The sequence below is a fragment of the Gavia stellata genome, chromosome 4 (genome assembly GCF_030936135.1).
Source record: "Gavia stellata isolate bGavSte3 chromosome 4, bGavSte3.hap2, whole genome shotgun sequence".
Classification (NCBI taxonomy): Eukaryota; Metazoa; Chordata; class Aves; order Gaviiformes; family Gaviidae; genus Gavia; species Gavia stellata.
Window position 1 is genome coordinate 24,579,980 of NC_082597.1, and position 144,179 is coordinate 24,724,158.

General features: G+C 38.8%; 1 protein-coding gene across 1 annotated transcript; it reads left to right on the plus strand.

Annotated features, from left to right (window-relative positions):
• Nucleotides 1–21,268: 21,268 nt before the first annotated feature.
• POT1 (protection of telomeres 1) lies at nt 21,269–109,864 on the plus strand. Its single transcript, XM_059816364.1, has 20 exons — nt 21,269–21,301; nt 30,409–30,542; nt 34,993–35,065; nt 37,339–37,430; nt 43,412–43,522; nt 45,954–46,001; nt 47,205–47,319; nt 61,640–61,770; nt 74,581–74,871; nt 80,324–80,479; nt 86,749–86,909; nt 89,742–89,830; nt 90,943–90,987; nt 91,435–91,591; nt 95,630–95,835; nt 98,391–98,526; nt 101,690–101,784; nt 103,358–103,449; nt 106,940–107,045; nt 108,066–109,864. The coding sequence occupies exons 2-20, from the start codon at nt 30,420–30,422 to the stop codon at nt 108,176–108,178; spliced, it is 2,340 nt and encodes a 779-aa protein (XP_059672347.1). The 5' UTR covers nt 21,269–21,301; nt 30,409–30,419; the 3' UTR covers nt 108,179–109,864.
• Nucleotides 109,865–144,179: the final 34,315 nt, after the last annotated feature.

The following is a 144,179-nucleotide window of genomic DNA, read 5'->3' on the forward strand; positions in this document are numbered from 1 at the left end:
AGCTGGACACCACCTGCACTCAGCAGGCCCGGTGCCACGGAGACCACCCCATGGTCAAAGAATCCAAAATTCCTCTGGTGGCACCAGTCTCTGAGCCACGCGTTGACCATGTTTGCTTTCTTATTCCTTTCAGTGTTCCTCCCCGCCACTGAAGGGATTGCAGAAAACACCACCTGCGCACCCGATCCATCAATCAGTCTCCCCAGCGCCTTAAAGTCCTTCTTCATCCCTTTCACGCTTCTTTGCTCTATCTCCTCGCTGCCAACCTGCAAAACTACCAGCGGGTAGTAATCGGTGGGCCGTACCAGACTGGGGAGTTTCCTCGTGACCTCTCTCACCCGGGCCCCAGGGAGGCAGCAGACCTCCCTGTGGGTCGGGTCAGGCCGGCATATTGGGCCCTCCGTTCCCCTCAGGAGGGAATCACCTACAACAACCACCCTCCTTTTTGCCTTGGTAGAGGTGGTTGTGATGCGTGGGGCAGGCTGTCTCGCCCTAGGCAGCCCCGCAGATGGACTTTCGTCCACGTCCTCGTTAGCCTGGCCCTCAAGTTCCAGAGCCCCATATCTGTTATGTAGGGGCAGCTGAGAAGGTGAGGGTGAGGGAGGCCGGGAGGGGATTCGCCTGCGGCCCCGAGCAGGGACCTTTTTCCATTCCCCTTCGCCTCCTAGGTCCCCTCCTTCTGCCCGGTGGCAAGAGGGTAAGGGGGCCTCTGCTTCTCGTGGAGCCTCCGTCCTCTGCCTTTGCCTCAGGGACGGTAGGGCGTGGCTTCACCAGTCTATCTCCCTCTCGCACTCCCTGATGCTCCTCAGCCTCTCCACCTCGTCCTTCAGCTCTGCCACCAGGCTGAGCAGATCGTTCACCTGGTCGCACCGCACGCAGGCGTTGTCTCTCTGGTCCTCTGGTAATTAAGCAGCATTTCATCTTAAAATGAAATGACAGAAGTGGGGTTTGGGATCCCTCAGCCCTCCTGATGTGGCTGAACTGTGCACTGGCATCCCAGATGCTCTGGGGGTATGAGCAGATCTTCCAGGGTGCTGTAGGCCATGCAACCTGTTGAATTTCACAAGATTGGAACAGCCACTGAATCGACAAAGGTCCCCAAGACTAAGCCGCATTCCTTGCCAAAACTATTGCTGGAGAGCAGCAAGAGGCAGGCTGCTCCATACGGAGGGCTAACCACAGCTGAGGTTAACCACGGCGCAGGCATCACAGTGTCCTCACCAGCGGGGCACAGACCCACGGTATCTGAGCAGGGTGAGCAGAACAGGGGTGCCCACCACAATGGGTCCTACCCACAGTCCAATGGACCAGGCAAAGCTGAGGTAATGCGTTGTGCCTAATGTCAGCGCAGGAAATCTAATCAGCAGCTCAGGAACAGCAGTGGACAGGGCTGGAGAGAGGCAGATGAGGCAGAGACTGAGGGCCCAGGCTTGAGCTGAAATGGGGCTCCTGGCCATGGACAGAGTGGGTGGGGGTCCCAGGTGAGGCTTGTCAGGGCACTAAGGCTATTTCACAAAGGGATTCAGGAGCCTCAGCAGGAGAGGTTTCCAATGTTAGCTAGAGGAAAATGCTCTCAGCAGGGCCTCTAAGCTGTCCTCTTACTTCTGTAGCAAAACATCCCAGTCTCATTAGAGTTAGAATTACCTTGGGTAACTGACTGTGAAGGAAAAGTAAATGACTGTAGACAGGCCCATAAAACCAAAGAAATAATTAAATAGGTCCTTGTGGATAAGTAGCATTCCAGACAACATAGCAACAGTTGAGCCTATATATTATTTGGTAGATGGTGTTCTGACTTTATGGGAAGAATTAAAGCTGCTTATTACTTCTCCCATTTTCAGTATTGATCCTGGTATCATAAAAAATAGTGCTTGGATTATGATGCCAACTGTTTCCTGGGAAGGCAGAAAGTACACAAACCCTATATTTCACATTTTCTTCCTGATGCAACAGCATCACCCATCCTGCCTGTTTCACCCATGATTACTGTTAGTTAAATTTAAAATTAATAAAACCCCGGAAGTATATATTAAAAGAGACCTTCTTGCTCTCTAATTCTAGGCCCTTGCTTTCTGTTCTATAGTACAATTAATAACCGACTAAGCTTGGCACTTGAAGTAATTGGTGGTTTTGCTGTCACTGTGGGTTTTTTCGAAGGCTACGCCAAGCTATTTCTTTGCATACTCTGTAGTGAACATGGGCAACTGTCAACACTAGTAGGTCTTACAGTCAAATGTTCCTGACAGATTCTAAAAAGAAATGGCTAATTTTATGACTGGCAGTATCAAGATATTTATTTTATCAACAAAAATTGATCAATTCTTATTCTTCACTGAATCCATGGATGGAAGAGGAAAGACCATTACACAATTGATAAGTAAACAAGGTTCCATCCTGCGTGGCAGGAATGGATCATCAGATCATTGCAGTTTTCTCAGAAATATCACTGAGCATCTCTCAAAGGTGTTTATCAAACAAGTTGAATAAATGGTCTGATCAGAATTAACAGCTTCACTTGACATATAGCACTGAAGTGTTGCAAATAACTGCGGTAGAGGGAATCTCCACCTGACAAAAATTCAAGATAGTTAAAGCTATGTAGTGAGATTTTTCTGTTCATCAGTTTTGCTTCATTCTCTATCCCTTCCCCCAATTTTTCTCCAGTCTGTGGCAGAGACATGCTAATACTTGCCCACTAATGGAATAACATTTAGAAGAATCCTCTTTCCTCCAGCTCTGCCAGTTTTTTCAACTATCTATCTGACTATTGTCACTCTCTTTTTAGCTTATATTTTGTTTATCTTTATACTACTGTGGCTACAACAGTACTACTAACAGTGAAAGAAGGTCACCAGAGCGGCCTTAGTATTGGCAAAACAGTTTGAGTGCTGGAGTAGTGGATTTGCCGGATAAATTTGGATAACCTCAGGTTGCTTTTATACATAAGAAAAGTTGAACCAGCTCCTGGCTTATCCGGATCATAGAAACAGAAACCTGGCTTTAAGCATAGTTCACCAGAACTCAAGGGAAGCTGTTTGGCCTCAAATGGTTACTCATTGGTCTTAGCTTAGTGTCTAAGTATTACTTAATACAGCTATACAGAATTTTAAAAAAGTAAACATCCCACAGAGAAAGGATAGGTTCTTCTATTTCAGCTTTAACTTTGGATGTTGTGAGCTGGATCTGTATCTCCCCTAACACCTGCCAATTACTTTTTCATCAGGAAATCTGGTATAGTATTAAAAAAAAAAAAAAAAGAAAAAAACACTAGGCTATCCAGAAGGGCTTGTAATAACTTACCTCTACTCCTTAATAAAATCCTAATGTTTTCCTTTGAGGGAAATCACAATTTTACAGCATGAGAATCCATAAATTACATTCTAAAAACCTGAGGGGATAGTTATTTCTGTCTTATATGAACTTTCACTGGAAGAGAGAAGCAAAAGCTGCTACTTCCTTTTAAGAGAGCTGACCCTTGGGCTTTTTTTTATTTTGTGGTCATGAAAATTGCTGAGTTTTTCACTAAATCTGCTCCATCTGACTATGGAATATTTAAAAAAAAAAAATGTTTTCTTTTCACCTATATGTGATGCTGTTGTAATTACCACTGTTTGTCCTTAATATCAGCCATTGTGAGATACCCTACTGATTTCACAAGGATTAGTTATGTCAGTAATATTAAATGCATACATCTATGACAACAGAGAGTTTAAAATAATGTAGTACATGAATTACTGTATGTCTTTAAACACTTCTGCAGTTAATTTTATGTGTTTCTTGCATTTATGATATTTTGTTGCATATTGCGTTTACAGGTATGTCTATTGACAATTTTTTTTCCGAAGCTTCAGTGTATGGATTCTTGTGATTCATGCGGGGCAAAAATATTAATTCCTAGACCTAGGTGGATGCAGAGAAAAGTTTGAAAATCTGAGATATAACACTTTGGTAACTTCAAGCAATAAGAGAAACCTTAAGTTATTTTCTTAATCGACCTTTCAGCCAGTTTCCTAAGATGAAAGACCCAACTTACTTTTTCTGAATGCAGTCTCAGTAACTCTGGGTTGTAAGAGATTAGAGGCAGTTTTATGGAGATCAAGAGAAAATGAAGGGAAAAGAAAGATGACACACCTAAGAATTATGTCAGTAAATTAAATTTACTGAGAGTATTCCTGGGTCTTGAAACCAGCTGGCACAGAAAAGCCTGTTTCTATGCTAGTAATCACTGTTACCCTGGGAAATCAGGTGGTTGCATGCAAACTATCTATTGGCAGCCTTCACTGGAACTTCCCAACTCCAGGATCATGCACAGGAATTCTTTGGGTAAGTTACTCGTGGCACATGAAAAAATCATGCCAAAAACACTAGCTAAAAAACTAAAAGCTTATTGGTGTAGGCAGTTGTGTTCCAACACTCAGAAACAGCACTACACATTGCATAAAGAGCTAGTAGATTGTGTCCAGTATTAGGATTGCATAAAATATATATATATAAAATTTTAGATCTACATAAAATAAACATATAAAAAATAAATGCTGTTACAGCCATATAATGTGACAACAGCTCCTGTAGCTTCCTACGTACATTATAGTCTCAAGTACTATGTCTACTCTGTAGAAACATGTTCATACTGATTCAATTTTATATCATGTCCTTACATTGGGTTAATCTAATGCTAAGTTTACTTATTCACTATTGATCTCACACATTGCTTTTTTGCCCCAAGTTACAGCTAACAGTCTCCTGGCAAGGGAACCCGCTGCATTTTCAGTGAAACAACCCACAAAACACACCATGGAAGCAAGACAAAAGATGTCTGAAGTGCACATGTTCCTTTTGCACATATTTTCTGACAGTGTTTATAGCTCTGACATTCTTCAAGAAAATCCTCTAACTCACTGTGTCATGATCACAGAGCACTCTCAAGCTGGTTCGGTTGACCCTTCCACCATTCAGTAAAACAGCACCTTACATGGATGAGGCTGGAGTATATGGAGATGATGGCCAGTAGCTATTAGCAGGCTCCACAATAAGTATAAGCTACGAGAACATATAGCAACAGGGAATTCCTCCTGTCTAGATAAACTCTGTTGGTGTAAAGTCAGAAAAAAAAAATGTATGCAAGGAGCACAGCTGGACTAGCCAAATAAAACTCTTCCCAGGCAGCTCCAACCAAATCCATGCTGCCTTGAACTATGTAGCTGCACTGGCTACTTGCAGCTGACCTGTATTATTATGCCCAGCCTCTGGAAGGTATTTTGAGTGCACAGATCATGACCTCAAGCTGAGGAACCTTATTGCAGGAGAATACCAAACACTCCTACTTGATAATGGAAAATAGAGAGGAGAACACTACGGCTCTGGTTGGCCAAAACCAGCCATGATCACCTCCTGTAACTTTTTTCAGATGATTAACAGAGTGAACACTGTTTCAAAGCACAAGAAATTTTGGAAGGCTTTGTCAATGAACTGCTTCACAAATTGCAGGCTGGAACAAATGTCTTGGACCCAAAAAAAGTCAAAAACCGTGCTCATATTTTGAAGCATTTTTTGTCTCAAGGACAGAATATCAGCTTTTGGGAATTTACAAACCTGCCAGGTGACACAGTCAAATTTATTTCCAGAAAAGTGTTTTGAGCAAGAGTGGTTTGATTTGTTGAATTTGGTAGTTCTCTCTGCTGACAGAAAATGTCAGGTGTGGTAGCACAAATCAAACTACCTCAAGTAATTTTTGCATGCATGTAGCAAGAACAAAAGGGTTTTGTTATTACCCTGGGCTCTCTGACATATAACTGCCACAGCAAAGCCAAGCACGCTGGTTAATGCTGAGACTGTGAGGCAGAAGCAATTGCATAAAAGATTGAAAGTCACATTTCCAGTCCTGTTTGTGCCATAAATCCTTCAAGGACTTTTGTGATTTTGTGAATATCAATTACACATCTCTGCCCACACATTCAACTAATCCCGAGCTCATACTTCTGCCAACAACTGAAAGAGTCCTGCTGCTTTGACTAGCACTGAAAGACCACTACTTGTCCTCTGAAGCAATGCCATGTATGTTCCTTTGCTAAGCAACAAATCTGCTTTGTCTTTGTTCAGAACCTCCTATTGTTATTCAGAAAAAGCCAATGCAGTTTTCCAAAAGCTGAACTAATCTCTCCACTTCATGCAAGAGATTGAATCAGTACAGAAAACAGTAAAAAAATTGAATCCCTCAAAATTTCCACATCACATCACGCAATGCTACTGCGAATAGGCTATATCATTTGATGAAGTACAATGATGTGAATGAAACTTAATTCCAGCTTAGAAGTCCATAGTCAGAATTGTTTTATAAGTTTGCATTTTTATTTTTCCTCTTCACTCTTTTTTCCCCTAGTAATCTAGATAGTTCTGCTTCTTTCAACTTGTGGCATCTGTTAAAACATGGCAAAAATCAATTTTACTACAATAACACAAATCACATGTGTGAAAAGGAAGTAGGAGAGAGAACTACTAAGATCCAACCTACCTTTTCTTGTTTTACTGCCATATGTATTGTAACAGCTTAATACCCTGCTCTTCTCTGTAATAGGGAAATAAAAATAGCAAAAACTATTAAGCGGAAAACTTCTTTGCAAACACAACTTCAAAACAATAACGATATTTGAGGAAGGTAGGACTCAAGTTGCTTATCCAGCCAGCAAAATAAGTTGGTTGTTTTGTTCATCCAAGTGCTTAAAGGTTGTATCCTCATCATTTTTATAACACCCACTCTAAGAGCTTACAAATATTGACCAAATACTTCCTCAAGGGAAGCACTGAGTTTTCCTAGACCAGTGAGATTTTTCTGAAATAAAACATCACTGCACAGCAAACTCTCAGATGTGGTTAGATAATTTTTAATGAAGCCCTCCTGCTACCTTCCAAGCCCCTTCCTTTTGTTGAGATTTAAAAATATCTTACACTATTTCTAAATTAGTCACACTTGAAGCAATCACCAGGGGTTTCCTTGCAGGTCTCTCAGAATTGGTTGCTTCACAGAAATGTTGACTTTATGAACTGTGAAAAGATTGGAGAAACTGACAAATTTGTCAAGCCTGAACTGGAATGTAAAGACAGATTGTTTGATGCAGTAAATCATGTGAAAGCTATTTCCAGGGAGCCTTTTGACAAGCTGTCAGGACATTGGTTGGACAAGCACTGGGTAGCGCTACTCAGGAGTGAAACAGTGACAATGGTGGGGAAAGTCATGTCATTTCAGCTCTCTATTCCACTTCTTGAGAACCAGTTGTCACATGATAGAAAATATCCTTCCTGTCAGATTGATTTTATGTGCTAGGGATCCACAAGCTGGCCGCTTAAAAGATGCACATCCGCAAAGTGTAACTTCAGGCACAAGAGCCTAAACTATGCAGGTTCCTCCCTTCTCAGCCGGTGGTGAGAGACAGGCTCTTCCACAGACTCCTTCAGAGATCACAGGTGAGGCGCCTTTCATGAATTCACTCTAAAATGGTTTGTCTCCTGGGTTCTTGTCGGCCCACTTCTCTAGCCTGTTGAGGCCTCTCTGAAGGGTAGCTAGCACAACCATCGGTCACTCCTCCCAGTTTTGCCTCACCTTCAAATTCGCTGAGGGTGCACTCCGTCCCGTTGTTCAGGCCATTAATGAAGATGTATTGGCCCCAGTATCAACTCCCAGGGCACACCACTAGCAACTGTCCTCCAGCAAGACTTTGTCCTGATGATTGCAACCCTTTGAGCCCAGGTCTTCAGCCAGTCTTTAGTCTACTTCACTATCCACTTATCCAGCCTGTACTTAATCTGCTTGTCCTCAGAAACAACCTGTTATAAGAAATAGAGTCAATATTCTTACTAAAATTGAGATAAACTGCTCTCCCCTCATCCTCCAAGCCAGTCATCTGTCACAACCTAAAGGCTTACCCAGTCTGCGGGTGTGTAGAGACCGTGACCGTGGGTTCTTAGGATTCCATAATAGACAAGGACATGGAGGCTTTATCCTCTAAATTTCTTTGCTTTATTACAGACTACCACCAGTACCACAAAAATCACCACTAGCCAGTATACCTATGATTAATAAAGAAAAAATATATATAGGTATTGAGCTATTACAAATTATTATCAGCAATCAGTAATAGAGTATCAATCAATGGTATGGCACCAATCAATAATAGTAACAATCAATAATAGCAGCAATCAATAGCAAAGCAAGAATTAATCGTATAGCAAAAATCAATATAATAGCAACAACCAGTAACAGCAACAACCAAGCAGGCGTATGCTATTACAGGTTACTAGAAACATCATTAGTGAAGCAAACTTATCAACAATGTAACATTCATGTTCATATACTTATGAAAGATTACTTGTATGGATATATAATACCTGTATCAAGCAAATTAGACAGATTTCAGAAGTGGTCAAACCACCCCAGAGGAGGAACCAACCATCCCAGAGGTGGAAGAACAAACCGAACCGACCCCAGAAGTGTGGGCCCAGAGGGAGACCAACAGAATAACAGTCTCACTGCAAAGATGATCCATGTCACAGAGTCTGGAGTCAGCCAGGCACCCCCAGTGAGAGTCCAAGATCTTGTAGAAAGTTTGTGCAGAAAATTCAGCCTGTTTAGGAAAGGAAAGGTATGTGCAGCATGGGAAGTTCTCAGAGAGAGGCTCCATTTTGGGTAAACATTAATTCATTGTTATATCATAGGGACATAAAAAAGCATAAGATATCACCACTTCGAGCAGCCAATAGGTGCAGTTACTTTTTATTTTTTACCTGGAACAGCCAACAGATCATTATGTTTTCTGTTCTCTCAGACCAATTTTTATTTTTCCAGACTATTTTCCTGTTTTTACAGTTAGAACAGCCAATGGCAGTTACTGATTCTTACTTTCTGAGGATGTTTCCCGTTTTTGTGGACAATTTTCAGCAGTATTTAAGTAGAGTATAATTATTACTGAATTGATTTAAAGGAAAAGCATTATGTCAGACTCATAGACCCACCTGATGAGCTCTGATGTTTCACAAGACCCACCAATAGCTGATATCCTTTGGCTTTTATAAGAGCCTTATAAAATTTTAAAGTCTACTGTAAGGATACTTGTCCTTAGTTATCAATAAACTAAGATCTAATTGTTAGTCTCCCCTTCCTTGTAGTTCTTAATCATCCCGGTTTATGCGCTAAGACAGATGGCATAGATCTACGGGAAGTTATAGGTGTCTGGACCGATAGTAAAATGTTAAAAGTATCTTTTATTGTTTTTATAGCCTTCTTTTTTCTCGTTCTGTTCCTTTTCTATCTTGTTTTCCATTCCAGTTCTTCATATTACCTTTCTCTGGTTTTCTATGTAGATACTCCTATGACAGTTACATAATTCAAGGATTGTTCATGACTTTCCATAAATATCCATTAATTTCTGGAATGCCATTCTATACAGAGAGTCCACATCAATTCTCAGATGGTTACATGCAACACCTGTTGATATCAGTGGAAGCTATGCTCTGGCATACATTACCATTTGAGGCAGTACTGATAAAATTTCCATTGTACCAGTACCACCTGATAAACATTTCCAGAACAATCTGATTCCTGACATCTATATAAGAAAGGTTTTCAATATTCTGAACAGTGTGTGATACTTTGTTTTGCAAGCACATCATGTGGGAAATCACTCTATATTTCAGTGATTATTAAATTTAGAGTGAGATTATGGTAGTAAACTACAGATTATGGTAGTAAACAGACTACCAATTAATCAATGCCTTACTATTATCTTGCCTATGAACTTCATGATTGCCATCTCTGCATCTTCCCATCTGCCAAACTGCAGTACCACTGTCCTAAGAAAACTCTGTAGATAGCCCTCTCCATAGTGGCTAGAGGCACTAACCCACAGAATACAGAAACCCTCACCTCCTTGTTTTCTTCTTCTGATCTGAAGAGTTTCATGAAACTACTATGAAGAAGTGAGAAAAAAGGCAGAGTTAATAGGTAGTGAAGGCATTTTCAGGGTTTAAGAGATGTACAAAGTAATTATCTTTAATCACTACTGCAGTTCTTTTTTGCCTTTTTTTTTAATTATCTGTTTGTGATTTCTGCTATCATTTAGCCAAATACACTAGCTGTGGGATATTTGAATCCTCTGAAATGGTTATTGGATGTTTCTCCAATGGAGGTAATGACCTACACTGTTCATTATGATCCTTTTTTTAAAATCTTGTCCACCACAGTTCATGCCTTCTGGCTTTTTTTCCCTCTTGACTTTTTCTCACACATGGAGACTGGCTTCTGTCAGACCAAGAGGAAAAGGGACAGATGACTCACTGAGAAATTGGACCGCTGACCTTGGCAACACTTAATTTGCTGCTGTGCTAAAACTACCTCTCTTCAGGCTTATCTTATTACCTTGCTGGCCTTCTCTTGTCTTCTACTGGTTGAAAGCAGTTACTGTCAGCAGCTGTTGTTCCTTTCAGGACAATGTGGTGTTAATTCCTGATAAAGCTCCTACTTGCTACAGTAATATACCTAATAAATAAGAATAAAATTTGCCCACCCTGAGAGAAATTTAGAGCTGGATGTCGATACAAATGATAAATTATCTTTGTCAATGCGTAGCAATACCTGTTGAATACCATGTAAGTCAGACTAATAGCTATAAAATATGCATTTTATGCATTACTTGTTTAAATTAAAAGCCATGAGGCAGGCTGAGAAGAAAGGAATGATGAAGGCTGATTGACAGCATACAGAACTTCGAATTTCTGATTATTCTATTCAGTTCTTAAAGAGTGGTTATGGGATATTTTTCTGTCTGAAAAAGCAATGTGGATAAAAGTTTCTGTGTTGGTGTGGCAAGGTTTTGGTAGTGAGGAGTTGCAGTGGTGGCCTCTGTGGAAGAAGGTCAGTTCCAGATGGCTCTGGATCCATCGCAGGCCAAAGCTGAGCCCATCAGTGAAGCTGGTGTTGCCTCCGTGAAAATGTATTTAAGAAAGGGCAGAAAACTCCACAGAGAGGGGGAGAGAACATGGAGAGAACCTGAGAACAGAGATAGGAGGAAGGAATCAGAGGGAAACAGCAAGAGTACACTGAGGTCAGAGGGGCAGGAGGTGCTGCATGGCAGAGCAGATATTCCCTAAGGGACACAGCCCACAGAAGACCCATGCCAGAGCAGAGGAAAAGAGCAAAGAAGGAGCAATAAACTGAAACCACTATGTCCTTACTGCATCCCCCCTCTGCCACTCCTATTTCTTGCTTCACTGAAGGCATTGAACGTAATCTGTGGCCAAAACAAGGTGGGAGGAGAGGTGTCTGATGCGAAGTCGAGCCTGAGAAAAGGAGTGGTGTGTTTTCCCTAAATGTTTTAATGCTTTTTTCTTGTTTTGGTTTTTGTTTCTTAATACCTGAAAGAGTAATTAAATATTTATATTAATTTTCTATAAATTAATTTCCCCAAGTTAAGTCTATTCTGCTTGCCACAGTAATTGGTAAGTGACCTCCTTGTCTTTATCTCGACCCACCAGCTGTCTTGCTCCTGTTCTATTTTCTCCCCTGTCATGCTGAGGGTGGGGACAGTGAATGAGCAGCTGGGTAGATGCTTGGCTGACAGCCAGGGCCAACCCACCACAGACTTTTTTGGTAATTATCTTTTTGGTAATGTTGCTGACCTCTTCAGTAGTCCCTATTCTTAAAAAGAAATTAACCTTGTTTAGAAGAATCCAACTGTCTAAGCCACAGAGAAGCTAAAACTCCTGCAATTCTCACTGCAGTAAATACTTCAGAGATGATAGCTTCATGTTTGAGAAGACATATTCAGATATGTAGTGTTTGATCAATTGTAATGTTCTCCTGTGAACAGAATCACACAAAAGACTCACAGGAAACTAGCAAAGAAATACTCATATTCACCAAGGTTGAGACAAATGTGATCTACATGACTCTTCCTAATGTGTCTTCTTGGAAGAATGTCCTGTTTTCTTAGAAAATGCCATCTTGGACATCCTCTCTACAGCTATAAATTATATTAACTTTAATAATCATATGCAAATAAATTGACTTTCTCTAAGAAAAGACTATTTGTATTAGGAAGAGTTGCAAGCTCCAACTTTGGTGTGCTGTTATGCTCCTTCATGCCTGACTGCTTTCTTACAGATGCAGAAAGCAGTATCAGGAGCCCTTGTCTATATTCAATGCAAATGCAGCATCCAACTGCAATTTTTCAAAATAATTAGATGCTTGGTTGAGCACCTAGTTTTAGACAATTCAGTTGAACACATGTGTAATTATGATATATCAGAAAACACTGTTTACAGTGTTTATTCCTTTTTGCTACTAAAGAAATTATCAAATAAATTTTAAAATTTAGTTTTGAAACCACTTAGCACTTCTTAGCTTTTATGAGTTATCTAAAAGACGACATTTAAACCAATAACATTAAAAAACACAAACCACAAAACTGAATGACACTGTCAACATACAGAAGAGAACAAAGAACTAATGAGGCACGAAAATGTAGCAATGAACAATCGTGCAAGATGGTGCAAAATAAAACTAAATGACAGCTTTTAAGCAGGTATTAACCACATCCAATCAAATACAATGAACACATACTAAGCCACAAAAAAGCAACAAATTGTAAATATTTATTTCACAGCCTGCACATGAACAGACTTCTATCCTTGGCTAGTGATTGCTTTGGGTTCATGTAAACAGCTTAGAATAATGCTGTCTAACTGAGAAAAAGACAACTTTAAGAAGCAAATAAATTTAAACTAAGTAAAAGTTTCATACCAAATCTTATAGAACAACAGAACAATAGAGTTGAAATGACCTTCAGAATGTATCTTATCCATCCATCTACTCTGAGACATATCAGCTAGTTAAACTAAATATTTTATTAACCTGGTCCAAAAGAATCCATTCAGCAATACAGATTTCAGGAAAATTATTCCATGCCTCAACATTTTCTTTTTTTTTTTTGGTCAGAAAGTCTGTCTTACTGTCTGATATGAATAATTCATTTTGGAATTTAAGCTTGTTACTTCTTCGCCTATGTACCATGGACACACAGAAACAATTATTTCTTCTTTGTTTTTATTTTTTATATACCACATGACTCCACATGAGAAAAACATACTCTTGACTTTAGGCTAAATAACCCCAGGTCTTTCCATCCATCTTTGGAGGTCATGTTTCCTAAGCCTTTCATCATTCTTGCTGATGTCCTTCAGAACCTCTCCAACTGACCTATGTTTTTCTTGAAGTTTTATGACAGAAACTGAACACATTACTTCAGCTTATCAGAGCTCTTGAACAGAAAGGCTATTTTATGTATCTTACAGGTTATTTATGTAATTTGTTCTTTTTCAGAATAGAATGACATGGCTGACTCAAAATCAGCTTGTGATTCATTCCATTTTTCTCTAAAGAACTGCCACTTAGCCCGTTGTTTACCCTCATGCATTTATGCAGTTGACTATTTTTGCTTAAGTGCAGTATCTTTTGCTTGTCCCTGTTGACTGCATCTTATTTTTTAAAACCATTTTCTTCAATTTGACAAAATGCTTTTGTAGTACAACAAAGAATCTACATCCTCAGTTTCTGATATTATTTAAGAGTCTTTCTTCAGATTACCATGCTTCCCAGGTGTGCTATATTTTAGAGGCCACAGCAACAACTCCCTTGCCAAGGTTGTAAGAACATACCAGCATATTCTCATAATTCTAGAGGTCCTGAATATATGTTCTGACACTTTTACAGAAACTGAGCTCATGCAGTACCTCTCAAGAGCTCAGTAGTCTGTTAAATAAGGTCTTAACACAGCTGAAGAATCCTTATTTCTGCAAAATTCCATGTGGCTTTAAGTCCCATTGAAGTACACAAAAATGTAAGACATTGAATACCACATAGGTGCACTCAAAAAAATGTGGCCAGTAATGGATGAAATCACAAGCACTCCTGAGTTAAGCAAACTCTAGAAGTAAAGAGGAGTGCAAAATCATCACTAAACTCTTATATCAGATACTATCACAGAGGTCAGAAGTTTTTCCTGTGCTTCCCCCTTGTTCAGTTGCTGAGAGACACTTTTTCATTTCAGTCATGGTCAAAAAACAAATGGCATATGTTGCCTCAGTTTGAATATTTTGGCTGTTTCCAAATGTAAAAAAATGTTTATGTTTACCATGTTTTGGAAAATGCTGTTTCTCTTTTTCTGTAATACAGAAGCTTCAAAAATAATCATCCAGCCTAAGAAAATAAACAGATGAAAATGTTTGGAAGATTAAAGACAAACAGCTTCAAAGTTATAAAAGTTTTAAAATAAGGTGGTCTGTCATTCATGGTAGAACAACTTTTGTTCAGTTTTTCACAGAACACTGAAGCTAAAGAGGTTAAGAGCACTGGATGCGCAAGGCTTTAGCTTCAGGGTACCAAAAGCCACTTAAGGCCCTTTGAGTTAAAACCTGGATTAAGGACCTCTTAGAAAACATTCAGGATATCTCAGGATAGGGGGTACACATGACTAGTGATAAAGTCATTCTGTTTAAGTCACAGGTCTTTCCCCTCCCTTGTTACTTAGCTTTGATTTTCATTTAATTTTCCTTTTACTTTTATCTTACTGAAAGCCAAAAGAAATATATAATTAAAAAAATACAATGATTCAAAGCCAAAGTGAGAATTAAATGTAAAAACCAGGGGAAAAAAAAATAAATAAATATATGTATTTTGAATAATCCCACTACATTCCATGAAGACAGAATTATCAGAATTGAGCCCTAAAAGCTAAAGATTTTTCAAGAAAAAGAACAAATGCTTTTTGTGCTTTTGGGGTATTTCATATATACCAAAAAGTCTGGGTTTTCTTAAATTATAATTCATTTTATGTATTGAAGTTTTCTTCAGGCTGGAGAATGCAATGATGTCTAGAAAACTGGCACCGTTATCACACTACTGAAAGCGAAGTAACTTAATAAGAATAGGCTTCCCTGTAACACCTCTTCCCAAGTCTCCTCTTGCTTCCTCATGTATTTTTTGGTTTCAAAGTAAGTATTTCACTACATTATAAATTAACTACAGTTCTGTCTCAGTGTCTTTTGACTGTAAACTTAGTGGGGTGGAGACTGGCTTTTTTGTTCGCCATCACATTGTTAAACACAAAAGGATTCCATTTCATGATGGCATCTATAGATTTCCACAGGGAGGACAATGATGCCTGTGATAATAACCATAGTTAGACTTTCATTCTTGAAACTGAAGAACTTGAATTTCCCAAATAAACTGGTTCATAAAGAATTCTATTTAAAAAATCAGAAAAAAAATTCTCAGGTTTTAGTATATATCATGGAAAAGCGATTGCTTCAGTTAATGAAAATAACAGAGCAAGAAACACTACTATTTTACAAGTAATACTTAAATAGCTCTTATAGAAATAGTTCCATTTATTTGTGCTCACACAATTGCATCCTTTAATAAGCTCTTTAAGGACTACCTTGAAAATATATGCCTAGGTTCCTGTCCACTGTTGTTTGCAACTGAAGCACACTTACCAAAATTCACATGCAATCAATGGACATACAAACAAATGCTCCAACATTAAGTACAAGCACTTAAAAGATCAAACACCTCAGTGATACTAATTTTTTTTTGCTATCTTGTACCTATGAATATTGTACTTTTCTTGCAGCAATATCTTAAGATATTCCTGGTTTTATTCCTGTGTTAGCAACAAAAGAAAAGATCCAGTGCTTCTGAAATGTTGGGGTGTTTTTTTCATTATCTTACTCCCAGGATATGTGTCACACTAACACATCAACTCCCTGGGAAATTATATAAATTAGATTTATTTTTGCAGTAGCCTTCTTAGCCAGTATAAGCTTATAAGGATCAGTGAAGGAAGCACAAACTTGTATAGCTAGTCAGATAGCTGAGGTTTTAAAATAAAGAACAATATTTCAACATTCTTAGAGCTAGGGAGTATTTAATTTAAAATATAGAAAAACTACTATGCAAAGAGATGACAAATATCTGTTATTGTTCACTTCTACAGAAGGCTTTTGGGTAGCTGCCTCATTAGAAAATAAAATCCTATTGCTAAGCAAATTACCTAAGAATACAACCACAGACCAAGCATACTTAATGACTGTACTAAATTTAAAAAAGAAAAATGTCTTACACAGAATCACACAGAATCACTAAGGTTGGAAAAGACCTGTAAGATCATCAAGTCCAACCATCAACTAACACCACCATGCCCACTAAACCATGTCCCACAATGCCTCGTCCACACGTTCCTTGAACACCTCCAGGAAGGGTGACTCCACCACTTCCCCGGGCAGCTTATTCCAGTGTCTCACCACTCTCTCAGCAAAGAAATTTTTCCTAATATCCAGCGGGAACCTCCCCTGGCGCAACTTGAGGCCATTTCCTCTTGTCCTGTCACTCGTCACTTGGGAGAAGAGGCCAACACCCACCTCTCTGCAACCTCCTTTCAGGTAATTGTAGAGAGCCATAAGGTCTCCCCTCAGCCTCCTCTTCTCCAGACTGAACAACCCCAGTTCCCTCAGCCATTCCTCAGAAGTCTTGTGCTCCAGACCCCTCACCAGCTTTGTCACCCTTCTCTGGACACACTTCATTTTAAACAAAGAAGCAGACTTAATACCGGCAAACAAAAATTTAATCTGCAGTATCTGGGATGATTCAATGAATAGGAAACCCCTGAAACCAATGGAAAGACTAACATTGACTTCAAACAGCTTTGGGTCAGGTTCCAAAATTTACACTGACTGTAATAACTCTTGATACTCTATTAACATCTGTCTTATTAATACTCAAAACCCCAGTAAGTTTTGAAGTAGCCACTAGGCACAAGAACTATTCCTTTGTGAGAGACTCCACGTATCATGTATCACCTTCTTTTACAAGAAAACTTTGAGATTTTCAGACATATTTTAGAGTTGCTGAACCACAGAATTGCCACAAGCAGAGATGTCTCCAGAATCACAACAGTGGAGACCTTCTTCATACCCCTGCGTACATTCAGTCTCTTGCTTTTTTCTGGATCCTCTCCTGTTTCTTCTCCTTATCCCCTAAATATAGGAGAAAATTGTCTCATGCCCAGAATGAGTCTTTCTTCACCCACTACTCCATTAGTGAGTTATTTAAAGCTGACTACTTCTGGTAGGGGAGCCAGTCATGAATCTGCTCTGTGAGTGAGCTACTGAAATACCAGCAATAGTCTGTGAAAGTGTTCCACTGCTATCATATAACATGTACAATCTATAACTTACACAATTTGGTCTAATAAAAGGTTTATCCTCCTCTGCAAATCTTGCTTCTTAAATTATCATAATGTGCCCATTAAATACCTATTAAATGTATATTATATTTATTTTTACATCCACATAAGCTACATCCATGTAAGTGAGCTTCAATCACGTAAAACACTAATATAATACAAATAATGAAGAATTACTTATTTCAATACTTCATATATACTTATTTCAAAGACTAATTCTGGCCTCTGCATTTCAGGTTTGCCAGCAGTGATAACAAAAACTCATGGATATGACTGTCCTTTACAGAAGGAAAACCATTTCAGCACAGCACTATGTAGTGAGAAGCATACTATAATCATATGATTTCTTATTGATTCATTGCACATGAACTATGTTTATAAAGGTGCAATTAGTCAAAATGCATTCTTGGAAATCATCTATAAATTATTAAACATTTATATTGTAATGATTTCAGTAATTTTAATCAATCCGGATTTTTAACTTCTATTAGCCTATCAACTCTAACAAGCAACACATCACTTCAGATGTACTGCAAAGGGGCTCTGTCCCATAACTGACTGAATTTTGCCTGTATCCATAAAAGTCTACTAAAAAAACAAGTGCTGTCATCAAAGCAAGGTTAAAGGAGTAGAAAAGACCTGCCTTTAGTTGTGGAGATATTTGGAAATAGTTTTTCAATAGCTCTGAAATGATATGAAAGCTGATGCTTTTTGAGAGCTGCATTATTTAGAATCCGAGTATATACTTCACATTTAACACTGTATCAGCAGCTTATAAAATGCCTCATGCTGAACTTACTTAGAAAACATTATACAAAGACAGCTGCTAATGGAATTCCTATAGGACAACTCTCTTGCTATTGTTAACTAAGATACTGGAGGAAAATAAGGTTGAACAGAAAGAATTTTCAACATTGCTTATGGACTTGACTGCCATTGCAACACGTGTTTTTCAAAACACATTTGAAAATCTTGCTCAGTATTTTCAAATGGCTCCAAAAATTTGAAAAAAACATGAGCTTGAAGCTAGTTTCCCAAACCCCTATTTAAGTTTCCTGCCTCATTAAAAGAACAGGCTTCAGGAGCTCCTGTGACTAGGTATTGAGTTAATGGATAAGGCTTCTATTTCTGAAACCTTTGGTTCAATGTCTTATGTTACATACATTTTTGATGCACAGAGGGGAAGTTTTGCTCTTGCTGAAGTGAATGGAAAGTTTTCATTATTTTCAGTGGGATCAGAATTTCCGTTGTATTTCGGGCTTTCAAGGATTCCTAAACTGGTTAAGTCCACGGGCATCAGTTACCTGTGGACCCTCTTTGCAACCGCCCATTTCAAGACACAAGTTCAAGAAATAAGGCTACCATGTTGTTATTTATTTACGAACTTTCATTTAGTAGTGAAAGCTTTAAACGTGATTTATTGAAAGTAAGTCACACAGCGCACCAATGTGCACACCAGATCAAAATTCTGGGGGAGTTTGGGCTTTGGTTTTTTTTTTCCCTCTCTGCAGAGGTATTATTTTCTACTATGATACGTGTAAATTGCAGCACATTTCAAGATTAGTGCAACTAGCATGAGAACATACAGTACATAGTTACTGGAACATTAAAAATCACCTTCTGATGTAATGTAATTCAATATATTGTTCATTTAACTTCTCATATTGACTAATATTCTACTGGCAGAAACTGGATAATTTGTTGAAGAAAAATTAATAACTGAAGAGGAAGATGACTGCATTTAAAAAAACAGTATTAGAAATGAAAGAAAATCAGATTTCAGGCTAAATTTATGACAGACTCAACAACTGTCCTGTCAACACATAGAACTGGGATCTATGTTCTTTTATCAAAATTCTGCTTATATACAGTTTCTCCTTCATTTTTATCTTCTGATTATATACAGGACAGCTCATACAAACCTCAAATTCCTCTAGGTTTGAGATGACTTTATAAAAGAATTTAATAGTAAATTTAGAAAAGGTAGTGGGGAACAGAAGCAGCAAAAGATGAGAGAAGTAAGATGAGAAGATCAAGTAACCGTTTAAATTACCCAGGAGTGCAACTTGCTGCTTCCAAATTATTTTACTTTAATTCATCTATAATGTATAAGCTTTCCATTATTTCACTTCACCGTAATTATAATTGCTAAGCACATCTTTTACAGGCGTGAAAAAAGAAACAGAACAGAAAAGAGAAGCACATCAGAGGGTTAAAGCAGAATTCCCTCACTTTGCACTCTTTCAAATTTTCCAGAGTTTTTTTTTACTCAATAATAAGGGTTCCTAAAAATGTTTCATTCCTGATTGTATCCTTCACTGCTTTATCAACTTTTTTGCTGACAATTTTTTGTGATCAGAACTGTTGCTTTCAAAATGTAGATTTAAAAACAGAGGTCGTAAGAGAGGACAGACAATATTCTACCAGAAATGCTCGCCTGACAGAACTTAATAGTCTAAAAATAAGGTTGATTTCTCTCAACCTTTAGGTGGAAACAAAGGACGTGGTCAAGTGACACCAATGTTCTCAGCCTATCTACTCTGCTGTAGTTGGCTCTTCAGATGGCCAGATCATTAGTCCTCCAGGTAACCAGCTGTGCTTAAATTCCCAGCTCCATCTCAGCTCTGACTGTGGGCTATTTTTATCATGTCTGTATAACATGGTCTTAAGAATATTTTTGCTTATAACCAAGCATGCTGCATTAATACCCAATGGAAGGTATAGGATTAAAATTTACTGAGAACAGTGATGATCAAAGAAAAGAAACCTGTTCCAGAAAAGGTTGTCAACAATGAAAATGAGTACAAAACACGTCAGTGAATCCCCCTCCAGAGGCTTCCTGAACATGGATGGATTTAAGTTCCAATTTTTGAATTGAATTTGAATTCAAAGTGTAACTAAAACACTTCAGAGACCTAACTAAAACGGTTCTAAAACAGAGGGAGGGTTGTTAAGGAAAAGATTTAAAGGGAGAGAAAGGAGAAGATCATTTCCAGCAGAGTCACTAAGTGATGACAAACAAGAAAAGGAAAGCTGTCGCAGATACCCAGGACTGCAGAGATGAGAAAGGGGAAAGAAAGAGTGCAGGCTGGCAGAATATGTATCTCTCAGGTATTGGAGAGAAGTCGAAATCTCTAAAGAAGCAGCCTTGCTGTTGTGATGCTGAACCATGTATGCTCTGATTTTGAATTGGCAAGCAATGCAAACAGGATCTTGGCATATGTCAACTTGCAGCATCCAAACATCAGCAAGCCTGAGGGACCATGTGTCTTTGACAACGACGAATCCTGGTTTTCAGAGCCTGGCCTAATGCCCCCTGCCATCTAAACAACAAACACACACCAGCAAGCAGCAGGGCTTTTTTTCCCCATATTTTTTAACCTTCTGCAGGTAACAGCTTTTAAGTGCGCTGGAATCGGGTGGCTGTATCCACGTTTCACCGGCCACCCAACACTGGGCCGGTCCCTGCCGGCACTGGGCACCCCCTTCTGAGAGGGCTGGGAGCCGGCGCTGCCTCGGGCCTTCCCCCACCCGCCGGCAGCCCGAGCGCAAGCGGGGGAAGGCCGGGGGAAGGCCGGGCGAAGGCCGCCCTCAGGGCCGGCGCAGCTCCTGCAAACGGGCCTGCACCGACATGGCCACCGGTGGGCCTCGCCAACTCGTCGCTGGGTACAGAGGCAGGCCGGCGGGCCCCGGCCGAGGGGACACTTTGTTTCCATCGCCCTTCCCTCTGCTGCCACTGTCCCCTCCAGCGGCCCCACCCCGCCCCCTGCCCAGCCCCTGCTCGTGCAGCCAGGGGGGGAAACGCCTTCCAGCCTCCGCAGAGCGCATGCTCGCATTGGGCTCTGGTGGGGTCAACCGCCATGGGGTCAGGAGGGGTGGCCGAGCCGCCGGTGCGCATGCGCGAGCCGTCCGGGCATGCTCAGTGGGCAGCAGGCACGCCGTGTGGGCGGAAGTGGGGTTGGCGGCGGTGGCTCCTGCAGACGGTATTCTCCGCCCCCGCTCGGAGACAGGTACCGGCCGGCCTGCGGGCCGCCCTCCCCGACCCCGACCCCGACCCCGACCCCGGCGACGCGGAGCAAGGCGTGGCGGGATGCTCTGCCCCCTCCGTAGGGCTGAGGGGAAAGGGCGGCTTGGCTGTGGAAGAGGGATCTCTCGTAGCCGGAGACCCTGCCGCCTCGACGTGGCCTGTGGGCCGCCGCCCCGGCGGGGCAGGGCCCGTGCCGTTGCCTTGTGCCGCCCTGGCGCTTTGCTGGGCTTTGCTTTCCGCTGTGATACCTACAGTTACCCTGCACCATCCTTCTCTCTCAGAGCTAACCTGCACACGGTCTCTGCTGTGGGAATTGAGTCCCCGCTTTGACAAACTCAGTGCTTTACAGATTAAAACTCTCTTCTCTCTGGCACTGAGTATACTGAAAAAAGTTTTTGTTATTAGTAAGTCTATGCTAATACATGTAAGCTCTTGGTTTATAAAGATCTCAGCTTCTTGAAATTGCTGGATTGACTCTCTGAAGTGATTACAGTTCAGATCCTGAAAGGATTTGCTTTGTAGCCCTGTTTTCCTGAGGTCTGTTTGTTTTGCGGTGGGTGGCTGTTTTCTAGAGCTGAGATATCGTTGATATAATGGCAGTGTAAGAAGCCATTTTCCTCAACTAACATTTGATTGTGGCCCCTTTTGCACAAGATCAGATTAGTAAATTTTAATCTGAAATTAATAAGGGAGATTTTGATTTGGTTTGGGTTTTTTTTTAATTATTATTATTATTGTTCTAGTTGTATTCTAGTGAAAGTAAGTACCAGTTGTGTTACTAAGAGTAAGAATAGCTTAGGACCAGAAGGGAAGTGCCTGAAGACCTGCAGCAGCAGCAAGCTGAAGCCTTGCAGCTAAGGGAATAAAATGTGTCACACTGCTGACTTGGTTTCTTTTGTTTTAGTTAGCTGATGTGGTGTTTTGTCCTCCTAAGAATTCTCAAGAAAATCACAAGTTACAAGATTAGACTATTACAAAAATTGTAGACTACAGACTTTGTTATTCATAAATCTTGTTATTCATAAATCTTGTTATTCATAAATCTTGTTATTCATAAATCTTGTTATTCATAAATCTTGTTATTCATAAATCTTGATTTCATTAAGGCTGCTGTATGACAACAGATTTCCTTTGTGACTGATTGCAGGTTCAGTTTATGGTATTTCTGTACTGTCTGCTTTGTTCAGTGATGTAAATGTTCATTTTTATGAGAAAACTTCACATAAACTATATAAAGAGTGTATAGCTGTGTCTACGTATGTGTGCACATTTAAAGTGAGGCATTACCTATTTCATAATTGTTTTAACTTTTATACAATTCTCCCAAATATTGCACTGACTAGTATTTGTCAGTGCAGAGGCTTCAGATACCTACCATTTTGACTGACCACATCAATAAGATGCTGATGCTCTTGGCTATTCCTTCGTTCTTCATGAAACTTTGGTGAGGTTTCCTCCAGAGGTCCACACAATCATGTGTTTTATTCTCTGATTTGGAGAATGTTTACCTGTCTCTCTGTACATGTCTTATCTGCTTTGATAAATAAGGAATCTCCTCATGCCTCTGACAGCTATAGCTTCCTTTTCCCAAAATTACATTAATCCCCTTTATGTCATTTTTGTGTATCACTGGAGTATTTCTTGGTTCTAGAGAAGGGAGTAATCTTTCCAATTTACCTCTCACTTCTTGTGTTTTCTTTGCTTTTCTGCTCCAAAGCTAATCTCACATTAGTTCTTGAAGAAAAGTTGTGTTCTAGAGGAGGCTACAGAGGAATAGTCCATTTGTTGTAGTGCGAGCTAGAGTCAGGACCCAGAAGTATGTATCTTTGGCTTGAGCAAAGGCTCAAATGTTGGGCGCATCTGAGTAATCCAGGCAAAGAGGTATTACTTGCTATCCTGTGCACTGGATTGATGTACTATGATGACAAACCGTAACAGAAGAACAGATCCAGCTTTGACTTCCTCCTCCATGAAGTTAATTCTGGAGTCAAAATGGATAATATTAATATGCTTATTTTTCTGTCTTGTTTTTTTCAGGATTAAGGGCTTGCAATTTTTACAATGCAGTTGTATTGTCTGTAATATTTCATTTATATTTTCAATTTTTGGCAGTTTGAACTAAAAGTGGTAAAGCTTGTCTGGCATCTTATTTATAATTTAGGGTGCTATTAGGCGCTCAGTTTGATTTTTTTTTTTTTTATTATTTTTTTTCTTCTTTTAAATATGCCTTGATGAATTTTTACTGAAGGAAATAGTGGAATTGTGGTGTTTTAGAGAACTAGGTGTGGAAGACAAATATGGTGGGCTTATTCATCAAATAAAGACAATGGGGAAAAGTCTTGCTTTGTGATCTCTTTGTCCTCTTCCAGAAAATGCTTGTTTCTGTTGATCTGGGAGGAAAAAAACAACGTAGTAACTCTGACTCTCATTACCCTATTTTCCTTATATTACTTGTTCCTCATATGTCCTCAGATATATGAGGTCTATGGAACATAATTCTGTTATTAGTGAATTGATTTTTTTTCTGATTGGTTATTATCTGTGGAAGTTCAGTTGATTTTCACTGAATCCTAGAGATTCTCCTTGCTGAAAAGAATGCAGCAACTTGTATATTCAGAATGTACATAGAGCGATTCCTGGTTCTAACAGGAGGTCGACTTGATCTGTCTGTCATGGCTAATAAGATGTTTTCCACTGCTAGAATGTTCCCTGGGGCTTTAGACTATTGTAAGGCATGTTGGTATCTTTAGTTTAACATTGACAGTGTGTGAGAACATTTTTGTGTACTGAACTTGCTACCTACAGCTTTTTGTACTGAAATCTTTTAGAAACTTTGTACTGCTTTACTATGTTAATTGCCATACAAAATTTGGCTATTTCATGTTGCTTAGAGGAGCATGATGGAAGGGGAGAAACAGTGATGAATTGTTTTGATGATAAGAACAAATTTGCCTTTCATATGTGGTTTATTTTTCTTTTGTTCCTGTCTTTCAGTCATGTTGTGCTGGTGTTTATGTCAACAGTTCTGTATTGTTTGTGGCTGTGTGATGTTAACTTCACTTGCAACTGCAGCTTGTGATTTCTTAATGATTTTTCAGTGTGCACTGAAGGGTGATATAACTAATCTGAGAGATTAAATTCTGGTGGTTTTCCAAATATAATTTAAGATTTCTTTTTTTTAATTAAAATGAAGTTTTAAAAAGCCTAGAGAAAAAAGATGTAAGGCTTTCACAAATAGACTTAAATGGTCAGGTTCTTCCTACCACCCTATTTTGCAGTGCAAATTCAAAAATTACAGTCTTTAAACCTCTCGTAGAGCCACTGTCCGATTCTATAAGTGCATAAGCCTTTGGGTGTATACTTTGTCCTAAACACTGAAGTTACCAGGCTCTCAGAGCTTGTATCTAGGGTGCGCTGCACCTAAAAGGAAATGCTAATTATTTTGCTTTCTGTCTGAACTGATGAAAAGACTGTGAGCCTGAAAGCTTTTCTTGTTTCTTGAGCATGCACCCCAGACCATACCTAGCTGCCTAATTCAGGTCTGTGGATATTTGAACTCTCAAGCTGCAAGTAAGAAGGATGAGGTAAAGACCTTCAGATATGTTGTAGGAATTTTTCTCTTGCTTCTGGACCTAGAGATAGAGGCATTCTGTGACTGCAATATTTTGATGGAATAATGTCCTCATTCCAGAATAAAAAAAATCTAAAATGACTGCTTATTTCTGTTGAAAGTTAACCCTTGCTTAAAGCCATTTCTACTAGGAAATTGTTTTCTGGTGTACTGTGGTATGCTTTTGGAATACATGTTTGTATTCTGTAGGCAATTAAGACAGAACTAGTGTGTTGTAGTAGATTGTTCCACTGTCAGAAATTTAAGGTCTAGAAAATTAGTAGGTCGAAAAATCAAGGATAGGGCAGAGCAGCACATAAAAGTTCAGCCCATAGCCATCCTCAGTGTTATATTTCACTTGCTTAGGCAAGTGATGTATATCACTTTCTCTTCCAGGGTATTACTTGCGCGTTCTCGTGCAGTGTACGTCCTTTCTGGGTTCTCATATAGTGTACATCCTTTCATATAACTCTTTACTTGTTAAAATTACTAAGTTTTTTCGTCGTTCTCTTTCCATATTTTTGTCAGTTTCAGCTACTGGAAGGCAAAAGGTGTTTGTAGTTCACTGCCTTCTTCCTTCTACTCTGTGTGTGTGTCCCTCCTGTTCCAGGAGTGTCCCATGATGCTGTCTAGCTCTATTGCAGCCTCTTTTTTTTTTTTTTTTAACCACCTGTCCTTATGAATAGCCCTGTTTACACCACTTACAGACTTTTTGAGCAGCAGACTCAAGTTGGAATGATTCTTGTCAGTGTTATGAAGTCAGCCTTTTAAGAACGACAAAGATACTTGACAGACTTATTTTTGCTTAGTTGCTATTCAGGAGAGCTGTGAACACCAAGGACAGCACTAAAGGTATCTTCACATAGGTTTGGGAAGCCAGTGCTGTATCAGTTTGTTTTTCAAAATTTACTTTCATAGCTCTTGCAGCTGGATACTCAGGACTTTGTTTTTTAATTGCAGAGAACAAGAATCTGGGAGCTTCAGTGATTAGCAGTTAAAAGACATGACCTTAGTTTTAAAGGTACAGAAGTTTAAGATCTGAAAAAAAACCCCCAGTCTTGTTTTCTACTTGAATGTTATTTACATAAATGTCCTAAATTGTGCAAGAATACAGTAAGTATGGACAGGTCCCACTGCATTAGCCTACATATGGTTCCTTTTTTAGAAATTTTCCTTTTTAACCTTGAAGGCACATGTGGAATATTGGTCCCATTGAAATAAATGGCAAAGACTCTTTTTAAATGAAAGTAAGGCAGCTGCATAATTTAAGGGTAGTCATCAGAGAGAGATGAGTTTTTAAACCTCAGTTCCTTTCTTTGTTTTGTTTTAACAATGATGTTTGAATTGTAACAAAATGCATCTTGCTGTTAGACATCTTTGTGGGGGAAAAAAAATCCAGAAAAGCCTACTTAGTTGCTCAAGTACCATAACAGAGAGAAATATATTAAAAAAAAGTGTTAATCTGTTATGTTGTACATCTCCCTAGCTCATTATAGTGTTGCTGGATAAAGATCAATATTGCTGATTAACTTTGAAGTTGACTTTCTAGGTGGAATAGATCAGCTTCTCAGCCTGCTAGAATATAGAGTGAAGTAGGTACTTTGAAATGAAAAGGTTTGTAAGTTGCTCTTTTCACTAGAGGCTTGAAATCCTGGTAAGCTAATGACAGTGCTATTCTGGTTCATGTTTGAAAACATACAGGTAAAGGCATCCTTTTTAGCATCAGTTAGTGATATTTTATAGAAATTCTAACTTCAAATACTTCACTAGTTAAAGCAGTCAACAGAGATGGAACAGCGTCTGCATCTCTGCACCAGACTTTTGCCTCTCTTTCAGCTCAAGTACAAATTGAAATCTGTCTGGTATTGTACCTCCCAGCTCTGTGCTGTGGTGGGTTGACCTTGGCTGGCCACCAGTTGCCCATCAAGTGGCTCTGTCACTCCCCTTCCTCAACAGGACAGGGAGAGAAAATACAACAAAAAGCTCATGAGTCGATATAAAGACAGGGAGATCACTCCCCAGTTACCATCACGGGCAAAAGAGACTCAAACTTGGGGAAATTAATTTAATTTATTGCTGATCGAATCAGAGTAGGATAATGAGAAATAAGAACACATCTAAAACCACCTTTCCCCCACCCCTCCCATCTTCCTGGGTTTAGCTTTACTCCCAACTTCTCTACCTGCTCCCCCTGTGCAGCGTAGGGGGATGGAGAATGGGGATTGTGGTCAGTTCATAATGCTTCATCTCTGCCACTCGTTCCTCCTCATGCTTTTTCCCTGCTCCAGCGTGGGGTCCCACCCACGAGAGACAGTCCTTCACAAACTTCTTTTGGTGTGGGTTCTTCCCACAGGCTGCAGTTCTTCACTAGCTGCTCCAATATGCATCCTTTCCACGGGGTGTCACTATATCCTATTGGATATGTTTTAGAGATATATACTGACTCTGTCTAGGATGGAGTTAGCTGTCTTCATAGCAGCATGCATCGTGTTGTGTTTTGGTTTTGTGACTAAACTAGTGTTGATGACACGCCAGTATTTCAGCTGTGGCTGAACATCGCTTGCGCAGCACCAAGACTTTCTCTCTTTCTCGCTTTGCTTCCCCCAGTGAGGAGGCTGAGGTTGGACTAGCAGTTTGGAGGTGACATAGCTGGGACAGCTGACATGAAGTGGCCAAAAGGACATTCCATACCATATAGAGTCATGCTGAACAATAAAAACTGGGGTTTTTTATTGGGTCTTCCAAGGGAGCTGTTGGTCAGAGACTGTCAGGGCACTGGTCTGCTTGTGGGAGGTGGTGAGTGATTGCCTTTTGCATGGCTTTGTGTTTTCTGGGGGGTATGTTCTTCCCCCTCGTCTTTCCTTCACTTACTGAACTGTCTTTATCTTGACTCATGAATTTTTTTGCTTTTACTATACCTATTCTCTCCCCTGTCCTGCTGCGGGGAGATGAGTGAGTGGCTTTGTGGGTGCCTATGGGCTGGCCAGGGTCAACCCACCACAAGAGCACAGGCAGTCAGAAGGTAGAACTCTTGTCCAATGCTTTCTGCAGTTCACTGGTGAGGTTATGACAGGATTGAAAAATGCGTCATGCATGTTGACACTTCACCCTTGATTAATGTGTTGTGACCCGTCCTTCCCCCCGCTCCCAAAAAAAACCATCAGCATTGAAACCAAAATCGGTCAACACCATTACTGGTGAATTTTGTGGATGTTACTATGTCTTTCTAATTCCTTGGCCATCGGATATTATGAAGGAGAAGGGTATTGAAATTCCAATTAGAGATTTGTGAACTCTTGTAAGAATTTAGTATCTGCTGTTTCATGTCAAGTAACTGAAATTTGATAATACTTCAGTTTTACCCCAGTAAAAGAATGAGATTTTGTTTCTGGTTTGTGATGTGCTGAAGCTCCCTGCCCTGCTGTCCATTCCAGGTAGTTGTTGATCTTGTTTTTTTCTTCTGGGTTCCTTTCAGAAGAGTAAAATTCTCTGAGGCAAGAGACTCTCAAAAGCTTAAGTAATTATGCTTAATTTTGTCCTTTGTTTGTTTGAGGTGTGAACTAACATATTCTACTTTGCAATTGGGATAGGTTAACGTTGTACACAGATAATTACTGAGGTTAAGGTTGGTAATTTGTAACTGTAGATAATTCTTGTCCAGTTACCTGTCCCTATATAAATTCTTTCTGCATGTATCCCAGGTAATAAACATTTAGTCATCTCTTCTTAGTAGTCAAGTTCTTTAAATTTTTTATCAGTATTTGGTAAGCTATGTCTGTTGCTCAAAATTTATGGCATTTTGAGTAACAGTGCCTCCTGGAGCCTCTCTGTCTTCTGAATGTTTTAAGGCCTCCTTATTGCGTGCGGACTGGGGAGGAAGTTACAGAGAAACAAGTTGCTTGTTGGCTTAAGTTGTAAAGTAGTGGAATATATATTGGAAGCAGGGATGATGCATGGCAGTGTGGCCTTGTTATTCTCCTGCTCCTGAGTCTCCGGAGTTCTTGGGGCTGCTTAGTATTTTGGAGCAGATGAGGACAGGTTTTCAAAGTCTAAGTTACAATTTAAAATGAGAACCTCAAGTCAGGCACTAATGTTTTTCTTATTTCAGATATTTATCAGACTTGCTAGAATGTATTTTGCTTTTAGATGTGTACTTTATTGCCTAGATACAATAGCTTAAGAAACCATAAGTTCTTTTGCTATTACTGCTTTTAAACTCTTAAATGGTAAGAAAAAAAGCTGATATTGCTAGTGAAAGGTTAACTAGTCTTCTAAGAACTGCAGATTTAAAATTAATGTATATTATGGCCAACTTTTGTTTTGCTACTGTATATGACAGTAAAAGGTACAGTTTGGGACAAGTGACAAGAGAGAGGTGTGTAAATTGGAAGCTAGGAGAAAAACAAAAGCTAGTCATCCTATGTATAGTCATTTTGGCTGAGAGATCCTTGAACCAAAGTATTTTATTTTATAGAATTCTCATTAGTGAATGTGAATTCTTGATAATATCTATTAGACAAGAATAACATCGCTGGGGAGTTTCCTGAAAAATGGGGAAGGAGAAGAAAGGATGGTAATTCACAACTAGAGAAAGAGTCATGAGTAATAAGTGTCGTCAGTTATCTTTGGATACTGGAGTGACAGTAAGGTGGAATTTTGATTTTTCTGAAGAATAAGGTATTTTTTTTAAAGAGTATCTATAATATTGCTGAGTGTCTGCACCTGTATGCATTCACTTATGTCTATGACTTATGATCCAGTGGTCTTCCCATTTTGCAAAGGTTTCCTGTTTCCATTTAATTGTGAGTATTTTGTAAGAATTCAGTCTGCCTAGCACTGAAAAAGCACTTCTGAACTGAAATGAAAACATAGTTTAAGCTTTTTAGTAGAATACCAAGTTTTTGTGTTCATCCAAAAGTATAGGAAATACTTTTTATTTGTTCTTCACTGTCATACAAAAATTGCTAAAACTCTGTCTGAAATTAGGACTGTGGCTATAATACTGCCGTCTGGGTTTTACTTTACAGACTTTTACTTTGATGCAGTCAAATTGTCTTACAGGGAAACAGCCAACTATAGAGACTGTTTATCTATGACCTATGCTGGGGAAGTAGTCATTCAAAGTCTCTGCTTGGTTTTTAATGTGCATTTCTGTACATAAAATAGTCACATTGTTTACATTGCCCTTTGCATTGGTATATAAAGTAATATTTTGTTGCCATTTACAGTGTTTTGGAATGTTTGCAAAATACAGTAATTTGGGTGGCTGTCTGTTGCCAAGGAAATGTTACTTTCTCTCTTCCTGCTAGTTGTGGTACTAAGACATGAGGCTAATCCCTCTGAAGATTTTTAGTCTTTCATAATTAAACTTTCTTATTATGAGAGAGATAATTACTCACCTGAGTAGATTTCAACTTCTAGTAACTCTTAATTTGAACAAGATTAATAGCTTCAGGAGTCTATTTATCATTTTTGTTTAGATAAAGCAGCTATGCCTGTTCAATTGCTGAAGATCATTAAAGAAAAATCAGAGACTCCACTACCAAGCCATTTGCAGAAGGAGGATTTGAAACATTTGCAGGAAGGCTTTGATCATACCAACAAATACGTTCAGGTAACTTACTAATAAAATAATTTTGTCTTACTTTGAAATAGCTCCTGGTATATTTATAAGGGACCTCCATATTCCAGCTTAGTTGGTGACTTGCTGCAGCTGTATGTCTTTGTGTGCATCTGTTTCATATCTTTAAGCAATGCAAAGTTATGACCCTGCTAAACTTTGTCCCATGTTGCTCTTGTCTTCATTGATTCACAGTTCTGCCCTTTCCTCTTACATTGTCAGACTTAAATTTTCTAAGAGGTTTTCTTAGTTTCTAAACTGTGGATCCATTTAAAAACACACTGATATGCAGAAGGCTGTGCTGGAAATGGAGTGATTGGGGGAGATTAAGTGGTATTTTGTTTTTTAAAAAATAGTAAAAAGCATCATCATCCTGTTAAAGATCAGATTTCAGAGTAATGACTTCTAAAGCAGTTTTCCTTTCTTGTATGAATCACAGAATCACTAAGGTTGGAAAAGACCTATAAGATCATCAAGTCCAACCATCAACTAACACCACCATGCCCATTAAACCATATCCCACAATACCTCTTCCACACGTTCCTTGAAGCAGTGCAATGTCCAGTTTTGTGAAAAGGGGACTTTGTAGCAACTACCTGCATCAAGATACAATTAGGTTTTTTATCATTACCAAGTGTGCATTTATATTTTACAGTAGTCCCAAATATATTTCAGATTGAAAGTACAATCCTAGTGTACTAGAGAAAGGCAGAAATATTTTGTTCATCCCTAAGACAAGTATACTCTATAAAATGCAGTGTCAGTTCTTGAGGGTTTTCTTTTTTAACCTGTTTAACTTTTTTGTGAATGGTTCTGAAAATCCTTTTAATCATCCCTGACACTTAAGTGGCAGGAAATCAGCATCATCCTAGGCTTCCCTTCAGTCTGTTACCAAAAAAAGAGGAGGGGGGGGGAAAAAACAAAAAAGAGGCAAGCTAATTTTGTAGAAAACTTAGGTGGCTTGAATACTTTAAAAATGGCACAAATATTTTAAAAATACAAGCTGAACTGGTCTAATGATTTTCTGTATCCATTTTTGCTTCCCCAGTTCCAGCTCTAGTGCTTATCTGACCCTTTTATTGAGTCCATTCATGAGAAGTAAACTGGCAGAAGACTATCCATATTGATGGAGAGGGGGTAGTTTGCTGCTGCTCTCACTCTCTGGACTGGTTCATTATGGTGTCAAAGAGATGCCAGGAGCAGTGCAATTAGGTAAAGCAAAGGAGCAAAACTGCCCTTTCTGGAAGCAGGCAGCAGGAGAGTGTTATAGGAGGTGATTTAATTGAGAATGATCCAGCCTCCCTTAGGTCTTGTAAAGGAACAAATGGAAATATCAATAACCAATGCTGCTAGTAAACAGTTTATTCCTCAGGGTGCAGTTTGCTGTTCCCATTCACCTGCAGGGCATATAGGCTTTCCTGCTTTTAAGAGCTATGTCTGCAAGTACCCCTGACATGGAAGAACAGATTCTTGTTGACAAAGGAAATGTTGAAGCAGACAAAAATGGATTATAAATTAGAAAATGTTTCTGCCAAAATAAATGTTTCCATTAGGAAAGCAGAAAAATTGTTACCAGACTATGATTTAAAGCATACATGCAGTGTTATAGCTGATTGCTGGAAGAGAAAGTGTATAGAATCTCTTCCTCAGACTTGTGTCTTGTGTTAAGAGAACTTCATGCTGCTGCCGACATGGATTAGTAGGTGACTAAAACAGCTTGGCATAAAAACAGTGGAACTGGAGAGCTGATAAAGCTGGCGCTAATGCACCATTAAATATGTGGGAAAATCCAGTTCTGCAGGCTGAGCTTGAAGCAAATCTTAGAATGCACTGATGTTAGGTTATCTTAGCGGTAGCACAGCACACTCTCACTCTAGACCTGCCAAAATAGGGATCAGGTCCTGCTTTGAGGAGGGAGGAAGCGGAGAGGAGGATTTTTATGAAGTGTGTTCTGGGAAAAAGCAACAAAAAACCATGCAGGATGCTTCTGTCTGGCTTGTGTGCCTCAGCTCTTTCATTCTTCTTAAACTTTGTTGCTTTCTGGCATCCCTGTGAACAACACAGATTTTAATTTAAATTTGTGAGAACACAGCACAAGCAATGTCCATACATCCTCGGTCATGATGTCCATTAGCTGAACCTGATGCCTTCTCTGGCTAGTTCATCATCCTCTGGGTTTTGCTGTGGCAAAGCTGAACCAAACCTGAACATCACCTGCCAAATCAGCTGTTGGACCAGACTGAGGAACAAGGCTGCAGCAAGGAAGGAAACAGATTCGCTAGAGGAATTGCACAGTAGTCAGTTTGAGAGTGAGTCTAGTGGCATATGGAATGGGGAGGATTTTGGAAGAAGTTTGTCTATGGGCTCAATAAGCAGCGCAGGATTTGTGGGGGAAGAGTGAATTTGAGCAGGATTTGCGAAGGTAGGTTTTGCTGAAGTTTGGAGCCCAAGAGTTTCAGGCATGTTGAAAAAGCAGTGGATAGTATTCCTGCTGAGGAAGAGAACTAGAGTGTAGGTGTTTGGGATACAAAGGAGAGTGGTGGGGCCAGATTATTAGAGTGAAGAATATGGTCCCAGAATTTGAAAAGTCATTGGAAGATATCAGGATGTAAAAGGAAAAATAAAAAGTAAAAATGGTCTGAAAGCAGTCTGTATCTCATCAATGTATACTGCTTTTAAATAGCATACCTGTGCAGATTGAAATTTCTTTAGTAAGAAAAAAATATGTATTTAAATAGAGTGTTCCTGAGGTGACTCTGTTTCATTGCAAAGACTTTATCACAAGAAAAATTCTGTAGTATTTTATTTACTTGTGAGTACAGTTCAAGACAAACAATCTCAGCAAAAACAAGTATATATAATACTTGCAATTTTAAAGTTGTAATTTTGAAAACAAGTGGCAAACCTTTCTGTAAGTATTCATAGACAAATTATTAGAACATTATTTTGCAGATGCTGATTGTTAAAATAAGTATTTGATACTTAAGTCTCCTTACAAAACTCCTTAGTCTTCCCTGTGAAAAGTAGGAACTTACCTATTAAAAACATATGGTCATAGATCTTTGACCTTCATTTTTGTCTTAAATGAAGCATTACTACTGTCTTGAAAGCAATGAAGCAATATGGTACATGTTAAAACTAATTCAATGTGGCTATTTTTTTAGTGTAATAAAATTAAAATATACTTTGGGTTGGAAAAGGATGATTTATGGAGTCTTAGTATTTCTTTATAAACCAGATAGTAAAATAAATTGTTGAATTTGATTTGGGTTTTCCTCTTCAGTTAACACGTTGTAGGACTAATTTTAGACTGAAAAGCCTCTACAGTAACAATTCACTGATGTGTATTTTATCCTAATTCGGTTTAAGAAGTGTTTACTAACATTTAAGTCAAGCTTCCCACTGATTATGTGTACTGTAAAATCATTATGATTTACCTGACTATCCTCTTAATGTTGCTTTTGTGCATTTATAGACAGATTGGCCTTGCTGTCTCTCTACAAGAAAACTTTTATTTTACTGCCTGTGCTGTTTGTGTAGTTCTCTTAACACTTTATAGAGTCTGTTTTCAAATTTTTGTATTTTTCTTTATTGAGCTGATTTCTGTGTTTTTACTCTTGAGAAGGATACAGTGCTTTACCTGCCATACTGTGGAAGGATACATTGAACTGACATTTTTGCTACTGTTGAAGGAGAACCTTTTTTGATGAGATACTGTCTTTCTAAAAAAACACATTTGTTCCAAAGATGTGTTAACATCACTGAAGTTGCTGGTCTGTGATTTTTTTCTTCATTATAGCTTCAACTTCACTATAAAGAGAGTATTTTTACATGATTAATAGAACCTTTGCATCTTTCAGAGCATTTGTATTATTGACAACTTAATAGGTCACTACAGTTTCAAAACTTTGTAATACTGTTTTCCAGCTGTACAGGTTTTTTTATTTTTCACAGAAGATTATTTATCTTCATATACATCTTTTATCTCTTGACTGTGATTTTGTTTTGATATTTATGTTGTAATCCTTTGCCAATATTTTTGGAGAAATTGCTGTATCTTCTAAGATTTTGAATACCCTATGTTTTTAGCAGCCTTTCAGGTTTTATGTTAAAACTGTAGCGTTTGTGCTAATATTGTAACTAGTAAAAGGTACTTCCGTAGCTACTATTCCGGTTTTCAGTCTAAGCTTATCATCTAGTCAGTGGTATCTAAGCAGTATGGACATGCAATATTTCCTTTGTTATATCCCAAGAATATTACTCTTCAATGCTGTCTTCAGCAGTTTTTATTTTTTCTTTTAAGAATTCAGATGGTAATTTGCACTTAGCACTTCAATTCTACCTTTTTTTAGCTTACAGATGTTTTAGCTAACAGATGTTTCAGTAACTTAGAGGCATATAGTCTTAGTTCACAATATTTTTTTATTTTTTTTTTACTCTTTAGGGAATAGTTGTTCTTTCCTACCCATTAACGAAACTCGGAGATGGGACAGAATTTTTCAAGGTTGTTCTTCAAGGTACTACATTTAAGTATATATTTTAAATTTATTTTGTTGAACTTCTTGACACTTTTTTTGACATCATACTATTACATCACTAGTATCTGCTTTTTTAGTGTTCAGTGAAATGTTATATTTAAAATACACTCTAAAAGTGTTCGTTCTCTACAAAAATGGATTATTTTAAATTTATGCCAGGTCAGTTAATGGAAACAATACAGTCTTTACATTTCAGTAGGCTTCTTGTTGCTTCTTGTTGTTTCTTTTAAAATACTGTCTTGGAAATGCATTAGCTATATGTACAGCTTTAATAGTGTGGTTTTAAACTGCTTATCATAAAGGACTAATAAAAATGCACACTTAATAATTACCATATAATATACATCGTATGTACTATGTACGTGTGCATTTAGCATAGGTCAGTATGTTGATTAGCAGCAAAATATTTGTATTTCATTCTGTTTTAATCTAAGCAGTTAAAAAATGGAATTTTTACCTGATTACTCAGGTATTCGAATATCAGTAGACACATTAACATATTGAAAGGCTTAAGTTGTTTGTCATGTAAGAGATGGTACTAAAAAATAATGTGTCCCTTTTAAGTCCAAAGCTCATCATGCCCTCCAGCCAGGAAGGATGAGAATGTCACTAGTCAGGAGTCTGTGTTGGATTCAAGGAACTTTCCATTTCTTTCTATTTCCTTCTCAGCTCCTACCTTACACTGAGTAGAGAATCATCACTTGCTCCCTCTGAGCCCTTCTGATTCTAGAAATTCTGTGACTGACCAAATAGCAGGCTGGGGGGTGCAGATCTGACCTGGGGATACTTCTTTGTGTCTGGTGTTAGCAGAGGTGAATAAAGTTGATGGGACCTGAGTCAGTTTCCCTGCTGGCTTCAGGGTTCCCAAAGCGGGATGCAAAACTTCCTTGAGTCTTGCTAATTTCATGTGGCTGTTCAGGAGGGCTGAGAGTTTCTGCACATTCTCCACAGCCTCAAAAAATAAGTTTGTGCATCTAAATCACAGAACCATTAAGGCTGGAAAAGACCTTTAAGATCATCAAGTCCAACCATCAACCCAACACCACCGTGCCCACTAAACCATGTCCCGCAGTGCCATGTCCACATGTTCCTTGAACACCTCCAGTGATGGTGACTCCACCACCTCCCTGGGCAGCCTATTCCAATGCCTCACTACTCTCTCAGCAAAGAAATTTTTCCTAATATCCAGCCTGAACCTCCCCTGCTGCAACTTGAGGCCACTTCCTCTCGTTCTATCGCTAGTTACATGGGAGAAGAGACCAGCACCCACCTCTCTACAACCCCCTTTCAGGTAATTGTGGAGAGTGATAAGGTCTCCCCTGAGCCTCCTCTTCTCCAGACTGAACAAGTCCAGTTCCCTCAGCTGCTCCTCATAAGACTTGTGCTCCAGACCCCTCACCGGCTTTGTTGCCCTTCTCTGGACACACTCCAGCACCTCAGTGTCCCGTCTTGTAGTGAGGGGCCCAAAACTGAACACAGGATTCGAGGTGTGGCCTCGCCAGCACCGAGTACAGGGGCACGATCACTTCCCTACTCCTGCTGGTCACACTGTTTCTGATACAAGCCAGGAGGCACCTGGGCACGCTGCTGGCTCATCTTCAGCCAGCTGTCAGCCAGTACTCCCAGGTCCTTTTCTGCCTGGCAGCTTTCCAGCCACTTGTCCCCAAGCCTGTAGCATTGCCTGGGGTTGTTGTGACCCAAGTGCAGGACCTGGCACTTGGCCTTATTAAACCTCCTACAATTGGCCTCAGTCGATCGATCCAGCATAGTTTCTGAAACAGTAAAAGGTAGAAAACTCTTTTAAAATAACAACATAATTTCTGCCTCAGTCCTCCTGGAAGGCTATTTATTGATATGTCTATGTCCTGGAATATCTCCAGTTTATATAATTCTACAATATGGTCTGTATTAATGTAAAAAATCAAATATGACTAGATAATATTTCCTCTCTAACACTATACACTGATTTGTCCAAGTAGAAATCTTTGTCATTTCTGTTTAATGCACACTGATGTACAATGTGTGCATATTTTAAATAGTCCTCTTATGAAGGATATTCTGCTTGATATACCTAGAGTTAGCACATAAAAGCAGTTGTATAACTATTTGGAAGGATTTTTTGTTTGTAGATTAATTGGAATGAAGAGTGTTAGACTCTATAGATTAACTTATTTTGGAAATCTCTTCCCAAGGCTGTTTTGTTTTGGAAAAGGTATGGTGATCGGGAATTGCTTCTGCTTTTTTTTCTCTAGATTTGGATAACTTGTGTTCACGGATCAACAGCATCAATATTTTAATATATGGAAAAATGGCAGAGGATTGTGCAAAAGTTATACGCCACGGGGTAAAAATATATATGTATTTTCTTATTTTAGGAATTGTTCTGCACGGATATATGTTGACTTCTTGTCTTTGTATAGCTATCACCAAAATTAGAAATAGACTATTCAGTCAGTTCAAATTTATAAATATGAACTAGAAAAAAAACAAAAAGTATTTGCTTATGTAAATTCTTTCCAACAATAATACTGAAATAAAACAATTCTTTTCATCAGTGCTGTTTACCTAGCAAGTAAAGGATCATGAATATGGATGATAGAGAAGTCATCCATTTATGTTCATAATTTGAATGTTTATTGCCATTTGATAAGACATATTTTAGAAATAAATTGATTGAAAAGGCAGTTACAGTAGAAGCTTTTAAAAAAAAATAAATTTCAAAACTACGTAAACATTTTTCTTTATTGGCTGGGTACTGGCGTCTTGCTTCGTCAGAGATACAAGCTTGGTTTGATTAGCTCCAGGGTAAAGGGCATTGGCAAGTCAGCCTACGAGTTTATGAGAGAAAGTGTTGCAAATAAAGAAGGAAAACAAGCTGAAAACAATTGCCTCAATATTTTTTATTAGATTGCCTGTCAGTTTGCTGACACCTCAATATTAGCCAGATATGAAATTAAAATTAGTGTATATGAGCTTATGTTAGTGCTTTTTCATTTGCGATATAAATTCACACTAAATCATAGAATGATTTGGGCTGGAAGTGACCTTTAGAGATCATCCAGTTCCAACCCCCCTGCCGTGGGCAGGGACATCTTTCACTACATCACATTGGTCCAAAGCGCTGTCCAACCTGACTTTGAACACTTCCAATGATGGGGCATCCGTAACTTATCTGGGAAACTTGTTCCGGTGTCTCACCACCCTCAACATAAACAATTTCTTCCTTATGTTCAATCTATACTCTCTTTCAGTTTAAAACCATTGCCCCTTGTCCTGTCACTATGGGCCTTGGTAAAAAGCCATTCTCCATCAAAAAGATGTAAAGTTATATAGTGAAGAAAATAGGACTTTGTTCTCACATTCTTAGAAATGTTTGTTGTGCACAAAAGTTAATGGATTTCTCAAATATGGAAATAGCAATGGCTTAGTTAGAGTTCTGTCAGGGTTTTTCAGCTCAAATGGGCTAGTACACCTGAACTCTGGTGATCTGTATGTTGAAAAAGGGTAAAAATTATAGCAGACCTTAGGGCATGACATCAAAATATCTCTTAAAGTCCAAGTTGCTCTGAATTTATGGAACACTTTAATTTCAGTTCAGAGACACGCATATTCTTTTTATGTAATTCTACCTAAGGTTAAAGAATGACTTTTGCTTGGTTCCCAGCTCTTTTTTTCTTCTCCCCGCCTCCCCCCACCCCCCTCCGGGGGAAAGATCTATTTATATTCCTTGAGAGTGATCTTGCTGTTTCTGGATAGTAGCTTACACCCTGAATTGTATCTGCTTCAAAGATGCATGCATCAGTTCATGAGATATATGGGACTAAAGCTGCTAATTTCAAGAATTACACCTATAATTAGAGCTGAGGTGTTTATATAATGTATAGTGACCTATATAGTTATGTGCTTATAAATATTCAGACACTGAAAACTTTTGAATCTCTGTGTTTTCAACATTGTTAATCAGACTAAATTAATAAGGATTTGATGAATATGTATAGATTAGACAGAAGGAACTGAATGTTTAATTACTGCTTTTATCACATAGACAATCCTCAAACAGCAGGTGACACATGCTGGCTGCCTCTTCAAATGGGTAAAAAAAAGTATCTTGCCCAAGAAAAAGTTTAGTGTTTCTCTTTTTTTAACAGAGATGTAACTGTTTTGAGATTTTTATCACTTTTCAAATTTTAGTTGAAGTTAGTAAAGAGGTTTGGGAGTTACAGAGCATGTAGGACAGACTGAAATGAGAGTGAAATTTATCTCTCTAAAAAGCAAGGCTAAAAAAAATACCAGTTTTATAAATTTAAAAAAAAAATTATGAAATTGTAGTGAATAGTTGAAGAAATTTATTTGAAGTTAGTGCAGCATTTAAAAAAATAAAATTGCAGGATCATGTATAGCTGAAAACTTCCCATGGAAATGGAAGATGCTGGTATATATCTTTGTAGACCCTTCTCTCTTTTTGTCATTCTTACCTTGCCTTATTTCCAGTCACATAGTTTGTTTTATTAAATATTATTATTAATAATGATAAACAATATTAACAATAAAAATAATACTTCAGAAGTCTTGTTTAGCAATGTGATTCCTTGTACTTTGAGGATTTTTTTCTGGCATCATTTACCGTATGACTTCCATCAGCAGATAGTCAAGCTTGTGTCACGAACTGGATGGGTTAAAACTTTGTTTTTGAAGAAATCACTGACTCTAACAAATATTTTCCAGCAAAAGGTGCTTGCTCTGACAGATAGCATGGTGGTAGGTCTTGGGAAGTACATGTTATCTGTAATGTGTGGTCTATTAAAGACTGGGTGAGAGCAAAAAAAATTCCATAGGACATCTTCCTCTATTTACATCTAGTATCTCCTCCAAGCAGCATAGATTATGCGAAGGAAAAGTCAGTAACACCTCGTGATTTTTGAATGAAGGATTTCACAGATAGAATTCTTTCAAATTAATTTAGACATAAGGAGTAAAAATTACCTAAATCCTTTTAGTAGAACTCATTTAAGGATTGTGCTATTAATTTGACCTTGAAATTGGTGCATGGCCCTTTTCAGTCCTTTGATATGTGTGAGCTTGAGGGAACAACACGGAGGGGCTTTGGGCTGGGTGGTAAGGTCTGCAAGTCAGAGTATTCAGTTTTACATTGGATTCTGCTGTGCATCAAAGCCTTGTTTTAATGTTTGTCATATGCCGTGCTAAAGAGAGAAACGTGCCGTGAAGATCGGCAAAATCAGTTCAGTCTGTTTAGGGCAGAGAAATCTTTTACAACCGTCAGACATGTATAAAATAAGATGTGACCGTCTTTATAAAAATTTCTTGATTCCACAGAATTTTGACAGTGAGTCTAGGACGGGGAGGTCCTGAACTAATTTGCTAAATATACAGGGTGCAGAATCATTTTAAATTTAAAGAACAAATCAGTTTTACTGTCCTGATTAAAAAAAAAAAAAACAAATCTTGAACAAGGCCCTAAGCAGCAATTAGAAGATGGAAAGATCAGTATTAAAGAGCTGAGTAGGAAACCACAACCCACAGGCAACAACTCTTAGATGGCCAGAGTGCATTAAAACCAGTGTTCAGTCTTCCCCAGTGAACTGAACCTTCATGGTACTTCCCACATGTCTCAAATGAGATTATAATTTTGGAAGAATCTGAATCTGAGGGAACAGAATGATTTCTGAAACTAGCAGGGTTGCAATTTGGCAGTTAGGAAATAGATTTAATTTTAAAAAAAACAAAGTTTCAGCCATTAAAGAATTACTTCCGTAAGGTCCAATACTTTGTTTACTGCTTACAATTTCAGACTTCACAGTTTTGTAGATTTCCATATCATACTTCCCATGCTGTAACAGCTTTAGCTAATTAGCCTGGGGGGAGAAGCAGGCTATTCCCAAAAATGTGAATAACCACGTTGTTCTTGTCTGGGAGTTGTCTGGCTCTGTAACCAGAGTAACCATCAAGGAAAATACTGTCTTTCCTTTATTTCTCACTTCTTTTGAATGAGGGGAGTAGGATTTCTTTTTGCTGTTTAAAAATGTTGGTCGAATCTTATAGCTTGTATATATATGCAATATAATACTCTTCTGTTGACGTGAAAATCCACCAATTTTTGTAAATGGCTTTGATTCCCAAGCCAATTATAAGAGAACTTTTAATAATTACTCTTAGCTAAAGGTGAAGTGGAAACTAATCTATTTTGAAAACTAATATAGCATTAAATTTCAAAACACTGTGCAAACCTTATGTAAATTTTTTGCATGTTTAGAAACTGCAAGTCACAACATGTCAAAGTTGACCGTGAATTTGTATCTGAGAATATACCTGTTCTTTCTACCTGTAAAACTAGATTTTGCGGTTAGTGCTGGCTTTTTTCCTCATTGAAATTGCACACTCCTTTCACAGGTGTTTTTTGAATGTCATGTTACACATTGCATAGTAGATGAGAGTAATCACGAATGAGCTAATATTATTCACAAAAAAAGTTTCCATTTATTATCAACCTGTGTAAAGGCTTGAGTCTGGGTAATTCTAAAGTTCCTTCTGACACAGGAGAACAAGACAAGTCAAGTCAGCTGTACAGAGCGCCAATCCTGACTCAGCAACAAAGTCCCAGAATCTTGTGCAACCTCCAATCTAATAAAATGCTGAAATGGGAATAATGTATAGCAGGGTATAGTTTTTTTAGCTGAAGGTTGATTCCACTGTTGAAGGAACACCATGAGTAGCATCAGCAACAGTGAAAGGAAAGACAAATGCTAACACCTGGTTTCTGCAAAATAGCTGAGTTTCCTGAAGCTTGTGTTTGTGTGGGTTTGTATCTGGAAAGAATGAAACAACTTTAATGTATGTTAGCAGGACAGTGTGTTTCAGGTGTGAGGAATATTGAGCTGTCTAATTGTTTTGGCCCATTTTAACTTACTTAGCTCTGAGTATGGCTTACACTTAGGTGACTTACATATTATCTTTTAGTCAAAATATACACTGTATTCCCATTTATGACACTACCTGAAAATCATCATGCTTTAAGTAGTTTCATTGTGTATTAAACTGATTAAACTTACGTTTTCTACAGTAATTTTTTTTGCGAGTCCTTTAATAACTAAATATATCACTGTCACTTAAGCTAGCAGCCTTTCTTTTTCTTGCACAAAACATTAAGGTTTTGGATATTAAATCATTTAGAGTAGCATTGTCAGATTGCTGAAATAGCAAAAAAGAGCCATCATAGTGCAATATTTGGCTAAAACTGTCAACTTTAATCAGAAAACTCTTATATTTGTTGTAATCAAATAAACACATGAACAAAAGTCATTCTGTAAAAGCTTATGGAAGTGCTTTTGGTAAAAGGTTGAATAGAAATAGGGTTCCGAGTCTAATATGTTTATTGGAATGGATCACAGTGGTACAGCCCTGCTATACAGTTCTGGTACCAAAGGAGCTGACTATAAAGGAGCTTGACATTGTATCAGAGTTCCCAGCATTATCTTTGTTTAGTTAGATACCTTTCTTATCTCTGTCTCATAAATGTATTGTATCTTCTCTCTGGTTTTTTTTTTTTTTTTTAAGGTTGCTCCTAAAAAGGTGAGCTGCTGCAGGGACTTAAATCATTTACCCCTTAAATCGTACTTTCTTGTTCACGTTGTGGTGTCTGAGGAATTTTATACCAAACTGAAAGTGCAGTTGCAAATGCAGTTGCTTCCTGTGCCGGAATCTCAGGAGTGATGCCAGGGAAGTTAGTAATGTCTCTTTTGCTCCCAGAAACCTACCTATTGATTGACCTACTTATTTGACCCTTAAGGAGGAAATTGGAAGGTGTCGATCCAATAAAACCAGAAAATATCTGCAAGGAGAGTCTCTTCAAACTGCAGCTGTAACTCAATAAGAAATAAGCTCTGAGAAAAGAATGCTTTGTCACTGCTGATTCGATGCGTGATTCCTTTTCTAGCTTAGTTAAGCTTACCCAGAAAGGAGTTGGTCCTCAGTATATTTGAAGAGGAATGATTCTTTTGCTTTAATTCAGTGTGACTCTTCCCCGCTAGCCCTTGTCAAAATTAGCACTCAGTCACAGTGGCATCAAGAGTCTGAAAATTTTAGCAGAATTTAAAAAAAAAAAATGCTTGCTGGCATTGGTTGGAAATACAAATTCTGTGGGTAGAAGAACTAAATAGAGAAACTTAAAGGCAGTGTTTAGAATTTGTGCAGCATTTTTGTTTCTTGAATGTCTTGAGACTTTAGAGTGAAATTTCACATCACATACTCTTAAAATAGAGTACGTGATACAGCCTGTATGAACGTCTATTTATCACCTTGTCCCCACAGGACACCTTTGTAGTTGCAGGATTTAAGTTGGCAAAATCGCCTACAGCAAGAGAGGATGGTAGACATGGTTGCCACCTGGAGGTGTCTGAAGAAGCTGGATCAGCCATTTATGTACGTGGGTACCCAACCTTTTTCACCTTTTTTTTTCCCAAATACCAACATAAACATTTTGCTTTACAGTAGAAAAAACAATAAAATCTATTAGAATCTGAAGTACTACAGATTATTTTAGCTGTCCATCAGGGAACAATCAGAACACGTTTGTGTGTGCATGCATACAATTTTATAATATCCCTATCCATGCAAGACCCAGATTATCTCAGGCCTCCCAGGTAAATTTCTGCTTGTTGAGTGCAGAAATTTGACCTTAGTTGGCTTTAGATAGATCCCTAGAGCTGTTTAAGCCATTCTTGTGCATAATATAATGCAGTAATGCAGACAAGGTAGAGGGTGCAAGACTGGTCTTGGGTCTATCATTTTTAGTTTTCTCTGGGCTACGAGTTTGTACAGCTTTAACTCACATCATTACACTTTGCCTTTGAAATACATGGATTCCTAGATTCTTAATTTTTAAAAGAGAATTACACCCCTTTTTTCTGAGAATAATACTTGGTTTTTTGTATTATTCTCACATCAATACTGGTCATCTTAAATGCTTCCTTCTCTTGAGATATGAGAGTAGAGATACGGGAGTGTTCTGCTGCTACTGCTTTTTGTCTGTGGTAATACATCAGCAGTGCATGTTTGTTGTGGCCACTATGTCTTTGCTTCAAGAAACATTTGCTACCCTTTTTAAGCCTAAGCATTAGTATTTTTAAGGTTATAGGACTTACAAAAATTACAGAAGATTTAAGATATTATTCTACATTTGGAAGCCTGTAGTTGCCGGGGTGGGAGAGGGACTGGGTGTGGAATGAAACTAAGGTTTCAAAAACTTTGTTGGACACTTCAGTGGCGTATTTCTAATATTTCTTATGAAAGTTATCCCAACAGTTATGGGCTTCTGGTGAGAAAGTGTTGCACATTTTTGATCACTCTGTGTCTCTTACTGTTAAAAAGAAGGATGATAGCACTGTCCTAAACTCTCAGTGACAATGCTGCAAACTCCGTTCTGTAGCCAGTGAAAAGGAAAAGGCACCTTCACTGGAGAACAATATAGCATTACACTCTATGGTGATTCCTTTAAGCCTATCCATCAGATTTTGAAACAAACTTAGCAATAAAAATTTAAACACAAAATCACATATAAAAGAGACTTACTAAAATAAATTGTGTGCCAATGTCAAGGTTTGAACTTTTTTCTGTATAGTTGTTGTCTGACAATAATTTTAAATTTAAGAAAATATATTTTTTTATTTCAGAAAGGTATTTTTTTCCAGAATTGACCTCTATAAATAATTAAAGATTAGCATATAGCTCGATGAGAAACAAAATGAATTAAAATTATAGTGCAGACTGTTTCATGACATTATCTGTTGATAACAATGATATATAGGAAGAAAAAGTATGTCTCACTGAAGATAACAGATAACAAAACTGTGCCCTGAGTCTGGGCAAATGTGTCTAAAAGTACCTAAATTTTAGGTACTACATGAAGCATGCAGTTGAGTATTGGCAGGACCTCAAGACATGCTATCTAATCCCAAGAAAGATGTGCAGCTCACTGGCTGTGTGGGTTGTGCTGAGGAGGTGCCTATCTCATCATTGACCACAGAAAGCAGTTTGTGGCACTTCATTTACTGACACACTCATGGGATGCTTAAGATTAATACAAACGATCTGAATTTTTTGTGTGCCTCACTTTCTCAATTATAACTGTTCACCTGACTATTTAAAATAAATAGCTGAAGTAAAACTAGCTTCAGGAATGCAACTGAGGGTGGAGAGCAAAACCAGATTCCTAGCGGGAGTCTGCACTGCAGAGGCAATACGCAGCTGTGACATGGGACCCTGTGTCTGGCAGACAGGTTGTGGTGATGCATCAGGATGGCAGCTGAGCCCTGCGTTTCTCATTATAGGGTGCATATGTGTTGGTGGAACTTCAAATAACCACGATTAGTTCTTTAAAAGACCTTACACTGAAGATAAGTCTGGCTTATAAGCATGGCTCTAAAAGCCATTACTCCCCCAAAGGGGAGTAATGAGTCACTGAAAGTAGACCTGCTTTAAGCATTGACGTGTACAAAACCTAAACCCATTTAAGTTCCCTGTTAAGCAAGTCACTATTAGAAAGTACAGTTTTAAATTTGTGGCCTCCAACTTTCAAATGCTGACTGTACTAAAGTGACCTGACTTGTATTCAACCAAGTGCGTTTCTACTTTAGAAAATGTATATTTTGTTTAAAGTAGCTTTTGTCTGAGTGTAATTGGAGTAAATATTATTTTCTTTTTTTCTGTAGGGTAACATTTTATTAGTTTCAGAGGTGATTCACATAGCAAAAGGGTCTATAGTGCTGTTTTATATTTGCTTATAGTGTTATATTTGCTTGTTATATTTGCAATGCCTTCAATTTTGTAATCAGAGTGGTTTTTTTCTCCTCAGATTTACACTGTACCAAGAACAACTGCTACTTCAGAAACTGCATCTGTGGTAAGTTTATATTTGGGATGTTTTTAAACCACGTGAGGCTAACTGCATGTAAATAAGAATGTGTGGAAATCTTTTTCTTTCCTGTTTATTTTAATTCCATACTCTCATCCCAGCAGTCATTTGTTTAGCTTTTAATTTTGTGAATAATACACCTGGAAAACAGAATAAAATATGAGAAAGTAGTACTTTTTCTATACTTGCAGTATAGTTCCCATCTCAATCTCAAAATAGGCTGCATGTTGGTTTAGGAAATATGAACTAGAAAGGTAACTTCCATTCTAAAGAAGATTGTATGTTTGCACTTTAAAAAAAATGAAAATATGTATCTTCCTTTGATTTAAAGTCAGACTTCATGTAGTGATCTTAACATTTCTTTTGATTACTGTTTGGAACAAGCCTTTATGCGTCTAAATTAAAATTGTACAGGAAATAGTATATTAAAGGCATAGAAATTGGTGTATGAAATTTTACTGTTCTTTATCGTAAGGTTCAAGATTTAGTACTGAAGATGATACAGCTTGGCTTTGTGTTAATTTCATGAAAAGTTTCTTTTTTTTCCCCCTGATATAGTAGTTGAAAACCATAGTTTTCAGTCAGTTTGGCAGAACTTGTATTCTTTAAAAGAGGCTAATCAGCACATAACATAACCTTAAAATGAGAGGAGAGTAGTCCTTAAATAGTAGAAGGTGGTCCTTAATTTCTTTAATCCTCCAACAAATGTGCTATTTTAATAGGAAGACTTACACAGTGGCTGTGAGAGGTAAACCCCCCTGCCAAAGACAGTGAGACTGCCAATAAGAATTATAACAAAATTATTTATGTATGTGCTTTAAAAAGCCCTTTGGATGGACATGTTAAAATCAATCAGTAATAAATTACTTTCCATCGTTCTTTATTATAATTACTTTTATTCTCACCTATCTCATGTACTGAAACTTACTTGAACTGACTGGTTGGTTTATTGTAAGGAAGATGCAATCGCAAAAAAAAATGGAAATAGGTCTTGTGTGCTTTATTGCCTGTGAACATATGTATATTTATCTTTAGAGAGTCTGAAGTGAATAAGATAGAAAGAAATAGATAACCTTTTTTTTAAGATGAAATAAAGCATATCTGAGGGTGGATGGTGTTAAAAGACAAAATTCTGGGTGAATGTTTGAATAATTTTTTCTTCTGTTCCCTAATTTTATCATGCCTTTGCAGTCTGTTGCACCAAAATATGTGTATACTCCTCTGAATCATCTTAAAGATGGAACTATAGTGAATTTGTATGGCGTTGTGAAATTCTTCAAACCTCCGTATGTAAGCAAAGGAACTGGTATGTACTATATTCAAGAGATTTAAAATCTCCTTCTCCAGACACAACTATTCTTACTATGTTTATTAAAAATTAACCTGAACAACAAATTCAGGTGATCCTTTGACCATGGTTCTCAGCTAACATCAAGGAAACAGAAAAACAAATAGATATGGGGTATCAGAGTCGGTTTAGGCAGACTGGTGGAGATAGCAAATGAAGAAAGTATTTATCAAGCTAATACTATCAGTACAAAACAGGGAAAAGGACCTGTACAAAAAAAAAAGTACAAAAGCCCTGCACTTGTCCTTGTGGGAAAGGATTGTTGTGTAACTATGTGCAATTCTTCCTTGAGATTTTGACAATATGTGTTATGATATGCTATAAATACAGTGCCAGCATATTGGTTTCCTGTAGAAGCTGTGCAACAACTGAAATAATTTTTTCTCTCTGTGAGGTGAACACTTACTGATTGTGCTAGTTTTGCTAGAAGATTGTATCATTTCACTAGATGCTCAGTAAGTACGCAGCTAGGTGATATCCCTGCTGAATTTGATTAAGCAGTAGAATTTCTTATTTGATTCAGATTAATCAAAGTATTTTCTGCTTCTTATAAATTTACTGTGCATTTTAAAGTTGGGGATTTTTTTCCCTTCTAAATTTATTTCTAACCGAACAAAAAAGAATAGATTATGATGGTGACTCTTGATTTTTATGGTCTTAATTATGCATGCCAGTTTCTTGAATAATGTCAATAGCCATGAATTTGGCTTCTAAATACAGAAATTTAAGAAGTGAGCATTAAATCAGGACCAAGAGTTAGTGGCTTGTCTGCAAAACCTTTTGCAGACAGATCTGTGTGATCTTACTTGCTGAAAAACTGTCAGCAGCAGGCTGAAGGTGATGCACTCAAGATAAGCCAGTAAATGCCTTTGTGTGAGCACAGTGCTATACCTGCAGTACCATGGCTTCCAGAATGAAGTTTGCTTACAGTTAGGTAGCTTGAAACATTAAGTGAAATAGCTGAAAGCTGTGCAAACATGGTGACACACCCAAAAAAAGTTCCAAGTCCAACTAAGGTTCAGCTAATGGCTTCTCTTTTTGAAGACCAAGCAATCTTCAGCCTTTGTTTGAATCAGTTTAGAGCGTATGAGTGGGAGGAACATCTGGCAGGTGTGTGCAAATGTGCGTATGCTAGTTTCAGTATGTTCAGCCTAACTATACTGATATAATCTGTTTTGTGGGCATGCTTAATTTTTTCCATTTGGTGCATGTAGTATTCTTCTAGATGAACAGATGTACTGGTATGAAAGACCCTATTGACAAGCAATTTTGGTCTCACTTGTAGCTGAAGTGTGGCTTCACTGTACTTGTAGCTAAAGTGTGGTCTAATGCTTGCTCACAGAAAAGGCAAGACATGTGTGTGCTACTCTCTGGGCTATTGTACACTGAGTGTCAGCTGTACTTAAGGCAGCCACTGGCCCGATCAGCAGTCATAGTTAAGTTATAAAGAGCGACATAGGATTTTTCAAGAATATATTACATTAACTGGGTCTGCAAGCTAATGAATAGATTTTGGGAATTCAGCAGCATTTTTACATACTGTTGACCATGTCAACAGAAGAAACAATGTATCCGCAGCACTAGGGCTCAGCGCCCTGGTGTCTGCAGGAGAGCAGTGCTGTATTTCCCATACAGTTAGTTGTCGAAATGTATTCCCATTTGTGTTTATTATAGCAGGTGACAAGGCTTGCTCCGAGAAAACTTTTCTGCTCTAGATTCTTACTCACTGTTGTGAAGGCAGTAGTGTTCCCCAAATTAACTCTGAAACATAAATAAAAAACAAGCCTGAAGAATATGGGATAATCTAATTTAAGTGTTAACATTTAAAAATAGATGTAGTCGTTAAGTTGGGAACTGAGCCAGTAACGGTCTGTCTGGGTTTATAGCAAATATAGTGCATGTTTGTTTCTTCTCTCTTGAGACTAAATTAGAATTAATATTACCATATTCTACATAGTCATTGATAAACTAAAGTTATTTTGCTAAACAATAAATTGCAAATCTGGAAGATAAAATATTGTTTGGATTGTTTTATGTAGGAAAAATTAAATGGCAATTGTTAGAGAAAGCTGTGGAAAAGTTGGATGTCACTGTTTTTTCAGAAAGTAATTGTTTTTTGATAATACTGTAGCCCAGTAAAAGTGGAGAAGTACAAATTCCAATTGTTTTACATTATGAATGTTGAAACACAACAGATATTCCTACATGTAAATGAGGAATAATGGTAAGTGAAAGTATCTGCAGGAACTCAATGCATTTACACTGGAAACAGAAAAATGTTCTGGCATCTAATTAGAAATGCAAACATTCATCAAATACTAAATTGTGTGTGTGTTTGCTGTGCGTATAGCAAATCAAGTTATACTGCTAACTTGGAAGTAATAGTAATAAAAATTATTCTGCTCCTAGAGCTGAATACTTACGGACCTGTCGTGTGATTTAGGTACAGTTAAATAATACTTAATATTTGGAATTATTAATTCAAAGAAAGACTCCAGAGGGAACTTATCAAAGGTCGGCGATAGGTTCCCGGATAGCAGTGAATGGGTGGTGTTAGGTTGCTGGGAGCTTAAGGAAAAGGATTTGGGGTTGCCAGGAATGAAAAAGGATCGAAAATGGGAAAGCAAGCTTGGCTGGGTGTCGGTGCCCAGGCGCTGGCAGCGGGGGCTGCGGGGCGGCCTCTGTGAGGGGAGGCCGGGGCTGCCCCGTGCCGGACACAGCCGGTTCCAGCCGGCTCCAACCGACCCAGCGCAGGGCACGGCTGAGCCCCGCAGCCAAGATGGGAAAACAAGTTAAGAATGGGCAAAATGCTGCATGGCAGCAAGGAGTGAGGAAAAAAGAAAGTGAGAAACAGCCCTGTGACACCAAGGTCAGAGAAGGAGGAGGGAGGAGGTGCTCCAGGTGCTGGAGCAGAGATTCCCCTGCAGCCTGGGGAAGGGACCTCGGATGAGCCGATTGATCTACACAGCAACCTGTGGAGGACTCACACTTAAGCAGGATTATCCCAAAGGACTGCAGCCCATGGAAGGACCTGTGCTGGAGGAGGAAAAAAGTGTGAGAAGGAAGGAGCAGGAGAGAAGAGGAGCTGTTATGGACTGACTACAACCCCCCATTCCCCATCCACACTGTGCCGCCCAAGGGAAGAAGAGGGGAGGTAGAGATGTTGGGAATGAAGAAGTGAAGTTGAGCCTGGGAAAAAGGAGGCAGGGGGGAAAGGTGTTTTAGTCTTTGTTTCTCACCATCCTACCCTGTTTTTATGGGTGATAAATTAAATTAATCTTCCCCAAGTCGAGTCTGGTTTGCCCGTGACGGTAACTGGTAAGTGATCTCCCTGTCTTTATCTCAGCCCACGAGCTTTTCCACCTTATTTTCTCCCCTGTCCTGTTGAGGAGGGGGAGTGAGACAGCAGCTGGGTGGGTGCCTGGCCACCAGCCAAGTTCAACCCAGCACACATGCTGGGACTCTCCAGGTTTTTCAGACTTTCCTGTTCTTTGGGTTATAATAAAATGAGGATAAATTTGGAGAAGGGATCTTGAGAAACAAGTGTCCTCTGAAGATAAGAATCTCAGGGGAATCAAAAAACTCTTTAGCTTAAAAAGGTTAATAACACATAGTCTTTATGCTTTCTCAAATGGAAGGACCAAATCAAAAAGTTTATAAAACACTTCCTTTGGGTGGGAGATCTCACCACTGATATTCTTTCCTGCTTCACATGCCACTAAAATCTGTAAAACACTTCATTGTGAAAGTGCAAGTATAATCTAGACCCGTACAGAGCAGATGTGCTGGTTTTGACTTGGGTAGAGTTAATTTTCTTCATAGTAGCTAGTATGGAGCTGTGTTTTGGATTTGTGCTGGAAACAGTGTTGATACACAGGGATGTTTTAGTTATTGCTGAGCAGTGCTCACACAGTGTCGAGGCCTTTTCTGCTTTTTACGCCGCCCCACCAGCGAGTAGGCTGGGGGTGCACAAAAAGTTGGGAGGGGACACAGCCGGTACAGCTGACCCCAACTGACCAAAGGGATATTCCATACCGTATGACGTCATGCTCAGCATATAAAGCTGGGGGAAGAAGAAGGAAGGGGGGGAACACATTTGGAGTGATGGCATTTGTCTTCCCAAGTAACCGTTACGCGTGATGGAGCCCTGCTTTCCTCGAGATGGCTGAACACCTGCCTGCCAATGGGAGGTAGTGAATAAATTCCTTGTTTTGCTTTGCTTGTGTGCGTGGCCTTTGCTTTCTCTATTAAACTGTCTTTATCTCAACCCATGAGTTTTCTCACTTTTACTCTTCCGATTCTCTCCCCCATCCCACCTGGGAGGGAGTGAGCGAGCAGCTCTGTGGTGCTTAGTTGCCGGCTGGGGTTAAACCATGACAACAGAGAACAGTATTTTGTTTTTAATATAAAAGATTGATATTTCAATATTGATTTACTCTATTTGGTCTTTTCTGCACAGGCTGCCAAACAACATCTGTCTGTCATTGTAGTGAGCTTTTCAAAATCTTCATTTTGTGGTGGTGTCTGGTGATTTCTTGCTTATGCTAGACCTGCTCAAATGCTATCAGTCTTACGATATCTATGTAGTATATCGATACATAGAATACATATATATATTTATCTCAAAAATTACGCTCTCACTGATATTCTCAGCCTGCAATTGTAATAGATTTCTTAGCTGTGTTTATAAGGAACTGAAAAGATTAGCTTTATCTTTAATAATTCAGGATATTGCCAGTGGTGAATGGAGGTACCTTCCTCTTGAAAAATATTGTAGGTTTAAAACTGAGGCTTAAAAGCAAAGAAACAAACAAAACAAACCCCATAAACCTTTTAAAGGTTTTGTTTCCTTTGTTCACATTGCTGACAACAAAAAGCGTAAGAAGGAAATGAATCAAATATGAAAGTACTACTTTCACTCTTTGAGTAAATCATGGAAGGGCAGTTCTTGAAGGATCACGTGGTCTAGATTTGTCATTTGTCCGGCTGCTTTAAAAAGGCTTTGGGGACACGAGGACTTTGAACGTCTTACTTAGACAAGCACTGATTGCTGGAAATTATTAGGACAGCCATTCCTTCCAGATATGTAAAAACAATAAAGTTAAATGCACTGACTTGCAAGGTAATATGTTCCTGAAACAACTAGGACAGATTTTTGCAGCTGAGTTATTTGACAAGTTCATCACTTCGGTTTCATAAGTAGTAGAAATTTAATAGGGAAAATGATTATTTACTTAACAGCTAGTCCTTGCCTAGATGTCATTTATAACTTCCTAATACATATTCCCTGTATATTTTCAGTTGGTAATATTAGAAAAGAACTAACACAACAATATCAATGGAGATCAGGGACACAACTTGAAAAGTTTATTTATGAAGATAGTTGTGATTCACTTGCTACTTTATCATGAAAATCTCTAAAACAGTTTTAATTGATTTGGGGTTTAGTGTAAAAATATTTACTACTCAGTTAAATATTTCAGTGTTGGTTTTGGGGTTTTTTACACAATCCAGAGTTATGTCTGCTTGAGAGGGTGCAAAATGCTCAATGATTGCTCTGAATTGCCAGGGCATGAAATGGCTCTTGTCAGAAAATTCTGTAGTCGCATTAGATTTGGCACACTCCTGCACTAACACATTCTTTTTCTAACACTGTGTTAATGGAATCATACAGCTTTAAGCTGGCACCTGCTGGAAGCATGGGCAGTGGAGCCACTGTACTTAATCCATATGGGTCTTTATTCACCGTATAGATATGCCCCTAGATATGAGATACTGCTCCTTCTTACATGTATTAAAGCTTAAGGCTGAAGCTTTGCACTGCGTTCCCACTGAAAGCAACTGGTACCTAATTTAGCCTTGTTGGTTTATATAATCTGTAATTAAATGTTCGTCATTTCAATTACCATTGTTGTATTAGACGAATGTTAAAACACTGATGAATAAAGTAAGTTTGCAGTATGATGATAAATTATTATCTATTCCAGAGAAAGTTGTTTTAACTGAGCTCAGGGCTCAGGGCTGTAGCTTGGAATGTCTGTACATGAGAATTTTATGTGTTCTGAAAACTGTCCAAGGAAGTACTTCAGGTCCTGCTTGCTACAACAGGCAGATGGGTTTCTGTCTGCTGGAAGGTCTATTGGAAGGAAGTGTTCAAAATTATATTCTAGTTTTCCTTCCCAAATAGTTGAGTCTTAGATATTCTAAATTTTTTAACAAAGGTGATTCTCTCCTCACTCCCCTCCTTTAAGCCCAAGGACATGTCAAGTATTTAGCCTGAGTAAAAACAGTAAATACAAAAGGAAAAGAGTCTCTGTCTTTGTAGTGTCCAATTACAGAGATTACGTGCTTGACCATGGAATTTTTGGGACATTACAATGTGATGCTAGTGCATCCCCAACTCTTTTTCTTTTTTTCCTGCAGATATTAGTCAGTGTTTTCCATAATGCAGGGAAGAATTAAGGCAAGAAGAATCCTTGCTGCTGGTTAACAATAAGTCACAAGAGTAATGTCCTATTTTCCTGGGGAAACCTCCACCTAGCTTTTTCTCTTAGATACATGCAGTACATTCATATGTTGAATTAAAATCTCACTTTAGCCTACTTAAACCTGCATGTGGACAATAACTATTTTTACTAAATATTTCATGGAAGCAAAATTAATAAAGGGTAGCATTTTCAGAAAGTGTATTTCTAAAAACCTTGAACAGTTCCAGGTCAGCAGTCTACATGCCCAAAATACAGCTTCAAAACCATAAATTAGATTCTTAAAGGTATTTTGAAGCCCTCAGTTTTATTTTTATTTTCAATTTTTATTTAATCTTGAGCCAAGTTCATCAACATTCTTAGTCCAGAATTTGTTTATGTAACTGAAAAAACATTACTTTAAACTAAAGCATGTATGCAACTTCAATTAAAAGAGTCAATTTTTAGTAAGTAATAGAAAACCAACTTTAGAGTGCAAAACAAACCAATCGCAGACTGTTGTGGTATCTGGTGGTCTATTTTTGAGGAAGCAAAAGAGTTAAATCTGCAATAGTTTTGCTCTTTAAAGTATTGTGTTCTGTTTTGGTTTTTTGAGGATGTATTTAAATTTTGCAGAACAGAATAAAAACTGTTGCAGAGGTAAAGATAGTGATTTCATTTCTGGAGCCTAAAGATGAGAGTAATGTTCTTTCCCCTTCTGTTCACAGTGGTTTGTATATGTTTCTTTTTTAAATAATCGCTGTTCCCTTTCATCTAATATTGAAGATAAGTAAAAGTTAAAAAAAATTAAAAAGGAAATGAAAAATTAAACAGTTGAATAAATAGTTAATAGAAAGAAATCTCAAGACAGTTACTTTGATCTACAATTTACAATGATGGCATTAAAGTATCTGTTTAGCCCGATCCTTCTGGTAGTTACTGAACGTTTGTGTATCTTAAGTGTATAGCCATCTTAGAAATAATAAGCTGTAGTAAGACATCTTCAGTTTGATTCTTTAGAGGTTTTGTTTTGGGCTTCTGCAATATATGTGTTTGTACGTACACATATATACACACACACAGGAGTGTGTGCACATGCGTGTTATTTTTCTTCCTGTGTTGAACATATTCGATAAGTTGGCTGGTTCAACTGCTTGGTTTTATTGCAAAGACACTTGTGTATTGAATGGCCTCAGTAATCCTTGAGAATGATATTAATGTTTGGTGTAGTTTTGAAGAGAGCATAATTTGCTACAATAATCTCTTTTTTTGTGTTTATTGAAATATAAGAATCAGAAGGCAATCCCTAATTAGAGTCCCTCGCTGCCAAAAACATTGCCAAAAACCTTTTTATCTCTTTGCAGGGGGAAGTTATTGATTAAGGAGAGTGGGTTTTTCACTTAAATGTTAGTCAGGAATACATATGTGATTGCCCAGAAAGGGATTTGTAATTTGATTGATGCTTTCTACCTTAAAAATTTATACAAGTGTGTTTGTTAGGAACTGCTGAAGTCCTCAGTAAAACTAAAATAAATCTTTAATCAGTAAGTCCTAAATGCCTTCCTACAACATCAGTAACTGCTAATCTGGAAAGCTTGTCGCAATTCTGCTTTTCTTACGATGACTGAAAAATAAATTTGTAAGTGAAGCTGTGGGTTTTGTGGGTTTTTGGTTTTGTTTTTTTTTTTATATATATCTGTACACTGTGGAGAGATGCTGACTTTCTGAGCATGCTAATGACTGACATAACAGTCCGTACAAGAGTGGAAATGCTATGGCATTTATAAAAAGAAAGCTATAGCCTGAAGAATGAACCTAAACCGTCATCACAGCGGAGGAAACTAGCTTTTCAATGACTGTTACAGGGCTACAAACCGTTCATATTTCAAACTATTTAAAGTCAGGACCTAGAAGCTTGGAGATCAGAGTTCTGCATGTAGTTAATGTAACCTTCTACTGATCTTGGAATTGTATTGATTTTAAGATAGTGCTTGCAATAATAATGAATTCCTTTTGTTGCCTGAATTTCTTTTCTAAAAAGCTGCTTCACCAAATAGTTGTGGGTTTTTTTGAGATGAAATTAAAAACTAAGTAACAAGTTAAAGTAATTGTATTTTTAAAGAACAGTAAAGGACTACTCTGAAAGGATATAAGAAGCGTGTAAGACAGATGCATCACTCTGTATTTCAATTTAAACCAAACATCCCTTCTCTCTCCTTGTTGTTTTCACAAACACCACTTCTGAGGTTTTACAAGCATCCTTACAGATAGCTGTCCATTTCTGGTGGTTCCTCATATGAGGGACTCAAGCCTGAGTGGGAATACCTTTTCATAGTAATTAAGTATATTAAAAAAAAAAAACCCATAGGTGCAGTTTGGAGTTCTGTGTAGTATCAGCCTAAAACCATTGCTTTTACTGAGTCAATAGAGTATGAAAGTAAAAAATTGCTTTTATAGTATATAAATTTGCTGAAACTGTGTCATATTTTTAAGCCAGATTATTCCAAGTAAAAATTACCAGTGATAAAATTTCCCTTCTTTAAGAAAAGTTGATCAGTGGAGTAAATTTATCTAGTAAAGGAAAATTGACTCCAATATGTAAACTTTTTTTTTTTTTTTGAGCTTCGTAACTGAGGGATTTTGCTTCGTTGGAAAGTATATTGTGAAAAATCAAAAGTTTGAGCAATGACATTTATTATATCGTTTCCTATAACACTGGCATGTTATTTAAATTCAGCAATTCTGTTTAGAGTTTGACTCTTATTATTTATGCAGAAAGGTGAATTCAATTACTGAACTATAATGCTGCTATGGAAAGCAGAAAGCAATTTTCACATTCCAGCTGGAGAAGGAAAGATGGGTGGCTTTTTATTTTTAACCTTCAAAAAGGACTTGCTGGATGAGGATTTCTTTAAAAGAAAATCAGTCTTTACGCTTTGTTCTTAGAGATCTATTTTAATTAGGTTTATTTTAGAAGTGATGTTTTGAGGTGATAGTTAAGAACGGAAGTCTAAAATCACAGAGACGGAGAACCTATATTCTGTAGGTGTTCCCTGACTATATAAAGCAAGTATAATATTTTATACTACTTCGAGTATGATAATTATTAGTCTTTTGAGTATGCTAATTGCACAGAAAATGGAGGGAGTGTGTTAACTTTTTCCCCCTTAAATAGGCAGCTGCACATCTATGAAGCTGACTAGGTTATGTAATCACTACATCAAAGAGTAACCACAATTTTAATGTGGAATGTTTTTGTTATTTCACTCTTGATTCCTGTGTTGGATTATATCAATGCACTGTAACATGTTATCCTGTATCCTCAAAGGACTGTAAATCTATGAACCATATGTTTTTTTCTTCTTAATTGCCCATTTTGCTCCTATCGCTTTGCAGTTGATCTGTTAAATTAACCTCTAGAATTCATACCCGAAGAAATACAACAATCCGTCTTTGGATTGCCGTAGTAAATACTTGCAGTTTTGTCAGCCACTGACTAGACTTTATTCATGTCTGCTTATACCAGCACAGAATGCCAGAATAGGTGCTATATGACACTTGACCTTGTGCCTTTGGTGGGACTGTGCAAAAGAATGATGCTTAGCAATGTCGGAGTGCAATAGATGAGAGTTTATCATTACTGAGTCTGTGTAAAAGTTTTGGGGAGGAAGAAGAGTAGTGGTTTTACAGAAATACTGTCGTTTTTTATATCTGTAGGATATTAAAAAATCTGCAACGATTTCTTGGTAAGCCATTACTGGATTTCTTCATTCAACACTTTAGTCACTCAAATTGTTAGAGGATTTAAAATTTTAAGTTTAAATTATAGTAAAATTTAAGGTTGTATTTGCTGGAAAGGGCAGAATATTACTTTTGAAGTCATAGGCAGTACACATACGAGCATGTATTTTAATCCAGTCTAACATATCTATCTTCACTGGGGAATCTGTTCACAGAATTTACATATGACAATTGTCGTCTTTTGACTGCCTTCCTATAGTTTTTATATAAGGCAAATCTAGTTTTTAGTAGACTGATAGTATTCTCTTTCAAAGCTTCCTACCAACAATTTATGTGTCTGTATCTTTATAAAATGCATGATGGCGATTGTATTGACTTTGTTTTAGTGCTATGACACCTTTGTTCAGTCCCCAGATACATAAAAACTGGTTCAGTGTCATTATCACTAACTGCCTCATAGAATTAGAGCTAAGGGAAGTTGGGGTTTTTTATTTGTTTGGATTTTTTGCTTTTTTTATTTGGGTTTTTATTTTGGAGAGTTGAAAAGGTGTCTGTCACAGGCAAAAGAGATTTGACTTGGGGAATTTAAATCATTGCCATTTAACATAAACATTTAATAACTGATTCAGGTATTGAGAAACAAAGAAAAGAAACATTTAAACTCTTAGGGAAAACACCTTTCCTAGGCTCACCTTCACTCCAGACACCTCTCCTTCCCCCTTCCTAGTCTCCACTGTCCTTGTTATTGTTGCAGGTTACACTGTGTCTTTGTGGGGGGCAAAGGGTGGTGCAGGAGACTGGGGTTAATATGTAGGAGTTCCTTTCTGCTGCTACTTGTTGTTACTCTTCACACACACACACACACTGTACCTTCCTTCTTAGTTGTGTCCTTTGCTCCAATGTGGGTTCCTCCATGGGCCACAGTCGTCTTGTGGGCGTATCTGCTCTGGCATGGACTTACCCACAAGCCACAGTTGCTTCGACCTTGAACTTCATGTATAGTCTTCCCGTGTTTAATTTCACTGTTACAGAAGTTAAGAAAGCTCACACTGTCAAACAAGAAACTTCTAGTCAATTGTTTCAAATTTCAGTTTTATATATAGTCAGTTTCTGTAGTTTGTTCGAATATCAGGAATAGAACTCATAAATCCAGCTGGTGGCCGGTCACAAGTGGTGGTCCCCAGGACTCAGTATTGGGGACCGTTCTGTTTAATATCTTTATCAATGATCTGGACAAGGGGGTCGAGTGCACCCTCAGTAAGTTTCCATACGACACCAAGTTGGGCAGGAGCGTTGATCTGCTTAAGGGTAGGAAGGCTCTGCAGAGGGATCTGGACAGGCTGGATCGATGGGCTGAGGCTAACTGTAGGAGGTTCAACAAGGCCAAATGCCGAGTCCTACACTTAGGTCACAACAACCCCATGCAACGCTATAGGCTTGGAGACGAGTGGCTGGAAAGCTGCCCAGCAGAAAAGGACCTGGGGGTGTTGATTGACAGCCGGCTGAATATGAGCCAGCAGTGTGCCCAGGTGGCCAAGAAGGCCAACAGCATCCTGGCGTGTATCAGAAACAGTGTGGCCAGCAGGAGTAGGGAGGTGATCGTGCCCCTGTACTCGGCGCTGGTGAGGCCACACCTCGAATCCTGTGTTCAGTTTTGGGCCCCTCACTCCAAGAAGGACATTGAGGTGCTGGAGCGTGTCCAGAGAAGGGCGACGAAGCTGGTGAGGGATCTGGAGCACAAGTCTTCTGAGGAGCAGCTGAGAGAGCTGTGGTTCTTTAGCCTGGAGAAGAGGAGGCTCAGGGAAGACCTTATTGCTCTCTACAACTACCTGAAAGGAGGTTGTAGTGAGGTGGGTGTTGGTCTCTTCTCCCAAGTGACCAGTGATAGGACAAGAGGAAATGGCCTCAAGTTGCACCAGGGGAGGTTTAGATTGCATATTAGGAAAAACTTCTTCACCAAAAGGGTTGTCAGGCATTGGAACAGGCTGCTTAGGGAGGTGGTTGTGTCACCATCCCTGGAGGTATTTAAAAGACGTATGTATGAGGCACTTAGGGACATGGTTTAGTGGTGGACTTAGCAGGGTTAAGTTAATGGTTGGACTTGATGATCTTAAAGGTCTTTTCCAACCTAAACAATTCTATGATTCTATAAACAGGTTTATGCTTTGTTTATTAATTTTGCTTCTTTACTATTGATTTGATGCCTGCTGAATTATGATTGTGTCTTTGTGTGTTACTTTGTTTAGAGAGCTTTGTCTTGAATAGTGTTCCCATTCTTGGTACCTCAAGAGAATGGATGTAAGTCTTCATGCAAGTCTGTTTCTAAGAGTTACTATTTTCTTTTTATAGTGTTGAGATTCTGTTGTTGGCTGTTACCAAAATGCAACAGAAAAATTAGCAAAGAACTTTCAGTTTAAATGGGGTCCACAACAGTAAGATTATAGCAGGAGTAAATGGGTTCTGTACATAGATGAACTGTTCCTGCTTCTAGACGGTATGTCTGCATTTTATATGCAGGTCAGCAGTATGAGTAAACTAACTTTTACAATGAAAACTTACATTCTTAAAGTAGGATTGTGAGTTAAAAAATGTGAGTTAAAGTAGGTGGCGTTAGAAAATTGGAGAGTTGCCCAAGCATTTTGCATAATTCAGATCTAGTGATTTGCCCTTTTTTAGTCAGAATGAATAATAGCAGAATCATTTCATTCATTATTCCAGTCTGAAAGCACTGTGCGCACTGCAAACAGTTTAGATTTATCCACTCTTTTCAGAGTACAGAAAAATGCTAAGAGAAATAGTAAATCAGTGTTATACCAGTGTGGAAAAGTACAGAATTATTTGATTTAAAATTTTTTGCCACTCTTACTAATACTGGTTTTGTGCTTTCTCATTCTGACATTTAAGAATGGTATGTTCAAATGGCAAAACCAATGGAGAGTTCACCATTGCAAGAGTTCAAACTTTAGAAATTCTAAATTGTAAATCATTGAATACTGTTAATGCCTAAAAATTGTGCTTTTTTGCTTGAGGATCTTGCTAACTCTTTCTAAAAGCCAAAATTTTGTGTATGTAAATGTATCAAGGTCATCATCAAGGTAAAAATAATAGGTTATGATGTCATTGATCTGCTGAAAAATTTGTAATTTAGCCCTGAACTGTAAGTTTCAGTAAATGCTAACATAATAAGTATCCAAAATAAAAGCACTCTGTCTTCTTGATTAAAAGTAACTAGGACAAGATATGAGGATGTTTGAGGTTCTAAACATACAGACAAGTTGATATTCAGTATTTGAAAAACTCTCAGGCAGGTTAACCAGCTGGCATGCTGTGAAAGAGCAAGTGTACTCTCACTCCATTTTACATTTGTAAGATATCTGAGCACACATGCATCTGTAAGCTGAAATGGAAAACACAGGTTTCATTTATGTCATATGCTAATATTGCTCTATTCTGGGCTGTTTTGCTCTGTCATATTTGTATCTTGGTTTGAGTTTACTTTTTAGGTCATTAATAGAAGTGAAATTCTATTAATGAAGTTCAACTTCAAAAGGGCACATTTCAGATTCTTACTGTACTTTTTAACTACCACTGTGTGACTGTATCCTTGTAGTATGTATCTTGCATATTTTGTTGATGTGAAAGAGAAGTAATTTATGCTTTAATTTGCTTTTAGAACTTGTAGAACTCATTACCTCTTCAGAAGACAATGCAAAAATAAATCTTAGAAAAAGGATTGTACAAAGTTGGACATATGCTCCCCATTTATAGAGGAAGTAATTGAATCCTGAAAAAATAGCATGCCTGTTGCAGACAGAAGAAGTAGTTTTGTGTGTTCCTGGCTCACAGACCTGTGCTTAATCACCCATTTAATTTTCAGTTATTTGGGCTAATTTTTGGCAAGATGGGCCACACTTCAGTTGTTACGTGATTCTTAACTAAATTGACTTTGGAAGAGTTACACAGATCATAGCAGAAAAAAATTGGCCATATGGTTGTTCATCCCAAGTTTAATATTTATGTATTAATAACTCCATAATGTCTGTTATTCATTCAAACACTTTTATATTCTACAGATTATTGCTCAGTTGTAACACTTGTGGATCCATCAAATGTGAAGTTAACGTGCACTCTTTTTAATGGAAATCTAGATTCCCTACCAAAAATCTACAAAGTTGGAGATATTGTTCGATTTCATAGAATAAAGGTATGTACTAGGATGTGGGGGGGTTATGTGCTGCTTTTTTGCAGTGAGAGGACTGTAGGAATAATTTAATTCTTCACATACTGAAGCTGACATGTGGATACATTGGATAAAGCAGTTGATTGATAAAACAGCTATGGTTATGGTATGGACCAAAACTGGAAATAAGCTATCAAATTTTTTAAACAACAACAGAGCACTAAGCTAATATCTCTCTTTAAAAAAGTGTTAGAAGTGGTTATGACAATGCCAGAAAATTCTTACTTTTTTTGAATATTTGTTGAACTAGTTGACAAAAAATCACATGGTAATACTTCTAGATGGACAGAATTTAATTGACATAAATGTGCACAATTTATTCCTCTTCAAACTAATAGAATTGAGGGATTACTTTAGAACTTCTGTTGTGGAGCAATTTAGATCAGCTGGAGAGTTACTCAAGTAAACGTAATCTATATGGGGTTGTTAGTGTGCAATATGCTCTAGATGCTTTGGTATTTTCCTGCCTTACCCCGTATTTATCTGTATCAAAGGCCGTGAAGGAAACAGTGTTTATAGCTTTGGTACTGCTTCTGCTGGATGTTTTTCTTATGCCTGCTGCAACTCCATGGGGAAGAAGAACCACACTACAGAGACTGAATGGAAGTCTTGTAATGCTGGACCATACTTGAAGAGGTGCAGAATAGTACCAAAGACATGATTTACCATGTTACATATTAATTCACAAGATAACCATACATAATTATATATTTTATTTATGCTTAAAATAATTATAGCAGAAATTAGTAAATGTCCTGAAAGAGGCTGGTTTAAAAAGAAAATTGCATATTTGAACTCTCTTGAGAGATCTAGGAAATTTAGGAGTGTACAAAAGGATGATGAAAGGGATAAAGATCAGTAGTGCTAAGCATGTACATTTTAATATGCTGTAGCAGGAGAACAATGAAGAAAAAACATGACAATAAATTTAAAAAGTGGTAAGATTTATCCAGTAATTGAGATTTGTACCACTGAGATTATTAAGAAAGAACTTGTTCAGATTCAGAAACAGTCTTCAGTTGTTCATGTATATTATAAATATTTTCAATTGAGAGAGGCATTAGCTAACTTATTCTGGGTTGGTATAAAGCTTCCTGTGTACGGAAGGGTTAAAAGATGGAATTTTGGTCCGTGGATGGACACTGGGTGAGAAGTAGATAGCTGAGAAAACTGCAACATTGGGTGAGAAGTAAATAGCTGAGAAAACCGCAGTCAGCACAAGAAAACAGATGGTTTATTGTCTAGTGTTTGAAATGCTGACCATCGAGATAAAGAGGCTGAGCAATACAGGGGAAGGACAGGGAGGACGTGCAGTGGTGAAAGAATACAAAGCACAGTTCGTAATTTTGCTTGCCTTTTAACATTTTGCTATCGGCTTGAGCATGTTTGATACGTGACTGCTGGATTATGGTAATATGCTGCGTGTACAAAGCCTACGAACCAATAGACGGGATGGCTATGGCGCGTGCAGCGCGCCTGACCAGCGGGCACATGCGCCATAGGCTCCCTATGTTGCGAGCTGGCAACTGAGGCGTGTTTTGGCACCTGCTGGTCATGTGTGTCGAAATCTGTTCCTCTGCAAATGTATAAATACCGGGATTTCCCGAAAAGCAGTGGGCCAGTGTACGGTGAGGTCACCGTTGCCTCCGTGGGGACACCCACGTAAAGCTGGCACCTACCGACTGCTGGGCTGAGCGCGCGGCGCCGGACGACACAAGAATGTACGGACAGTCCATTTTCCTCATGGTCCTCGGGTCGGTAAGACAATTGCTTTGCAAGATACCCTTAGTGTAATGCGTGCCTGTAGGCAAATGCTTGGGTTTTTTTTTTTTTTTATTTTTCCTTGTAGTCTGTGTATATGTGTTTACCTTTCTCAGGAATCCTCGAAATCACTCTAAAACACTTCCTTAGGGTCATCTTTATGTATAATTTAGATTTTGAAGCTTGTGTTGCTAATCAGTACCTGAGATGTGTTGTTAGTCTTGGAAGTTCATTCATTTGACTTCAGATGGGAAAGTCTTATGCTAAATTTTAAATTCTCTGTGAATCCAGCAGGGTGAGTGTTACACAGATGTATTTGTTTCTGAAATTCAGTGGAGATAGAAACATGTTTATTGCTTCTGAAATCAAAATACATATTTTATAATATACATGTGAAAAAGGAGAAAGTAGAAAGGAGCCTGATTAAAATAAAAGAATTGAAAAGTTGCATGTCTGAGGTAGGTTAATATTGGATTTTTTTTGACATGTGGGAAGTACAGGTTAAAAAACCAAACTGACCACTGTCAGGGAAGTTATGTATGCACAGTCTTTTATGCAAACATAATCATGTCTCAGCTCAACTATTTATCTTTAATATAAACTTATTAAGGAAACCTATTGGTACAGCACATGTAAGGAACCTCACCGTTCTCCTGATTTTTGGGGGAGATCATTCTAAAATCCTTATCAGTTGATACTTCATCGTTCTCCGAGATGATGTTTCAGTATTTAAAGACAGGGTCTGTTAATTCCCTTCCCACATATATATATATTTTTTTTTTCATCACAGCTGAGCTGTTTTAAGTGGTTTCCATCCCTAACTGACTTCCAGCTGCTCACAATCCATACCTCCTCAGATGCATAAGCTGACAGCTTGTTTAATTACTTTCTAAGTTAGAATTATCTAGAGTCACTAAGTTGTCTCTTTCTGGATGGGAATGTTTTGACTACCCCAGGCTAACAAACAGTTACTTTGGAAGTTTTAATACCTGATCTGCGCAGGTAGATATCTGACATAGAAGCCCGGTGGCAACTGCTGGGAGTGAACTGAGAGGGGGGTGACCCCTTCCTCTCTTTCACCTGCAACCAGCATAGTATGTGTGATTGTTGTGCAACACAGTTTTCAATTAAAGAAATCAACTCTAATTAGACTTCTCATTACACTGTCTGCAGTTCCTCCTTCACTCTCTTCTTTTTTCTTCAGGCCTTATCACTTTCTCTTAGCTTGCTGAATGGAAAACAATTGAGGGTAGCAGAGGCCATAGTCTGTCAGAGCTGTGCTTACCAATGAGGACAGATATATCTAGTCCTTACAGCGCGTATTCACATTTCCCTGTCCCAGATACGCTTTTAAGAGACTTCCAAGAAGTGACTGCTCCCAGCTACACTCTCAGCTGCTAATGAATAGCTTCTCTCCTAGTAACACAGGTGTTGGCAAGCTCTGATGGTTCAGCGCTAATAAGAACTTAACGGAGAGGATTCTGTTGAGATTACTTTGGGTAGAGAATAATTTTATTTGCTCAGTACTTGTTGCAGAGAATGAAAATGTTCTGTGTCTTAGTAACAGAACTGAAAGATTATCCAGTTTTAATTACACTTCTGTTAATATTTATTGAAGTGCATTTTTATGACTTCTTATGATGATTTCTCATGAATTATAGTACTTAGTGTTTTGTAGTACTGTGTTTGGGCCTTCAACCATCAGTGCTCTGCAGAGATGGCAGTGGGGGGGATTCCCCCACCACCCAGTATAAAAGGTAGGCCTGTGATCTAATTGTCTGGCCTCCCTCTATCTTCATGGCAAAGAAGGAGTTATCTCAAGTGGAGTTTTCTTGGAACTTTTTTTTATGGTTCACTGTGGATGCTCTCAATATCTTAGACTTAATGCCTAATGTTTAAGCTGTTAGGGAAGAGGCAACCTGCTGGCACTGACTAAATCTGCAAAATTTTATCCTCGCTTGGCTTGGGAGTTTGGGCCTGTATTATGCCTTTCTTGTATTACTCAAACCTTGCTAAGATGACTTGTTAAGAATTGTTAATTTTCCTCATTGGCTTTTCTCTAATATTCCTTATTACCTCTGAGTGATTCACAAACAGGAATTTATTTCCTCACTCCCAGTGAAGTAAATTGGTATTTGATTTCCTTTTTAATGTTTGAGAATTGGAGAAAAGTGAAGCACATTCTTATTTAGGTGTTCATCTTGTTCAGCGTACTCTAGTTGTCTGATACAGTCACTGTCTAGGATGTGTTTTGGTGAGTCTTTTTCTGAAATACACAGCATTATAGAGCTGTGTGACTCATGTGGAACACTTGGAGAATGAAGACCCCAAAGGAGTGACCTCTCATTATAAACATATATGACGTCCTCAGCATAATGCAATCTCTGTAGCAGTTCCAAAGTCTTAATCCTCTAGCTTTTTGTCATAGTAATCTTGATACTATTCTCCTCACTTGTGCCTTAGCTTCTTCCGTACATAGGCTCCAGTTGCTGTAACAAATGATGTAGGAGTCTTAAAGATGACAGCTGCTTCGTTACACAGCACTAATTCATCACCACTGCACTTCTCAAGTCATGCACTGCATAGGAAAATGTCCTGTAGAAAAATAGGGTAATGGAATGGGGTATCATAATATGAATGCACCATGAGCTGAACTGTGTTTGCACAGACAACAGTAACGGTGTCATCTACTAACTTTGGAATAATTATGGTTTATAATTCTAGTGTTTTAGTTTTGTGGTGAGATGCAGCATCCTCAATCTTTAGAATAAAAAAATGCAGAAAAACAGCAAGAAAGAACAAATTCCTTGCATGCTATCAATTGCATATTCCTCTGGTTCAAATTCTTTAGATTTACAATATAAATGCATTGCTGCTTTGAGCAAAAGTACTTTATAGCCATGATATAGATGGTTATTCCCTCCGTAGGTCAGTCAGTTGACAAGTGTAAGATGTATGTTTTGCTAGTGAGTTTCTAAGCTGTTTGCCTGTCTACAGAAGAGTGGGAATCTGAATATCAAGCATATGGAGTGTGGCTTCATAAAAACATAGGAGGATCAATCACACTCCGTTTTTTGTTATCCTTACTAGTTCTGACCTGTCTCTTCTTGTGCATCACTCTTCTTAACCTCGTAATACTTAACATAGCATTTGTTCCACTAGGTTACCTACTCTGACCTTTAAACCAGTCTGCTGTAATTCTAGGAGCAGTCTTGCTTCTGCACTTTGCTAGCGGTTTCCTTCTCTCTGTGTATTCCCGCCTTTAGTTTAATCCAATTTGTCCCGTGAAAGTTGATTCATTCTCTGTCTTTCTACATGATGCAATATGGAAGGCACTGAGAGAGATATACTGGTGAAGTATCTGCTCACTTCTTATTCCTAGGCAGCTCTGGCCATAGCTGTCAGGCAGGTAAGGATGAGAAGGGAAAGTCTGGAGCTTAGGTATAGAACATACTGAGTGAACATTAAACTTTGGCAGAATTTAGCTGCCAGACTCTTAGTGTCCTCTGAGTAAATGTGGTCCAAATAGATGAACTTGGCCAAAGTTGGGTTTAAGATTTTTTGCTAAAAAGGATGTCAAAGAACATGTTGTCTGTTGCACTGCAACCCTGTTTTCAAATTCTTGCGCTAAAGAGTGGAAGCAATTAAAATTCTTTTAGTAAACAATTATGAGATTCTTTTTAACACAGAGAAACCAACATTTTTCACAGAAATATCAGTAGTATTATTGCTTTTGGCTTCCCCTCAAAAATTATGTAAGGCATGCAACTCACTTTGAAATTTTGATGGAATTTAAATTAAAAACAAGTATTTGTCCTATAGTAAATAATGTCAGGAAATGTTGACTGTAGGCAGTTGTCGTGGTTTAAGCCCAGCCGGACTAATCACCACACAGCTGCTCACTCACTCCCCTTCCTCAGCTGGACAGGAGAGAGAAGATATGAGGAAAAGGCTCGTAGGTCGAGATAAGGACATAGGGAGATCACTCACCAGTTACCATCATGGGCAAAACAGACTCGACTTGGGGAAATTAGTTTAATTTATTATCAGTCAAAAACAGAGTAGGATGAGAAGTAAAACCAAATCTTAAAAAAAACTAACACCTTCCCCCCCCACCCCTCCCTTCTTCCCGGGTTCAACTTCACTCCCAATTTTTCTACCTCTTCTCCCCGAGCGGCGCGGGGGGACGGGGAATGGGGATTGCGGTCAGTTCATCACACGTCGTTTCTGCCACTCCTTCCTCCTCACACTCTTCCCCTGCTCCAGCGTGGGGTCCCTCCCACAGGAGACAGTTCTCCACGAACTTCCCCAACGTGGATTCTTCCCACGGGCTGCAGTTCTTCACGAACTGCTCCAGCATAGGTCCGTTCCACGGGTTGCAGTCCTTCAGGAACAGACTGCTCCAGTGTGGGTCCCCTACGGGATTGCAAGTCCTGCCAGCAAACCTGCTGCAGCGTGGGCTCCTCTCTCCACGGCTCCACAGGTCCTGCCAGGACCCTGCTCCAGCATGGGCTTCCTACAGGGTCACAGCCTCCTTTGGGCATCCACCTGCTCCAGCGTGGGGTCCTCCACGGGCTGCAGGTGGATATCTGCTCCACCATGGACCTCCACGGGCTGCAGGGGGACAACCTGCCTCACCATGGTCTTCACCACGGGCTGCAGGGGAATCTCTGCTCCGGTGCCTGGACCACCTCCTCCCCCTCCTTCTTCACTGACCTTGGTGTCTGCAGAGTTGTTTCTCTCACATATTCTCACTCCTCTCTTCTCTGGCTGCTGCTTCCCAGTTTTTCCCCCCTTCTTAAATATGTTATCACAGAGGCGCTACCACAGTTGCTGATTAGCTCAGCCTTAGCCAGTGGCAGATCCGTCTTGGAGTCGGCTGGCATTGGCTCTATCGGACATAGGAGAAGCTTCTAGCAGCTTCTCACAGAAGCCACCCCTGTAGCCCCCCCTGCTACCAAAGCGCTGCCACGCAAACCCAATACAGCAGTGATAGAGTTTATCCATAATTGGAAGTCTTAGAATTTTTCACATATGTTTTCTGAAATTTTCATCTGAGTACTTTTCAAGTTACCTCATCATGTCTTAAATATGTAAGAAATATTCCAAAATAGCCATTTTTTACTTTACGAGAATTTTCTCAAATGTACCATGCCACTTTCTCTGAGGAATATTTCTAAAGTGGTATCACAATACCTGCTGGGTTTTTTTAAATTATTATCAAAACAGAAATCATTTCAGCTGGTTTAAGCATATGTACTTTTTGCATACAACTTTATATAAGGAAACACACCAAATGCATTCAGGTGGGTTTTTTGACAGGAAACTTTTTTTCATATAAACAGCATCAGTGACAATCATCGAACTTTTACAAAGAAATTAGCCTGATCTAGCCTGATCTGATATGGTCTTAAGGCTCAGGTTCAGTTGTCTAGCATATTTTTGAGCAATAAGTTATTAAATTAGTCACAATTTTATCAAATCATAGTAATTTTTTTTTTATATTGGAGCATTTGTCTGTTTGCATGTTCTGTTACAAGATGTGTATATCATTCAAATGCTTGATCTGCAACTTTGTTTTAGCTTGGAAGTGTGTCTTCAGTGTTCATGATGGGTTTTTTTAGCCTTCCATCCCATCCCACCCTCGTGCACTGCATGACACTCAGAATGGAAAGCAAGCATTTCCTGTTTCCAGATCAGTTTTAAAAATGTAGGTTTCCAGATTGTAGGACTGAAGTCATTCTCATGTTGCCAAGTCTGGAGAGGGCTAGTGAGAAACATCTCCAAAAGTCTTACTCTAATTTTTAGCCTCTTAGCCTGTGCAATTCCTAATAAAGCTCAAGAGTTTCAGCAGCAGTGGAACAGGGACAAATTAGGGGGATTAGTTATTAATATCCTTGTAGGGGATGCTGGATATACAGTGTATTGTATTTAGTGGCTACAGTCTCTGACTGAGATGGACAAATCATCATAAATGGAGAACTTCGATTTTTCTCTAAGAAGTCCATAACACAAAGGAGCAACTCCCATTTAATAGAAAGGTCATTTAGGAATGAAAATTGTTGAGGCCATTCATACCCTAAAAGACTTAAGGACAAATCTTTTGGGATTTTTTTCACCTAGTTTGAGGCATATAAACATAATTTCTTAACAAGACAACTTCTCAACCTGCTTCTGCTTTGCTTCTTATTTAAAATGTCAGAACGACTGATAAAGTAATTGCGTTTAACAGGAGAAAGCAACCTGTGTTTATAACACATCACTGCTCAAATGGCAAGCAATACTTATGGGGTGTTTCCAAGTTTTAAAAGCTCTGTGGTTCAGTTCAGACAGGTCTGAAACCCACACTCTCTTGGACCAGTGGCTCTTAGATGCCATTCCATTCTGTGTTGGCTACCTGTGCAGCCAAAAATAGAAAAGAAAGAACCCAAGGAGATAACTAAATACCTAAGTGAACTAATTTTTTGTCTTGACACATTGGAAAACCTTTGTTTTATTTGTTTGTGTTTTTCCATCAAGTATCTGCTCCAGCTATTCTAGACAATTTTTCAAGTTAAAGTGCAGTCTCTAAAATTTTGTGTAAGGTGGTGAGTGAATGGGGAGAATTGAAGGGCATCCCTTTGTGACTTGGAACACCCATCCCCTAGCATAAGGTAAATTTTTTAATCCATCTTCTAGAAAGAAATAATTTTTCATAACCATCATTTATAAGAACAAATTAGAAGAGTGTGTGGCACCTAGTATATTTTGGGTTTTTTGCACTATCCCAAGTTCCTGTCTAGGTTTTTCGATGGACTTTCACTTGAAATATAATCCATGTGTAGGTATTTTTCCCAAATTCCTGCAGATCTTTTTAAACATTCAATACAATCAAAATATTTAGTAATCAGTGCTGGGGAACCTTATAGATCTAGAGATGATAAGAATTAGTATGGCAAAGGGGGCATTTCCAAGGATGGTTGTGGACTAAGAGAGTAGCGCGTTATTGAAAGAGGTTACCTGGGGAGGTTCTGGAAGCTCCATGCTTGGAATTTTTCAAGGCTCAACTAGCCAAAGCCTGATGTGACACAGTGCTGACAACAGCCCTGACCTGAGCAAGGGGTGGGACTTCATGATCTCCTGAGGTCCCTGCCAACCAGAATTCTTGTGGTTCTGTGATTGGGCAATACCCTTCTAGTACTTGTACAGTATCCCTTTTCAGTACAGCCATTTATAACCCTGTCTATACCTTTATCAAGTTTTTTGCTCCAGGAGGCTTGTGATCAGATTCTGTGTTTGAGAAGAAGGGGATTCTTTTGTCACTACTTATTTGCATAAGATATCTTGCTTCCCTGTCAACTGAACCCTGTTAGTGTCACACAGAGTGGCATGTGCTTATATACATGCATTTCACTGAGGGGAATACATTGTTCACCACAGTAACTATAATTCTTGCAGATACATTGCCTGTAGGCAATTTTGCACTCTTTATTTCTTTTTTCACTAGCATCTCACATACACTGTTCTGCAGTTACGGAAAGACTAGGTAGCAGCATGTGAACATTGATCTTCTATTATTTTGTTGTCAACCATGAATCACAGGGATCATAAGTTTGACTTCCGCTTAGGTAAAAGATACCTTAAAATGAAGTGTTCAGTTGAATATATACTCAAATTGGAGTAGAATTTTGGACAGTGCATTTCAGACAATGCAATAATTCAAGTAAAAAACACCCAAACCACAACACAACTTGATGTCTTGAAATAATTTTATATGTATAAATAATATTCAAGTTTTAAGCTTAATGTACTTATGCTTCAAAATATTATCTTGAAATTCTGATCCTTCCACAAATCAATGGTTAAATTTATTTTAGGAAATCTTCCTTGTTAGTATAAGAATGTGTACATTAGCTTAGTATATGTTGTTTTACAAGGCATTTTTTTTTTGATATTCTGAGATGATCTGTGACTGCAGTGGTTTCATAACAGTCCTTTGCTTCTACAATGTAACAATCAGTTTTGAAGGAACACTAACTTGGAGATATTATTATTCCAGCTTTACACATTACTTACTATCACACTTTTCTCTTACATTTAGTGAGGTGAATAACACCAGCTTCAGTTAAAAAAAAAAAAAAAATTAATTCAGGTAGTTTAAGTTGTTGTAAATCTATTTATAAATATTTCAAGATTAGCTTCTTTTGAATGACCATATTCAGGATAGAGTTGTACCCCACAGAAATCACTAGAGTTTATTTTCACGCAGTTTGTTGAGGTGACATTCCACCTTTTGTTCTTTAGTTTTTAAAAATTAGGCCAAAGACTGCTGCAATATGTATTGGAATTTACTTGCCTGCTTAGAACAAGCCAAATACATTGTGTCTGCTCTGGTTTTTGTTTTTGTCCCAGAAGATATTTTTGTTTAGCAACCATTATTTATTGAATTTATTTAAAATTCTCAGGGAATTTTTAAAGGGACAGCCATCTGCCCCCCTTCCTTGTTCTTCCCCTCCCGACTTTTTAAAAAATCTCCAAGGCCTCTAGAAATTACACAAAATCTACTGAGGGGGAATTGTCATCACATACAAAAGTCTCAGATTAGCTCTTTTCCCTAAGTTTAATTCAATTTCAAAATTGTTTGTGTGTGGAAAATATAACTAGTTTACAGTATCACTGCTTAACTTCATCTGAGATCTACTTAGAGTCCCATAATGAAACAACATTTGCCCATGGATTTTGTTCATTTTGTACTCCAGTGATTCGTCATCACTTTAGCAATGATTTGTTTTTAAAGGACAAGCCTGGAGAATTTCTGTTGACCGTCATCTGTTCTCTGGGTCTGACATAAGTAATTTTCCAGCTATAAATATTTTGTGTTCTGTAATCCATTCTACATTTACTTTTCCTGTTTGTTCTGTTGTTCACCAAATAATGTTGTTGAATGCTGTTTACCTTTGAGACCACTCTGTGGCTTCTCCACATACCTATGCCTAAGGACGTTTGGGTTTGCTTCAAGATCATTGGTAATTTTCTCATTGTGACACTTCAGGTTTACCTTCTTACATAGTTTATTTCTTTTGTTATTTTATAACTGCCTTTCCCTACATTAAGGCTGATTTCAAATCCACTAAATGAGGGTACTAGGAGGTGTCGGAAGCACAGTATGTTCAAGCACAGCTTCATGACTGCTCAAAACATGACATAAAGTATTTGGGAAATGGGGAAAATAGTCTATGGTGAAATATTAGTGGAAGCCCAGGGAGACAAAGTATTCCTTGAACTGGTTTCCTGAAAAGTTTAGAGCCTTCATAAATAGGCTGGAGGTCTAGGATAGATTTTTAAGTAAGAAAGAAGTCAAGACATTTTGATGATTATTTAAAAGAATTAGTGAAGAAATAAATAAGTAGGTAAATTGGAATCAAAACACTCTGAGAAACATTTGACATGTCAGACAAAATGCTTAAAAATATGCTTGAAGTATCTTTTGATAGTGGATGAATAAGTAAAAATGACGAAGGAGAGTTTTCCTCCCCTTTGGATGTTATCTATTTTGAGAAGCTATGGAATATAATGCCAGTGGCAGCAACTAAAGTAAATCTGTGTATTTATATTAGATAATGCCTTAGTGTTATAGTGGAACATTTTTTCCCAGACCATGGGTAGTGGGCACGAATTGATTATGAAACTATGTATTTTCCTGATTTGTCCATTGGCTTCTTTTGTACTTTCAATATTTAAACCTAAAGGTTAAAAGACTAAAGTTTTTCAGTGTTACAGTGAAGAAAAACTACATCATGAATTGATGTGCTCCATTGGTCAGGTCCGCAGAATGCTTAAATAAATGAAAATTTATCCTAGAGATGATCCTTAATGCATTTATGCATTATGTCAAAGTAGCAGGGATTAAAGTACTTCCTGTCACCATGATTGAACTGCTTTCTTTATGAATTTCCAAGGAATACTTGATTTGTGTGCTCTTTAAATTTCAGTGTATTTATAAAACATAGGCCTAAATCGTTGGCAATGGTTTGGTAAAAAATGTTGCTGTTTAGAACTTCTGTCACATCTTCCAGATTCTGCACTTTGAAATCAGTAGGATTTTCAACCATTTGAAAATTGAGCACTGAGAATCCTAAACTAGATTGTCTCACAAATGCTATATTCAGAAGTCTTGTAGCTTTTTTGGTAAGCAAATGTTAATTAAAAAGGGATGGATCAAAACAGCTGGTTTGAGATTACTGGATAATGGGTCATGCAGTGCTTTGAGAGATAGATAGATAAATATATATAGCTATAGATATAGATATATAGATAGATAGATATAAAAAGTGCAGGGAACAAGCAAGACTAGACTAGAACCTTGAAGGAATGCTTCAGACTTTGAACACTGTGTTTGATATGGTAGCAGATACACAGATAAATCAGCAGGATACAGGGGACCTGCCATGTGCAGGGCAGTAGACATAAGAATAATTGTGAAAGCTGTATTCATAATTCAAGAGATGAAAGCTGGTCACTGTTTGCTTTATAGAAAAAAAATAGACTCCTGGAACTGATATTTTCTTTCTCAGTTCCATAATATCAGGAAACACAGCTATTGTGAGAGGCAGAAGATGGGAATCCATAATAACTTTGCTCCGCCATCACTCTGCTGTGTGACCCCTAAAAATTAATTTATCGTGCCTCAGTTTCCCCATCTGTAAAAGCAATCCTGATGTGTTCGCCACACAAACGTTTTGAGATTTCTGAATAAAATACTCTGCACTGATGCTGTATATTTACAGGTGTGTATTAGTCTGCCTCTTTAAAAATTTTTTTTGTGTTAGATTCTTTTTTCTGCTTATTCATTTTGTTTTCTTGTTAATGTTAATTTCCTTTTTTTGTTGTTTTTATATTTACTCTTTCTCCTAATAGCACCAGCAATAAAAATGATCAATGGTCCATTCTTCATGCACATGATAAAACAGAAACGTATGTGTATTTCGATGCAGTGCGACCTTTCTTTTTTTTTTCCTTCATATTTCGTTACAGATCAGGGAATACAATGGACAGATGCAGGGAATTACCAGTGTGGGATTTGCATCCTTGACGTTTGATGGAACTGTAGGAGCGCCAGTAGTTCCTCGAACCTCTAGCAAATTGTACACTTTCATGGATGAAGAACAGAAAACAATAGAAGAATTACGTGTTTGGGCAGCCAGTAATCTTTCCATCTCTGGACCAGCAGCAAAATTGTCTGCTGTTCAGCCAATGCTGTTCTTTGATCTCACTTGCCAGCTGGTAGGAAAAGCAAAAGTGGATGGATCTTCTTTTCTTCTAAAGGTAGACTTATTTTTTTAAATAATTTGTTAGATTTATTTATTAAGACATTGTGGTTCAGTTTTTGATAAAACAGACATATTCATTGATTTAAATAATGTTATGTAGATAAATATTTCAAGGTTAAGCAAATTTATGATCATTGACCATTTTATTTTTATGAAAACAGAACAGAAATCCCAGCTCTCTTTAAAGTTGTTGATCTGATTTATTTCTTCAGAGAGGTTTTGTAAGATGGCATTGGTATGGATCATTGTTTCACAAACATTTGTAGATAATTACTGCAAGATTTCTTAAAATTGAAAAAATTGTTAGTTTTATAGCTCAATTATCGCTCATTTTTCTAGATCTGCTGGATATAATCAATGCAGTAAGTAGCACTATCTAGAAAATGAATGAATGTATTACGTTACCTATCTTGATGGATTTTAGGTAGCTTCTTTTAGTTATACATAAGCGCTTTGGGGATCAGAGCTCACTGAAAGTACAAAATGCAAAGTGCCACACAACCGGAGAGTACTTTCCAAGGGTGATCCTTATCATCAGCTAAATAAAAAGGAGGTCTGCATAATTTTCCTGGTTTTAGCTCCAGATATATCAGTCTGGTGTTATTCTGAAACTCCTCTGTATTTCTTTTTCTTTCTTTTATAAGTTTAATTGTTAAAATGTAATTGATGAACAGCCTGTTATTTTCCATTTTATGACTTCATAAAATTATTTATTGGTTCTACCGTATTAGGCTGTATTGTTACAACACTTTTAGAAACAGCACACTGCATTATTCCTTCATTAAAGTAGCAAAGGTTTTTCTCTTGCAAAATAATGCATGCACTACACAGAAACAAACCTTAAGTGTCATCCTGTAATATGCTTTTCAGGTGTTACAAATATTTCCATTTAATTATCCCTTGTGAAATAGATGTCAAATGAGACCCAGTAAAATTTCAGAACTTTGTGGACTGTAATTAAGTTGTTCATTAATAAGTATATGTTCAGCATTGAAGGACCCTTTGCAAGGACAGAGACAAGTGCTTTCTTAAATTATTAATATTTCTTTACACTCTTTTCTGTGTTGTAAGATTTGAAGTCGATTTTGTCAGTTTTGTGTAGTAAAGATAATGACTTTGGGGAGGAAAGCTTAGGATAGACTTAAGAAGGTATACGTTTGAAATCAAATAACAGTAGATTGGAGCCCAAGTCTTATGAGGAGCAGCTGAGGGAACTGGGATTGTTCAGTCTGGAGAAGAGGAGGCTGAGGGGAGACCTTATCACTCTCTACAATTACCTGAAAGGGGGTTGCAGAGAGGTGGGTGTTGGTCTCTTCTCCCAGGTGACTAGCGACAGGACAAGAGGAAATGGCCTCAAGTTGCGCCAGGGGAGGTTTAGGCTGGATATTAGGAAAAATGTCTTTACTGAGAGAGTGGTGAAACATTGCAATAAGCTGCCCAGGGAAGTGGTGGAGTCACCATCCCTGGAGGTGTTCAAGGAACGTGTGGACGTGGCATCGTGGGACATGGTTTAGTGGGCATGGTGGTGTTGGGTTGATGGTTGGACTTGATGATCTTGCAGTTCTTTTCCAACCTTAATGATTCTGTGATAAATCAAGTTTTCTGATACGTAATTCCTTTGACAGTATATTTTTTAGTAGTATAAAATATTAAATACTTAAATCTGTATTGAAATACATCAGAAAAGCTTAACAATGGTAGATTAACATTGGTATTCCCTTGCTAATTTCCTCCATTTTTCCAGCATGGTAAAATCCATTTCTCATATCAAATGTTGGTTGTGGTAGAAGAGAAGCCTTTTTAAAAAATTGTAGGCAGATCTCTGATTATTTTGTTGATTCACTAAACAAAAAACCCAAATTCAATACCAGCTCAAATGGAGTGATCATTAAATATTATTATTATATTATTTTGGTTATACTTTTCTGTGGTGGGTTGACCTTGACTGGATGCCAGGTGCTACCAAGTCGCTCTATCACTCCCCTCCTCAGCAGGACACGGGGATAGAAAATAAGATTTTAAAAAAACCCTCATGGGTCAAGATGAGGACAGGGAGATCACTGACCAATTACCGTCACAGGCAAAACAGACTTGACTTGGGGAAATTAGTTTAATTTATTACCAGTCAAAATCTAGAGTAGGATAATGAGAAATAAACCCAAATCTTAAAAACACCTTCTCTCCACCCCTTCGGTCTTTCCGGGCTCAACTTCACTCCTGATTTTCTCTACCTCCTCCTGCCGAGCGGCACAGGGAGACAGGGAATGGGGATTGCGGTCAGTTCATCACACATTGTTTCTGCCGCTCCTTTCTTCTCACACTCATCCCCTGCTCCAGCGTTGGGTCCCTCCCAGGGGAGACAGTTCTCCACAAACTTCTCCAACATGGGTCCTTCCCACAGGCTACAGCTCTTCACAAACTGCTTCAGCATGGGTCCATTCCACAGGGTGAAGTTCTTCAGGAAAAGACTGCTCCAGCGTGGGTCCCCTGTGGGTTCACAAGTCCTGCCAGCAAACCTGCTCCAGCGTGGGCTCCTTTCTCCATGGGTCCACAGGTCCTGCCAGGAGCTTACTCCAGCGTGGGCTTCCTACAGGGTCACAGCCTCCTTTGGGCATCCACCTGCTCCAGCGTGGAGTCCTGCATGGGCTGCAGGTGGCTATCTGCTCTACTGTGGACCTTCATAGGCTGCAAGGGGACAGCCTGCCTCACCATGGTCTTCACCATGGGCTGCAGGGGAATCTCTGCTCCGGCACCTGGAGCACCTCTTCCCCCTCCTTCTTCACTGACCTTGGTGTCTGCAGAGTTGTTTCTCTCACTCCTCTCTTCTCCAGGTGCCATTGCGCAGTTGTTTTTTGACCCCTTCTTAAATATGGTAACCCAGAGGTGCTACCATCGTCGCTGATGGGCTCGGTCTTGGCCAGCGTTGGGTCCATCTTGGAGCCAACTGGCATTGGCTCTATCGGACACAGGGGAAGCTTCTAGCAGCTTCTCACAGAAGCCACCCCTGTAGCCTCCTGCTACCAAAACCTTGCCACGCAAGCCCAAAACAATTTTATGATTATTTAAATTTATCATGTCATTCCAAGTATATCAGTTATATTAATGGTTGATTATACCATAAAATATAATGATTATTTTAGGCATTGAGCTTATGTATTTAGTGGGGATTGCTTTGAAGACAACTAAAATGAATTTGAGTGATTTTGTGTATCACCCATAGCATAATTTTAAATATTACGCTTGATAGGTTAATTGGGATATGCACAGCACCTGAGGCTGACATGGCATGAAGAAGGTATCTCTAACCTGTTAGTGCTTAGTTTTTCTAAGAATTCTGTTATTCAAACTGATGGAGACTAAAAAACTCACACTAGAAATTATTCTATCATTTATGCCTTTCATAAGAGTTTTACTATTATTCTTTTCTTCCCTTCTGTCTGTCAGTTAAATTGTCTACGTTAAGCTGTGTCATACAATTAGCATACTCTGCCAAAGAGAGAAACAGGTTTCACTCTGTCTCCTATTTCAGTGTTTTGCCAACCATGGTGATCAAAAGTTGTCGCTAACTATTCCTTAGCTCCAGTCTGTTCATGGCTAGTAACGGAACCATTTGCTGTTTCTTATCCAGAATTAATTTAATCAGTGTTGTTTTTTAGACCAGTGTTGATTTTTGAAACCAGGGCTTCTGTGTTTTCATCCATAATTTGAGTAAAGTGAAGCTGGCAAGCTCCTGAGTTAGAGAGCTTGATCTGTTTTCATATTGTGTAAGTAAAAAACAAAACCAACTATTTCCCTAAGGATTTTTTTTTTTCTTGTAAAGAAAGCTTACTGGCTTACAAATTCCTCCAAAAGGTGTCCTGATGCTAGCCCCATTAGTTCCTCTGGCATTTTAAATTTAAGGACATTTTAAAGCTAAGTAGTCATCCGTGTATCTGACAGGGAGCATTCAGGTTATTTCAATTCATTTGTCAGATCCGTCTCTTAAGTGTAGAACTACCAAAGTGTCCCAAGTAAAGCCATTTGAAAAATAATGGGAAACTTGACAAACTTAAGGTTCTTTATTTTGTCAAAGTGACTGAATTCATTATATATATGCATTAAATCTATGTTTCTCAAGCTCAGTTCTGGGAAAGGTTTGATAATTCAAGCCATGGGCAACCTCTCTTTCACAGGTGGTTTTAAGTATTTCATGGTACAGGATCAGAAGATAATAGGCTTTTTTTAATCGGTGGCAGCATGCGCCACCTCATTATTTGGGTCATTCAGAATACACTCTTATTTAGGAATATTAATTTGATATTATGGGGCATTTTCACTGTGAACAGTTTTCCCTTTTATCTCTTGATTTGGGATGAGTATTTCAACCGTGAGTTATTCTCAGTGTATGTACACATGGCTTTACTGATTCTTAAATCTTTTCCTGTGGGTCTTTTTATCCACAGCAGTTAAGCATATAAGGGGTAGAAACCCTTCAAAAGTTAAGCTTTGGTGTCTTTTTTTCTCCCCCTCTGCAGTGCCTAACTCATGGGACAAAATGCCTTGGTATCAGAAACTGTCTGAAAATTAGCTTCTGTTGAACCTATGTGCATGAAATACTATGAAATGCAGCATTTCAGTCTCATAGTCCAAATGCCTCTAGATTTTTCTTTTTCTATGCCAGTGTTTCAGAGCATTACTTCTGTTGTCTTTGAGAAGAGTATATCTTCGGGAACTCAGGAGACCATAGTTTACAGAATATATCATAAGCAGCTATCACTGAAATTTTAATGTTTAAGGAGTACGATTTTGGTTCCAAAGTGCTAAGTCTGTTGGTAATCTCACTTTTTCACAATAACTTTGGTAGCTCAAAAATAACTCTATTGATATTTCAATACTTAAGGGTATCAAGTACTTAGATTTAGGCAAACAATTTTTAGAATCCTCGTTATTAAGTATATGTTAACTACTGATGTTTTTCTAATACGTTCTGGATAACTAGCAGTGTATACTGATATAGGAGATCATCGGTAATTAAGGGAGTATATGCTGTGTGCTCAATCGTCACATACTGTAGCTGGAGTGGTTAAAAAAAACCTATAGCAGGATTAAAATATTGACTGACAGTTCTGCATATGGTGAATTCTAATAGTTGTAACTGCTGGATAAACAGTTGAGGTTTTGCTAGCACTGATTTTTTTTTTTTTTAATTATTAACAAATCCCAGGTCTTAACACTTGATCAAATTCTCTATAGAGGTTATTTTATACTCTGTGAAGAATAATAATAATAAAAAAATCCCATAAAATCTAATTTAAGTAACTTAAGGACTTAAAACTGAGACTCCAATTAAGATTTCTTATTGTTATCAAATTTTAATCAAACAACAAATTTGTTAAAAAAATAAAAGTTACTTAAAATCTCAATCTAAAGTATTCTGAGCATATTGAAATAGTTCATTTGCATTGCAGGTATGGGACGGCACAAAATGTCCCTACCCAACATGGAAGGTGCCTGTGGAAGCAAGAGACCTGGAAGGAGAAAAAGTTCTTCTTCATCAGCTGCGAAATCTGACTGTGGACATTCTAGTCTATGATAACCATGTACAACTGGCAAAATCACTTAAGGTAATGCACAGTTTGGTATTTCTAACTCTCATTTTGTGGCCTGTTTTCTGCTTAGAACTTAATTCAGAGAATGTATCAATTCAGTTCTGCTGTTAAATAGTTTCAAATGTTCCTCTTTATCTTTCAGTGTATTTCCCATACATTTTGTTTAAATGCAGAACTTCTTCAACATGTGTAAAACAGCCTTATTACCCTAAAATTGCCATGAAAAAAATTCTTCCAATTAACCAGTTCTTTCCAGACACTGTAATATCATATATAATCCTGTGAAAATAATGCACTCAGAAAATTTATTCTATGCTTTAGAATTATTTTTTAAATGAGATAAAGTGGGGTTAAACTTGTAGTCCCATTAAAGGCCCGTAATTCTAAAGTCAATAAAAGATTTTCTGTTCTATAAACTTCTGCAATTTGCAGTGCAATCTTCATTTAGTGGGTCAGTAATGTTGATTATGCTTAGATAGAGAAAACAACATAATTAAACATTTGATCTTCAGCAATACTGCCATCTTGCTTCTGAATACAGTAAATTAGCAAAAAATACATCTTTCATTTTATGCCTTGCCCTCTATACCCAAACGTCGTTTTTAAGAAAGTGTTTAGCAGACATGCTAAATAAAGTTAAGTGATAACCATTTGTTAGGCTGGGGCTATCAGCAGACATGAAATCAATTTGCTATAGTAATGCCCATTCATAAGTAAATGACACAGCAAAAAAACTTGCCTTTGTGTAAGAATTCGTAACAAAATTTACAGAAGTATTTCATTACTTACAGGTTCTCTTCCAGAATTTTTCTCTTGCTAACTGGTGTAATCTATTGATATAAATAAGTGCTGATGTTCCAGTGAAGCAATGTCTTGAAAATTAAGGGAAAAATATTTTAATATTAATAAAACTTATTTTCTTGAGTAGCTGATTATACTCCCTTTATTACTCTCTCCCATTTATATTCAGGAATTCCTATTGAATATGTGGTACATGGGATGTCTTCATCAGGTCCCAATTTTTTTCCTTCCTTATAGGAAAGGAAGCCCTTTCTTTCTTACCTCTGAAGTATCTGTGCCTTTGCTAGATACTAATGCACTGTCTGTGCAGCTCTAATGTCAAAGGAAACTCTGAAGAAACCTGGTTTGACCTACTGAGCAGCATGGGCTGTTTTTCTCCTTCTGGCTGTGTCCAAAGTTGCAGTAGTTTCACTCATGCAAGCTGTCAAAGTTTTAAGTTAGATCATTTTTGAACATTGCTTTTTAGTAGATTGTGTTAGTGGAGTTACTGAAGAAAAAGTGCTGATATCCTAACAATTAAACTTCAGGAAGATTTATTAAGTTCAGGTTGCAATTGCAATACCTGCAATTAATTTTATTTCACAGAATAATCTGAAGATAATAAAATTTTGGGAGACTTTTCCTAAAATGGAAGATTTAATAAAAGATTTGTTTTTAAGTACTAGCAGAAATCATGTCATATCATAAGAAAGTATGATTGAAATAGTCTATATTAATCTGTATAATATTTTATTTAGTTCAGGGTCTTGTTACGCAAAGATTTTTTTTTTTTTTTTAAAAATCATTTATGTAGAAGTGTAAAATTGGAGAGCATTTAATGTTTGCGTGTCTACCTTCCCAAGTGTGAACACGAGAACAGTGTGGACAGAAACTGTACTAGATGTTTTTCCAGTTTATGGTTTCAGAAACAATAAAAGTACACTATTTCTCAGCCATCTCTTCTGCATTTGACAGTAGCTTAGAATTGCCTTTTTTAATGTAAATCGTTATGGAATTGTTAGGTTATACTCTCCCATATTGTTGCATACCATTTGCAATGACAGTTGCAGCTCTGAAATGATGTTTTATGTAGGAACAACCCGTTTTACACAGCCTTGATACCAAGAAGGGCAGATTGAAAAAAAACCTGAAATATTTGTTCTTATTTTAAAATTATATTGTAGGCACATGTTTAGACAAAGAAGCTCTCAGTAAGCACTGCATTCTCGAGAAAGTGGGTAACGTATTACAGAGAATTTTTAGCAAATCCTGGAGCACAGTGTCAGGGATATTGATTCAAGCTTTTGTTAAAAGCTCCTTGTTTGGCTTGTCTGTCCAGAGAACAGTGAAGATATGAGCATTTTATCCCTTTTTCCGAGACAGTCAAATAATATTTACAATTTTCAATAGAGAGAACTTCAGTAATATTGAAGGTATGCTACAGTTGATACCATAAGTAGACTTTTTGTCCCCTGTATTTACTGGCCTCCCTTTCCTGCTGGTTAAGATTGTGGCTTTTCAGCATTTGCTGCCTTAGCAGAACACAAACAGAATTTTCAGAAATCTCATCTCTGAAGTATATTATTTCCTGGGGCATAAAGGCACGAGCAAGAGCTACAACTAAGCAAAGACAATGGTGTTCACTGCTTTTTCCCGAATTTATTTCTTCCTCTGGCTACCTGGGGTGCATGAGGCTTTCTCGTTATTCTAGGAACCCCAGCCTGCAACTAAGTCTCCGGAGTACAGTTGCTCCCCATAGGCTGTAGTTTGTTATTCTTCAGCCTTTCTTATTACAGTTTTCCCAGAGGTTCTCAGGATTCACTGACTTTGACATACAACTTGGGAATAGGTCTGTGGCATGTGTTTCTCATCTGGGGCATTTTGCTAGATGGTAAGCATCAAGGTGAGTGAGCATCAGTGGTCAGTCAGTGCACAGTAGGGGTCCAGCTGTCCACAGCTGGTTGGAGATTTCCTTATGTACTGTCATTCATTGAATATGTGGTACTGTGCATTCCTCTCACGGCTTCATACCGTCAATTTTGTGTTCCCATGCGTTTTCTAGATAGTACAATTAAAACAATTAACATTGAGCATGCATACAAGTCCTAGTCCATAGTTTCACAGTATTTGCTTCGTGTTTTGTATCTTCAGATGCAGAATTTGAATATTTTCAGCTGTTCCTCCCACTGTATACAATGTCATGTCTTTTTTGATAGTAGTTTGGACTAAGAAGTCTTGCTTGCTTTTCTCGTGTCTGAGACACATTTCCAACCTGCAACTTATGAGTTACATGACTGTAATATCTAGCTTCATATTTTTCAGGCCTGGGTAGCATTCCTTTGACCTTTCAGTGTCATTTTCCCCACTTCTGTCTTTGTACTCATTAAAAGGGAAAAAAACCCACACCACAACACCCCCCCATTCCATCCCCAAGTCTTCCAAACCCTTTAATGAATTTAAGTTGGTAATTTTTATTGCAAAGGACCACACCCAAATGCTGTGTATATGCTTCCTCTCATTTGCAAAAAGTTGTGCACAATTTACTCAGTAAAATTAGACTGTTGATATGATAAAAAGATGTCAAAGAAATTTCACTGAATATCTTCAACCATAAAATAGGCATAAAAATTAGTACAGATGATTTTGTTAAGTGATTCCTGTAGATGAAAACACCCTCTTGTCATGAGTGTCTTTCTGGCCAAATGTAAACGTTTAACTGCCATGATAAATGACCGTTCCAAATTCATCAGGATTTTAAATGTGAACACAGCCCTATATGTTTTGAAATAACTATGAGAATTTGCTACACTAAAAAGTTGTTTTAGTTGGCTAGTTACAGGGAACTGCATAAGTGTCATCTTCATTTTAATTCTTTCTAGCCTTAATATGTTTTTTTTTAAATAGTCATATTTGAATTAGACTGCAAATAGGGTATTAGTATATTTTATATTACTGCAAGAAATGTATTCTTATTGCTTTAGTATCATTTTAAATGAACATGCTCTAAATAAGGTAGGTAGTTCATGAACAAAACTGCTGTAAAGTCAAGTAAGGAGTTGGTTTTGTACTAGATTTTAGTGATGGCTCTGTAAATCATGGTGTTTACTTTAATGTAGACTTGAATTTCTTCTCAGTCAAGTATATAAAGTGTGCTCGGTGTGCAGGCATTCTGAAAACAACAGAAATACAGTAACGCTTTTAGCCGTAACACCCACGTTTGCTCGCCACTGTTAACGGTAAGCAATGCTGCCTCACAAAGGAATTCACGGAAATTGCACTCCGTCTTGCACAGTCAGATCTGGTGGTCTGTGTTGACATTCATAACCTTCTGGACTTCTTCAGTATTTGGCAACACTGATTATAATGCATCTCTTCAGTATAGTTCTAATTAATATTAAAATATTTAAAATAATAATATATTCAGAAAAGGGATCTACTAAAATGCATGTATAGGAAGATACATTTTTATAGTGATCATAAATCTTGGGAAGTTGAGTGTTGCACTCAAACGTGTAATTTGGTTGACTTTTGCATGAATTTTAGCACGCAAGTTTAGGAGGCAAAACCAACATTTTGTATTCTTGGCTTCTGGGCTCTCCTCTCGTGTTTAATGTTTTAAGTTTGTGCGTATAGTAAATACTTAGTTTTTTCTTACATTGTTTTTGAAAGAAATTTTTCAATTCCAGTTGACTTTTTCCTGCTTATATACAAATTACTCTTAAAAAAAAAAAGGTCATTTGGCACTATTATATTGACAAAAGGTTATGTGATAAGCAGAACTTAGCTAAGAACTTATAAAAAAACTTTCTCCCAAATCATTTGTCATAGTCATTATATTAGTTTTATAATATGACTGTCCCTTGCATTTTTGGATATTCAGCATAATTAAGTGAAATTTAGCATCTGGAAAGAAAAAAAAAAAAGCCTCCAGATAAGCCTCTTAACTGCCGTCTAAATGCACAAGTTGTCCTGTTGATATGCTTTGAATGAACAAAATGAGCAGCCCCCTAATGGTGCGGATCAATTAAAACTCTGGTAAGAGCTCCATGACAGAAACAAAATAGGTGCAGCCTGAATTGCACTTTTTATGTCCCTGGTGCCTGAATTTGAAAATATGCTGCCTTTTTCCTGTGTGTTTATTGTTTAAAAGAGCAGTTTGATACCAGCGTTATATAGTCATAGTCTCTTCCTTGATACAGAAGAGGATTCTAGAATCGACGTGCTGCTCTATCTGCTTTTATGCATATATACATACATATGTAAGTGTCATTCTAAGACCTGGCCAATCCAGTCTAATAGGAATACTTTTTAAGTTTCTACTGGTTAAAGCGGGAGCTGAAGCTGAAATAAGACTTAACAGGCTGGCTGCTGTAATATTAATGATAATTGAAGTAAATTTAAAATAATTTATCATTTATATAGGGCCATTTAAAAGACAGAGTGAACATAAATCGAGGTTATTGAATGTGTGTAGCTTGCCAGCTATCAGCTGGATCTTCGGTTAGACTTTGAAAAAATACTTCGGTGCTGGTTAATTTGATTTAAAGGCCTTTAAAACACATCAAAGGGAAATTAACTATATAATTAAGTCTCCAGATTAGCCACCTTTAGAACCTTGGGTTTGGTTTGGGTTTTTTGAGGGGGTGGAGAGGAGGGATAATGGGAGTGGTATTTTGAAATAAAAACAAAGTTATAAAAATATGTTCAATGTTCAGCACTCCATAACTTTCCTACTAGGTACTTGTATAAGTTAGCCGAAGTCCATTGTGTAACTTTCCAAAACTGTTTCAGAGAACACAAAATAATTTTAAGCAAAACAAGAAGCATATTCTCCATGTACCTGAGGAGAAAATCTAACAGTTAGGAACAGTGCCAAAATCTTTGAATTTCTAACACGTGTTGCCTTTTGTCCTGGTGCTTAAAAAATGTTATCTGCAATGTAAGAGTAAGATATGATAAAGAAATCTGGGTAAGCAGGTGTGTTCATGCGTATACGTAAACAGATAATATGCCATGCATGATGATGGACATGAGGTCAATTGCTGAGTGTGATCATACATGGACAAATCACAGCACATCAGTCTCTGGAGTGCTGTGTTGTGAATATAGAAGACAAATTGTGCCCTCAGGAAAGGAATATATTGGCTCGTTTGATCTGTCTTCTGAAGTCTGCTTGAGAATCAGATTTAGTAAGAAGGCTTATGCTGGTTCTGAATCAGCCTTTGCTGCCGGTAATGTTTGATTAAAGCAAAACAAACAGGTCACCCAGAGAGGTTTGAGAGTCTCCATCTCTGAAAATACTCAAAACCCAGCTGGAGACAGCCCTAAGAAACCTGCTCTAGTTGACTCTGCTTTGGGCATGGGGGTTGGACTAGGCGATCTCCGGAGGTCCCTGACAACTTCAGCTATTCTGAGATTCATTGAAAACAGGGAAGAAGCTTTATGAGGCCTAGAATTTTCCAAGTAAATAACTAACTTCATGTTATCAATTTTTTTTCTTTAAGATTGGAAGTTTTCTGAGAATTTACAGTATTCATACGAAACAAGCAAGTGCTGGCAATGAAGATGTCTCACATATAGAATTTCATCTTCATGGTGGCACCTGTTACGGTCGAGGAATAGGAGTCTTACCAGAAAGTAACTTGGATGTTAAGGAACTTAAAGCGTAAGTGCTATATGTTGGGGGTTTTTCTAGATGATTCTGCAAAACTCTAGGCTAATGTAACAACTGGACAGTTTAGAATTGTAAACATATGTAAGAACCAGAAACTCTGGAGCAGAATATGTCTTTAGCACCACTAAGATGAAGGGATTAGGATTTCTATTTTATAGTGCTGTAATAATAAGGCCTGGCCACATTAATGTGCTTACTGTGTTTTATAGTGGCATGTAATCTTTTAAAAATAGAAGCTATGCTTAAGCAAATAAATTGAGCACCTTTTAAGCATGTGCATATGTGTTACTTGGAAATGGTGAGACTTCAAGATGTTCATAATCAAGCATATAATATACATGCTTTACTGAACGGCTTTATATACATAAGGAATCATAGAATCATTTAGGTTGGAAAGGACCTTTAAGATCATCAAGTCCAACCGTTAACCTAACACTGCCAAGTCCACCACCAAACCATGTCCTTAGGAACCACATTCACATATCTTTTAACCTCCAGAGATGGTGACTCCACCATTTCCCTGGGCAGCCTGTTCCAATGCTTGACAACCCTTTCGGTGAAGAAATTTTTCCTACTATCCAATCTAAACCTCCCCTGGCACTACTTGAGGCCATTTCCTCTTGTCACAGAATCACACAGAACCACTAAGATTGGAAGAGACCTGTAAGATCATCAAGTCCAACCATCAACCAAACAACACCACCATGCCCGTTAAACCGTGTCCCACAATGCCTCGTCCGCACATTCCTTGAATACCTCCAGGGAGCGTGACTCCACCACCTCCCTGGGCAGTCTATTCCAGGGTCTCACCACTCTCTCAGTAAAGAAATTTTTCCTAATATCCAGCCTGAACCTCCCCTGGCGCAACTTGAGGCCATTTTCTCTTGTCCTGTCACTCATCACTTGGGAGAAGAGACCAACACCCACCTCTCTGCAACCCCCTTTCAGGGAGTTGTAGAGAGCGATAAGGTCTCCCCTCAGCCTCCTTTTCTCTGGACGAAACAACCCAGCTCTCTCAACTGCTCCTCACAAGACTTGTGCTCCAGACCCCTCACCAGCTTCGTTGCCCTTCTTTGGACACGCTCCAGCACCTCAATGTCTTTCTTGTAGTGAGGGGTCCAAAACTGAGCACAGTATTCGAGGTGCAGCCTCACCAGCGCTGAGTACAGGGGCACGATCACCTCCCTACTCCTGCTGGCCACACTATTTCTGACACAAGCCAGGATGCCTTTGGCCTTCTTGGCCACCTGGGCACACTGCTGGCTCATATTCAGCCAGCTGTTGACCAACACCCCCAGGTCCTTTTCTGAGGGGGAGCTTTCCAGCCACTCGTCCCCAAGCCTGTAGCGTTGCATGGGGTTGTTCTGACCCAAGTGCAGGACCCGGCACTTGGCCGCCTTCAGCCTCATACAATTGACCTTGGCCCATTGGTCGAGCCTGTCCAGATCCCCCTGCAGAGCCTTCCTACCCTCAAGCATATTAAACAAAACTGTCTGCAGTACTGAGCCCTGGGGAACACCACTAGTGACCGGCTGCCAACTGGATTTAACTCCATTCACCACAACCCTTTGGGCCCAGCCATCCAGCCAGTTTCTGACCCAGCAAAGACTGCACCAATCCAAGCCATGAGCAGCCAGTTTCTCCAGGAGAATGCTGTGGGAAACAGTGTCAAAAGCTTTACTAAAGTCCAGGTACACTACGTCCACAGCCTTTCCCTTGTCCAATAAGTGGGTCACTTCGTCATAGAAGGAGATCAGGTTAGTCAAGCAGGACCTGCCTTTCATAAACGCATGCTGACTGGGTCTGACCACCTGGTTGTTCTGTACGTGCCATGTGATGACACTCAAGATGATCTGCTCCATAATCTTCCCCGACACCGCGGTCAGACTGACAGGCCTGTAGTTCCCTGGATCCTCCTTCCGGCCCTTCTTGTAGGTGGGCATCACATTTGCTAACCTCCAGTCCACTGGGACCTCCCTGGTTAGCCAGGACTGCTGGTAGATGATGGAAAGTGGCTTGGGGAGCACTCCCACCAGCTCCTTCAGTACCCTTGGGTGGATCCCATTTAGCCCCACAGACTTGTGTGTGTCTAAGTGGTGTAGCAGATCGCTAACCATTTCTCCTGGGATTGTGGGGGTTTCGTTCTGCTCCCCGTCCCTGTCTTCCAGCTCAGGGGGCTGGGTACCCTAAGAACAACTGGTCTTACTATTAAAGACTGAGGCAAAGAAGGCACTGAGTACCTCAGCCTTTTACTCATCCTTTGTCACTATATTTCCCCCGGATCCAGTAAAGGATGGAGATTTTCCTTAGCCCTCCTTCTGTTGCTAATGTATTTATAGAAACATTTTTTTCTTTTATGGCAGTAGCAAGATTAATTTCTAGTTGGGCTTTGGCCCTTCTCATTTCCTTTCTGCAAAACCTCATGACTTCCTTGTAGTCCTCCTGAATACCCTGCCCCTTCTTCCAAAGGTTATAAACTCTGGTTTTTTTCTATTAGGAAAGGCTAAGTAACCAAAGTCCATGTTGCTTTATCAGGAATTCTGTTTCCAGTAGTACAGATTTCTTTTGGCACTATATTGTGTTTAAAGTTCCAGAAGTGATTTGGAAGGGAATGTCTCATCTGCATCATTAATACACAGTCCTGCATCTTCTGCCTCAATTGAGTTTTATGTCTCTGCTGGAAAATTCATGTCTGAACATTATACCTGTGTATTGATAAACAGTAGGTTTCATATAAATGTATGCATAGTGCCATACGTGTGTGTGTATGTATATATATGAAAGACTTCTCTAGGTTATAAAATATTTCATAATTTTTTTTAGTTTCTTAGAATCTGTGGATCTGGCAGACAGTCAGAATATGGAAAGCATGTCTTCAGTGGAATTAGATGGCACTTTTAACAATGTCACAGGTAAGAGCAACTGAAAGCTGATTGGCTCTTTCTTCTAACGTACATATGGTCAAGACAAGTTCACAGTTATCTCTACCTGTATAATGTTACTTTCACATACAAAGCGTAGAGAATTCTTTTGGATTATTAGACTGGAAATTGACATTACCCTATCCTTCTGTCTCGCAGCAGAAGCCTTTCATATACATGGAAAAATACTTTGATAGGAGGTAGTGAATAAATTATTAAACACAGATGGTGTTCTTAATCATACTGTATTAGTTCATAAAGCAGTGACATTAACTCCCTCCTTCTAAAGGGGGATTCCTCAGAGACAGGCACTTAAAACACTACTAAACAGCTGTTTGCTGAGGAGCCCTTCTAAAGCTGCTGGATGGAAAGTTGTGTCAGTGGCAGAGTTGCATGGTTCAGCACCATGGAAAAGCAGTTAGTATCTTATAGGCAGTTCTACAGATCCCATATTATTCTTTGAATGGTATTTTTAGCCCAGAATAAGAATAACTAAAAGTGAATTAAACTCTAAAGCTGGTTGGAAGTAGTCTGCATCTTTTTTTCTAGCTTTTAAAATCATATGTTACTTAGCCATTATTAGCATACCATGACAGGATATTTCTAAAAGTGTGCAAAAGTCAAGAATAAACAAACATGTCTAGACCATAACACTGCAAGTTTAGAAAGAATTTTCTACATATTTACTGCACTGTGTCTGTGTAGTAGAGGTTGTTCAGAAGAGGGACCAGGCAGTCCATATTGTTTTTAGAATAATATATTTGTGCTCTTGTCTAGAAAGATTACAGGGGGATGAATACAGTTTATATCAGCAGTATACATTTGAAAAGTGTTCATTTTGATGAGCATTGCTATTTAATGTATTCACTAATTTCTCCTCAAATACATTAACTCTTGATATCTAATGTTTGTCTCCTGCTTTCTTTGCTTTTTCCTTTTGCTATATTGTTTTCATACATTATTAGGATTTCCATTTTCCTATGTTCAGCTTTTGGTTTTGTGTGTGTATCTATTTGCCTATCTATCCATCTGTTTTTGTGTGTCCACATGATAAAGAAGAGAAGAAGGAGGGAAAATAATTAGAAAATTCTTCTTGATTTTAGATCTTGAATCACACTTACAGAGATGTCAGCAGTTATCTGTTACAGGTAGGAAACATTTTGACCTCAAGGTGAATTTTGTTTTTACTAAAGAACAAAAACTTTTTGAGACATCAGCTCAAAGGTTGAAATAATATCTTCTACTTATTATAGGAAGAGCTATTCTAAGAGTATAAGTTTATGAATGTTACGTTCGTTTTATTCTGTTTTTAAAGGAATAGAGCATATTGATATATTCTACTTTCATTTGGTTTTTTTCTACACCTCAAATTTCTGTACCCTGAAGTACACCGTGCTCCCACAGCGTGTTGTGATTTATCTTAAAGACTGTAGTAACATTTTGTATTGATAAAACTGAGGCTGCAACTGGGAAGGGAAGAGAAACTGGGAATTAAGGGAAAATGCATACCTGCAATGGCGATTTCCCATATTCCAGATATTATGGTGTTTAATAGGTATGTATGGCTTTTTGGGTTTTGTGTTGTTATTTTGCAGTATTAACAGATCATCAGGATTTGAATAACACAGAACTGAAAACCATCCTGAACAGCACAGCTCCTCAACAGTATCGCATTAGAGCAAAGCTGAGAACTTACAAACCCCAGAAGCTCCATCAGTCTATTAAACTTCATTGTTCCAAATGCAACTCTTTGTAAGTGTTTCACACAATAAGAGTACTTAGGAATTGTTCTATATGTTTTGGGATGCCTAGATTTTCAGTGTATTTTCATCCTTTTTTTTGTGAAAAATGAGCTGAATGTAAATGTATTTCATCTCACTGGTAATAGGTAGGAAAATTTTAAATCATCAGATGAGTTCCATTTACAGAATACTTTCAGTGCTTTATTTTCAAATTTAGCAGTGCGTTTTTTCCCATACTGAGTTGTATTTAAGTACCTGTTTCCATACTGTGCTTTTAAAAATAGGATATGCAGAAAGGTATGGTAGTCTCCAAGTGAATGAATAAAATATCTTTGAGTGAAGTGTATCTTCCAGATGAGGCATCCTTTCTGGATCCAAAAATATCAGGGAAACACCATTCACCTTGGTATTTTTGTCATTTTTCTGACCTGAGTCAGTTTACAGACCGTTTTGTCATTGTTATTTCCCCTTTTATGCTGTTTGTCATTGTGTTGAATAATGCTTAGTCAAATAATCATACACCATTTCTGGTGTATATTCATCTAAAAATGAAAGAAAGTTTGTTTGAAATGGCATATTTTCGATTAAAATACTGAGCATTACAGTGCTATTCATGATCATCTGAATCCTGTATCACTGGTTTTTTGCCTGACTTAGCCTAGCATCAGTCCCAAGCAAACAGCTTTACTGTTACTGGTGTAAACTTTTGCTTTCTTCAAATGATGGCATGTTAGCATTCTCCTAGCCTTTTGAAATTTTTTGCACCATCAAAATTTATTAGAAAGAAACATCATTGAGACGAGAAAATGTCCCTACTATCCTTCTCTTGCAGCTCTTGGTTGCAAAGTGGCATGCCTGATGCTTTAACAATATTGGTCCTTATCAGATGTTGTTATAACATTGTCTTGGTTGCTAATGTAAAAGGCAGTGCTTCATCATCTTCACAACACCCAAGTACATGGTCTTTATTACCAAGTATGAAAAGGAGATAATTACCAACTACCTCTGCCACTTTTGTCACTTTTTTGATGTATTTGCCAACCCTGTAGATACAATTGATGAATTTTATTTATTCCTTATGAACATTATCCCACAATTTTCCATCACTAGTATAGCCTTTTTATATATTCTTGACTTGTTAATGTCTTCATTTCTGTTCATTTGAGTCTCGTCCTGTTTTACATATTGCTGTCTTCTCTTTGCCACAGAATTAGGGCAGACTTTTAACCAGATAGATTTGTGAGGCTTTACAGAATCACTACACTAGGAAAAGACCTGTAAGATTGTCAAGTCCAACTATCAACCAACACCACCGTGCCCACTAAACCATGTCCCACAATGCCAAGTCCACATGTTCCTTCAGCACCTCCAGTGATGGTGACTCCACCACCTCCCTGGGCAGCCTGTTCCAGTGTTTCACCACTCTCTCAGTAATGAAACCTCCCCTGGCGCAACTTGAGGCCATTTCCTCTTGTCCTGTTGCGAGTCACTTGGGAGAAGAGACCAACACCCACCTCTCTGCAAGCCCCTTTCAAGTAATTGTAGAGAGCGATAAGGTCTCCCCTGAGCCTCCTCTTCTCCAGGCTAAACAACCCCAGTTCCCTTAGTCGTTCCTCATAAGACTTGTGCTCCAGACCCCTCACCAGCTTTGTTGTCCTTCTCTGGACACGCTCCAGCACCTCAATGTCCTTCTTGGAGTGAGGGGCCCAAAACTGAACACAGGATTCGAGGTGTGGCCTCACCAGCGCCGAGTACAGGGGCACGATCACTTCCCTACTCCTGCTGGCCACACTGTTTCTGATACAGGCCAGGATGCCGTTGGCCTTCTTGGCCACCTGGGCACACTGCTGGCTCATATTCAGCCGGCTGTCAGTCAACACCCTGAGTTCCTTTTCCACCCGGCAGCTTTCCAGCCACTTGTCCCCAAGCCTGTAGCATTGCATGGGGTTGTTGAGATCCGAGTGTAAGACTCTGCAATTGGCCTTGTTGAAACTCATACAATTGGCCTCGGCCCATCGATCCAGCCTGTCCAGATCCCTCTGCAGAGCCTTCCTACCCTCCAGCAGATCAACACTCCCGCCCAACTTGATGTCATCTGCAAAATTGATGAGGGAGCCCTCAATCCCCTCATCTAGATCACTGATAAATATATTAAATAAGACCGGCCCCAAAACTGAGCCCTGGGGGACTCCGCTTGTGACCGGCCGCCAACTGGATTTGACTCTAGTCAGCACAACTCTCTGGGCTCGGCTGTCCAGCCAGTTTTTAACCCAGCTAAGAGTGTACCTGTCTAAGCCACGATTCGCCAGCTTCTCCAGGACAATACTGTGGGAGACGGTGTCAAAGGCTTTACTAAAGTCCAGGCAGACAACCTGTTACCATATTTCCTACTACTACTACTACCACCATCCTGCTGCAATGATGGGACTACTTGCAGTGCTTTTCCAGACGTTTAGCTTCTCTTTTCTCAACTGTGTGCATCAGGTGGAAGGAATCAGTGGAATATAGTGGCGCTGTACTGCAGTTTGGATTCAGTGAGTTAAGAGCCCAGGAAGGAAACATGACTTAGGGGCATCCTTGTCTCCTACATGTTCTGCTGTGGCAGAAGAAGTTGCTTCATGTGTTAGCATATGCTGAAGAGCCTGACTGAATAAAGTTCAATGCAAGTTTGATCCTTTAACACTTTATGCAGTAAGATGCATGTAATGCTTGGGGTATAAAATCCTTGTGAGAGATGTATTTTTTTTTTTTCAGACTTCAACTGGAAGCTTCTCTGTAAATAGCAAAATACAGATATGCATGGGTGTAGTTTCATTCATGTATCCACATTACAGAAGTTTCAAAACTCATGTATAGCTTAGTTCAAAAACAATTCATTCCATTCCTGCCTGTGCAGGAAATCTACAGGCAGGCTGTGGAGGCTGGAAGAGTTTAATGGGTATATCTGGAAAGATGACCTGTTATGTTAGGTGCATTGCTTTTGCATTTAAAAGTAATCCAGGAACACAGGTGGAAAGAGTTCATGTGCACAGCACTGTGTTCATGAAATAAAAGTTCAGGTTCAGGAAGACCTCTTCTGTGCCAGTTCTACAGTCATAGTGGAAGAATATGAAAGTTTGGTTTCATAGGCAGGAATTATTCTATTCACTGGTGGAAGTAGCTGCTCTTGGGTTTGAAAAGGAAATCATCAGAATAATCTGTAGGAGTTGATGATATTTTTTCTTTAACTCCACTCTGAAGCTACTTTACTTCAGTGTTTTATGAAATAGCCCAAGCTTTTGCCTTTTTTTTTTCCATTGTCCTTTTAGTCACAGTTCATATGCCACCTGAAGCCAGCAGGTCTGTTTTGCTTAGAAGAAAACATTCTAATGCATTTTTAGTTTGTGTGCCAACCACTGGCTTTTTTGCTGGTTGTTGGTAATATTGGTAAAATTTGAATGGCCTGCATCACTTCTCTTTGAATCACAACTGGAAATGCATGAATGGTGCATTCTAGCAGGACAGGAAAAAAACTGTGTGGTGCAGAGTTGCAGATTTTCCCTTTACCATACATATGTGAAGCTATTCTGCTCCTGCCCTTTTTTCTTTTTTTTCCCCCTCAAAATATGCAAAGTAAAATAGGTTAGAACATAAAACCTGAAATTATATGAGTTTCCACGGAAATGATGTGAGCTTATACGGTCTTTTCACTCTACTGAAGTGGTATGCAGTTCTGTGGCCCTTTTAAGGACCAACTGAAATCACATAAAGCTGATATATTTGGTTTTCCATGGATTTACATATGTGTGGATGAAGCCAGTAGGCTGCCTCTGCTCCTAGGTAAGATTAGATTACTTAGCATATTTATTAACATGGAAATGACTTGTCGTAATTTGCTATACAACTCTAAATGTTTAAATGGATATAACAACAAAGTTATTTCTCCTGTATATACTTTAACTCTCATGAATATATTTTAATATTTATTCAGAGTACTGTCATCCTTGTTGCTAGGTTGCCTGAGGAGAAGCTGTTAGAATTTACTTACTCATTTTGGAAATGGTTTTAGGCAAGAAGTTCCAGATGGAGATGACTTTGACTTTATTTTACAAGGCTCTGCCGTTACTGCCCCAAACCCAGAATTACACAGTACATCCTGGTATGATTCTGTAGTGTGGACTACACAAGACCAGAAACAAAGGAAAATAGCTATCCATTTTGTAAAGCATGATGAAATGCTTCAGCAGCCTGAAGATACTTTGCTTATGGTAGAAGGTAAGATAAATTGCAAATATACCACTTCTTATGGTATATTCTTATGCAAATATACCACATTGTCCACTCGAAATATCTACAAAGTTAAGATATGTTGAAGTTGTATTCAGTGTAAGTAGTAATGATCATAAAGGCATCTTCAAAGAAAATAAAAACTCAGCTGGAACTTTTAAGTTACTGTTGTGCAAACAGGAAAAAGTCATCTGCGAAGGTCTTGTAAGGTGCTTCTATTTTAAAACTATATCAATAAGTTTATTGTTGATTCTGCTAACATTAACATCTGAATAGATTATTTTCTGGCTGTGCTTACTGATTTTTCAGTTCTAATTTGAAAACTCACTGAATCTTCTAAAAAACACCTGGTTTTCGTCTTCATGTGGAAGTTTTGGAAGGCTTCTGATAATACAAGCCTACAATTAACTTTGTCAGCCTCTGGATGTCAGTGTTGTTTCAGATTAATAGAGCCTCTGACAGCGTGAGGTTTTTTTGGTTTGGTTTGGTTTTTATCAGATTTCCTCAGGGAAGAGAAATAGCCACTGAACTTTAAACAAAGCAGTTTAGTGAGAATCTGAAGGAATGTTTTGAATAGAATAAAAGTAATAAATAATTGCATATAGTGCCATTCTGACTTTAAAACAAAGCCTTCCAACTGTGCTTAAGTAGTGGTGTGAATAAGCAAATGTAAGTCAGGTGGTCCTTTGTGTAAGGGTCAATGACAAAACCCGTTCTGTTTTCTGCTTTGTTTTATATTCATCTAGTTCTGATAGCTGCTTTATTTCTGACATGTTCCAAACTGTTGGGGCTTTTTTGCAGTCTAACCTTATCTTTGTGAAAATAAAAGAAAAAAGAATCTATTTCTACTCTATTTTCCTAAAATAACTGAACAATATAACTTGATAAATCTTTTTTCAATTATTAAAGTGCCAGCAGCTAAGAATGTGTGTATGTGGGTATATGCTTCATGTTGGAGTACAAGGAAAAGGCATAATCAGTGTTTTAGCACTTTTTTTTCCCAGAACCTTGCCAAAGCTACATGCTATTTTAATTTTTATCTTTAAGTTTTTGGAGGTGGAGATTTTGAAGTCTCCCTAGAAATCTTCCCAGCACTTTTCCAGATACAGACAACCCTCAAAGGTCAAACACCTTATGACATTTTTGGACAGACATGGTCTAGATACTATTCGTTTGTTAAACACAAGCGATTTGCTCTTCTACAACACAATACTCTATTCTTCCCCATAATCATTATGCTGAAGCAAGAACTTCTTTTTGAGTGTTTGGCATCTATTGGGCTGGAATTGAGGAAATAGTTGGATAATGGACAGAATTTTACGTGACCCTCCACAGGGAGTGAGGGCAATCCATAACCATTGCTACAGATTAGTTGAACTGAAGAGTGAAATGTTATTGTTAACAAGTATATTAATGCTCCTTGCATATCCTCATTATTTGTACATTAAATCACTGTGTTTCATATCACTGTCAACCCCTGATAATTAACTGTGTTTTATGCCAGTCACTTAGAAGCCGTAATACATTTGCTCGATGTAACTTCGTATTACAGCAATGTTGAAATTCTGGAGACCTTTTAGCAATGATAGTTAAAACTACCCTGAATTTTGTATGTTAATCCCTTGAATGAGAGTTCAAATGTATATGAGAGGCTTTATCTGTGTCAGTGTACTTGGAGGACCTTTGTTTTCTAACCTTTTCGGAAGCCTTTTCAAGTATCTGTGCCTCTGGTTTCTTCTTTTTTTAGTAGAAGTTAAGTTCATTGAGGAGGTTTCATGTTGTTGTGCATTTTTTTTATCACCAACAATAATGCAATTTTACTGGATTTTATTTGCTTCTCTAGTTACCTCTGCAGTACAAGTAACAAATGTATGCAATAAATATTTTACAATCCAGTGTCATAATTACTTGTCATAAAGTCTTTGAAAAATCTTGGTGATAAACAACACAGTTGTAGAATATATTTCTTTTAAAACAGTCTGCTCACTTTTTTATTGCTGTTCACGAGCTGATTAAATCATATATTTTTATTGAACTATTTCCAAATAACTGTTATCAGTGTGTTAAATTAATAAGTGTACCACATTTCCACTGAATTTGTGAAATGTCAGAAAGATTCCGTAATCAGTTCTGCAGTCCATACTACAGAGACTGAAAGCAGGTTATCCCATGATTTATAATAAACTTGAAAGAATTTTTTCCTGTCACTGGAATTAGAAAATCTCAGGGTTCCAGCTGTAATATATTAAATTTCTGCTGTGTTCCTAGCATGGCCCCAGTTTAGTAGCGCTCAAATTAGCATGAAGTTTGGTGGTTCTCATTTCCCACCGCATGTAAATTATGACGTGATTGAATAACTACTTTTTCATAAACTGCTACTTAAAAATTAATAGATTTTTGCCACTTAAAAGCTGAAAAAACAGTTAGTGGGTCTCAATTTTTATTGAAGGTCCCGAAATCAACATTTAATCAGCCAAGAAATGCAAGTTGTTCAATTTATTTTTTATTACATTTTTAAAAAAATGTTTTTCTGTTTTTAATAGGTGGAACACTAAAAGAAGTGTGGAAGCTTACAAAAAGATTTAAATGTGTTATTCCTGTGAGATCCACAGAAGATGATCTTGAGTTATTAGATCTTTCAGCTCCTTTTCTTTTACAAGGGAACATAAAATATTATGGGTAGGTTACAGTATTTGTTGATATTTTAGTAGTTGCAGTAATAAGTATCATTTTCTTCAGTAATTCAAACCGCAGTGCTCAAGGGATAGCTTACCCAAAGATTCTTTGATGCAAAATACATACCATGATCAGCAGTACTGAGATCAGGGATCAAGTGCCATACTACTACCTCGTATCAAAGGACTCAACTGCAGTTGGGCTTTATCTTGCTCTATAAATCTTATGCCCCTAATTACACAGCACCCCAGGTTCAGTTGCCTGTGAGACAGAACTACAGACTACAGAGACAGAAATGTACATACGAGTCTCTTTAGGGTGCAAAATGCCTAAATCTTCCCCTTTTAGTCCAGATTTTCCATTTTCTGGTCTTACTCATTAAACTGAAGTCAAAACATATGTTGCTTTAAAACTGTATGCTTTTTTTTTTTTTTTGTATACAGATAAAATTTAAATAAAGACCCAGAAAATAATTTCAGGTTGTCAATCCACGTCTCATTCTCTCTCTCATTCCTAGTGTTGGGAAAGCTTGGGTTTTGGAAGAAATGCGGGATTTTGGACAGCCTTTCCTCACCATTTGCCATTTAGTGAGATCCACAACACTGCAAAGTGCCTTACCTATTTGTGGATGTCAGTCACTGTAGAGACAACTTCAACAGGTTTCTGAATGCCATGGTTCCAAGGCTGTGGAATATGGTACACATGTGTAGGTCTGGCATCTGTGCTATGCCATGCAATACCATGTTCCTGCTCAATAAGCTAGCACAGTATGTTCTCCTAGTACTGCACAGCAGCATGCAGTTACTGAGCTCAGAAATACCAGTCTACTTCATGAAAGCTATTGAGTCCTCCCTCTCAGCAGTCCTAATAAGTTCAAGCAGAGCGCTGTGTTGCACTGCTTCAGTCTTGTAGGCAGTAAAAGAATTTATGTGCAGAAATATGGCATGTTTCACATGAACCCTGAAGTTTCCCATAGGGGCCTGATAAAATGAATACAAATAATTATTTCTCTTTGTCATATATTGTTTTGACCTTTCCAGATATGGCTGTCCACAGCTTTTTTTAAATAAAGGCAATATATGTGTATTCCTACTGGGACTGGATCTTCACCAGTACAAAGTATTTCCCCTTGCACTTTCATAATCCATGTATTTCCCCAGCTATGCACAACTCACCTTCAGACATCGTTCTCTGTTTAAATGGCTGTATTGTAAAAGCCAATGCTCTGTAAGATATTCCATGATTGTTTGTAGGATATTTAAGGAAGGAACCTCACAAGGATGTTGACATTTCAGAGCTTTGTTCCACCACTTTTTTCATCAGTCGTGTATACTTAGCAAAGTCTAAAAAAGATTCTGTATAGTAGAATGAAAAGCAAAGTTATTTTTGCTGTAGGAATGAGCTTGAATACCTGTATAAATATTTGTGTATGCATATGCATGTATATTCATATATATATATAAATAAACACATTCTTGCATATAAAAAACAAAATTCACAGCTAAGTTACTTTATTGGAGTTTGGTTATTTTTTTAAAGGAAAAAAGTAACTTCATTGAGCTTGGCTTTATATCACTCAAGCAGAACTAGTGCTATTGCTTTTTATTACACGTTTTGCATGTAATTCTAAAAGATAATGTCTATTTTAAGTTCTAACTAAGATACTAGCACAGAAGCTTAATTTGGAAAAAATAGTTGTTCTGTTACTTTATTTCTTGAGGAAAATGAGAACAACTTTGAAAACAGTTCTTCAATATTTTCATCCAGTTGCAGCATTTACTTACTATGTCACGTGTAAAATTTATAATTACTGGTGTAACTACACCAGTAATAAAAAAGATTGTTTTAATAATCACAGAATCACTAAGGTTGGAAAAGACCTGTAAGATCATCAAGTCCAACCATCAACCAACACCACCATGCCCACTAAACCATGTCCCACAATGCCAAGTCCACATGTTCCTTCAGCACCTCCAGTGATGGTGACTCCACCACCTCCCTGGGCAGCCTGTTCCAGTGTTTCACCACTCTCTCAGTAATGAAACCTCCCCTGGTGCAACTTGAGGCCATTTCCTCTTGTCCTGTTGCGAGTCACTTGGGAGAAGAGACCAACACCCACCTCTCTGCAAGCCCCTTTCAAGTAATTGTAGAGAGCGATAAGGTCTCCCCTGAGCCTCCTCTTCTCCAGGCTAAACAACCCCAGCTCCCTCAGCCGCTCCTCATAAGACTTGTGCTCCAGATCCCTCACCAGCTTTGTTGCCCCTCTCTGGACACGCTCCAGCACCTCAATGCCCTTCTTGTAGTGAGGGACCCAAAACTGAACACAGTATTCGAGGTGCAGCCTCACCAGCGCCGATTATAGGGGCACGATCACTTCCCTGCTCCTTCTGGCCTCGCTATTTCTGATACAGAATAACTTGTAGTTAATATTTTTTAACATAGGTAAAGCCAAATTTCTCCTCTGACCCTGTTGTGTTTTCAGAGCGTGCTACAAGTTCAGATTCATTCCTGTTTTTGCAATGACATGTTGTTTGTATTGCTAAAAAACAAAAAAGTTAACACATCAGTATATGTTTAGCAGTGACATACGAATGACATATGTTTAGCAATGTAGTAATCTTAGAATCAGAGAATGGTTTGGGCTGGAAGGGTGCTTTGAAGATCATTTAGTCCAACCCCCCTGCCATGAGCAGGGACACCTTCCACTAGTCCAGGTTGCTCAAAGCCCTGTCCAACCTGACCTTGAACACTTCCAGTGATGGGGCAGCCACAACTTCTCTGGGCAACCTGTTCCAGTGCCTCACCACCCTCATACTAAAGAACAACTTCCTTCTATACAATCTAAATCGATCCTCTTTCAGTTTAAAACTGTTGCCCCGTGTCCTGTCAGTATGGGCCTTGGTAAAAAGTCTCTCTCCGTCTTTCTTACAAGCCCCCTTTATATATTGAAAGGCTGCTATAAGGTCTCCTTGCAGTCTTCTATTCTCCAGGCTGAACAACCGCAGCTCTCTCAGCCTTCATGTACAGTTTTCCTCCTTTCTATTCACTGAGGTGGTCTTTTCAGATCAAAGTAATTTATTTTTTCTCAGGGATAATTCAAAAGCAGCATTAAGTGTTTTGATGTGGTCTAAAGTATCTTGTCTCAGTATCTTGTTTTAAATGCTAGGTGCAAGCGGTGCTCAACTCCAAAGCCTATCAAGAGTCTAAGTTCCATTGCAGCAGAACAACGACCATCATGGGAACCAACTGAAATAGCACAAGGTCAGCTGACATGACATTTTTCTGAAATACTTTTGTGCCTTGATTCTGAAGCATTTATATGAAATAGGTTGGTTTCTGGGTTGCAGTTTTGTACAGAAAGCATGTAATTTATGGTTATGCTTGAGCATAAAGCTGTAAAATTTATTCACCTTTTACCAGTTAAAATAACATATTTAAACATTACAGTATTAATTAAAGGATTTTATATGTTGAATAGTTTCTTCTACCATAGGTGTCACTAGTAACACCTATCGTAGTACAGATGTGATGAATTTTTGGTTGCAGATGTCATTTCTAAACTGTGGGCGTGCTTTCAGTCCTAGAAGTTAGTCTTGCTTTTCCTTTTGAAGATACAGTTTTTCTGACCTGAACTAAAATGAGTCTTATTTCATGACTAGTACAAGTTAGACTTTTATCTTCTGTAAGCATTATCAATGCTAAGCATATTCCAGAGAGTCTGCAAGAAATAATATTCGAATGAGAGGAATTATACCATAACATATATGTGTGTTCCATGCTTTGTGTGTTCCTTGTGTTACTTTATGTAGTTAACACATTCAAATGCTGGGGGTAAAATGGAGCTTAAAACTTCACAGCACACTAAGTAAAGAGAATATGTTTATCAATTCATGTTCTAACATATTAGGTTGGAATATCTAGCAGTATCTAAGCTTGGTAAAGACTTTATAAAAGAGAAAAACTATTCAAGCAATACAGTGGTTCTTTTAAATAAACTGCCATAATTATATTCTATTAAATAAATGTAACACATAACTGGTAGTGTTACTGCACCTGCGATTGACATTCTCGAAATGAAAACAATATTCATTAAATGTTTTCTGGCATTTAAACTACTTTATGTATATTATTCTTTTATCATCTGTATTTTCAGACTAAGCAATAACCTGCACATATATCAGATCCGTTGAACATAAAATGACTAGCCAATTTAAGGAGATGTGTCCAGAAGATGCTGATGCAGAGTTGCAGTAACTTTGTATGTTTAAGATACTTTATGTTTGCAGCATAACAGTTACTGCTGCCAATGAGAGAATGACTATAGTCATTTATTTATGGTGGAATATTTTCAGAACTGCCAGCAAAGTTTTTCTGAATAAGACTTTGCCTGGTAGCTTCTACTACGTTGTATGAAACAAATTGTTTTCGTAAGAAGATATGTTTTCAGGTGGAATGCTATCTTATTATCACTGAATTAAGAGCAAGTCTCCTTTAATCTTCCACGGATAAAAGAATAGGAGTAGGAGGATACTACCAAGGCAGGATCTAAGATCTAAGCAAATATTAGCATTTCTTTTACTAGGATGAGAATAAGTACTTAAAAATCTTTGCATTTTTATAGACTCATCTATTAAAGTGTTTCTACGCAAATTGCAATGCGCTCTCAAAATACGAACCACATTTTGCTATTCAGAGCCTCTATTTTTTGGCCTATCAATTTATACTTTTATTGACAGTATTCAAAGTCAGTTACTATTAAAGGAGGGATACTGTCAGCTTGAGTTGTTGTGGTTTGTCTTGCATATTCACTCTAAGATCGATTTTTTTTCTTCAGTTTTAGGTATTGAGCCACTCCAGTATGTTTTTATTATGAAGTTTACACTGGTTGATGGAACAGGAGCACTAAACGCATACCTTTTTGATTATGTAAGTAAATCTAGGTAAAGGTAGACTCTACAGATTATGTGGGTTTGGATTTTATTTGTTTTTAAAATAGCAAATGTATGTACAGAAATATTAATTCTGTGTTACCTGCAGTGTTTTGCGGGGACAGTTACAAGTGCTGTAATGTTATTAATACTGTCCATCAATGAAGATGCACAAAATGTATTATTTTGTAATTTTTCAATAAAATATCAGAGTATAGAATATCAAAGCATAAAGACAAAATTGAAGCTTGTAGATAGATTATTTGGTATTTCCATAGACTTTTAAACATTTTCATGGCTAAATTTCTCTTTTATTGACAATGTTAAATTATGCAGCCTGAATGCTGTGTGAATTGTGGGAGTGTTTCAGGATTTATGCAGGTTGGTTCTGGATTAGTTCAAAATCTCATTACCTCTTTTTGTAACTCTCAGTAGCATCTATCCATTCAGTAATTCTTGATTTTTGTTTCATATGACCATGAGGTAGAAGAGGCCTTTCTTCCCCTGAACCTAAGCAGGACTCAGCTATAGCTATACAGATATCTGTCTTTGATTTCAGAAGCAGTTTATTAAACTACTTTGCTAACCTTAGTATTAACCTATCTTCAGTTTTCTCTGAAACAACTTAAGACCATTCCTGCTACCTGAGACACTAAAGAACGGATGGTTTTCCTGTCACTACACACTGTATAATGGTTTTACCTTCTGAAGGCTAAAAAACCACCGTTCATTCTATCTTCTTCCATGTGAGAGGGTTTTTTCCTATAAGAGGGTTTTTTTCATTTGAGAGGGTTTTTTCTTCCCTATCAGAGTTCTTTGAAAACTCTGACCATCCTCACTGTTGTTCTGGAATCTTCCCAGATGGTCCATATCTTCCTTGAAGTGCTAAAACAGTACCCTAGCATGAGGCATTGCCAGATAATGCTTCTAGATCTATAAACCAGTGCAGTGATAACTTAATTTCTTGCTTACTGATTCATGGTATAATCCCTTCATCTCTGAGTAAACCTTGGCTTTAAGAAATCATTCCTCATTCTTTGAGCAGTTGATTTGGCTTGCTTGAAAGCAGTATTTTATACATGTATCTGGTGGAAAGTGGGGGGGATTGGTCTTTTTTGTCCTACTAGCTCTCAAGTTTGTAAAAAATTAATTCTAATTCTTTACTTGCAGTTCCCCCAGCTTGGTTTTGTCTGTAAACATAGTGGGCCTATTTGCTGTTCCATAAAGCATGTCATTAATGAAAAATCTCAAAATCACCAGACTTAGGACAATCCCCTGCAGAATCCACTTTGGGCATCTTCCATTTTGACAGTAAACTACTGATTACTCTACAGGATTTTTTTTTATTTCTTTCCTTTTTAGTCTAATTCATAAGCTTTTTTATTAGATTAGCAGTTCGATGCATAAAGATGGATTGAGTAAGAATTTTTTGTGATGCTGAAGGTGGAGGATTTCTGACTGACAAGATCATTGCTTCCTACATCTCCAATTTAGGGCTGAAGGTGAATTGTATATGTCTAGCCATCCTCCTTAGTGAATTTACTCCTTTACATGTATTTTTGTGTGCAGTGGAAATATCTGTTGCTATGTTCTTTGTGGGTTTTTTCCTTTTATTTTACCTTTTGGGTTTTTTTGTTTGGTTGGTTTGTTTTTTACACACACATGCACACACCCATTTTAGTTACTACCCTAAATTTTGAGATGGTATGTCAATCATTTTGAAAAGGGAAAATAATAAAACGTGAGAAGAACTTGGTAAAGAAGAGAATTATAATCTAAAATAGATTAGTATTACATTGTACCTTTTGTCCTTCTATAAATGCATTTGTGTGTTTTCTTATTCCAGCAGTTCATAGCTGGGAATATCAGGATCTCACAATACACATTTGGAGTAAGCTGTCTACCCAAATGGAAATAGTCAGTGTAGTGGCACTTCAGAGTTATGATTTTGTCCAAAAGAGGACAGAGAAACAAGTTAGTGGGGGTTTTTTTTAACGCACAGCAATGCTATTTAATATGTATAAATCTGCATATTTTCCACTATGGCACTAAATGACTTTGAATAGGACTTTGAAGGGAATACTCTTCCTTGTTTAAGACTGTAAGTAAAAATAATATTGGAAAAAATGTGTGTTATCTTAAAATACAGTGTATTAGCAGCAAAGAGGTCAAAGACTGCAATCCCCATTTCAGCTAGTCATCTTTTCCTTCTGCTGTCCTTTTTCCTTTTTTAATCAAGAAATTAAACTGCAAAAGGAAGGTGGGGGAAAAGATTTTACACCATCTCTTGATGCAGAATTCCAAAAATCTCTACTTCAGGGTAGTTCAGATTCTTATCAGATACTGCTCAGTACTACAGCTTAGCTGCAGGAAAAAGAACCAGAATTTCTTCTGAAGTGCCAGCTGCTAACATTCCTGCTGATGGTACTTCAAAGACAAGCCAATACCTTCCAAGCCTAAACTGGGGTCCTTCAGCACCACCTGAGAAGGAACTGGGGTACTTTGAAGTGCAACTTTACACTAGCTTCCAGTTGCACTTCTGTAGGAATGCTCAAAGTTCTTTTCTTTCCTCTCCTCTTTATAGGAAAAGTCACTGAAGGAAAAAAATCAAAAAGTTCTATAGTCAGAAGAAGAATTGTAAGAGTGAGAAGAAAAAGTAGTTATCTGTGTCAATTTTGCTGCTGGATTATCCGCTAACTTCTGATCACTTCCATTAAACATGTCATACAAAAATTATACAAAGGCAGATTATTCTGTATTTGTCTCTTTTAATAAAAAGGAGAAATTGCCATCAAAAACCTTAGCTCACTTTGAGAAGGTGTAAGATGTTGACACTTTAGAGATACAAAATCAGGTAACAAACTTGGAAAGAATAAAATGGGAGCTTTGTCAGTCATGCTTACTGTATATGGTTTAAAAATACACAGAAAAGGTTTATTTAACATTTCAGCGTTCCATTCTTTATTTTACTCCTCCATTCAGAAATTTATCCCACAATATAAGCCTTTTTCCATCGTTTCTAAAACTATCAAAAAGTGAAACTCAAACTAAGGGAGTTGCACTTGCGTGAAGCCAGGTTGCAGTGCCGCCTTGTTTTCAAGTGACTTTGCTTCTCTCAAAATGTTCTGCTCACTGCAGTGAGGGACTGTTGAGGAGGACTGACCATCCTCTCTGGCCATAACATTGTCTGGTTATGGAGGTTTATGAGGAATATCTGCGAGTTATATATACGGACCTACATGTGTGCTTTCTGGGTGGCTGTAGTCCCTGAATACTCAGTGGTACTGAAATACAGACTATTAATTTTTTCAGACAGTTTGGTTTTTTCCTGTATCTGAACAGTTTCAGAAAGAATACTGTTCTTCTGTTATATTACCTATCTGGATAATTTTAAGTTCCTTAAATGATAAATGAACATGCAGTCAGGGTTCTGGCTAATGATTTCTTACCCCTCTTCCAACACCTCATACTTTTCTGTTCTCTTCCAGGAAAAGTTTTTCCAAATTCCTGCCTCTGAAATCTTAACTAATAATTTTCTTCAGCAAAAGATGCAGATGACCATGAATACGCTCTGTCCTCCAGGAAGAAAATTAGGTCAGCTTGCCATTATTTTAAAAGGGGGATGGGAAAGGAAAGGGTCTTTCAATCTGTTATTGCATATGCAAAGTCTTAGAATTCAACTTACATATGCATGGGCAAAACTCAGAACAGAGAAATGCAGGAGTCTGTGAGGGGAGTTCCAATTAATTTGATACATTTCTTTAACAGTAGAACTCCCTTTTGGGAAAGAAAAGTAATGGTTCAGTACATTCTCGTGTAGCATGCAGTGATGTGTGAATACAGTCATGTCTATGCAGGCACTAACATGTCATTTGTATTCACATGGAAGTTAACCAGAACACCCTTGTACTGAATGTCACAGCACGTTAGGGAGAACTGAAAGGGAATTCAGCGTACAGCATGTGCTTTGGGTGAGATTCTACTTTTGAATGCACATGCTGATTTAGAGCATCCCTTGCTACAGGAAACATCCATGGAAATTGAGCAAAAACTTAATCCAAATACAGTCACAGAGGTTTTTGTGCAGTATTTCCGTTGCAGCAGAAAGTAGCTCTGCTTAAACTACACACATCCAAGGTAGCAGCAGCTCCAACCTCCGGAGGATACTCCCGCTAAGTACGTGGCTGTCAGTGACCACTGCAACCACACTGGTGTCTTCACCATACTTATAAAAAGTGGTCCTATTGTAAAGGGGGTAAAGGATGTTCCCTTTGAGACCAATGAACTTGTCTCATTGAGACATATGGAGATGAGGTTTTATTATTGGAAAGTCCTTTTACATGCTATACTTTGGTACAGCTACTGGTACCAAGTGTTTCAGGGGGGTGCTGGGGCAGGGAGGGTGAGGCTTGGAAGATTGTCACTGAACACCATTTCAGATGGTGTGGGAAATTTTAAGATAGAAATTGGAATTGCAAAATTAGTAATTCATTTTTCTTCCTATTAACTGTTGTATGCATTTAGATGACCTAGTTAAGATCCTGCTCAAGTTATACTTCTTTCCTATAGAAGTTAGAAATGAGTATTAAACAATAACTTGGGTTTTGTTTGTAGATGACTTGCCATGGCTGGAATGCTTCATCAAGTCCTATAATGTCAGAGATGCGATGAACCATCAAGTTTATTACCAAATTTTTGACACCACAGTTGCTGAAGATGTTGTATAGTGATGTGTTGCTAATAGGAAGTAATTCAGTAAGAATCCAATGTTGGGGTTTTTTGGGATCAGAGACTGTATTAAAAAAAAAAATCTTTGTTCCTTTCTTAGGAATTCAACCTGTATGTGTGCAGTTTTAGTCTGTATATTAATGTGAATTGGAATTAGGCTTTGCTGTATTTACTGCTTTCCTAGCATACAGTCTTGTGATCTGAGTGCAAGTGGAGATGCTAAGCTTTTCACTGGAGGCTGCTTGGCTCAGGCTGATGGAAGCAATCTAGTATCCATCTGTCCTTCAAAAAGGCAGTGATGAGGTTACTCTGAACTGGTGAGTTTTACTCAGAAAATATAGTCAGAATGATGCTGCTTTGTTCATGTCTATATTAAAATAAACGATGTCAACAGAGATAGGGAAAAGGAGCTCTTCAGTAAACTTTCTCTCAGACTGCTTTGTGCAAGCATATGTTACTGTTCTCAGTAAGCCAGTTTGACAGGAAGGTTGTCTGTTTTTAGAGACTTCTTTGATTTTGCAGTGGTATGTACATGTAGACAGAAGTCCTGTTAATCATACTAAGGTAACTGCTGTGTGTACCAGTTACAATAGATTTTGATGGAGTTATGAATGTGACCATGTAATGATTATCACTAAAATGAAAGTCAAGCCATGAAAGTAAGGTAGTGTAGAATTGTAAAATGAATATTGATATTCGGTAGATCGTAATGATTTTTAAGGTGGCCCTATTGGGTACCAAAGTTTTTAGCATGCTTATTAGCTGGGTCTGTGTTTTCAAAGGCTCTCATGTATCTGGCTAAATTAACTGTCAGATTACACTGCCCAGATCCGCCTTTTCTGTCTTACATAATCAGATTGTACGACTAAATTTAGAGACACAGAACTGATATGGTGATATCATGGCTTGAAAATACTGCTGGACTAGAAAAATTACTTGGTGGTTTTACTTTGCATTCAGAAGTCCATAAGGCAAATTCAGGACATGTTTCTCCAAGGATATTTAATGTAGAAATCACTGTCAAATCAAATGCTTTCCATCAGAGCAAAATTACTTAATATTTACAACAGCTGTTTTTTTTAAGGAAGTTCAGAAGCAAGATGGAATACTTGCAAGTAGATTATTATTTTGATAGTAGATTACATTTTTTTTTTTCAATTTTCAGGGCTGTTTAGTAGATTATGCAATTTGTGATTTAAAATTTCATCTAAATATCTTCTGATCATTTTCTGGTCCTCCAAAAAATTATACTGGGTTTATATGTCATAAACTAGGGGATTGTTCTTTATTGATGGTGTATAGGGAGAACCAATACTAAAAGTGGTTAGTGATAATTTCCTGTAAAAAGTATGAAAAAAAACAACTTTGGAATTGAACAAGCAGTTTACCAAAGAACGCTACTGGCTTATGAAAGCTTGCCTGAATCTGTGAATAAATGCATAAACAAAAAATATTTATAACAAGTTAATAAATTAATATTATAAAACTTCAGAGACTGGCCGTATCCAAATTATTTCAGAAGTTAGGGGTTAAATTGAAGGCAATCTTTTTTGCTTTTCTTGTATATAGTGTATGAAAACAATGGAAGGAAATGTTTTTATTTTTAGATTTTTGCTAACAACTCTGATAGATGTTGATATTGTATTTTTCTAAATAAGTCTTTGTAAAGTAATAAATAAGAGTATGTTTTAAACTTCAGTGTAAACTAAATCAATTTCACCACATCCCTTGTCTGAGATCCCTGCCAGAAAACTCTGCGTATACATCACTTGATTTTTTTACTGTTGTATATTGTATTAAAATGTTTAACAAAGATTTTTCCAAATATTGAGTTTTTCTTGTATTTGACTTTTAGTTCCTAGTTCATAAGACTGTGAAAACTTTGTCATCAGTAGCCTTCATCCAACAAAATGCTCCAAATGAATGTTTGTATACTTTGTTGGATTGAAAAGTATGTGTTTAATTATCTTTTGAAATATAATACATAGAAATAATTTTAATTAGTAATTAAAAATTATGTATTTGACAATACTAAAGATCACTGTACAGAAAGGAATTAGTGCACAGACAGTTGAAAACGTCTGTGCCTCATTGGTAGCCTTTATATGGAGCAACAGAAGTCACCAAGATGGGACTTGGACCTTTAGTTACTTACCCTGGTCAGTGCTGAGGCCTGTGAATAGCTGACTGACAGATGGAAATCTTGAGGTGAGCGAGTCCTGAGCTTATAGCACTGACCGACTGCGGGATCTGAAAGCTGAGCATGGCAGGAATGACTTTTCGCCATTGCCAGCAACCTCCTTAATAGAAACAAAAGTCACGTTTTCCTTGGTTAGTTTCTTAACCAGGTATGTGATTTAAGTTTCTAAAATATTAATATAAGGTCAAATGTCTATTTTAATGGTTTAAAAAAATTACTGAAATAGATCATAATGTATTTAAAGACACTCAAAAAGCTGAAACAATAGTAGATCAGGTTAACATCAGAACACTCGGATCCAATGAAAACTCCAGGCATGTCTTCCGGGTGTCTCATCTTCCTCCATCCACACACATCCCAGCATATAGGGTAACTGCATCAAAACATCAGCTTCTTATTAGAAATGTGGGCTAAATGGCAAATACGCATGGAATGTGAAGTATATAGCACAGAGCAACATCACCACAGGCAAGGGCAAAGAATATCTGATTGTAAAGGAGGAGCTATGAGGGAAAAATAATAAAACTGTGAAAGAACAATAACGGAACATGAACCCATCCCGCCCTCCAATTACACAGGTAAGTGCATAAGAGCTATGAGGGAAAAATAATAAAACTGTGAAAGAACAATAACGGAACATGAACCCATCCCGCCCTCCAATTACACAGGTAAGTGCATAAAAGTGGTAAAATTGTAATTAAGGAAAAAAAAAGTGTTTTCAGAAAAAAAAAATAATGCGGAAAACAAAATAAATGCGGAATAGCGTTTTCAGGGGTGCCTGTATGATTGGGCTCCTTGAAGTCTTTGTTTTAAGGGGGTTTAAAAACTTAAGATTGGAAGTCTCTCCAAAGTCAGTTGAATTTAAGCTCTTGGATGCCTCACACTCTTTAAACTCCAGTTGGAAAGATGGAATCTAAATAAATAACATCTGTTGCAGAAACAAGGAGGCATTCCTGGTAGATGACCTGCTGTTCAGTGGTGACTGAACTTTCTCATCAGCTTTTGCTGTTATGGGATCCAGAGATTTACAGATGAGACTTTGAAATGTTTTGCTTAATATTGATCCTTTGGCTACTGAGCAGCAGGAAGTGGGATTGCAAAAAAGGCAGTAGAGCCCACAGGCTAGCAAGCTGAGGTTTGCAACAGAGGGAAGAGAGTTTATTGTGTTAACAGGGATGAGTGCTTAGCTCTTCAATACCACAGTGTTTTACCTCACAAGAATTTATTCACATTAGGTCACTTTTTGGCCAAAGCCATTGCATTAATATGTGAAACTGGCAGGAACTGGGGCACTGCAATAAGGGGCAAAGCCAAATATTGAAATGGAGTTGTGAAAAAATTAAGCAGATACATATATGTTCAAGTTCTTCAGATTGAATGGGAGCACTGCAGAAAATTTTCTTCAGTGGAGGAGAGGAAAAAACTTCAAATAAGAATTTACTTGGAATAAGCATTATTCCAACTGTACTGAACAGTGAACATTAAGAATTAGAAAAAAGGAAATTCAGCAGAAGATGAAGAGAGAAGGGAAGAATTGTTTCAGAGGACAGTAGCAAAGGCAAGAAGTGATAGAGAGTCTTTATGAGACAGTTTGCTGCAGCTCCTGTCCACAGCATTTCCGATACATGAAATTCCCAGTAAGAACTGTGGTTTTTGGAAACATCCATCTGATGAAGGATTACGAGATCCAAAGTGCTTGAAAAATGTATAGCAGAATTATGTCATAATACTCATAATTAATGAGTTCATATTTGTGGTAAAGCTATGGATGGACTTCACCTCAGAACAGTGCTACAATGTGGTTTTCCTTCTTATTTTCTGCCACGACCCCAATACATGTGTACAGACGTACCTCCATAAAACTACTGCAATGTTATCATTTGTCTGCATAAACCAAGCAAATTGAAAGTCTATGAATAAATCTAGATTTAGTAGATACTTGTTTCAATTTCAATTTTTGCAAGTAAACTAGGAGGAAATATGCTTAATGTGGAAATACGTGCCAGAGAGGAAAAAAAAGATTTTTTTTGTCTCATAACTGTTCTATTACATGCAAAGCTTTGAGCATAAATTTTTTCTGTACGTTCTCCTGTGTGTGTACAGCCTGTGGACTACCACAGTTAAAAAAATACAGTTTTGTGAAGTACAAGCTAGATCTTTATAATTGAGTCCTTAGTTAACTGTAATTTCGAAGACTGTCTATCAGGTAGCTTTGAATTATGGAGGTGTTACTTCACTGAAAGGAAGTCTCTGAATGATGGCAGTTTAGAAAGGCTGCTTGAATTTTGTGACTAAAAGAGCAGCAAAACTGAACACTGAAATCTGTTGATCAGACAGGTTTAAATACAGACTTTCTTTCTTTCTTCTTCTGTCTACAAATGACCCCTTAAGCAACTCAAAGCCCCTCTGAAGCAATGCTTCAAATGACAAATACGATCAGTCACAGGCAGGATGTGTATTACCAGGGGGATTTTACTGTTTGTAACAGGGAGGGTGGGTAAGGGACTTGCACCAGACAGCAGTGTTTAATGCTATTATTCTGGCATACATTAATACGACACTCCATCTTGAAGGATCCTCCTTTCCTATCACGGTTTACTATGCTAAAGGTGCAAAATCCTGTAAAAAATGAAGCAGTTGCAGTGATTGAGTTTGACATAAACCCCCAGTATAGAGAGATGTCAAAGGTCATCTTGGCATGCTGCCCTTCAGTTTCTCATTGTGCATAGGTACCCTGGTACATGTAGTGGAAGGCATAAGGTCTCACCGCTCATAAAGCTACAGTTGTCTTAAAGGGAGATGACTACTTTATGCTTCCACTATTTGCTGTGTTTTGCCAAGGGTAAACCAACTAACGTTAAAAGTAAGGAGAATGGTGAGGAACTGCTTTTCCTCTACACGTCAGTCAATGCATTTTAGCAATGTGCCGCTGCTTGGTCCTTCTTGCAGGAAAAAGCAGCAAAAAAGAAAGCTTGAAAGGCTTCCTTTGAAGGGATGGGAAAGGTCAGAAGTTACACATGAAAGGACAGTTGGGAATGAGGAGTACCCCATGCATATGTAACAGTGCACTTCTAAAAATCAGATACTGTAACTTGAAAATCTTGATGCAAATCTGTTGAGTGCCATGATCTATATGATTTGATAATGAATAACCTTTTGAATATTATTCCAATCTGTACATAAGTGATTAACTAGGCTACTAATTCACAATTATGTTTCTAAACAAGTTTAATTCCTCTGAATCCTGGAAATTGTTTCTATCTGAACTGAGTCAGTTTGGTTTTCCTTTAAAAACTGAATGTGTGGAAAAAAAAAATGGCAAAATTAAAATGCTCGTCATTAGCTAGATGCATTCGTGCACTTCACCAAGTGCCAGGGCCTGCTCACATCAGATCATTTTTTCTAGCAAGGACTATTATTACACAACGATACCTTGTAAGTGTACCTTTTCACAGCAAGCTTACCAAGGCATTGTAAAAACAGCAATAGTTTTCAAAGCTCATTTAGGTCTTCTGTAAGGCCTGGAAAAATGTGAATGTCTTTGGCCTGCTTTTCAAGCTGGGTAAAGAGGTGGCTGATCTGATGTGATAGGGCAGGCAATTCTTCACTAATTTCTTAGTGGCTACAGCAAAGGTACGCAAGCCTCATTTTAAATATTGAGGTCATTGGCTAATATGTGTCAGGAAAGTGTAGAGCTGTACCAAATACTCCTGTCAAGAGTATGTGCAGCAAAGCAAATCAGAATTGGAAATTAATCCCAATTGAAACTGACACATGGAAAAATGTGACAATGATATATTCTGCTTCTGGTAATTCAGCTTTGGTAAAGAATTCTGGTCTGAAACTTACACCAAATATTAAATAAATACTTAATCTGATGAAAAATGTAATGAAACTACTTGCTCAAATAGAGCAGAGACCTCAGAAGAGGCACTGCATTGAGAAACGCTTTTTTTCTTATTGAAGATCGACTTGTCTTCCTTGAGCGTTTCATTCTTCAGGTATTTCTCCTCATAGTCAGTATACTTGGGTTCCCAATCCAGTCCAAGCATCCCTTGGATTTTCCAGCTTATTTTACTGGAACTGAAGTCTAACAATCTATGTCAGCATAGAAACACCTTTGCTTGAAGACTGTCATTGCTTTGGGATCTAGGAGGCTATCCTGAACATATCAGGTGATAAGAAATGTCACTAATATTCATTAACAGCTCCTCCATGCAGTCTTTCCTATCTGTAGTGAGGCAGCTGGAAGAATATTGTATGAGGGGTTAGAGATGAAACATTGGAATAGGCTGCCCAGGGAGGTGGTAGAGTCACCCTCCCTGGAGGTATTCAAGGAGCGTGTGGATGTGGCATTGTGGGATGTAGCTTGATGGACATGGTGCTGTGTGGTGTTGGGTGGGTTGGTTTTTGGAGTGTTGTGCCTTGTTGTTGTTGTGTGGTGGTTGGCTTGCGTGGGTTGTTTTTGGTTTTTTTTGTTTTTTTGTTTTTTTTTTTCAGGTTGGACTTGATGATCTTACAGGTCTTTTCCAACTGTAGTGATTCTGTGATTCTGTGATTCTGTGTGATTCTGTGAGATCTGTGGGCTTGCTGCCCTCTTACCGGTGCACTCTGGATAGCCTGTGAGTACTTACCAACAGCGTAATCCATGATTACTCACATGTATGCCTCTGTACGATGGATACCATGCAACTGCTTTATACAATAGCGTAATTAATCAAGGTATACATAATAAATCAAGGTATATGTAATAAATGTGTAAGTAACCAATTTGCATGTATTCAAGATGTATTCAATCGTAATTATATGTATAGTGCCTTATCTTACGCACTTAAATAATATATGGACCTCTTTGGTAACCATACCTTTATTGAGATAAGAGTATTGGAGCGCACTGTCCAAGGGACTTGTCAAAGCTGAGTCCAGATTCCAAACTTGACAGCTGTCAGTGACTGATGAGTCTCTACCTAAGAGTACCAGTGAACACAGAGCTGGCAAACCCCACCATGGACCGGAACACCATGCAGCATGCCATGACCCACAAGGAGGGGCTCGTCTGATTCTGCAGCAGCTGTGCATCCCAGCTTCAAGAGGGACATAAGATTGCTGTCACCTTTTCTATAATTTCCATTCTTAATAAATCATCTAACCAGCTTTGAGTGTTCGTGCCTTTCTTACTGAGATCCCAAAAGAACTGGCACCTCCTTGGTGTAAAACACCATCGCTTTTTGTAGAATATGCCAGTACTCCCCTGTTTTTCCTCAAATTCATTCACGAAGGTTGAATATTAAAAAATGCAACAGTTGGTCTTGATCAAAACACTAACAAGTTCAAAATACCAGCAGCAGATTAAATCGCAGTTTACAATAGCTGTGTCTGCACGGTTGCAAAACACATATGGATGACCGTGCGTAACGCCAGGTGGTACTGTGGTAATACAGCCCCTTTGTTCCTTCTTTTCAATTTCTGCTTACTTCCAGGGTTTATTTTGTTGTAAAAGAAATTTCTTCATCATTAAAAAATTACTTTTAATCAACTTCCTTGGTTAAAAAATTATTTTTCTAATCTTTGCGTAGGGAGTAGAGGAAAACAATTGCCAATTGGCACAGTTTGAATCTTGATAAGCTTATTTTTTTAGAGGACTGTATAGAACTAGGTGTCGTAACAGATGGAATCAGTGGTAATTGATATATTTTCAATAAGCCCACCCTGTATCCCACCATATTTCATTGCAGACTGGACTGGGGCGACAGGCTACATGCAGCCTTCTCACTGCAGACAAGTGAAACTTAGGCCCAACAATGTTATGACTTGTTTGTATTTTCTTGACAAATTTATTTCAAGCCAGGAATGGACCAGTGCTTCCTGTCTCCCACAGTAACATCCTGGCTGAAAGAACAAGTGCTTCCCCACTGTCTCACACTACACTGTAGTTACCCTTTTTTAGTTAAAATTTTAAAAAAACTAAAAACCAAAAAACCTCCCAAACCCCCAAAAAACCAACCAAACAAAAACCCACTATCAAAGCTTCTCAAGCTTCTTATAGTTGGAGTGGTGGATGTGGATGTGCGTAAGGCACAGAGGCATAGTACTGACAGCAAATGCAAAGGCACCTGAAAACAGTACAGCAGTCTGACTGGTACTATTGTTCAATGGAGACTGGAGAGACGGCTGGAAATGAGAGATGGAGTTATTTGATTTAGACAGTGAGATTTTATCACAGTGAATTTCCTGATGGCTCAGCCTCCCCACTCTGAAGACATGAAGCATTTTTTAACCAGATTAGGGAGAAGTTTATTCACCCAAATCTGCATCTGTATGAATTTCCACACCTTTACACCTGTGCTGATGTCACAGAGGAATGGGAGGGGAGATCCCATTTCCCTGCCTGGCTGCAGTGGGTTGCCTTTGGCTGGCTGCAAAAGGCCCACCCAGCTGCTCTCTCACTCCCCCTCCTCAGCAGATCAGGGGAGAAAAAAAGGTGGAAAAGTTTGTGAGTCAAGATAAAGACAGGGAGATCACTTATCATGGACAAAACAGGGGAAAATTAATTTAATTTGTTGCCAATTAAAAAGAGTTAGATGGTGAGAAACAAAGACAAAAACTAAAACACCTTCACCCCACTCTCTTCTTCCCAGGCTCAACTTCACTCCTTCATTCCTGACTCCTCAACCTCCTCCCCTCCTGAGCGGCACAGAGGGATGGGGAATGGGAGTTGTGGTCAGTCCAGAACCGCTCCTCTCTGCTGCTCCTTCCTCTTCACACTTTCCCCCTGCTCCAGTGTGGCTGCAGTCCTTTGGGATAAACCTGCTCCAGTGTGGGTCCTTCCCAGGGGCTGCAGTTCCTGTCAGGAGCCTGCTCCAGCATGGGCTCTCCACCGGCCACAGTTCCTTCAGGAAATCTCCACCTGCCGCAGCATGGGGCACGCCATGGGCTGCAGTGTGGATAACGGCTCCACCATGGTCTCCTCCATGGGCTGCAGGGGAACCTCTGCTCCAGCACCTGGAGCACCTTCTTCCCTCCTTCTCTCACCTTGGTGCTTGCAGGGCTGTTTCTCACACTTCCTTCCCTCACTCCTCATTGTTGTTGCAGCAGGTTACACTTTCCCAGAGGCACCACCATTTTGGCCGTGGGGCTCAGCTGTGCCCTGCGGTGGGTCGGTTGGAGCCGGCTGGAACCGGCTGTGTCCGGCACGGGGCAGCCCCGGCCTCCCCTCACAGAGGCCGCCCCGCAGCCTCCCTCCCCGCTGCCGGCACCGGGGCACCTGCACCCAGCACAGTGTCTGACTTCGTAGGCACAGGAGCAGGCTCACACGCACTAAGACACTGACATCTTGCCATTGGTGGCTGAGATGTCCGGATTTTAGTTAAAGAGAACAGCATGAACACTGACGGCATAATAAATGATGTGGAAAGTTGTTAATCCAAAAATTCTGGCCTGTTCACTGATGGAGCAGAGCCAGGCTCTTGATGAGATGTGACGTTTTGGTAAACACAAATAAGTTTGGTTATGATCCACACATGGCTCGATTTCCCAAATGAAGAGCAGAAATAATCTGGGACAGAAACGTGCAGTGTTCTACCCTTCTGTCCCCAGCTGTCTGAAAAACACGTTATTAAACACTTAAGGGTATATCCTTCCCCGTACTAGATGCACACAACTTAAATGGTAGTTGGCAACAGAGGACTTGGGCATTTTAATCAAGAGAAGAACTTAACACATAAGGCCTAATTGTACAAATAACCCATCTGTCTCGTATAGTGCAGAACCAGAGTGATGTTTTCAAGGCTAAATCAACCCCTTAGAAATTAGACAATCTGTTGCCGCTTCTATGCAGCTGTACTTCAAGTGGTGGCAATATTAACTCATCTAGTACTAAGTGACATGCAAGTGGACAGAAAGGGCTTCAAATAATTGAGCAAATGTTTATCACATCCCTTCTTTTAATGGTACTGGAACTACTGCAGCCCCAAAGGTGTATGTACTCACTGAAAGAAAATGTTTCACTTATAAATGTGTAAAAGAAGGAATTGGGAAATTCTCCACAGATTTCCCTTAATCTGGATTTATTACTCGCAGATATTGCATAATAAGTGCTTTTCATGTAAATGAGATCTTCATGATAAACCCTCTACCGTGAGCCTTTTATTCTTCCCTTTATTCTGTAATGGGAATCTCTTTGGCATGTACCTGGAGGATGTTTAAGCTCTTCTTGTTTACCCTTATTGTTCTGGTTGCATCAAGATGCTTTCAAAGGGAAACCCACTTTAGATACACAAATTGAGGATGATAACTGAAAGCTGTCTCTAGAAAAAAGAAGAGACAAGCATAGATACAATCCCAGTAAGCCTTTTGTGAGTCCTTCTGCAGTTCTGTCCAACAAGACTATGATCCTTATCTTTTTTATAAGTTTTGCCATAGGCTCATTCATTTGGCTAGCCATGTGTCGACTTAGGCAAAATCCAAAGTCAAAACCTATGAGGTATTTCGTGAGGCAGTGACTATCATCTGGACAGTTCAGTCCACTTATTCAGCTATTATCTTTTGCAGCCACTTGAAATACAAAGAGCATTGTGAAACTGAAGAAGCTTCAAGGTGTACCAGTAAACTCAGATATTCATTCAGACAAATGAAACAAGCAGTTAGATGAAACTATTCCCCAGTATCTGAAGTAATTGCTAATACCTGAAGTAAAGAATGACAGCTCTGAATGAAAAATGCGTTAGATATAATACTATTTGGGAAGTAAGATTTTTACTTGCCTTTTTTTTTAACCAGCATCAGCACGGTGATAGAGGAGAATTTTAATTCACTGTGGTCATACTTCAAACTTAGCTGAGACCATAAAGTGAGATTCAAACACAGAACAAGAATAAAAAAAAATAAATTCTGACACAACACGCTGAAAGGGAACAAGGATTAGTCAGAAAAATTGGTAATCACAATAACAACTGTATTTCATTATTATTTACTTAAAAGAGTAAGACCACAGCCTAAGCAGTCATGTTACCTTGTTAGAAGTGCATCTGAAGTGTTTGCTATTTGATCTCTGTGGACAGAAAACATCTGACTAATACACATAATTTTTAAGCCAGTCAAGCCAGGGACCACAGCCAGAGTTGGGAATCATGTGTGTTACGCCCCTCACAGACAGGCATACAGAGACAGTCCTTGTTGTAGATGGTGCATGTTTATGATCAGATGCAACACATGAAACAGTTGAATGGGGGGGATGTGAAAGAAAGGATGTCAGGATAACAATATAATTAACAAACTTGCATAGCAGCTACAGGCCAGCTCGTTGTGCCCATTTTCCCGCAAGGGGCATCATTCCATTTAAAGTCCATCAAGTACCAGATATTTAGTTTCCTTTCTTAGCTTTGCTACATGTCAAGGTTTCAAATACTGCTCATCTCCCACTTGAGAAAGTAACTAGGTTTTCAAAAGCACTTTTCTGAGCGCTGTTCAGCTTGTCTTTTGAAAAGCTGGCAAGGATTTTGCCTGATGACTTTGTTAGAGGCTTTCATTCAGAGCTCTGAAACACTAGTGAATTATTCCTTTTCCTAAGGAAACAGACTCAAAGCAACAGGGCATCATGCACAAAGTATGAAATAGATCTTTCCTCTGTGTTAAAACTATAGCATGAAAACTATTGTATTATGGAGAAAAATAAGTTTGATTAAAGTTCATCACTTAATACTTCTAAAAGAAATAGGAAAAGCTCCTACCACCTGAGATTATACACCAGAGTCTTAATACTGTGCACAATGCTGTATGGGTATGAAAAGCAGCTAAGAACTGGATCTTTACAACTTCATGATCTTTCTTTTTGCACATCCAAGTGAGGCAGGAGTCAATTTTTGAAAGTTGCCCAATGTATCCAGTGCTGGTTTTCATTTTCAAGCAAGTTAAACACCTTTTTATGCCAGTGCTCTAAGAGTTCGAGTTGAGATTGACATAGCCCTTCTTTGAATGCTGATGAGTGATCACTATCATCATTAACATTTTATCTTTGGAAATACGGAGATGAGTCCTCTCATCGCTTTCTTAAACTCAATGAGCCTTATTCATCCCTTGTGTAATTATGGCAATTTCAAAGCAGTTACACTACAGATAGGTTGTACTATGTGAATCTGATTCCCCAATGTATGGCTCTTTCTAGAGAATGGAATGAAGACCTAAACATATTTCACTTTATAGCAAAGATTTACTGTTGGCTTCAGGCTGCTCCAGCTGATTGCTGATTAGACATTTGACCTTAAAACCAAAACTTTATATGAACACACAGAAAAGCTTTCATGATTATGATTGTCAATCTTGTTAGAATGACACAGTTACCAAAACCATCATGGGAAAGTAAGTATAGTTATTATACCAGTACAGGCAAAAGAACTTTGAACCTTATTTCATTGGCAAAAGGCTAAAGCTCAGTTCTTTCCAATATAGGAAGCAATTACTACATCTCAAACCCTCTAGTTTATTATGTGTTAGTTTGGCACATGGAAAAGAATTCCTCTAACAGATTTGTCCTTTTAACAGATGAGCTATCCATTATACTCAAACTTGTTGAGAAAAAAGAGCTTGTGTGTACATATTTAATAGGTTTAGTGCTCCTGCAGGAATTCATTTAAAAGTACTTCATCTGTAACAAATAACATGGATGGAATTGGTGCACCTGAATGCAAGAGGAGCTGACAGCCCTGGCTTGATACCAAGCTCTGTGGAGCTGCCTCTGTGTCTGGTTTACCTGACTTCATTCTGAAATGCTGCCCTACTCTGAGAACTTATTTTGTGGAAGTGTAGCAGTCACTTCCCAGTCTGGGAAGGACAGTGTAGGTTCAAGGATCTCACACTGTCAATGCTTAGTTGATACTTAATGTTAGATGGTAGGTCCTCCAAATTTCACAGAATCACAGAATCACAGAATCACTAAGTTGGAAAAGACCTGTAAGATCATCAAGTCCAACCTAAAAAAAAAAAAAAAACCAAAAAAAAAACCCACACAACACCACAAAACAAAAAACACAACACACCAAAAACCAACCCACCCAACACCACACAGCACCATGCCCATCAAGCCACATCCCACAATGCCACATCCACACGCTCCTTGAATACCTCCAGGGAGGGTGACTCTACCACCTCCCTGGGCAGTCTATTCCAATGTTTCACTACTCTCTCAGTAAAGAAATTTTTCCTAATATCTAGCCTGAACTTCCCCTGGCACAACTTGAGGCCATTTCCTCTAGTCCTGTCACTAGTCACTTGGGAGAAGAGACCAACACCCACCTCTCCGCAACCCCCTTTCAGGTAATTGTAGAGAGCAATAAGGTCTCCCCTCAGCCTCCTCTTCTCCAGGCTAAACAACCCCAGTTCCCTCAGCCGCTCCTCATAAGACTTGTGCTCCAGACCCCTCACCAGCTTTGTCGCCCTTCTCTGGACACGCTCCAGCACCTCAATGTCCTTCTTGTAGTGAGGGGCCCAAAACTGAACACAGGATTCGAGGTGCGGCCTCACCAGTGCCGAGTACAGGGGCACGATCACTTCCCTACTCCTGCTGGCCACACTGTTTCTGATACAGGCCAGGATGCCATTGGCCTTCTTGGCCACCTGGGCACACTGCTGGCTCATCTTCAGCTGGCTGTCAATCAACACCCCCAGGTACTTTTCTGCGGGGGAGCTTTCCAGCCACTGGTCCCCAAGCCTGTAGCATTGCCTGGGGTTGTTGTGGCCAAAGTGCAGGACCCGGCACTTGGCCTTATTGAACTTCATCCGGTTGGCCTCAGCCCATCGATCCAGCCTGTCCAGATCCCTCTGCAGAGCCTTCCTACCCTCAAGCAGATCAACACTCCCACCCAACTTGGTGTCATCTACAAACTTGCTGAGGGTGCACTCGATCCCCTCATCCAGATCATCAATAAAGACATTAAACAAGACCGGTCCCAAAACTGAGCCCTGGGGGACTCCGCTTGTGACCGGCCGCCAGCTGGATTTCACCCCATTCACCACGACTCTCTGGGCTCGGCCATCCAGCCAGTTTTTTACCCAGCAAAGAGTGCACCTGTCTAAACCACGGGCCGCCAGCTTCTCTAGGAGAATACTGTGGGGAACAGTGTCAAAGGCTTTGCTGAAGTCCAGGTAGACAACATCCACAGCCTTTCCCTCACCCACTGGGCGGGTCACCTGGTCATAGAAGGAGATCAGGTTGGTCAAGCAGGACCTGCCTTTCATGAACCCGTGCTGGCTGGGCCTGATCCCTTGGTTATCCTGCATGTGTCCCGTGAGCGGCCTCAAGATGAGCCTCTCCATAACCTTCCCCGGCACCAAGGTCAGGCTGACAGGCCTGTAGTTCCCCGGATCCTCCTTCCGACCCTTCTTGTTGATGGGTGTCACAATGGCAAGCCTCCAGTCATCCGGGACCTCCCCTGTTATCCAGGACTGTTGATAAATGATGGAGAGTGGCTTGGCAAGCTCCTCCGCCGGCTCCCTCAGCACCCTTGGGTGGATGCCATCAGGCCCCACAGACTTTCATTTGGGTTCCGTGAATCCAGCTTGCTGCTTTGCTTTCAGAAACCACCACTGATATCCTGAAATACCACCAATGGATTCTGAAAACAATTGCTGCCCTCTCTAATGTCTCCATGGAAGGCCTTGTGCGTCAGCAGGTTTTGCATAGATACAATTCTTTCTGAAGATGCAACTTCATAAGCCCCAGCAAGTCCATGATGTCACCATAAAGATGAGGCCTGCATTTGTCTCTTCATGCTGGTAGTAGTAGGGTTGCATGATCTGGCTCATCAGCTCCCTGGTGTAGCTCAAAACTAATCTTTGCAGGGAGAGAGAAAAGGAGGGAAAAGATGCAGAAACTATCTATGTAGATGCAGGGCGCAACCATCCATTTTGGCAGCATTACTGTCTTAGGTCTTAAGCAATTAAGACACCTATGAAACTGTGTCCAGCCAGGGGCCATTATAGGAGAAATAGTACTAATGGTTGGCTCTCCAGAGCTCCTTAAAAAAGCTCAGATTTGCCTCCTCTTGCTGCCGGAAAGATTTGCTATTCACAGTGGACTGTGCAAATCTTTGCAACATGATTTCTCCTTTTAGAGTGATTTGATCAACAGTAAAGTCATTAAGAGGATGACCATAAATTGCTCTCATTAACTTGTCATAGCAAAGATGAGTGCAGCTCACATGTCTCAGGACTGCTATTTCAGGTTGTCTCCCTGCAGACTGAGGGAACAATTCATGTGCTGCTTTATATTCAGCTTGCTTTTGCTTCCCAATTACAGAGTTTAGATATTTCCTTTTCTTTATTATCTATCTGTCTGTCTGTCTATCTGTCTGTCTGTCTGTCTATCTATCTATCTATCTATCTATCTATCTAATTTTGGGGGTAAGGAGAAGAATGTAAATTTTGGAGGATAACAGGCAGGAAAACACTCTGCTTGCATTGTCCCTGCTATTGCACAGTAACTCCATGTCCTGCAATGGCTTTAGCAGCTACCTGCAAAGCCATCTGTGCTCTTGAAGTCCTCTCCCAGTACACACACAGCTTCAAGGTTCCAGTTTTACAGTCGCTTTTCAAAATCAAAGAAAGTTTTAACCTACAGCAAACCTTTTACTACCATCCCAGCTGCTCATTCATGACATCATAACCAGCTAAGGTGTTTCTCCTGATGATAACAGATGTCCACAAGAGATACAGCACTGAAATTGCTGAATTAATTTCTAAAATGTCTTAAGACATATACAACATACCTTAAGAACAGCCTTCTGAAAATCATCCCCAATATAAATAGAAAATTTGGTCAATACAAAAAGAGACTCCTCTTGTGGGCTAAAAGCAAGTCTGTGCTAGGGACTCCCTCAACATCCTGATACTGAATCTCAGAGAAAAGATTTGTATTCAGATGTTGACCTGCAGAGAGGAACACAAATATTTTACAGCTAAGTTCAGTAAGGAATTTAGTACTATGCATGCATCTATATTGAACAACTATTACACAAAAACAGAAACAGTCCAGAGAGCAGAGATTAGGACCCTCTTGGTCCTGCACTAAGAGAGCAGGAGGTCACATGTAACCTGGTTCTCATCAGCTGGCTGCAAGCACTGCACCCCCCACGAGTCATTCTGAATTGAGATTGTGGGAATGCAGGTGTTTATACAGGGCTAATCTTGAGGGGCTGAAGTTCTTTATTAAGCCTAGTCCTTATCCTCTGAATTCTAGTTTCTTCATATTGAATCTTCTTTCTTTCGACCTCTTCCTCTTCTCTGCTTTGCTGCACAATAAAAAGAAAAATAGCACTTGAAAGATCTGTGCACTTTCCTTCATTGTTGAATAGAAAAATATGACCTTTTTTTCCTTACCTACTCTTATTTAGGTAGGGATGTCCTGACAACATGCAGAAAAAGAGGTTTAATCTTTAATAAGTCTTGGGTTCATTCGTCAGCAGAACCTGCTGGATTATTTCTTGCTTCCAGAGGCCATTAAGAGCCTGGCAGTTCTTCCTTACTGTCCTGTTCTGCAAATCCTTTCTGAATTTTGATAATTTGCCCATCAAAACCTGATAAAAAGAGAGCTTAACTGAGAATTTTCAATTTCTAAATTACAATGAATTACTAGTTAGGGGGAAGCAACTTTCTCTCCACACAAGCTGCTATTTCATTGGCAGCAAATCCACTTCCAGATTTATTTTTGTACCCAGCTGTTTTCTCCTACATTCCCTCTCCAAAAGTTTATCATCTCTTCTGGATTTGAGCATGGCAGCTCTCCAAACAATTTTTAAATGTCTTGGCCTAAAACAAGATTTCCTTAAAAAGGAATGTTAGAAAGTGATCATGTTAGTCTATGTTATTCCACAAGTGCAGCTGTGGGAACAGCCACACAAAAAGTTGGGTTATCAGAACTAAGAAGGAGTCGGAATAAGTAACAGAAATGGTGGAGGTAACTTAAACTGGATTTGCTGATGAGCATATAGTGACATGTAACCATGGCTAGAAAGACCAAGTAGACTGGGCAATCCTTGTGTAGTGTACCACAAAGTATTTGTACTTATTTTCCATTTTAACTCGTGGTTAGTTCTTAAATTCTGTTGCATTGGAGGAAGTTTGGAGATCTGTGCAAGTTTCAAAATTGTCTCTGTTAATTTCAGAGTGGTTTTCAAAAGTAATATTCTTAGACAATATCAGCCCTTCTTTTCAGACTGAAAAAACTGTGGTTTACAGTACTTGACAAGCTATACACCACCCTTACTCTGAGCTGGTCAAAAGCCACAGGAATATGTTAGTACAGTGAATGATCAGACCAAGCTCAGAACTGTACTAACGATGCCAACATGGATTTTATTCAGCTCTGAGCACAGGCAGGATACATTTAGCTTTTCCTATGAAATAACCCAAGTGAAAGACTGATTCCTCTGCTGAATAATTACAGCACTTAGTGCAGAGAGCATCATCTTTTCTTAAGATGAGGGTAGCCTGGCCCTAGGAAAAGACCCTCTGAAGTAGGCAAAGTGAGACTTCACCCAGATGAGTACATATAAGGAGAACATAACGAAGAAAAGATAAGCAACTTTCTTAAGGAGCATTTTCTGCAGCATATTCTACATTTTCTACATTTCCTACAGCATATTCTATGACCTGGAATAATCCAGTAAGATTGCATTGGCTAAACATCAGAGAAGGTCACTGAAGTATAAACTGTACAAAATAGAGAAAATAGAGGAGATGAAGAAAAAGAGAACAACATTATATTTTACATGCTTTGGATTCACCTTCTAAAAAAGCTTGTGAATTGCAGCCACAGAGGTGAGAAAGTGAAGGAAAATCTTATACAGTGATGGAGTCACTGGATTTGTTGCTCTTGATTCTGTTGCCTCTTCTAGCTATTAGAAGGGTTTCTAGCCAATCTCTGGTACTTGGTTGTCAAGTGAATTGGATTTGGCTATGCTCTTTCATGTTTGCAAATTAAAAAATGTGTATTATTTTCCTCCAGATCAACTTCAAACAAGTTTTAGCCATGTCTGAACTGTAAAGTCCTCACAATTGCAAGTTTGCTTTTAGGACATTGATAGGAAAATCAACATCCCTACTTCCTAACACAGATGGATAACTTCTGAACATGGGAAACCACAAATGAGGTGAGTTCCAGTCCAAACTGTTTAAAGCCAGTTAGAAAAAGAAAAAAAAACCAATTGCAGTGGCCTCAAAATCCATGTGGCAAAGTCCTTACTCAAAGAGTACCTTTGGCTATTTTCTGAAACACACAAACACTTTTAAGAATTAGAGGGTGGAACAGTGCTTTCCAGGTAGCCCCGTATTCCCACAAGGACAGAGAAATGGACAGAAGTGGTGCTGCTGTGGGTTGTTGACCCAGCAAAAACATGGGCTGTGATGTAGCAAAAGCAGGGTAAAAATTGCTTTGTAAAATGGAAAATGACAACTAAGTCTAAATGCAAATATTTTGCAGAAATGCATCCCATTCAAACCCTTCTGCTGGAACGTAGACAGTGCTCAGCTGGAGACTTGCCAGCTGCCTGGCAGCACCAGATGCTGAAAAGCCTTGTTTTTCAGGGTCTGTCGCTCTAGGGCTGCATCACCATGTGGACAGCTCTGGGCCTCCAGGGCTCCCGGATTATCTGCTTCCCATCATGGAGTCTGGAAATCAAGAGAGCCTTGACCTGAGATGAATGTCTGAAGGATAGGCTTCTCGCTCCTTAGAGGGAAGCCATCCATCCACAGCATCTGCATTCAGGTTTACTTCAACATTTCTTTTTTATTTTAAGTCACTGTTTTGGAATTATCAGCATATCTGAAAAACTTCATTTGCTTATAATAAGTAGATACTTGCATAGGATCCAGTGGAAAATCAAATTTTAAAAGGCCATTTAGTCCTCCCACCCCCAGGAAGGGCTGGCTATACCTAGACCTTTCCTACAAATGTTTGCTTTGATCAGCTGTAACTGACCTTACTGCCCATGGCAAGGTGAAGAAAAGGACTTGGACAGTGAATACTGTGAGGTTAAGTTAAGCATCACGTCAACAGTTAGCATGTACATGTTGTTGTAGGAGGCACAGCATCTGCAGAATTTCTTCAAGTCTGTACCACTGCATAGCCAGGATGACCTACATCTAATCAACTCAACTTCGTCTTTCTGTCGGGAAAGACTGGGTGAGCCACCTCACAATGCATATGTGGCTACGAAATCTGCAACATGGATTTCAGTTTGTAAAGGAGATAATCCATTCTGAATTCTGTGTAAGTAATAAGTACTAAGCAATAATTAGCTAATTAAAAAAGTCAGGAAGATGAGGGAAACAAGAGGGAAGCACATTATAAAAACCAAAGTGCTGAAAAACATTTTAATAATCAGTGAATATTGCATGTCTTTTTCTTGATAATCCAGGGGGAACTTATATATAGATTTCATTTACATGTTCTAAAACTTGGCATATTATAAGAAATTGTTTACAGAGAAAAAGCAGCCTTAATACCTCTCCCAATCTGTCACTGCACATCAAAAAAAAGCTATATCACTAAACAAAGATTTTGCTTGGGGAGCTTTGCTGTATATCTAACCGACAACATTCATGATTGCCTCACATTTGAATCATTTGACACATTCTTTGTGAGACCAAAACTACACATTTGGACATGAAAATAAGAAAAATATGTTTGTTAACAATTTGTATAAACCCTGATTTCAGACCAGACAGTGCAAATTTGTCATGTATCATAAGACAAAAACACAGATTGAAGTGGGTATTTTGGGGAAGTAGCAAAAAGCAGAAACATGAGAAGCTAAAATCTTACTAGCCATTTGTATTTACTTTAACTGTCTCAAACCTTCAGTCAAGTTAGTAATAAGCATGCAGGTCATTAAACAGCTTAATTGAATTTGAGTGACATCTGCTTTTGAACAATTAGATGGCACAGCATATTTTCATAATGAAAGAATTGACTTAATTTCCCTCTTCTCTCACTGAAAGTTTACTAAGTAGTTCAGCCATTAAAGTGCTTATTTATTAGCAAAGCCCAGATGGCCAACCACTGTAAGTGTAAAGAATAGCTGAGCCATGTCAGACCTTAATTAAGTGATTGCAAATTAGAGGAAGATCACCCAAAGCATAGAGGCTGAAATTACACTTTTCTACCGTTATAATTCCATAATGATTTGTGGAGAGAAAAAAAAATATAAATATGACTCATTCAAAAGTAAATGTAACCACAACATAAGGAAAATGTGTGACATCCCTGGTTTTACCCCATACTGAAGCTCTGTCACTGCTTCTGTTGAACTTGCAGTCCCTGAATACTCCTTCTTACATGCATCTGCAAGGTGCTATCACTCCTGTACTTCACATGCCCTCAATGGGAACTGAGAGTACTCGGAAGCTGAAGGATTAGGTGAGAAGACTATCATACATATTTAGCTATAAATCTGTCTTGTTTCCTCACTCTGAAAAGAAATGAGCATGTAATAGCCACACACAATTTTTTCTAAATGTAAGTAGTCACTTACACAACACTCAGCACAGCTAAGGAGTGCAACACAGGGTGAGGCAGGTGTCTTTCTTCTCTCATTCGACTGGTTCATTTAACACGTGCCAGCTCCCATGGAACTGTTTCCTTGGATGAACATAAAGTAATGACCCACAGCCCTCCCAGGCCCCATCTTAGCAGTTTTTCTGTCCCAAAATGCCTTCTTTACAGAGGATGGAGAAAGGTGTTGTGATTTAGACTATAGTGGATTTGCATTTCCTCATGATCCACATGTACCACTCAGGCCAGTTTTCTGCCTGCTTTGCACAAAGCTGGTAGAAAAGACATCCAAAGACCAAGTGTATTAACAAAGGATCATGGCAAATTTAAGCCCTTTATAAATACAGATTTATGGTTCCCATGAGATATTTTTTGGCAGCCAGGTTTCTCTGTGGCTCAGCTTCTGTTTTCATTTCTTGTTTCTAAGCTAAGTACTTGGGCAAAACTATCACAGCTTAAATAACAAAAGCAAATTTTGTTCAATGTTTAAAGTTCCCCAGTAAGTCCATCTCTCAGAAGCACAAGAAGAGTTTCCATAACAAAACATGATTCTAAACCAAGATGGCAACTGTTGCAACCCAGGTATTCAATACTGTTATTTAAATAACTACAGATACTAATTAGATCCACTGTCCAGGCTAGTGCTTAAAACCTGAAAATCAATTCAAGCTTAATGTTGCACATAGCTCTTCCTAGTGTAAAGACTGTGAAAAAATTCACTTTTCCTTTAAACATTTAGGGACTTTCTGGATGTTGCCATCAACAAAACAACTAGAAGACAACTTCTGGTTGAATGCAGTAATGAAAAAAGCCCACCAGTCCTTTTATTCCCAGCATGGGGTGCTTAGTCTACGCAGTGTCACAGGGAAAGATTTCTCAAGCAATGCACCAGAGGTGACATTGTTCTTAAGTTCACCCTGTTCCTTTGGTTTTAACTTTTTTCAGTTCCAAAGGCCACAAGCAATGAAGATTGCTCCACAGCCAAGGCTGGTGTTACTCCACTGCAACCACACCACCTCACTGCAGGAGACACTAGATGAATTTAGCCATGGTTTTAGGCCATCACTCGAAACTCCCAACATTTTGCTCTTGTGAACTGAAAAAGCCGCTGGTTACGCCACCTTTCTAGCATGAAATGGGATGTGAATTTCACACTGGATGCATTAAGAATGAGAAAAGCAAACAGATCGAGGACAAAATGGCTGATGAACTGGTAAATGATGTGGTCAATATGTTGCTATTGCTGCTGAAATCAATAGATGTGGTTTACTTTTGATTTCAAGAAGGGCTGGATTTCACCAAAAGCTTGCCTGTGCTTAGCTCTTGATGGGTTTTATGCCCATAGTTAATTGCTTAGCAATTCCTATTTCCAGGCTATTCCTGACTAATTAGAAATATGAACTCTCTGGCACAGGGCATCCCTAAACCACTAAGGCACATCAAATGACATTATTCATCAGTGCTTTTTCTTATACTCTTCCTCAGCTTTTGTCAGATGGAAGAGACAGGGCTATATCTTATCAGATCTTTACAGTTAATTGACTTGAAATTGTCTTGCAATTACATCTGGAGGAAAACTGAAAAAGTCTGAGAGTTTACAATTCCCCTTGTAATTTTGTGATGAGTGTACCAACTGTTCCTTTAGCTCATATTGCTTACAACCATAGAATCACAGAAAATCTTGAGTTGGAGGGAAGCCATAAGGATCATTGAGTCCCACTCCCTGCTCCTCGCAGGACTACCTAAAACTAAACCATATGACTAAAAGCATCGTCCAGATGCTCCTTGAACTCTGGCAGGCTTGGTGCTGTGACGACTTCCCTGGGGAGCCTGTCCTAGTGACCGACCACCTTCTCAGCGAAGAACCTTTTCCTAATGTCTGATCTGAACTTCCCCTGATGCAGCTCCATTCCATTTTCTCGTGTCCTATCGCTGGTCACCGGAGAGAGAAGATCAGCATCTTCTCCTCTGCTGCCCCGCTTGAGAAATTTGTAGACTGTGAAGAGGTCACCCCTCAGCCTTCTCTTCAAGCTGAACAAACCAAGTGACTTCAGCTGCTCCTCATAAGTCTCAGCATACTCCTTTATATTTTACCATTGGGTCTTACAGTGCAAAAGATAATATTCTTAACAAGATATTACTGTCTTTTTTTTACAAGACTATAGTGTATTTATTCAACAGTTAATAAACTAAATGGCCATCCATCTATTCAATCTTCTTAAAAAAGCCTTCCTTTGTATTATAAAATGGGTTTGGCTTCTTGTATCAGTAACTATTCTCACCATTTTGTCTTTGTTAAAGGGGTATCTTTGAAAGGTCAGATATGCAGCACTGGAAGCTATATATATTATATATATTTACATACTGTCCTTAGCTATGGGCCAGTGTGTCATCTGAAAGAAACTGCATAATCAGTCTCAGTAAGGTTATGCCCTTTATTGTGGCTGAAAAATTAGACTCCAGAAATATGATGTGCAACCCACCAAAATAATACGAACAACACCAAAAAGTAATTGTGAGTGTTAAAATATTTGCTGGATGAAGAAAGAAAAGGAAACAAAGAAAGGTGCATCAAGAACTCCATGTTACTAATTCTGCCAGGCTTACTTCTCTTATTCCAGTAATAATTTGGTAATGACTGTGATCAGATCTTAATTCCTATTGCATCTTTGTCATCTGCCAAGATTTGTCAGGAAGCAAAGAAAAGTCAGAGAATCTTACATGTCAGCAGTGACAGGTGGAGACCTAAAGAGTTTTATATGCTGCAACCTGCCGAGTGGCCAGTTCTCATGGGAATGAGAATAGTGATGAAACCTATTAGCTTATCACCATCTTTTTATTGTTCTTAAAATAGTCAATTTCCTTCTGCCAACTTCTCCACAAATGTGTATGTTTTACCAAGTGCAAGAATGAGGATATCACAAGGACTCTTGTGCCATATATGATGGTCAAACCAAAGAAGCTTAGCAGTTTGCTTTTGCTGTAAACATCCCTTGGCATTTTGCAGATCAGATGCTGGAAAATGATTGACATTCATATTTGACAGAGAGTTCTAATGGCTTGTTATTAAAATAGCATATGTCTGGATTTACTTTTTTAGTATTAGTGGCTTGCTCATTATTTGTTATTAAGCATATGTTGAGAATGATGTGTATAAACACTGTGAAGACTCTCTTCAGAAAATCAAGCAAAAGGGTCTGAAATCGGCATTTAACTGTTTTCAATAAAGCAGACTCAGTTCCCACTTGTGTAACTCTGAGGACGATGTTTTGAGATCCAGCATTCAAATTTCTAAAGGTGAAGAAAAGCTTCTTTCTTTACAATCATACTTTCAGAATCAAAAGAAACATGTTAGTGGGAGTAAAAATAATGGACTTTTCAATAGATGCTATATAGCAAGGTTAATAGTCTGTTCTATGACTGTGGGCCTGCAAAATGCATAGGATCTGGCAAAGTTATAATATCATATTAATTTCTAGGTAAGGTCAACATATAAACTTACTTATTCAGTTTCAAAATCAAAATGTCTCACTCCTTCCATGCACTCTACACCAGAAGGGGACCACTTTGATTCTGGGGTGAGCAGGCTTTCATGCCACACAGCCAGACCTGCCCAGTTACACCAGGACTCTGGCTGTTCAGGATCTTAATCCTGGTGTTATTTGATGCTAATGGCAAAACTTCCCTAGGGATCAGTGGAGTACACTCAAGATTAGAGTCTTCTCATTTAATTTCCTAATTCTGGGAAGGTCTCTGATATGAGGGACTAAGCCTGGATCAAGAATACAAGTGAACTAGAATAGTTTTAGGTAAGTGGTTGGCTAGTACCTTACAAACTCCTTCTTGGCCACCCCCGACCACATGCTAGGGACCTAAATTTAGCTGTGCGCTACTTACAGTGTCATCAACGCATGTGGGAGAAGAAACGGACTCTTAATGCTATGTTTATTAACATTAGCAGCAGTCGAAGATCAGAGGTACCTTAAAAAACAGATGTGGAAATATGTTGTGACCTAAGGGACAGATGGAAAAAGAGTTGCCAGATTCTGACTGGCCAACCTCTGAAAATAGCCTCCTCTCAGCTGCTGGTCTGAATCTGCCTTGGCACCCTTTGCTGAGCATCAAAATACCTTTACAAATCTGCTGTATAACAACATAGAAGTTTATTATTGTAGATATTATTTAATATTTTTTTTAAATCCATCTAGTTTTTCTTGTAATTTCATACTTCTAATCTTAGCACTAGGGGAAGAGGGGGACTTTGATCAATGCTCACATTATATTTATTATTTGTATTGCTGTTGCACCCAGGGGTCCCAATTAGTATGGATATTTCCAAACAGCAGTTAAGCAAATGCAAGCAGAAAATATTACCTAAAACATTTCTCATCTTTGGTAAACCCATTAATTTACTTCTTAAGCCATACCTCTTACAGAGGGTGCATAATCTGTTAAACTACTTCATACATTTTCTTGCAAACACATGACGTGTTAGAATTCATGAAAATGAACTCTAAAGCATCAAGCCCTGACCTTGCAGAAAAATGGATTTTTGGGGGCTTTGGAGTATTTTTAGGAAAAGATTGCTCTCTGTATATGCTAGTCTTACACTGTTCTTGAAGCATTGGACATCAAATACTTTTTGAGACAAGATATTATAATAGATGGACTGACCCAGCATCTGCAGTTCTCGTAGTATTTGTATTCTTACACTATTATGCTGTCTACATGCTAACTATGAAACAGATGCTTCTTTTATATTTTTTATATTGGAAGAACATATAAGCCCTCCAACCAGAGAAGTCTAAGAGATGCAAAGTTTGTTTATTCTTAGGGAAGATTTTCCTAATGAGCTGTTTCTATTGTGTTTCTTAAAGACTGTTATTATATTTGTAAATGAATTTACAACCTAGATGTCTGACTGTAATTCACAAAATGCACGCTCTAAATACAGGAAATATACTGTACAAACGGATCGGCAAGTGCAGTTTACCACTGCAATCCAATTAAGCAGTCTGATTTTGCTTTTACCACTTAAGGAATAGGTACAAGATTGGTCCTTTATGGCTTGCAGCAATGCCTTCTGTTTGGCAGGGGAGGGAGCTATTTCCTACATATTTTAGGATGTGGATGTGTAAAAACATTCAGGGTGCTAAAGAGAAACACACAGCAAGTGCAGCTAAGCCAGATAAGCTAGGGATGCCTGTTAAACACACATGGTTTGTTCTGTCTCCAAGATTAAAACAGATAAATAGAGATGATTAGAACAGAGGAAATGCTATTTCCCGCTGATTTTCAGCCTAACAGCATGTTCCAGCCACTTGTTTTGCCTCTACATCCCCACGTCATCTAGGGAGGAAGGAATATTTAGCTGAGCCTTCTGGTCTGTTTAGAGGTAAATGTGTCTGCACACATTTGATGGTGTTAAAGCCACAATCTTTTTTTGCCAATATAAATGAAATACAATGCTTAAATAAATATAATTCTTCTGCCAAATCCTGGCTTTTTGTTGGCATCTGGAAAAGATTTCCATCCCAGCTTTGTGCCCTCTCAGCCGGTCAGTCCCAACAGGGAGGGTGCACTAAGGGCCCTTAAACTGTGAGTTGGAAACTCACAAACTGCTGAAGGACAAGCAATCTGTATATTGGTAATGTCTTTGTCTGTTTTATCAGTAGCATATAACTCTGGGCAAATGACAGGTATTTCTTGCAGGGCAGACAGCAAGTGTCTTCTGTGCAAGTCAGAATGTGGACAATGCTCGTTGTGCTGTGTGTGTACATCATCTTGTCCACCTGTGTGGTACCTGGGGGAGCAAAATCTGAGTCAAAAATGGTTTCCTGTTTTATCCATATGTAGCCCCAAACTAGTATTTAAAATGGGAGAAGTATGCATTAAAAAATAATCTGGAAATATTGATAGTGACAGCTGGAATTATCTCTGTTCCCAATTCAAATTTCCGTGCAGGCCCTGTTTATGCTGCATAACCGTTAACACTGCAAATTGATGTGATTTCAACACAGCCTAAACCACACAGATGAAACATATACAGAAACATATTCACTACATTAACTAGAAACATCAGTCAATCACTTGCGCTGTGTATTGAAAATCACAACACGATAGATTGTATCGGCTAAACACTTTCTGAAAAGCACTGAATACCCTCTGGATGGAAGTCAAGGGAATGGAAAATAATTTCTTAGGGTTTATAGCATCCCCTCCACCCCTGCCTTCCCTTCCCAAGGCTGTATTCATCAGTATAACATGTTCATAGGGGACTGAATATTCCCTCACACCTGCTGCTTCATACAAAGGTCAAGCAAAAAACCAAACATGACTCAAGTTTGTAGAACCACTGCAATTTCAAATTAGGGAGACACTGTTGAAACTGGTAGGGCTGAAAGGTAGCTTCCTCTGTTCTCATTTTTGCTCTGTAATGTTAACGTAATTTTAATTTTTTAATTTTTTTCTCTTTAGCTTCCAGAGGGGAAATGTGACTACCAGAAGTCCACTGGTTTATCTCAGCAAGCTAACTTGGACACAAATCAGAGGAAAAGAATTGTAATAAAGAACAGATTCACTTTCATATTGACTGATGGTTGTAATGCAACATAGAAAAAGAAAAATTTTTACAGTGATTGTCATAATTTTGAATGGCGACCTCCTCTTCTCTATCGTTTTTCTCTCTTGGGCAATTGTACTTATGGATGTTAATAGACTTTTTATTTCTGTGCAAATTCTCCTCCTGACAAAACAGCTACAAACACCAGTATAAATTGCCTGCAAAATCCTCTTTACAGCTCAATTTGTGTCTATATTGAACACACTGATGTTGAAGAAAAACATGAGAATTGTGCTCATTATTACACAGAGAGGTTCTTCAGGCTAGAGAAACAGTCGTCCTTTTCTTCTGCCTTGGAACCTAATGCTGTTCACCACCTAATACTATTTATTGCCTATATAAAAATAATTTTAATATAGCCTTACATTTTAAGGCCTTTACTGAGTAAAAAAAAAAAGTGTTATATTCTTATAAGACAGATTCATGATCAATATTTGCATTTTAAAAGTGATATTTATGTGCCATTCTTGGTACAGTATTTTTCTGCAAGTATTGCTGCAATTCATTCCATTTTATGACAAATATACTGTAACAAACTAACTCCTCTGCATTTTACTTTTGTATTGTAGTTTTTACTGGCCCAGAAAAAGGAGCTTCAGGAGCTTTGAAGCCATCTAATACATATGTCTGGACCCTTTTTATTTGATCTTGGTATGAAGTTCTATTTATTCCCTCCTGTCAGTCAAAGCAATAACAGCAATATGATAAACAATCATATGCATACATCAGTTTTGGGGTTCCACAAGCTGGACAAATAACTAAATATGATTGATAAAACCCATCCTTTTGGCTAAATTTGAACACCTTGACTCTGATTTCACTCATGGTTATTTGCCTGAGTAAAACCAGGAAAAATAGCCTGGAGGCAATGAAAAATAATAACAACAAACAAGTGTCAGATCAAGTGTCTGATCAGTCAAATCCTTTTCTTGTTTTGTTTGTTTTTCTGGCTCTGGGAAATGTCCATTTAGAGTGAAGAGATACTGGCCTGAGTTCAAGCCAGAAACAAATACCTGAATCTTTTAATGGAGCCTTCAGGTCCTCAGGGAAACACCAGGATCTCAGCAGAGCTCTGTCATTCCTAGAGTTTCTGGACTGTCAGGATTGCAGCTTCGCATTTTGCAGTGCAGCTGACAAAGTATCTCATACACTCCATGCCAAATAATTTTCTTTTTCCATCCACGTTTCCATCCACATTAAGGTTTCTGTTGCCAATAATGGTCAAGAGGCGCTTCCTCCTGCTAGTGGATGGACAAGGCTGCTCAACTACTGCTCAGTCACCAGCAGGCTTCTACACACCCGTTTTCACCTGCCTGCTCAAGATTACTTTTCAGTGAGTAGGTAACATAACATGCAGAAATGCCCTGGGGAGCAGATGGGGGTGCCTTGTTCACTTGCTTCCCAGGAAAGTCCTAGCCCTAGGATGCAAGGTAGGCACGAGATAGGTGAATGACTCCAAGGAGGGAACTGAACGTCGGTTGTTATTTCCCCATGGAAGGTACTAGTCACTAACCTGTTACACAAAAGATAAGTGTCTAAGCCCTCATTTCGGGAGCTGCTCTATGTTCCTTCCTTTTTGTTCCTGTAACTCCTACATTCCTGATTACACAAAGGAAGAAAAAAGCTGCACTGGTCTGAAAATAGTCATCTTCCTGGCCAAGCACCTTAACCACTAGACTGTAGCAGAAAAATTGGCTGCTACTACTACAATATCATCAACTTCAATCAGTTTGGATCAGACATTCAATGCTTTACTACCTGTCAAGTTCAGAGCTACTAAAATCTCTTGTCCCTTCAGTAATTATCTATCTTTGCTACTTCATTTCTTCTGACATCCATTGTACCCTCCTCAGCATTCACACTGCATGCTTCTCACTAATCTCTCTAATACTTGTTGTTGCATTCTCCGGCAGTTACAGCTATGAATTGCTAAGCTGCAGCATATTTGAATAGTTCGCTTGATATCTTATTGTTAAATACTTAAGTTGCAGCTCATCAGTTTAATTTTTATGATGCTACAGCAGGATTGCTGAGTTTTCAATGGTAATAACAGTAGCATCCTTAGAGGATATTCAGAGATGGTTATTGCTAATGGTACTCAAACTTCATCAGTCTTGCAATGAGGTGAGTATATTTTTTTAGAACTGCCAAAGTATCCCATGAAACATAATTTTTCTTTTTAAAGTGCATCTCAGCAGAAATGGCTAAAAACTCTCACTCTCATTCTGACTAAGCTGCTGTGGGATTTAAAAAACCCTTGTGAATTAATTGCTGTGATCCCAGGGAAAGAGAAGAATGTGTTGCCCCCCTTCCACATTTTAATAGAAATTTTATGTCAGACTTCCTTTATTTCTTTTTTCAGTCATGCCAAATCTTGTCAGGTAAAAAATTCAACAGCATGATCAGCAAGTAGAAGCATCTTCCAGTAGCCCTTGAACATCCTTGATTGCTTGTTAAGAGAGAGGTCATCTCTTTTCAATTTATTGTAGCCTCAGAAAAAAAATGCAGGTAGGGTGGAAAGAGTTTTCTGCAGCTGTATTATTTTCTCACAGGACTGCTCTCCTTACTTGGTCTTTACCTTTAAGCATACAACACAGGTTTATTTTACATCTCAATGTAAAGCAAAAATCCTGTGTTTTCTGAAGCTGTTCCCACAGAGGCTGGGAGAATTTTGCTGGAGAATTTTAGAAATGAGCTACACAAATATCTGCTACAGACAGTCATTATTTAACTCACCTCATTGCTGGAGAATGAGGTTTTTTGAAGGTCTTTCTCCAGTCCCTAGCTCTAGAGAAGAGGATGCTATACTGGTATCCCACCATGGCAGCTGAGGACAAGACTGCTTTGTCTAGTCTTCCCTTAAAACATCTAGATGTTAAGATGTCAGAAATAGCAATACTCTGGTAACAGGAGAGGGAAAAGCTGCTCCTACACTTCTTGTGATTATATGCATCAGGGGAAACCAGCAAGAAAAACTAGGAAGTTGGTGTCTCAGTTATACAGAGCCATGTACCAGCACCCATGAGGGACACAAAATGTCACAGTTAGTAGAAATACGATAGACACATTTCTACAGGGGCAATGCAGCATTCATAACTCTGTGTGTGCATTTAGAATCAATCATAGAATGGTTTGGGCTGGAAGAGACCTTAAAGATCATCTAGTTCCAACCCCCCTGCCATGGGCAGGGACACCTTCCACTAGACCAGGTGGCTCAAAGCCCCGTCCAACCTGGCCCTGAACACTTCCAGTGGTGGGGCAGCCACAACTTCTCTGGGCAACCTGTTCCAGTGCCTCACCACCCTCATGGTGAAGAATTTCTTCCTTATATCTGCTCTAAATCTACCCTCTCTCAGCTTAAAGCCATCACCCCTTGTCTTATCACTACATGCCCTTGTAAAAAGTCCCTCTCCAGCTTTCTTGTAGGCCCCCTTCAAGTACTGGAAGGCTGCTATAAGGTCTCCCCAGAGCTCCCACAGTCTGAACAACCCCAACTGTCTCAGCCTGTCCTCATAGGAGAGGTGCTCCAGCCCTCTAGTCACCTTTGTGGCCCTCCTCTGGACTCGCTCCAACAGGTCCATGTCCTTCTTATGTTGGGGACCCCAGAGCTGGACTCCAGGTGGGGTCTCACGAGAGTGGAGTAGAGGGGGAGAATCACCTCACTCGACCTGCTGGTCACACTTCTTCTGATGCAGCCCAGGATACAGTTGGCTTTGTGGACTGTAAGCGCACATTGTTGGCTCATCCACCACTATCCCCAAGTCCTTTTCTGCAGGGCTACTCTCAATCCATTCATCCTCCACTCTGTATTGATATTGGAGATTGCCCCAGCCCATGTGCAGGACCTTGCACTTGGCCTTGTTGAACTTCATGAGGTTTGCCCAGGCCCACGTCTCAAGCCTGTCAAGGTCCCTCTGGATGGCATCCCTTCCCTCCAGCATGTCAGCTGCACCATATTTGTGTGTGGTCAGCAGTGTCCTTAAAAAATAAAGCACTAGGGCACATATCAATGAAATCACATTACCATTCCTAAAAGTCCTGCCACACTGAGCTGGGCTGTCCAACTTGACAATGACTGTCTAGGATAACAAATTACTGCAGACCCTGCACAGTTGGTACCAGGATGCATCACCAAATATATTTTTAGAAATTTGCTGTCAAACACAAAAGTAAAAAAGCACAAGTGTTCTGAAAAATATGAATTCAAAGTTAATCAGTAATAACATCAGTTGAAACACTTTGTTATCTGAAGGTACCATATATTTGCCCTCTGGCTCTTTCATGAATACACATTTAGTATAATAGCTAGCATTCTCATATGAATAGGCACCAATAATTTTCTCAATTGTTGTCTGCTTGCTCTGATAATCTACCAAGCTATTAGTCCATGTCAGTCTGATATAAAAGGCACTCTAGATTATGTGCACAGAAATATATCAAAAAGTGGTACTCAGACACAATAATGTATTAAATTGATAGGGTGGTCACTTATTTAAAAGGCTGGTCTGTAAAATACTAGTGGGGCTCCCACTATTTTATCCAGCGTATTGTTTCAGAGAAGTGCTGTAGGAGATGTTAGCATTCAGATTTTTAAACACCTCCCGTTGCAGCCAAGGTCCTGCTGCTTCTCCTCCGTGCTGACAGCCAAGACCACGCCCCTCTCTTTCACTCACAGAATACCATTCACAGAGACTCAAGAAAAAGATTTTTAGCAGCTTATATGGCTGATATGGAGAAGCATTTTGCTCAGAAGGGGCAAGATCTTACATTTCACATGACTCACAAGCCATTTCATTGTGTATTCACTGCATGCAGCAGGTAGGGGGTTAGAGGAGCTGCCGGCCCTTTGGGGGAAGCTGCCAATTGAGCCTTCACAGTTTCAGCAGAGTACACAGAACATTCCACATAGTATGAGAGAGTGCTGCAGTGCCCACTGGCATCACCTCTTCTGATTTCACCTGCATTCCCTCCTTCCCCATCTTTGGTGACGGATACTTTTGCTATCGTTACCAGCAGACATACAGAGTAATTTCCTGACAGGGTACATCAGGGGCAGGATACCCAAGACAGCGTGTCTCTGTGTGTGTGTGCGAGGAGAGGACTCCAAATGCAGCCCTGCCATAAGCCTACAGTGCTTCAAGGCCCTGCCCTTACACCAGTAAGAGAGAAGAGCCCAGGCTGCCTCTGCAGTGTGTGCACAGCTTTACTGACAGCAGACCCTCAGCACTGCTGAGATCCTCTAAGGATAGCTGGTGTTCTGAGACAGCTGCCAGTCGCTCCTGGGGGATCCGTCGCTGCCTGCATGCAGCAGGTATTCATGGCCCACAAGCTCTCGGGACAAGAACTCTTCTTGCTCCTCTCTTCCCTCTTGTGCAGTAGAAGCCCAGACCAGGCTCTTGCCACTGACACACTAATAGAAAATAATCCAAAACAAGAGATTAACCTCCGGAATACTTCTGTATCTGTGGAGGGCTGCAACCAATGTTTTTGGCTGGAGTAATTTCTGAATGGACCATTTTCTGTGTAAACCTTTTTAACATAAATATTTGAGCCTTTCTTGTTCAATTCAAAGACCTGAATAGAGAGTGAGGAAACAGAGTTGCAACAGAGGCATGGGGTGGGTTAAGACTTAGGAGCTCCTATTTGTCCCCTGTAGTTTGGTATAAGTTTTGCACAGGACTGCAGCAGATATTTTTTTCTGTCTTACTTCCCCTCTACGTCTGGTGTCTCAGCTCCCATTTCCTGTGTGGGTGACAGAGGAGTGATGCCCTGGCCCCACTTCTTTGCCAGCTTATGATCTCCCTGTCTGTGAGTAGCAACTGATGAACTACACCACCACCTTCCTCCTGAACATATTCCATTCAGCATAGGTGTGTTTGCCCCTCCACTACACTTTGCATTTGTGTTATATCATCCTGTGTATGTTGTAAGAGTTGTTAACTATGACACTTGCCTTTCGTTCAAGCTTGTCTCCTGCATTGCTCAGAGCTTTCTCCCAAGCTGCCTCGGCACTTCAAATCCACATGGTCTATCTCCATGAGAAAGTCTGGAAAGCTGAAGCAAAATCAGCTAAACAGGTTTTGATTCAAGCAAGCCTGAAAACTTACAATCCCATAACTTCCTGATCAGAAATTTTGCCCTTGCCTGACCGAAACATGGCTGAAACTAGAAATGCTAAACTTGGCTCCAACTTGCTCATGCTTAACGGACAAGTTCACTTCAAAAGTTGCTTCAGAAGTCTGAAATACATGAACACGTGTGGCTGCTGCCAGGCAAAGTTTTGTAAGTTTTAGGAAGACTATGTGAGTGCTATAAACTAGGTCTCTTTTAGAAAGGTCAGGATTCCTCTTCTGAGCTCCAGAAGTGACCTACCCTAAGTAATGGACTATTGGCACATATGGTTAGGTAAACCCATGGATGGGCAATCATCATTTAGGTAGTTTGCTTTTTCTGGAAGTGCACATTTAAGTGTGCATCCAATTTGGAGTCTTTCAAATCTCTATGTCAGCAAGTTTGAGAAACTTGGAAGAGCGCTGGCAAAATAAGCCAGGTTAGTTTTGCTCCCCATTCTGTAAATACATTAAGCAGCCCAATAATGCACAAGCAGTAGGTGGTTAAGAGTGGGGAAGTAGTCTTCTTTCAAATATTTTCTGAGTATGCAACTTTTAAATTCTCTCAATACTGCCCACAGTATTTTTTAAGACACTAAAATGCTCAAAGTAGGGAGGGGGGATTCCCCTGACAGACCCTTGACGGGAGATAACAACGCTCCTGGCACAGCTGTCTGGCCTTTGATGGGTGGATGGCAGTAAAAGGCTATTATCCTCCGTAAAGCATTCCCATTAAAAGGGGGTTTAAGAGCAACTTTTTGGACAGCAAGAGGCTGCTGAGATTTGGGATTCCTGAGCTCAGCTCCAGATTCTAGAGTTTTTTGCCCAGTTTTTTACCGCCCCATCCAGGACTTCTCCATCTCCTCTTTTGTCTGTCAGCTCACGGTCTCCTGTCCCATTTCCCTCTCCTCCAGACTCATAAGTTGTCATTCCCTCAACCTCATCCTCATCCCATCCCCTTCCACTCAGTTCCCCACCCCCTAGGTGCCTCCCCTGCAAAACTCCTTTCTTCCTTCCTTCCTTTTCTGATGCTGAGATTCTTTTCTGATTCTTTTCTGATCTCTGGTTAGAGCAGGGAGATTAGTAACAACGTGAATGGTAGAAGAAGGAATTTCCTTCCTTTCGCTCACTGTCTCTGCAAACAGATATATCTCCATAGCACCAGTAATTGGGATGAGCGATTACAGTCCTGATGTGGTGCTGTTCCCTTGGGATGGTGAATGCTCAGTGTACAAACACTGGTGCTGGCATGTGGATGGCTTGGTCAGAGTGCTGGAGCATCTCCAGTGAAAACAGGATGCGCACCAGGCATCTTGCAGAGAGAAAAAACAGCTCGAGTGGAATAATATTCCCCCGTAAAAGGGAATCTCCTCTTTCTCTGCTCTTCTGCAATACATTTCAAACTTCTGCTTGAAAGCTTCCAAAGGAAACAGGTGTCAGCATATCAGTGATCAAAACAATAGATTGTTTCCTTAATGATCTACCCAGAAACTTTGCAAGAAAATAGCCTAAAAATTCATCCTGAAGCAAATAATCCTACGCGGTTTTGCCAATTTCTAGGAAAACGGAAAAACTCTGGAATTAAATTTAACAGCAGCATTAATTATAGGTGTCATTACCTGTTCTGCCCCTAAAAAAGTTTAGTATTGTTTAGATTTTCCTGGCATTTTAAAATAAATAGTATTTCTAATCCATAATATTTCACTTTAGCAACCCGAGAATATGGCTGGTGTTTCTAAAGCTGTTCTGTAGTAGTCTTATTCATCATTCATTATTTCCAGCTTGGTAGTGCACACAGGTCCAAACAGCATTGGAACATTGTGTGTTTGATACTTTATAGGTATTTTGCTGCAATCCAGTCACATCCCCAAGGGTCTAGAAATACCAAGACAATTAGAAGACCAGAAATAGTGATCCTCTTGTAAATATGGGCTACCAAACAGCAGCCAGTTGAAGCACTTGCTCAAGGGCACACTAAAAGAGATCTCTCAGAGACAGCTACTGAGTTTGTATCTCCCAAGGTCTTACCCATAAGAGCATCCTTCCTTTTCCAACTGTCTAAAAAATGGGAGATAACTGGCTCTGCTGGGTAATTATGTGTCAGACTAAAGGAATTTGAAATGTGGTGCCCTTCAAGGCTCTCTTCCTTTCCCATTTCCCATGCTGTAAATACAAAGTCTCTCAGTGAGATTGTTACTGAATACAGGACAGAGTGTTACCATTATGCTGATGATGCAAAATATGTTTTTCTGGCCTTGTAGCTGCAGGGCCTCCTCCATGGGAAATTTTGAAAGATACTGTTAACTGAATGCATCAGGAGTTATTCATCCCCAAACCTGAGAAGATCCGTATTCTTGGCAGAGGTCACACACCTCAAGAGGGTACTCACAAGTCCCCAGCCTATCACCACACTGCATATGCAAACAGAGCCTTTTTTATTATTTTTATTCAGTTGCATTATTCCAAGACCCCATCACAGGACTCTTCATAGGGCAGTTGACGTCACTGCAGCTGTACATTATCT

Coding starts and splice junctions, on each gene's coding strand:
- POT1 (XM_059816364.1), top strand. CDS start 30,420: ATGCCTGTTCAATTGCTGAAGATCATTAAAGAAAAATCAGAGACTCCA. Junction 47,320..61,639: donor GTATGTAAGCAAAGGAACTG/GTATGTACTATA, acceptor TATATTCTACAG/ATTATTGCTCAGTTGTAACA. Junction 86,910..89,741: donor GATGTTAAGGAACTTAAAGC/GTAAGTGCTATA, acceptor AATTTTTTTTAG/TTTCTTAGAATCTGTGGATC.